Source organism: Copadichromis virginalis, linkage group LG7, assembly GCF_057382275.1.
Source record: "Copadichromis virginalis isolate Kocher_CV1m ecotype Utaka linkage group LG7, C_Virginalis_male_GT1.1, whole genome shotgun sequence".
NCBI classification, from domain to species: domain Eukaryota; kingdom Metazoa; phylum Chordata; class Actinopteri; order Cichliformes; family Cichlidae; genus Copadichromis; species Copadichromis virginalis.
Genome location: NC_140624.1, coordinates 48,794,119 through 48,937,459, shown reverse-complemented (window position 1 = coordinate 48,937,459; position 143,341 = coordinate 48,794,119). Strand labels below are relative to the sequence as shown.

Sequence of the window (143,341 nt, the reverse complement as noted above, 5' to 3'; positions counted from 1 at the left end):
AGTGGGAAAAAGGATGGGATGATAAGAAAGAACGGCGGTGGAGTGTGTAGCGGGGTATTGAGGGTGGTCAGGTCACTTGCAGTGTGCTGAATCAGCTCTTACCAGAAAGATCTATTCCAGAGTTTCCCCAGGGAGCAGTTATGTTCTCATGGCTGCACTCTTTATATAACGGCAATATTCATAGGACTGTACAGCACTTAGTGACAGGGATCACATTACTAGAATGGTACAGAGGCTCCACATAACTGCACACATGTCCAACAATGAATCTAAACTTTAAAAACAAAGCTAATTTGATTAGAAATGTAAACAGGTGTTGTTTTTAGCTGTGTCACCATGTGGCGTTTTTTTCTATCTGTCCAAAGAGGATATACATGAAGTCAAATAGACTTAAATAAAAGTCTTTCCACATCTGTCAAAACAGTACTGTTCGTCTTCGATTCGCTCTTCCTCACACTACTTCCCACATTCAGCCGACTCAGTGCATCTAAACAATAGAGAGAAGCATAGAGTAGGTCAAGGCTGTCAACCGTGTCACTTAAAAAGCAGCTGAGCGGACCAGACCGGCCAGAATCTTAGACGTACGCTTCTAATTGGCTGTCAGGAAGGAAGTGGATGAATACCAGGAAGTGAGGTTCATTGAAAAGACCCAATATGGCCTTGCTTGCTAGCTGTGCGAACCATGAAAATTTCATGAGTTTGCTCAAGTCTGGGTGCTGTTGCTTAGCAACACTGATTAAGTGTAATCACAGAGGGACTTTTATCTATTTATCTATTTTATCTGTTTGTGACAGTAAAGTGTGTCCTGCCCTTCGGAGAGGTCACCCCAGATAATCCGAGTGTATCTGAGCATCGCCGAACCAATTAACTATTCGGCTCTAGCATTTCTAGTCTGAGTCAGTGAGTCAGTTTATTGGAGAAAATCTTTCACGTTGGAGTGCTGGAAGGAGTCCAGAGGTGCTCAAGGTAACAGCCTTCAAGGTGGTAGTAAGCAAATTTAAAATAGGTTCCCACGTGGCTCCTCAGCATATTCATCATTCGGTTGTATATACAGTTTCAGTTTTGGTTTTGTTTTTTCACAGTTGATTTTTAACTTCATAACTGTATCTTTTAAAAAGGCTTTTAGGGTAATTATGCATAACCTCTGCTTGGCCACTGTATGTGTTAGTGTTTATATAATCCATTCATTACTATTGTATTTTTTACTTTGGAAAAATTAAAAAAGGGACAACAACCTTAAAATTCTTTAATCTTACTGCAGCTCCATAAACAACTCTTTATTGTGACCGAAAAATCCAAAATGTAACTAGCTGGAGGGGTTATGCTTGCTAGCCAGTGGCTCACTTATACTAGTAGAGTAAAAATAGGAAGGCAACTTTCTTGTGGCTAGAAAATGTGGTGATCGCAGTGAATTTTTATTTATTTATTTTGCAGTCACAAAAAGTAGAAAAGTCGATTGCAGAGCGCCTATGTCATTCTAGAGTCAAATCATCATCCGGCAGCAACTATGTCACTCTTTATAAAGGAATTTGTGAACTGTTTCAAATCTCGGAGGTTCTGAATGAAAGTGATCCCAATTAATCATTTTAGTACCACATCCATCCATCCATCCATCCATCCATCCATTTTCCTCCGCTTATCCGGGGCCGGGTCGCAGGGGCAGCAGCCCAAGCAGAGAAGCCCAGACCTCCCTCTCCCCAGCCACCTCCTCCAGCTTATCCGGGGGAACACCAAGGCGTTCCCAGGCCAGCCGAGAGATATAATCTCTCCAGCATGTCCTGGGTCTGCCCCGTGGCCTCCTCCCGGTGGGACATGCCCGGAAAACCTCACCCAGGAGGCATCCTTGTCAGATGCGCGAACCACCTCAACTGGCTCCTTTCGATGTGGAGGAGCAGCGGCTCTACTCTGAGCCCCTCCCAAATGGCCGAACTCCTCACCCTGTCTCTAAGGGAGAGGCCAGCCACCCTTCGGAGGAAACCCATTTCCGCCGCTTGTATTCACAATCTCGTTCTTTCGGTCACTACCCACAGCTCGTGACCATAGGTGAGGGTAGGGGCGTAGATCGACCGGTAAATTGAGAGCTTCGCTTTTACGCTCAGCTCTTTCTTCACCACAACAGACCGGTACAGCGTCCGCATCGCTGCAGCCGCTGCACCAATCCGTCTGTCAATCTCCCGCTCCCTTCTCCCATCACTCGTAAACAAGACCGCGAGACTCCTACCACAAACATATTGCATGTAATTGCCAACTCAACTCCATTCGATTACAGACTGACAGCAGATAGCAGCCTGACTCCATCTTATTGCCATTTTATTGCAGTCATGATGCACCAAAGTCACTTTGAATATGGGGACTGACTGCAGGGTCTTCATCCTCAAAGGAACCAAAGGCAATGAGATTGCAAGTTCATTGCCCACATCGGCAATAATTTTAGTCATGTGGCAGTCTCCAACTGCTGTTTTCCCTAATAGGACTCTGGTATAATCTTTGTTAACTATTTCTCCATTCATAGAGGTATTATAGAAATAGAGAGATCAGGTTTTGTGCAGATTTGCAGCTCCCAAAAAATATCAATAGACCAATCCACTGTTAAAGTTGGTGCACAGAGCATATGAGCCCCTGTTGGTGATGTTTTCATTATCCATTTATCAAAAACACAATTATTTAGACTGTCTGTCTGTTTCTCCACAGCACATTCCACACGATCAGCACTCTACCTTCTTTTATTCCCCACTCGGTTTTTATCTGCAGACTTTCCTCTCGATCTCCTATTCTGTCTGCTCTTTCTCTCCATCTCCTTGAACATTCCTCTCTCACTTCTCTGCCTCTGTCTGTGGTTGAATGGAAACAACAGGTAAGCCTCTCTCCTTCAAAATTTGCTGGCTTTGCAAGGTCAAAGACAGGAGGGAGCGGGCTGTGTTGTTATTTCAGATGCAATAAATAATTTAGTCTAGACATGAAATCTGATCATTTTGTATTTCTGTATCAATTTCTCTTGGGTCGATGCAGAAGTGAAGCAACAAAAAAACATGCAGGGAATAAAAAACAATCAACAAATCTAAAAAGAAAAAAAAATAGCCAAATCATTTTTACTTGATGAGATTGGTAACATGAGTATGTTGTTCCATATTCTGATGTTGAATCTCAGTAGTGTCAAAGCACTCTGTAACACCAAGCACATCTTCATCTTCTTTCAGCTCTATGCCATCTAAAAGATGTTTTCTTATCTAGCAGCACCTTAAAGCAACACAAACATGCGGCAGTAGGACTTCCTGTTTCTTTGTTGACAACACAGACAGCACGCACAGACATATGTAAGCACTTTGTGCCACAGGACAGAAAGAGGCAGCTAGCAAAACCACAGAGGTTATTAATCAAACCACTGATATGAAGAGACAGATGGCAGGATGTGTGTGTGTCTAAGACAGCTGTGGCTGTCATACTGGTTTGACGTAAACTTTTACCAGGTGTTGCCTCCTGGGCTTTGCTGAGGACGGCTCAGTGGGCGCTGCATTTTTCTGCGCATGTTTGTGTAGATGTGCGCTTGTCTCAGGGGAAACCATTCCTTTCATGAGTGCGTGTATGGGGTTTTTTCACTCGGGTTTCAGTGGTAGTTTACTGCACAAGTATACGTGTCAAGTCATGCCTTCATCCAGGAGAGTGTTAGCTGTAAATCTCATGCTGTGCCTTAAAGTCACTGGTATGAAAGACAAAAGTGATTTTCCTCACGTGTGCATTCTTCTCCTGTCAAAGCCCAGCCAACACCTAGATGAAATAAAGTAAAAATATCTTTTAGTTATTGCACAGTGGTTCACAAAGTTACAATTAGAAGAGAGGTAGATAAGCTCACTGCTATATATTCAACATTCAAAGAATACCAACCAAGCAAAGGGCTGAAAGCCACCTCATTACACTATCAAGTGCAATCCACGTTATTCTTTTACCATTTAGCATGCAATTTACCACAATTTGAAATCATTCATACATATTGAAACCAATCATATGGCCACTATGAATGCTGGTGGGTGCAGCGTGGAACACTGGGAAGAACTACAACCATGAGCATGCTTGTAGTTCTTCTTATCTTGCTTGGCCTTCTTCTTCTTCTTACGTGCACAACATAACTTCAAGACAGTATATCCACTCAGCCAAAATAAATAAAAGTTCACCATTTTTATATATTGATCCAGTGCCAATTACACCTACTAATGTGAACTTAGATGTGCGTCTGTTAAAACTGATGGGTAGAATGAAGCACTATTAAGTGGTACCATTAAGATCCCAATATATTTTTATACCAACCACTTGGGTGGCCTCAGAATCTCATCTCTGCTTTTCACGGATGATGTGGTTCTGTTGGCTTCATCAAGTGATGGCCTCCAGTTTACTTTGGAACAGTTTGCAGCTGAGTGGGAAGCGGTGGGAATGAGAATCAGCACCTCCAAATCTGAGGCCATGGTCCTCAGCCGGAAAAGGATGGCGTGCCGACTCCGGGTCAGGGATGAGTTCTTGCCCCAAGCGGAGGAGTTTAAGTATCTCGGGGTCTTGCTCATGACTGACGGGAGATCGACAGACAGATTGGTGCTGCAGCTGCAGGATGCTGTACCGGTCTGTTGTGGTGAAGAGAGAGATGAGTGTGAAAGCGAAGCTCTCAATTTACCGGTCGATCTACGTCCCTACACTCACCTATGGTCACGAACTGTAGGTAGTGACCTTAGAGATACGGTGAGAAGTTCGGCCATCCAGGAGGGGCTCAGAGTAGAGCCGCTGCTCCTCCACATCGAAAGGAGCCAGTTGAGCTTGTTCGGGCATCCGACAAGGATGCCTCCTGAGCGCCGGGCATGTCCCACCGGGAGGAGGCCACGCTGGAGAGGTTATATCTCTCGGCTGGCCTGGGAACGCCTTAGTGTTCCCCCGGATAAGCTGGAGGAGGTGGCTGGGGAGAGGGAGGTCTGGGCTTCTCTGCTTGGGCTACTGTTCCCGTGACCCGGCCCCAGATAAGCGGAAGAAGATGGGTGGATGGATATATTTTTATATAACCACTAAAACAAAAAAATTAACCAAAGTAATCAGGGATAAATTGACAAAATCATTAACATTGTAGTGACAGAATAAGGAGATATACCGTAGATCATAGGTGTCAAACTCTGGCCCGTGGGCCAAATTTGGCCCGCAGCCTAATTACATTTGGCCCGCGAAGCCATACCAAATTACTATTAGAGCTGGCCTACTGGTATTATACAGCTAATATATATATTGTTTAGTATTAAGCTTTGCTTGTTCCATATTCAGTTTTCCAGCAAAACTTATTTGAGTCCATAAGAAAAGATTCATTCTTATATCTGGAGGAAGATTTTTTTTTCAATAAATATTAAAGTTAGCCCGCGACTTTGTTCCAGTTTTGAATTTTGGCCCACTGTGTATTTGAGTTTGACACCCCTGCCGTAGATGGTCACCAAACATGCTGTATTGCAAAAATGACTTTTTGTTCATTTGACTTTAGCTGATCTGATTTCAATTACACCATCAGGCCGGAGTCTTTCTGTCTGGAGTTTGTGTGTTCTTCCCTTTTTGCGTGGTTCTCTCCTGGCACTCTGGTGCCTTCCCATAGTCCTAAGACATGCAGTTAGTGAGGTTCAGTTAAGTGATGATTCCAAATTGCCCATAGCTGTGAATGTCAGTGCAAATGGTTGTCTGTCTCCATGTGTTAGCCCTGCAACAGACTGGTGACCTGTTCAGGGTGTACAAGGCCTCTCACCCAAAGACAGCTGGGATAGGCTCCAGCTCCCATTTGACCCTGAACTGGATAAGCGGAAGAGGATGGATGGACTTTTGCTGACATTGCATTAGCTCAAAATGCATCATTTTTTTCATCTGACCTCTTAATCATTGTCTGTGCATCTTTCTGCTGACTCTGAGTCTTTTAATCGGTAGATTTACAGATTCTTTTCTGACTGCATTCATTTGAGTGCATAAATTGACAATCAACATACTAAGTGACTTTTGTTGATTTTAGGGTGTTTTCCTTCTGAGATTAATGTACCTGGGAATATTTTTCACAGTAATTTGCTGTAAATGTGATTACTCATATACAGTATAAGTCATGAGTAACACTGAAGAAAAAAGTCAGTATTCATGTGAATCAGCTCATACACAATAGACTTTTATGGCTTTATGTCTTGCCGGTGAGTCTGCTGTGTCAGTCATTTGCCTTCTTATCACTTCCACATTCCTGTAAAGCATTGATCACTGGCACCACATCACTGGAAAACTCTTAAACAGTGAGGGAAGTGTGTGACTTCAGATCGTGATGTGGCTCGACCTGAGAGAGAAGTAGCTGTCACCTGCCAGAGTCACATGGACAGGAAGTTGGTCACTTACTGATTTTGTTTCACTTCCCACTGCCAACTCAAAAGCAGGAAGTCAGACCGATAAGCAAGAGTGACCACAGACAAGGACCAACTGTAAAATACAATACCACAAAATTAGTGCATGGTCACAGGCCTATATGCATCAGTTGACTGACCTGAGAGTGAGTTGATGATTGCGAAACATGATTCATGACCAAAGAAGTGCTTGCTTTGTTTCCCTTTTTGTGCGCTACTCTAAATGAGCTTATTGTTTCACTATCTGCAGAAAAAGACTTGGCAGTTTCCCCCCGCTATGACCAAAATTCATCATATTTCCCACAAAAAGTTTTTTCTCATCAAAAAAAAGAAAAAGGCCTGATGGAAACAAAGGACTGCGCTCCGAGCTCGCAAATGGAATCAGCAAGTGCAGCGTCGCAGTTTGGAAATAATAATGCACACAGGCACACATTCAGATAATTCAAAGATTAATCAGCACCAGGAAAAGTGCTACACTGTGTGTCTGTGTGAATTAGAGAAAGAATTAATCACATGCGGCAGGCTGGCTGCTGTCCAAGCAATGAGAAACTGCGTGTTTCGGTTCTGTGAGTTCATCAGTGAAGGGACCTGCAGACTCGCAGTTAAGGATGTCCTGCTGGTAGTGATGCTTCCTTAAGGAAAAGAGATGGAAAGGCTGTCACACAGTGGTATTTTTGTCATCCGGAGATGAGGATTTGTGTGTGGGTGTGGGTGTGTGTGTGTGTGTGTGTGTGAGATGTTCTAGATGCCACGCTGAATGAGGTTAAAAGTAACTGATGATTAGCATAACCCTTTTTTTCTACACAGTAATTATACACTCACTACAGCAGCAAACAGAACCTGAAGTAGCAGATCTGTCATGCTCAAGTTTGCGTGTAGAGTTAAACAAATGCACATTTCAACATTTACTGTGTTAGGACTTAGACACACGAGGATAGTTAGGGGTATAGTAGCAGTAGGTTTTTAAACTGTCTATTTCTTTTTACAGTCTATTTTTACATCCACAGCATTACCCTCAATGTCCCAAGAGCATGTGATTATATATCCTGGGTTACATGTTGTTGTTTTTTTGTGTGCTGTTTAACATAAAAAAGTCATTTTTCATAACTAGCACATCCACTGTGTAGTCTTACAATTAGAGATAGAATTAGAGATAGAATAGTGTGTAAATCATGATTATGCATAGAGCTAACCTCAGCTGATTTTTTATTTGCATGTTGTTTACACAGAGTATACAATGATGATGTTGACTCTTTCATTGCAATATCGTTCAGCACATTAGGCCTCAATCACACAGGCCTTGAGATTGATCATTGACCCACTGGTAAAATCCACTCACGAGGGAGAAATGCTTTGGTGAATAGTTGCTGGAGGTTCCTGGGTCTCACCAGATGGTTCTCCTAAAAACCTTATTGTGAGTTGTTAGGTTGCTAGCAGATGCTAGCCAGAGTACCCATGCGGACATAAGGAGAACATGCAAACACAGAAAGGCCTCAGACTGGATACGAATCCAGGACCTTCTTGCTGTGAGTCAGCGGTGCCAGCCACTGCACCACTGTGCCGTCCATTACCCCAAATTTTGATGGTAAAATCCACATTAATGTTTGAATAATTTGTTTGTGAAGACATTTGTGTGCAAAAAGTTGTCTGGTCCTGAATAAAGGGCATCTTCGTTGTTAAAATATTCCTGACCAGCATACAGCATTGTTTACATGTCTAATCTCTAATCCGATGCACATCCTTTACCCCCATTCAAACACACAGACACACACACAGACACATTTCCCTCAATACCACAAACAGAGCATAGCCAATTAAGTAAGATGACCAGCAAAGCTTGGGGTTACTGGAAGCACACAAAAGGCTTTTGTATAGCTGCCTCAAAGTGACACACTGGTTGAATGTATGGGAAAAGATTAACCATGCGTGCTTTACAATGTGGCCAGCAAGCATCAACAAGTGTGATTCACACGCATTGCACTTTTCTATATCTTCACAATACATCACATTAAAATCTATTTGGAGAACTGTTTGGAGAACTGCAGCTTGTAAAAAGACGTTCATCATACATCCTGAAGGTTTTCCTGTGTATTCGAGCAATGCTTTAGGCAAATCTAACATTTCTATCATTTAAAACAAAGGGAAAAATGGAAACTTTGAAAACTGTGGCCAGAAATGGAGGAAAATACACTGTAGTGGGGAGAAAGCCGATGGTGAAAGAGAAAAAGAGAGAAAAAATGCAGGAGATTGAGTGGCGGGAGGGGGGGGGGACTGGTGGGACAAAGACTGACCCTTCAGCAAAAAAGAAGAGAATAATAATCACTGTTCAGGCAGAAAAAGAATCACTACGAGACAAAGAAAAGGAAAACAGTAAGAAAAGAGAGTCGGGACAGAGAAGTGGGCACATCTTGGCTCATTTAGACAGACAATAGTTGAATGATACAGTGTCTACTCTGATAATAACTTGCCATATTTTGCACTGTTGTAAAGGAAACACAGAAAAGACAAGCGTGAAGTGCATAGCTTTATAAATTCATATCTTGTGGGAGTTCTTGTATATAAAGTATAGCACAGGAATTATCTTCTGAGTATAGCAGCAGCAAAAATTGTAGCAAATGTACATTTACTGCATTATAGGACATTTCACCTTTTCCTTTTTCCTTTCCCTTTTTATGTTTGATTTCTAAGTTATGTTGGCCCTGAGATGTTAGTGTGCCTCAGCAAAAACAAAGCACCACTGAATAAAGAGCACACCTTCACTAATCTGACAACGCAGATGGCACTTAGATAAAATGCTGCAAATACAGAGTCAAGCTGAAAACAGATGCAGTGTGCGGAGCCCTAAGAGCCACTCGATGAACACCTGCCAGCTCACAAAATCCATACATAGAAGACAGCACGCATGCAAACAGAGACACTGACAAGCATACAAATGAAGACACTTGTTTTGATTCCATTACACCCACTGCTCCAAAATGATCTATACAAGTCCTTATAGAACTGAATAATTCATCTTCACACACACACACACACACACACACACACACACACACACACACACACAAAGGCACAAACACACACAACTAGTACATTCACCGGTGTTGCCCTCCAAAAGCATTCAGGGTCAAACCTGTGAGATTTAAAAGTCTGAACTGCATGACTATATAAGAGCTGTGAGATGGTTCAGAAGGTTGTTCGTCTTTCAAGCAATAAAGATTTTTCTGGATATTAGCAAAGCTAATACAACTATCTGTTAAAAAGGGAAACAAAAATCTTGGCATGGCAAACCAGAATTTCTGCTCACCCTTTCTGACCTTTGTGATGTGCTAAGCTAACCATATTTTGCCTCTTGTGGTCATCTTCTCTCTCATGTGACTCTGCAAAGTGAATAAAAACATCTGGCAAATGCTAAAGCGTGCGTTTGTTCAAGCGATCACATGATCATGTTATGTGGATCACATGTAAAGCTCAAAAACCGGAGATGTCCTGATTCTTGTTTTTCATGCGAGATGGATCGGGGTGGGGGGGTGATGCATCTGTTTCCTCCCTGTTCAGAGCAGGATCAAGGAACAAAGGTTACAACCCTTAAGGACTCGCTGGATTGATGTGTCTCTCCTCTTTGATGGTGACAGCATCAATAAGGAATGTGGGTCTCATCGTTCCCACTGAAGGAAATGGTCCACGACAAAGTAGTCATTACACTTTCCATTTAGACACAGAGAAAGGGAGAGTGTGCTGCCCCACCGTCTGACAGATAGCTTGCTACACAGAGCTATCTGCAAAGAAAAGGGTAGTTTATGGCATGTGTCTTACAAGGTGTTTTTGCATGTGTAGGATAACTCCACTTGCCAGAATTCAATACCTGATGAGCTAGTAAACAGTGACGACGATGTTTGATAGGTGCTCTCCATGTAATATAGCCTCCGGCAACTGAGCAAACACTGATCTGTGGGTGATTAGATGAATGCCGGATTTCAGCATTTGAAATAAGCAATGCAATCACTGGACCTGTCTTTAATAGCTTGCATTGCATCATGCTGAATGGCCTTTAATTGCACAAAGGAGTCTAGTCTTTATACCAGTGAGGACTGGGTGATCAGAATGTAAATTAATACTACCAGAAAGGACTGCACAACAGGTTCATCCCATTAAGTATTTCATCCTGAAAATCTGTCCATAAAAGAAAAAAATAGCAGTCAGCACACGGTCACTGCTAAATCAACAGCTCTGAACTCCTTCTTGTCACATTACAACTTTATCTCTTCAGCATATTTTTCCAGTATGTGAGGTACTTCCAAGTAAAATTTGTGAATTTGATGGAAAACAACAAGAGTCAGAGTGTGAATTGTGTGATATGACTTCTATGAACTAGTTTGTTAAGTTTCGAAACTACATCCTTTGAGTTTGGGGGTTACAAAGCTAACATTTCCCATCTGCAACAAAGCTTCTCTTCCATTTCCACGGTTGCCATAGTAATGTGTCCCACAACAGTGACTACACAAAAATGCCACATTTTTGAAGGGATACACTGTGACGCCCAATGTGAATTTCTACTATAACTGATCGCTTAAAATTCTTTTTAGTACAAAGTCCCATTAATATACCTAAGCACCTTGTCTCTAACTTTAATTCGGGGAAACCAGCAGGGATAATTCAGCATGCAAACTAAAGTAGCAGGGGCTCAAACTTCTGACTACCGCCACCCTGTTTCTTAATTTAATTTAGTGTAGTAACCATGAAAATAGATAAAGATATAATTTTCTAATTAAAAACTGCATTAAGCTGACAAGAAACCAGCAACCAATCACAATCCACATGCCAAAGACAGAAAAGCCGCCAACATCACTAAGCCTCGATTATCCTCTGTTATGGACACGGACAGCTGGAGACACCAGTAGTCATTCCTGTTATACTTCTTTGTTGTGCAGTACTTGAACCGGTCACAAAAAGAAACACTCACAAAAACTGAGCGGGAGTGTTTTCCCTCATAAGCCCCGAGGTTTGCTGGAAGAGGATCCAGAGCAAAGTAGTGCGTTTTTCTCTGCTGTTTCGCATATCAGAAAATGATCAGTAAACTAAATTTTTGGCAACAGTTTTGAGTGATATTGTAGACAATAAAGCTCAGATAAGAATGCTGCATACGACAGCATGATTGCTTGGGTGCTTTACTGAGCTGCCAGGATTCTTTGTCTGTTTCTGTGGATTGCTTTTCCCATGCTGCGTCACAAATACTAAAAAGCAGCTTTAAGTTATGTTTTTGCCAAACTCACGAATGCTAGCGTTAGCTTACCCTTCCATCTGAGTGTTTAGTCTGAGGTGCATATGTCGAGCCTTTCGCTGCCAAGGATTCTGAACTTGGTGTTAATCAAGTTTATTACTTTGTAATGCATCAAAATGTTTATGATACAAAGTCCACACTGCTCTGAGACTGAATATTTAAGCAATTAAAACACTCTTGGCCTCGTGTGCATTAGAGGAAACTTTGCCTTACTGCAAGGTTCTTTTTAAACAGCCCATTAAGTTGCTGCTCTAAAGTGTGAGGGTGAGGTTGTCAAGTATAAAAGAGGACTGCAGACCAAACAGAACAACCCCAGAAGGGCTGGATGAAATAATAATAAACACTGACACAGATGCAGCATGCAAGAATGCAGGGTGACTGCTCAGTGCTGGCATCAAGATCGCACTTTTCAGCAGAACCTCAGAATTAGGTGCTGAAATTCAAAGCATTTTTTTAATATAATTAATTATAAATAAACAAGGATCACATCTGTTCAGCCATTTACAGGGTCATTCACATGCTGCTACTAAATAAAGTAAAGCCTTGTTTAGAAATAAATAATGAAAACATCAGCGTGTTTCCTTATCCACGACGTGTAAAATCAACTAAGGAGATATTTTTTACCCCTCTCTTCCCAGCGGCAGAGTCAGTCTCTGAGTCTTCATATCATCTATTACTGCTGCAGGCCAGCATAATTGCACAGAGCCCATTTTCTGATTCAGCGTTTCCCCGGTGTTAGAACAGCAATCAGAACTGTCCCACAGCGATCCAGTTTATTGCTGCGCTCACTTCGTCTTATTTCAGATGATGTGAAGTGAAACACGGAACGATGGGCGGTTATGCTCCAAGGCCGCATCAGGGACAAGTTTTTCTCCATCTTGCCTAATCTTGTCTGCAGCCCACCGGGGTCATCTTCCTCCTCCTCATCCGCTGCTGAGGTTTGCACAATAGGAAGATTTAGAAGTCTCTTGTCTCATCACTCAGGATCGTCTCTTATTTGAAACAATAAAGATCCCATTAATCACCCTCAACCTGATTTTTTGCATTTATTAAAATGGAACTGGACATGTATTCCATCATATTTGCATCTTATATCTTATATCATGGTTTCTTTACTTTTTAAAAAATAATAATCATGTCTAAAACATTAGCACACATGCGGCCATTTGCCCATTTATTTATTTTAATTCCAAAGCCAAAGCAGATTGATTGGAAGGTTTTGCATAAAGGCCCATTTGTAATGGCCTTTATGTAAAGGCTGATGAACCGCTGTAGCATTTCGATTAACTTCTAACACACCACAGTCGCAACGCTTGATTAAAACTACTTTCTCAATTTGGGAAATGGACTTTGATCTTGTAAGAGGGAGAATACATGCATTCAAACATATAAATGTAAGTTTACTCTCTGTTTTTAATTTATCTAACGTTTGAAGATGGAAATGCTAATCATCCAGTGATGAATGAGCATAACTCCAAACCAGTAACCACCAGCGGTGGGCTCGTTGTGCAGAATATCAGCCCAATTATGACCCAGTCCTGTGTAATATAAAAGAAAACCAACAGTGCATCTGGAATGTCTCACAAAATCCCCACAGAAAGATTGCTGTGTTTCTTCAACATGACACTGCCAAACCCAAAGTTGCCATTTGTCCATATATTAAATTCCTGAATCATCCCACAAATGAGTGTGAGGAAATGAGCTGAAGACTGAGGAGAGAAAGAGATGACTTGACTGCAGTCACTGGTTAGACTCAAGGCCCAAATCCTCCACTGAGCCCCCTCTGAAAAGAGTAATAGAGCAGGAAAAACCTGCACCTGTGGCTGTTACATCAACAAATGACAAGTAATCAGTGATCCCTGTTGTGATGGGGCTTACCAGACACACAAAAACCAGACAGGAATTTCTGGTCTCTCTAAGACAGGTGCTTAGCAAGACAGCAAAGCCCTTCTTTCTTATCCTTTTCGTGGCCTATTTAACTGAGGTCAAGAGCCTGAATGTGAGAGAAAATGCAACACAGAGAGTGAGATGGAGATTTTATCCAGGCCACCCACCATCCTCAGGACCGATGCCTTGTTTTTCGTTCTTCCGAGTAACTAAAAGTGGGACAATGTGCCAAATTCCCCTCCGCAGTTTGTCAGCTGCTTGTTTTGTGAACCCTTCAGAGCTCTGTTTAGGATAAATAAGCAACGATTTTCTATTTACTAGATTAACGCAGATAAAACCTGGGCTTTGTCAGCTTCCTGGGAACCTGTTTTGGAATTCCCAGACAGACAGGAAATCCATATAATTAATAAAGCTATTGAAAACAGATTAGAGACTTGTTTTGTTACTCTGTGCCCTCTCTCTCCTTATTTATAAGGCATTATAAAACCTCTGTTTTGTCACTGTTTTGTTTTTCATGAGCGAGCGTCTCCCATTCTCAGTGATAGTGACTCTGGACGATCGTCGGTTCTGCTGAGTGTGGCACTCTGAAGCGAGCTCTGCTTTTAATATTCTCGCGCTTGTTGTGGCTTTCCTAACCCTGCTCTTAATCTGGAAGTTGTTTGATATGTGATGCCAAAGTGCTCCAGGGTTTCTTGTGGTGAGTATGGATGTAGAGTGGTATGTTCTTTATGAATCAAGGATCGGCTAGATGGTGTGGGAGCTGGGACAGCATTCCCTGTGTGGGTTGATGGGAACTTTGTGGTCAAGCTGTTTTGTTTTTTTCCCTCTCTTTATATGAGCAGCAGGCATTGGTGCAGTGATGGATCGGACATGACAGCTGCCCAAACTGTAGACCACTTTTTGCATTTTTCATGTGTCTGTTGCATTACTTGTGGGCGGGCACTACTTTATGACTCTCCTTCAGAAGAAAGTTTGTGTGACTTTAAAGACCTCATTAAGCTTGGTTGGATGGTTACTGTAACTCATTAATTCCTACTTTGGCATGGGTCAGTGCATGTGTATGGAATCAGAAAACTAGTGTGAAAGCTATGAACCCGATTAAGGAAGTGAGTAAAGTTTACACTGTCAAGTATAACTGTATGACAGGCAAGGCAGGACCCGAACGCAGGACTCAGACACAAAAGGATAAACTGAAAGAAACAGTGTTATTTTTGTGACTACTTAAACATAAGAGCACTAACAAACCAAAACTCAGAAACAAGAAACTTGAAGCAAAAAACTTGAAACAAACAGGAATTTACCACTAGAACTTAACGAGGGAGACGAGGGAAACATGAAAACACAGGAAACGGGGACAACACGCAGAGGGAGACTGAGGACTTACTCACACAGGATAACAAGAGGATGAGCAGCAAGAGGAACAAATCAGGCATAACGAGACTAGCGAAGCAAAACTGAACACAATGCACGTGAGACACAGACTACCAAAATAAAACAGGAAACACAACACAGAGACACAAAGCGATGGAAAACACAGACAAGACCGAGAATGCCGGGATACGAAAGGGAACCGACTAAATGAACAAGTAACTAAGAGCTAGAAATACAAATGAATAAACTAGGAAGCACAAGGAAAAGCTAGATACACGCAACTAGAAAGAAACTACATAATAAACCTAGAAAAAAACCCAAATCACAAAGGCCAAACAACAGATCAACCTTCAAAAGAAAAAAAAATAGTTAATGAACAGGAATTGTAGCATTCCTTGTACAATGGTAATGTTTACATGCAAACGAATGGTGTGTAGGGTTAGTATCTCAGTTTCTGTCCTCACAAATGCGGCAGAAACAAAGTGCAGCAGCTACAAGTATACATTTGTTCCAACTGATAGTTCCATAACAAAATTCAGAGTTAGTATAGTATAGAGTTCATATAATTCACCCTATAAGCACTACGAACATTACCAAATGTTATAGCATGCAGTTATTTTCACATCACTATGTTCTGTAGCATCATATTTAACACGCATGAGAATAATATCCCTCCTAGCTCTCAGCAGGAATGCAAAAGCCCTCCTAACAAACATATACTTACACCATGGAGGGTTCACTCACTCATCTTTACAAGGGGAGAAAATTGATGCTGTTTTGGTAGCTGCAGTCATTAGAGAATGTAAGACTGTAATGATTTATATCCTCCAATCTGCTGTCAGAGCTTCATCTCACGCTCTTCCTCCATCAGCACACGTAATTATTAATCATCACATTTTAATTTAGCATCATAAACACCGACCTCCACTCAGTGTCTGATAATAGCTATAAAGGGGAGCAGGTGCTCTCATCGTCTAAATGCAGTAATGCGATCTCTTGGAGAGACAGGTTTTAAGCGAGCAGTTTCCCACTGTCATCTCTTCAAATCCCACGGGGCAAAAGTTACGCTCAGCTGAATTATTAAAATGGACATAAGTCTGAATGATTTATCATCAGGGGATTTTTTTTGTATTTGTCACCTTAGATCACCTATCTTGCGTTTTGTTTTCCTAGGTATTGTTTGCAGAATTCGTCTTCCTGATGTTTCGCATTTCTAACGTGCTACGTAAAACCACAGTGTAAAAGACCTGCTCTGTTTCTCGAGGCTGAGATAGAACGTGGCATACGTGACAGGGAAGTGTCTTGTCAGTTAGTCCCCAAGTGTGCAAAGTCATCCGTGTGGTCAACCATCAGCCATATAGCCCTGAGTGCCAGATGTGGCCTGATACATTATAGATGACAACAGTGTCAGAAAACATGATTGTCTGCTGCACATTGTCCCTTCTTTGCCCAACTCTAAAATCATTTAGCACCTTATTTTGTTTGGTTTTTAAAGTATTACCAAGTATTTATTGATGTTTTGTAGTTTCAGTATAGATTTTGGCAACTCTTAGGAAAACACATTTTTAATTTAATAAGAGCTTCAACAGATCTTTGCTTTGGCATGGCTCTCAGTTAGTGGTTTCTATTTTTAAATCCTATTTTCCCCAACTAACAGAGTGAGAGAGAAATGAGAGAGACCAGAAGTTATGTCAGAACTTCTGGTCTCTCTCATTTCTTGTAGAGAACATTTGTAGAGGCTTATTTAAGGGTAAGTTACAAATAGATCACTCCATATTAAATCAAACGATTTCTAGAATATTTTCTGCTGGATCATCTCCAATTTGTGTAAAAACTTTATGGCACAAAGTCTGAACATATATAAGGAGTGCTGTGATATTTTAGCTTCATATATCAAATGCACACCCATATTTGTTAATAAGACTGCACATTTCAGCGTGCAACAAAAATGGCATGAACGCGTGTCAATGGAAGGTTATTCCAAAAAATGTATCTGGAAAACCTTTTGGTATATGAAGGTAAAATTTCACAGCAATCATTATATATGTTCAAATTTTGTGCCATAGCATTTTTATGCAAATTGGAGATGGTCAAGCAGAAGGTCAGTGTGGATTTGAGACAGAATGATCCAAATACGATATGGAGGCGGTGTGATCTGAAGCAACACTCTTTTTCTTCTTTTCTGTGTCTGAAAACAAGTGCTGAAGGGAGTAAGGCATACATAAAACAGATCAGAACATTCTCAAAATAAATAAATAAACACAAAATAAACGCAAGTTGTCTATATATATGTTGCAGCTTTGTCTGAGTGTGTCTTAAACTCCTAAGACTATTCGTTCTTCCTCCTTTTTCTTCTCTTTCAGCTTGTAATTGGTGGGCAGGTGTTTGGGTGCAGCAAAGGCTAATGCATCATTCTCCCATCTCCTCTGAGACCTGTGCACAAAGTCATGTTTAATGCCATTAAAAAGTAATTGTGATTAATGCATACACACACTCACTGGCAACATGTTCATTTAATTAAAGCAGGACTGTATATCTTCTCTCAGAGCGCCTCATATGGCTTTCAAAGTATGGTCTTATTATATTATACGTTTTAAATCACAATATAACCAAGTAATTACTCCGTCCCTTTTATTCCGAGATCACACTGGCTCATCGGCATAATGCTAACGTCCACACTTTGCTTCGCATAGCTTCCATTTTTCTTCCTGCTTAGAAGACAGGGGATTTAATCAAGACGGTTGTGTCATATAAAGAGACCCTATTAGTCATTACTACAAGCAGTTTGTTATAGCCGATAGTTACGTTTGATTAAAGGGTGACTGGGGGTGTATGTGTTCAGAGAGCTGGGCTGTATTCAGCCCCCAACAGAACCTAAGAAAACATTTACTTAAAAGTGCAGAAGACAAGTTGCAGCTTCAGCCAGAACCATCCAAAACGTGGAAAAAAAAGTACGTACTTGCACTTTCACAGCCATCCTTCATTATCAGTAGATCTGCACATTCTTATAGGCATTTGTTAACTGTTTTATGTCAACATGATGATAAAGGAGTAGTTCTGATTTTTTTTTTTTTTATTGTAATTTTATTATTGTCACAAAACAGTTCTGAAGTAAAAGGTGGTGACGGTGATAAAATGTGGAGAGAAAAGTGTTGGAGAAGGAGTATAGAAGAGAGAATATTCCTCTTCCTCTCTTCATCCCCTCAATCTCGTCTTCTTTTCAGCTTTCCTTTTTGCCTTTTGTTCCTTGCCTTTTCCTTGTTGTAAAGTTGAGCAAAAACCTGACACCCTGCCCACCCCAAAACAAAAAAACAAAGAGCAAACATGCACTGATTAATTAGTCTGTCTGTGACACAAGAACAAGCTGTTAATCCACCGAGTCGTCTCCCCAGTAAATTGCAAAGTCTGTATGTGTCTGTGTCCATCTGTTCTTTCTCTTTCTCTGTGACCATTCATCCAATCGGCTTCAAACTTGGCAGGTGTACTGCTGCGGTGCCAAATTTGAGGCTGTTTGGATGAAGGCTAATGACCAATGGCGGCACAGAATTAGAAGTGGGGCAGTTAGCGGGGCGATCAAGAAGGTCACGATCAATGAACAGAACAGAACTGCCTGAGAAAGTACGATTTTACAATCAGGACAGCAACTGCAGTGTTTTACTGCATGAGTCGGCAAACTGATGAGCTGAAGGTTGGACCTGAATTCTCCTGTTTTCTTGTGTGAGGAGGCTCATTTCTTCCTCCTTTTTTTTTTTTTTTTTTGCTGCAGTAGTTCCTGTGCTCTCTGCCAGCTTTTTAATGCACCCATGATAGAGCCACCATGTCTGCATGAGGAGGACCTGGAAAAGTTAATCATAAAATGAATAACAAACGATGACAAATATCTTGTATTTGCTACAGTAATTTGACCTCTCTCTACTTCTGTATAACGTGTTTTGTGCCTTTTGGGCCAAAGTACACCTGTCCACCCATCACAGGTAAAATGCTTCATGGACAAAGGACCTACATGGTTGCTGCAGGACATTTAAACAAACCCTTGGGAAATATAAACATCTGCCAGAAGTATGATTACTACCTGGGTGTTGTCAGTCAGTATGGTGATTGGGGTAAATTGTTGTGTGGCTAAAAGCTTCCCATGACCGCCACAGCTTACCACACTGCTTAAACACTGATTTGATATCTGACTCACTGTGTTTATGAAGGGTAGAGGACGGACAGTATTTAAAGGAAATTGGTGTTTTTTGCAGAGTGCAGTATATACATTCCAGAGATCTAGTTAATTTCAAATAAAAGCGTTATATTCAGTGTTGACAGTTTCTCTTAAGGTGGTATGATTACCATTGCATTCATGATTCAGTGTATCACAGCTGCTGACATGCTCAATGCAAGAAGTTGCGATGCAGAATGCAGATGAGGCATCCTACTGCGGGAGAAGGAATGTTTATAGATGCCTCTCTCTGTGTGAAACTTGGACATGTAAAACAGGTTTATCTTCAGGGGCTTACCAGGAGGAAACACACTGCACATTTCTTTCATCTGACATCATATTCTGCGTTACACTGCGGAAATGTTTGTTTTGTTTTGTCACTGCTCAAATATATTTATTGTGACACGCTTCTGTACTCTAATAACCCTCACACGACTAGCTCTGAATTCAGCTGGTGTGTTTCTCTTTTGCTTTTAATAGTTATTAACAAGCTGGCTGGATATTTGATCACCCTTTTTTGGCAGAATTGGCCAATTTCCCAGCACTGATCTGGCTTTTGAGCTTAAACCACAAATTTTCAATAGCTTTGAGGCCAGGGCTTTGAAAAGGCCATTTTAGAGGCTTAATTATAGCCTGCTATCCGGTTGTTCAGTGATGATGTGACGAATCCTACTTCCGGGCCTAAAGTAGTCTGCGTTTAATATGGCATTTGTGTTGTTAACATGTTTAATGTTATGTATTTTCTTCTATTTGATCTCAAAAAGCTCCTAAAACAGTCAGTGATCACTGCTGACCTCCCTCGGCTTTTATTACCGCTAATCATTTATTTAAGCTCAGTTTTTAAAACCTTAGGATGTAACAACAGCCCAGCCCATGCAGCAGTATATGAATGACTAACCTCGTATTGTGGATGGATTATCTCAGTTGTCCTCCTGGCTGAAGTTTGGTCCTTTTACAGCATCCTGCCATGCGATTACATTTGTTCCTGACCACCGAGAACACTCACGTTAACTTTTATCGAGTGGGAAAAAAAAGTTAGCTTGTTTATATTATGCTAACATAGCTGTGTCGCTAGCGGTCACGTAGCACATCATTATATACCAGCTAGCCAAACTTCAGTAACCCTACAAACGTCACTGCTGTTTAGTTTTCTGTCTTCATTTATGTTGGAAGTGATAACAGAGCTGTACGTTTTAATTTGTCTCCAAAACCCCGCAGTCAGGACATGCTATATTGTATTTGGATAGAAAACTAAACTATCGTATACACCAACCTGTAAATGCTCTTTTTGCACAATATTATTACTGGATTTTTGCACTAACTTCTTTACTTCCTAGTCTTCCTTAGATAGTTAGTTTTTTGTTAATTTATGTTGTAATTTATGTTAGGTCAGTTTGTCTTGTCTCTGCTAGCCAGCTAACTAGGCCTCTTAGTTGGCTAGTTTAGTGTTAACTTATGTTGTAAATTTATGTTGCATGTAGCACCTTGGTCCTGGAGGAACGTTGTTTCATTTCACTGTGAACTAAATGTATACGGTTGAAGTGACAATAAAGCCAACTTGAACTTGAACTTGAACAATGTACCACATCACATGCAGCAAAAACAGCCCCAGAGCATGATGTTACCACCACCATGCTTTACAGCATATACGGTGTCCAGTCATACCACTCGTAGCTCAATCTTTGTCTCGTCTGACAATAAAACTTTTCTCCAGAAAGCATTTGGCTCGGACATTTGGGCAGATGAAGATTTCAGTAAAGCTTGAGGGTGTTGATTTTGAAGGTGGTGTCTTCTTTCTGGGTGAGCACCCTCTCACCCCATGGCGATGTAAAGCTTATGGACAATGATGCTGCTGTTCCAACATACTCAGCAAGAGCACACGTTTTACTCACATCTTTAGCAGAAACGACTCTTGAGAATCTGCAAATTGTTTCCTGTGAAACTGCACCTAGTTTCCCGGTTTCAACACTAATGTCAAGCAACATGTAAACAAATAATCATTGAGCCTCATGCAGTCTCTGTTAGGGTACCTAGGTTTATTTATTAGGTGCTCTGTGTATTTTATATTTCCTAATCCATTATGCTTGTACTCGTGGGTTTATTCTGGATTTCTAGTCTTGGTGTCGCCCCTGTGCATCCTCCCCTGTTAGGTCAGTCCTGTCTTCATGCGCATCTGTCTGTTCCCCTAGTCAGTCTGCATCTCGGTGTACTTCCTGTTTTACTTTGATAGTCTCCCGTCAGTGTTCGTCATGTTCTGTTTTGCCCTCCCCCGTCTCGTCTGTCTTTCCCAGGTGTTTCCTCTTTGCCCTGTTCCCCTTTTGTATTTAGTTTCTGCGTCTTCCTCTGCTCATCATCACACTCTCCCTCATACCTCACTGTGTGTTCTGTCTGCCAGCCTGCCTGTTTGTTTAGTTTATTTGTGTTCCCAGTTTAGTTAGCGACAGTCTTCCAGGTGTTCAGCAATAAAGCTGTTTTTTGAGTTTACCTTTTGCCTGCATTTTGGGTCCTCCATTCCTGCCTGCCGCACACAGCCCGTGACAGACTCCACTAAACCCAAAGCTTATTGTCTCTGGTTATGATTCTATGCAAAAAATGTCAGAATCAGTGGATTTAAAGGCTCTCTGCAAATTCATCTGACTTTTGCTAACCTTTCAAGGTTTTGTGATCAAGTTGGATTTGAGAGACTGACAGAATTTGAAATGATGTACATTGTTTTAAAAACATTTCCTCAGAAGCAGAGTATAGAGAGGTCTACTGGGCTCAAGCTACAGTTTTCCATGGACCAACCCAAAGTATTTTTAATTGCTAAGAAATGACTACATCATACAGGGTGTTGAATGTTCGCATAGATGCTTATGACTAAGTGCTCATCACAAATAGTTGCTGAAACATGGTTTCCTTTTGTTTTGCACAGTTGACCACATCTACGCAAATGTGCAAGCAAGTTTACTGGAGGTGCAGAAAAAACTGGCTTCAGGGTGAAAAACCTCATCTAAACTTAGAATAACCTCTGCCACACTCACTTCATACTAGCGTAGATACAAAGTTGCAATAAACCACAGCCTCCAAATAAAATGAAAAGTAAAGCCATCCAAATATGCTGGTTTCATTTTTGTTACCAAGACGGACAAAAACTATTTCTGAGAACACTATCGGCTATTTTTACATGCTGGAAATGTCACCTTCGTGTTTGTCGTTTCTCTGACCCGCTTCACCCGTCTGTCTTCTCTGTATCCCACTCAGTCTGTGCTTAAAACCACAAATTTAACAAGAAAAAATGAAGACTCAAGTGAATCACACCCAGAGTCTGACTCTTTAAGAAATGTGTTTTCCTCATCTGCTCCTGTAATTTCATACCAGTCTGCATCTACTCTGACTAAATTGCCCTCTTGTATTCTTGCGCTTTGTGAAAAGCATGCTTTGCTATTTTCACATTCCCATATTTGTTTTCATGCTCTCAAATTCATGTTATAAGGGGTCAAATGAAATCTTGATATTTCTCAGTACTGTAGCAAACAAACTGTTTGCATACACATGGAAAAATTAGCTTGTTAGAGCTAACTGCAATGGCTGTTGAGAAATAGACAGAATTGTGTCTTCTAATACAATTCTCCTTTTATGCAAATAAACCAGTTAATACATAGATCTGTTTTCCTTTGAAACCTTCTAGCATAAAATAAATGGTCTGCTCTATAACATTCTTTGGTCAATACTTTTTTTTAAATCTGTAAATGTTTTTGTATTTGGAAATATTTATTGCAGGTAAACCATGTTCAGAGCAACAGTATCTGTGGGTGAAAGAAAGCACATCTCACTTGAAAGAATCGGTCTGGCAAACGCAGCAGCGATGTCGGGCCCACTGGCAAAACAACTCCAGGCTCTCGATGAAAATGTTTGAAGCACGCATAACTTTTGCTGTCTCACAACTTGATCCAGTTAAATATGTGCAAACGCACATTGGTGCCAGATTTGTTTTAACATGATTGTTGTGTTAATCTTTGTAATCTTTGTGCTCAAAGATGAATTGTAACTTTTTGAAATGAGGCTTTAAGGTATGAAAACTTGAATTTGTGGAATATATTGATAGATGTATGAAGATGATGTTCAACCTGTTACTCATAGATAGATCTCTAACACTTGGATGAATTGAAAAAACCTTTGTTTAACCAGCTTCTTACTCCTTGAGGATGTTATTTCCATTAATGCCATTACTTGTCATGACTAATGAAATATTCTTGAAAAAAAGAGTCTGAAATGTAGAAGCAGTGTTTTGTTTACCCTCTTAATAGGATGGTAAATGGCAGCCTGGTGCCGCACATGATCAACTGGTCACCTGCAAGTGTGAGTATCCCTGTAGAAGCTGTTTTGGCAGGTTGCTGAGTTTTCAGGTGTGTGTTAACACAATGCAAAGTAGGAAAGACATCAGCATTGATCTTAGATCAATAATTATATATGATACCAAAATAATGATAAATAATAATGGATTGCATTTATATAGCGCTTTTCAGGACCCTCAAAGCACTTTACAATACCACTATTCATTCACTCTCACATTCATACACTGGTAAAGGCAAGCTACAGTTGTAGCCACAGCTGCCCTGGGGCAGACTGACAGAAGCGAGGCTGCCATATCGCGCTATCAGCCCCTCTGGCCATCACCAGTAGGTGAAGTGTCTTGCCCAAGGACGCAAGTGTCTTGCCCAGACCGAGACTTTCCGAGCAGGGGCTCGAACCGGCAACCTTCCGATTACAAGACGAACACCCAACTCTTGAGCCACGATCTCCCCATGTAACAACGTCTTTTTAATCCAAATTTAAAGAAACTTTTAACAACCTTTTCAGCCAGTCACAATATCTTTTGACTAAAAATATATGCAATGTGTTTATTCATAATTTGTTTTCAATGGTTATGCTTAGATTGTCACAGCATTGGTTAAGGTGTCTCAATTATGAAATGAAAAATCTCGGTGACTTTAAGCAAAACACATTTACTTTTTTAACATACAAGTGTTTTCCAGGCACTAGTTTCATATTGGGGAACAGAACAGGATATTTTTAGGCAAGTCCAGCTTTGAGGAAAAACAGCCATTCAAGCACAACAGCTTAGTAAAGTGTAACAGAATGGGAATTGATATAAATACATTTAAAAAACACATAAAAGAACCGGTCAGCACTGACTGAATGCACTGCATGTATCGGACACACGAAGGCTGGTTACAACTGTTTTTATGCGCAGCTTTGGCGTTTGACATGATATAAAGACATGTTGACCTCTAGGAGAGAGATGAGCCACAGAGGAGGGGGGAGGTGAAGTCTGGAGCAAGCATGCGTCTGGGAACCAAGTGTGATTCACACGCTACTCATCCCCATACAACTCTGTTCTATAAAGAGCCTGAGGCACTTCACTAAGAGGGGGGCTTTGTTTGGAGTCCTCTGAGTATTTGTGAGTGAGAGTTTAAAAAAAAAAAAAAGACCTCCCATGAAACAAATGTACGCTTCATTTGTTTCCACCTGACTGATCAAGGGTTCATCATTTATTCATTTTCTTTGTTTTACTGACTCAACACCCTGGAGGAAGAGGTCAGAGATATTATCTGTTTCACCAGGAATTGAGCACAAGACAATGCTACATTCTTAATAATGAACAAAGCGCTCATTTTGTTTTGTTTTTTAACCTGAGTGTGCTCCCTGTGTACAGGTTGTAGGAGGCATGACACAAGGGAGCCACACGCAATATGAGACTATTACCGATCAGTACAAATCACACCACCAGACATGATATTGCATTAGATGGCTGACAATGAGAGTCTGACATCCACATGCTCACATGCACCTCCTTCAGATAATAGCTCGGGAAAGTTAAGGGCTGCAGTGCATGGGTGAAGGGGAAAAGCGTTGACCTCTGATGTTTCACCATAAGTGGAGAAGTGTAACAATTTGAAGAGGGGTGTTATATAATGCACCTGCTCTTGCCTTCTGTTGGGCACCTAAAAATGACAGACAGCTCCATGTAAATTGCCTCACTGACACTTCTAAATTTATTTCAGGCCTGTTTTTCAACAACCAGCATTAAATTAATCTGGAAATACTTAAATTTAAAAAAAAATTACAAGAGGAGCATGCTAGTATTCTGAGTGACCACGCCCATTGAAAGGTTGACCTTCATTCACAGAACCATGGTTACCTTGGTAACCCTCTGCTCTCATCATTGGGCAGTTACTGGAAGGTGAGTTTACATGTTCCTTCTTTGATATGACTTATTTGATTCCCAAGCTGAGAAAAAAAATGTTTACTTCATCTTCACCCATCATCACTAGTGTCAAGTAACAGATTACTACTATGATATATACTATTCGTATTAAAACAGCTAATCAAACAGGTGCATTATATAAGCTCTTCAATTTCGTCTGAATGCATGCTCAATCATCCAGGTAAGTAAATCTCCCAAAGTTGATTCTGTTCGTCTGGACAGTGGGAGACATCCAGATGAACAGAATCAACTTTTGGAGAAGCTCTTCAATTATTTGTATAATTATTTGTATTTGTATTCGTATGGCAGAAAATTAATCAAAATTGCTTTTATGTGCAGAATTACGTAGCCACCTGACAGAAATGCAATTTGCACCAAAGCCCAAAACAACAACAAAAAAATGCTCTAAAACCATTGTGTCAAGGCTGAAAGGACAAAAATGCAATATGCTAAGGTCTCATTCATCAAAAATACTTTATTTAAGCTGGAAAAAAGGCAAATGCATCAAACAGACAAAAGAAATCATGGAAGGTAACAGTCTTTAGAGCAGGGCGATATGACCAAAAATATTTATCACGATATACATTTGAAAATTTGCGATAATGATATAACTGACAATATAATTGACACTAGACAAAACAATTTACAACTCCACAACTTTATTAGTGCAAAAAAAAACATGGATGTATTTTCACTTAAACAAGCAGCTGTTTTTTATGTGCATTAAAGTTATATAAAAATTTAACAGTGCAAATGCAAATTCCTTGCTGACAGTTTAACCAAAAAGGCATTTCCAGTGGAAATTGGCCGACATATCCTCAGCATAACCATGTATAATATCCACAAAACTTAAAAAGAGGTTATACACACACAATACGGTAATATTATGTTGAAGCACAGTACGTATCACTCCGCGAGGTGCCTGCAGTAATGCTCCGACAATCCATCAAGCGGTGCGGCTTCGTAGCTTAGCAAAGTCGTACTAAAACATTTGACAGATTTTTGAGCGCCGTTTACCACATAAAATCATTTCGAGGTCAGTAAACACAACCAGGCAAGGCACACGGGATTATAAGGGGCACTGTCGATTGTCAGAAAAATCAAAGGATTGATTTTAAGTGTAATAACGACGGCCCGCTAGCATGCTCTACCAAAAATAGTGCTTTGTTGTGTATCTGACGGACGAAAGCCAAACCAGTTCCACACCACTGAAGCTGGAGCATTTTTACAAACCACTTCTGTTTCATCCGTTTCATTCAACGATCCACTTTCGCTCTTCTCATTCTCTGTCGCCGCTGTCATACTTTTTCCGCCATGTGCGTATGAAAACAAAGGCACTGCGCATGCGCGTTTTACCCATATTCTATCGCGATATTTCATTTTCTTATTGTTGCCCATTATTATACCGGTATTACCGTGATCCCTAACAGTCTTTGTCACACTGTAACATATTGGAGTATTTATACACATCAAACTGACTTCAGTGACCAATTTTTAGAGGCTTTGGACCCCCTCCTTTTGTGGGGATAACATCAGTTACAAGCTGTGAAACCCGCAATGTTCAGGCACTGTGGTTGAAAGACTGGAGCATTTTCAGTTGCAAAGTGCAAGTGTTACTCCTCATTAACATAACAGTCACTAAAACGAATGCTTGTTCTTAAATAACAGGCTACTGCATGGATTTAGTGCAACGTTTAAAGGAGAGCTAAAAAGATAGGCCACCCCTGCCTACTTGTTTACCCACTGCCTTATCTTTGTGAATGATAAGAAGTGATCTCATGGTAAGACTGACAAAGAGAGAGTGCAAATCCAGTCACTCAGACAGACAGACTGTCAGAGTTTCACTTAGACGGTGATCAATCTTCTGGAAAACCAGAGGCAGACAGAAGGAGGAGCCTTTAGATGAAATCATCTAAATTATTGGACGATTTAGCAATATTTGTGGTAATTTCAAATTTAAAAACAGCTATGAAAGTCTCAGCTGGAAAATATGTGAAAGCATCCCTGTTTTTAAAAAAAAAAAACATTGTATTTGCACTTTGAAACAGGCCGATCACAGTTGTTTACTGCATGGAATTAGGGCAGTTCCCACTGAGACTAATCATTTTCTTTAGTAATTATATGTTCACTCTCTTGAATAGTAGTAATGTGGAATAAATAAACCTGCAGATTGGATTTAACTCATAGTGGCTTAATAAAGTGTATCTATTTTGCTATTGCCCATTTTAATGGTATGTCACATCACCTCTAGTAGCCTACATGACTCGCTCTCAGCAGCCCTAGAGGGATATCCAATTACCTTGTGATCTGTGGTTTCTCTCTCTCTTTTGTTTTCTCTTGTGCTTTTTTTTTTCAGTCTCTTACCTCAGTTGGTTTCTGACTGCTGGTTATTACTCGCTGGTCCTGTCAGTACACTCTTGTACAGTCATTTCAGACAAGGTTCTGTTGTGAAACCGTACAAGTAAACCAAACTAGTTGTATAAAGCATCTCACTGGCTCTTTTTTACTAATTGCGGGGCTGTATGACTTCACATTTGTTGAGGGAGACAGAAAAGACGTGGAACAAGTCTAACCATGAAATCTGAGTCAGTTTTGAAACAGATGTTTTAGAAACTTGTAGCATGAAAAAGAAACAGATACAGTCAGTGAAGCAGAACAAGCAAAGTCCATTAGTCAGCACATCTTAAAAATGACATATAATAGAGAACTTCTAAAAAAGTATTTTACACACTCAGTTCTTAGTTGGGTCGACTTTAACAGGAATTCCTGCATCATTGCAGCGTGGTATGGACATCAGCCAGTGCTGAGCTGTTACTGAAGCCCACATCGTTTTTATAACAACAGATATATATGGTATATGGTATATTTCCCCATTCATTACATTTGATAGTTATTTTTAACTTTAAAGACCATAATCCATTATTTTTATGTGCAATATTGCATCAGGATATATACACTTTCTTGAATTTTTTTCACCGTGTGTGTCTCTGATCTGTGCTTAAAGTCCAAGTAATAGATTCAGTCTCTGATTTTGACACAAAGCTCAGAGTGGGTGCATAAATGTTAATACGATTAAATAAAAAAAAAATCAAAGTGTTCCTACATGATCAAAGCCCCCTGTGAACCCATGAACTCACACATGCTGCTACGGTAGTTGATCCTGCTCTGACCTGAGCATCTGTAGACCACTAATGCCTCTGGCAGATGGTTTGTGTGTGTGTGTGTGTGTGTGTGTGTGTGTGTGTGTGTGTGTGTGTGTGTGTGTGTGTGTGTGTGTGTGTGCACATCTGTGAAGATATTAACATTCATGTTTGTGTTTATTTGTGTTAGTTATTCAAGCAGAACAGCGCCCCAGGACAAACAGGTCAATAGTGTGTCTGTGAGTCAAATCAAAAACTAAACTGCTGATATGCCTGACTGCAGAAATCTATCAGCTTTCAGTGAGACTGTAAATAGACACTTTCTCTGAATAACCATATAAGATTTTAAGTGCTTCTTGTTAGTATTCCATGTAGATTTATCATGCAAATTATGCAATATTATAGGATGATTTCTGATTAGCAAGCAAGTGCAAAATTGATTTTAATCAAACTAGGACGCCTCAAATATAGACCCAGAGCAAAGCAGCAGGACTTGCAATACTTTGATTTAAATTACCATATTACCATACGGTTTTATTAAAATGTCATGCTATGAAAAACACTGACTCAAATTTTGGTCAGTCTATGCCTTTAAATCCCACAAATCCCACAAATATCTACCAATCACAGCTGATGCAAAACCAAAAATTAGCAGGAAACCATATCAGTATTTATAGTAACCGTTTTCTTCTAAATTTTGCAGTGCGCCTATATATTTTTAGTTTATCCATCAAGTTTGTATGGCTCTTGACACATTCATGTTAACTAGCTCACAAGTTGAAGAAAATCACAGTCACGCTTATAAGAAAATACACCCTGTTTTAATTCTAAGGTTTTTCACAGCAGGACATCAATCTGGTGCTTACCAGGTTATGTGCCATGTATTGTGGTACATCTGTGGTTGCAGGTATGCAGATTTCTTAAACAAAATGTAACCTATATTGAGGTGAAGGAAATAATTATACATTATAAACTCCACGGAAGAAAGAAACTACACTGAAATCACATACAGAAGAAGAAATACATAAAACAGTATGACTCAGCAAAAGAGCTAAGACAAACTGAGGCTTTAAGCATACACGCGAGGTAAATCAAGGGAAGTGGACAAAGGAGGGTGATAAGACACAACTAAAATGAATTGAACACAAGGAAGACAAGGAAGTAAAATTGCAGGGTACAAGAGACAAATTACCATTACAGTAAATCAGGAAGGGGATAACTGAAAACAGTGAATATGGAGAACTCAACACAGGAAGGGGAACAAAATCTCATAGGAAACAAACAGTAACCAAAAATCGAACTAATGGGAAGTGAGAACATGGAATACAAGAAAACACATTAAAAAACAAATCAGCATCCAAAACCATGAAACCCTAATGAACAAAAGTAAATCAACCCCTGAAGAACAATTAAACTCAACTACAAATTGCCGGACGCCCTTCCTGATGCAACCAGTAGGGCTTTGCAAAATGGGGATCTTTCACTTGTCAGGCAAGTGTGTAAACCACTACATTACAGGCCAGCTAGCTTCCTCTGTGACAGTTATCTGATAATGTTTAACCTTTTGCAACAAGCGCGTGCTCCCCTGCTTCTTTTTTTTCTTTCTTTTAACTTTGAGCTATGCTTTGTGTAGAAAATCATGAGTTTTAATCTGTCTCATCGGCAGTCTTTTGAATCTAAGGTCACAGATTGTCCTGGATTACATAAATGCCATTGTAAAGGCTTGGCCACACTATAGGCTACAGTATATCCTCTGACTAAATTGCATTGAGATTATGTAAGAAATTCCCCCCATCTCTATCAACAAATGATGTGTTCTGAAATGTCTCAGTGTTTAATTTGTTTCATAATCAGATAGTCAGCCTGTAAGGACAGGTATAGGAATGCTTCAGAGGACACAGCGAGAAATATGACTGCGTAGCTGATAGAAGAGTTTACAGAGTGGGTTTGTGCGTATTGTTTTCATCTGTGTGTAACGTATGTGTGTGTTTGTGTGTGGGGTGTGGCTCTGCCTTGCATTACCTTTGCATTCCAAACTACACCAACTCAACTGCACGAATGCTATGGCAACTCACAAGGCACTATAAATCAGACACCCACCTCTCCTTTGAACACGCTATTAATTCCTGCTGCCTGGGTCTCAGAGGCATACGGTTACACAAGGGGGATACCTTTGAATGCTCAGGTTTTAAGAGGGACAACCCGTAGAGAATAAAGCGAGTCCTGAGGTCCCCCTCTCGCTCTGTGTAGTGTTTCCGACAAGCAGTAAACAGACTGACTGCAAACAGAGGTTTCTCCATTCTTTCATCATTTCTTTCAAGCACCTGTTGAAAATGTTCCAATTTCACTTTTTTCTTTATGTAATTTTATTTTCAGCTGAGGGAAGTATTGAGTTTCAAATGAAAAGTTGAATGTCTCCAGTGATGGCTTAAAGAGTAATCTTCGCATGCAAGGCCAAATGCAAACAAAGACCTTTTGGCGTTGTGACAGGATATCTTTTTATGGGGCCTCCTGTGGTAATGGGAAGTGACACTCATGAACAGACAGAAACCTGAGCAGCACAGTACCTGGTTTGTGAATTAGCCCAAACAAACTGAGTGAGAGTGCAAAAGCTCTGAACCTCTCCTTCTGGCTAGGGTATTTGTGTAATGTGAAGAGGCTTCACAATTAGCAAAAAACAGTGCCTGCTCACGTGTACTGAATGGCATGGGAAATGACCAAAACAGCATTTCATTAAGTTCTTGTAACCACGTCATTTGATATGTGCTGCTTTTGTTTTAACTATTCCCCACCCGCTTTGGGGCTGAATGTCAGCAGAGCGCTGGAGAGGCAGCACTGAATGCATCTTCAGGGAACTTGTGATGTGGGTCACGATTGATCAAGCAAATGTGTTGTCACACCACAGCAAGCATCAATAATCACAGCAGTACGTGCCATTTTACAAACAGGACCATCAATAATCGAAAAAACGGGGCATTGGAGAGCACTTCTTGTACCAATAAAAACGGGATACAAACACATTAACTTTTAGGACATGTACCAGTTGAATGTACGGCTGAATGATTAAATTGCAGGTCATACAATTCTACAATGAAAAGGACAATGAGAACATAATACCAACGCTTTACTATCTATGGGTCTGAAAATCTTCCCAACTTAAATGTCTGCATGTGCCTTACATATAACCAACCCCACACTGGTATACACTCAAAAACGGTTTATTACTGAAAACATACTGATACAGCCTATGTGTCTATACAAACAGTGCTCCTTATTCTACACAGAGTCACTCACTGCACTACAGTACATGCTTAAAGGGATGCTGTAAATAGTAAATGGCCTGTATTTTGTATAGCGCTTTACTAGTCCCTAAGGACCCCAAAGCGCTTTACACATTCAGTCATCCACACATTCACACACTGGTGATGCCAAGCTACATTGTAGCCACAGCCACCCTGGGGCACACTGGCAGAGGCGAGGCTGCTGGACACTGGCGCCACCGGGCCCTCTGACCACCACCAGTAGGCAACGGGTGAAGTGTCTTGCCCAAGGACACAACGACCGAGACTGTCAGAGCCGGGGCTCAAACCGGCAACCTTCCGTTTACAAGGCGAACTCCCAACTCTTGAGCCACGATCTGTAAGTCAACATTTTAACAACCGGCCTGAAGATGGACTTTAAAAGAAGCACTGATGTGTTTTTTGGTATTTTTTGTTTTTGTTTTTCCTAAAAAAAATTTAAAGAGCAGGAAATGTGGTTTTGATATTTAAAAAAAATTCTGAATTAAGTAAGACAATTATGATGAGGAAATACACAGTGCTGTGCAAGTCTTGAGTTACCCTCTTCATTTTTTACATGTGGTTAAAAGTGCTCAAAGTGCTCTGAAGCAATAGTTCTCGAGGCTTTCTGAATGACTTTCAAAGTTTTTCTTTGGACATTAGCTGCCTTTCCACTCTCATTTCCAGTCCCAGCCTTGTACCAGATCATTTCCAGAGTGATTTTTTGTTTGTTTGATTCGTAAACCATTAAACACCGACCGCTGAAGCACCCAAGTATAAAAAGGACACCTAACACCTAACTAATTTCTTCCCATTTCTTTAGCTGAAGTTATGAAAAATTACAGCAATAACACAGTTTGACAGTCCAAGTATTTTGGACCAACAAGGTAATTGCCTAATGGGCTATTAGCAGACAATTTGGCATATCTCAGTATACTGGGCAGTGTGTCCTTAAAAACTTGACCTGACATGACCAGGCCTGAAAAGACAGCAGACGAACAATACCTGAACATCATATCTATAAGAAATGGGAAAATAATGCGCAGACCTAAAATAAGACCTGAGAGATCTATTCAAGCCTTCAACTGATCCATCTACTGTTCATTTATAACTGTCAAGAAACCATCTTAATGAAGAGAAACAGGGAGAAAAGTCTGAGACGCACCAAATTATACAAGAAGAAGCTGCAACAGTTTTTACATAGTGATGAGTCCAAATTTGAAACTTCTGGTGCAAATCATCATCGGTGTGTATGGAGGTAGTCAGAATAGAGGTACAACAGTGAGTTTCTGTAGCCATCTGGAAACCAATCTAGAGACTCTGTCATGGTTTGAGGCTACATTACGGCCAGTGGTGTTCGGGATATTGTAAAAATTTAAAAGTGCTCCACTGCAAAGCATCTGATTGGCAAAATCTTCATTTTTCAGCATGAAGACCTCAACATTATTGAAGCAGTGTGGGATCATGTGAAGCAGCCGACATCCAAAGAAGAGCTTTGAATGCTCTTCAAGAAGCCTGGAGATTGTTCCTGAAGACTACTTACAGAAATGGGAGGAAAGCTTGGCTCAGAATAAAGGTGTTCAGACTAAATATTGACTTTCAAGCTCCTTAGTTTCCAAAAAACGACTGCACCTTTTTCCCATTACCGTACATACATGTGCGTCTATGTATTAAAAGAAGAAAACCTAATAGCAAGACATATATTTTATTGAATATTCAATTTGGACTGGCTTTCTAGCTGAATAATAGGAACAGTTTTCACATTATTTCTTTCATTTTACAGCCCAGTAATTCACTCTGCAGCGCATTAATGTAAAACTGCGAGCTTCTTAGCTGTATAGTCTACTTTATTATCACTCTGCTTATCAGGACTGACAGTGCTGTTTCTGTCTGACCTCAGTAATGTCTTTAATTACCAGAGGACTATTTCTTCTATTTCCTTCTATTTCTTGCTACTTTGCATTAAAACCCAGTTATCTTCTCTGTGAATTTAATTTTAAAGGATTGCCCCTTTAGTAATTCACAGGGAAGCGAGAGCGGGTAGAGTGGTGTTATTTCCAGCAGCAGATTGGACACATAGATGTGGGTGTTTAAAGCCTAAATCCGTCTTGCCCTGCGTATAAAAATGCACTAACATTAGCGTTACAGAGTCATTTTAATTAATTTATTCTGTACCTGTGTGGAAGTGATGATGGTGTAGAAGTAAAGGGACATCAGGAGGGAAAACAACCTACATCATGCAGAGGTGTCAAGGCCATGCTCATATTTCACTATCCTCGTGTTGTATCTGTGGCTGGGACCTGGGCAATGTGTGACTGGCTCTTTTCCAACAGCATCCTCATGTCGCAGCGTATAGGGACGTTAGCTCCATCTGAGTCTCCTGAGCTGCATACACAAACTCAGTGCAGCCTGCAGCATGCCAACAAACTGCTAATTCAACAGTGTTGATAGTATGGCAGAGGTCCTTCATACCAGCCAAATTACCATTCACTGGCTTTGGCTTTCTTCCTAATTTATAGCATCATTGTAAAAGTTAAGCAGCTAAAAATGCTTTATAGAGCACACTGTACTCAATCCCAACAACAAGCTCATAGCACATTTCGGTTATCAGTCATAAGGAATTTATTGTACATTTCATTAGTATACTAGACAGTATAGTATAGTAGACATAGTGTATTTAGTGGAAATAACAGAAGACTCTATACAGTCATGCAAAGAAAATGCTTTATACAGACGAAGGTCACTCATATCCTGTTTCTATAGGAATTAAGAAGGTAAGTCACAGCCAGGTGCTGCTAATAAATACACTTAACTGATTATCAGCTGGTGTAGGCGCCTCTGTAAGAGCAGAGGTTTTGGCAGTTTGCTAGTCTGAAGGTTTCAGGAGTGTGTAAACACAATGCTACAATATCCCTAGAAGTGGATGTCCCAGCAAATTTACCTCAAGGTAAGAGAATGCAATTATCAGAGAAACAAGAAAAAAACATCTCAGGTATTAGTTATCATGTTAAATATTAAAGTTCACAACAGCGCAATTAGAAAAAAGACTGAACAAGTTTGACAAGTTTGGAAGAATTGCCAGGAGCAAGTTTCTCCAAAAAGAGCGTTGCAGCACATCATAGGTTTACAAAGCTGCATCGGAACAAACCTGGCTGAAACTGGGTCACACAGCAGGACAATGATCCCAGCGCATCGGCAGCTTTACAGCAGAAAAGAATCAAGGTGTTGCAATGGCCCAGTCAAAGTCCTGACTCCAAACTGGTTGAAATGCTGTAGCCAGGCCTTGAATAAAAGCCCTTAAACTTCAATAAACTGATGCAATTTTGGAAATAGCGAGCCAAAATTCCTCCGCAGCGATGTGAGAGACTGATAAAGTCACACAGAAAACAATTGCTTCAAGCTGCCTCAAGCTCCTGAGTCATGATGTGTACTGTTTTTCACTGGGCGCCCTGCTACTCAAGGAGCCACACCCCTTAGTGATGCTTATCATTAAAACTTAGTGAGTTATAAGTAAATGAACCCCTAACAAAGGGGATAATATGCTGTAGAAACCAACACTTTTTTGTAGCAGGCTGCAAACATGTTAATTCCTGTTGTAAAGTTGGGCATTTTAACACAGTAGTCTCAGGGAGAATGACTTCCTTTTGGGACCTGCCTCATGTGGTGATTAAAGGAACTCCAATTATCCTCATCCTTTTTTTGGTACATCTGCTTGACTTTTAAGAGGTTTCTGCTTGGATATAACATGAATTAGGAAGAATTGAGTGAAATCACATTTCCCCACACACTTGTTATTCAGACATTCGGTGTGGAAAACTTCTTGTAGTAATGCAGTGTTTCCGAGCGGTCCTATCCGTCTGCTGTGTTCCTCTCATTTGGATGTTCCCACAGTATCTCAGTTTTATATGACAGCCTTTCCTCCTGTGACTTTGCAAAATGACACTGCATGAAGCTAATGAAGATTCTCAGCACAGATACACTTCAGTACAGGAACAACATGTACCACCTCCTGTACGAATTTCATATAACAAAAGAAAAAACCTATACATTTTCCGTGCAATGCATTGTTGCCTGGGCTATGTCGAATAGCTGAATGTGCCTAGAAGCTTCTCACACATCATCCAGCGCTCTTATGCAACGCACCAATCTGAATTACCCCATTAGCAGAATTATTACATGTGCTGTGCTGCCAAAAATAGATGAAATGCAACAAACTCTTAATCCTCTTGAGAGGATTGCAACTCTTTCCAAATTCAACAGGTGGTCTTGTAAAAGATATCCCTTTTCCTGGATCCAGTCTCCGCTCTGCCACTTATGCTGATTGTCTTAGCTCTGCTATAAATCTTTGGTGAGTTTCAGGATACTGCGAGGGTCTGTGTCCAATCAATTCATATTCATGGATGTGTTCTTCACAGGCAATAGATCAGATCAATGGGATACTTGGATTTGAGGCTTGACAGATTGAGTACTGTTTTTTCTTAGATTTTTCAAGGAGCCATCAGAGTCTGTCTCCTTTGCTGTATTTATGTCCTACTACAGAAAACCAACATTAAATCTTCAAAAAACTAATTCTGGTGTTGTTTTAAACAGTACTTTCTTTTTAAATTAGTCAGGAGACAAGTGTTATTGCTCGTTTCAATGTCATTTCTTGATAAGATGTTAGAAGACACACTCAGTTAAAAGGTTAATCTCTATGGCTGAGTTCATCCACACTGACTGTGTTTGTCAGTCCCTGAGCTATGCTGCCAGTAATGGAAATCAGCAGGGGTCCAGCCAGGCTCAGTAGCAGCAGCAGTGTTTTTCTATTACTCTGTCACCGTGATGAACAGAAGCAGGCACAGTCCTGGGGGTAGCAGAGGAAAAGAGAGGGGGGGGGGGGGGCAACAGAACTCCAGAGAAGCTTGTGTTGATCCACACTCTCTTTGCTTCAAAGGATCTCTTGATCCAGTCTCGGGGCTTTCTGAATAAACTTGCACAAGCCAGTGGCCCTTGGAGCCATGAAGTAGTGACCATCATTTGTAGCCTGAAGCTTAAAGTTTAAGATTAGGAAAAGTTGGGCTGTGTATTTTTAATAAATAAAACGTATATATGTGTGTGTGTGTGTGTGTGTGTGTGTATTCTGTAAGCCAGCAGGAGTGTGGCCACTGGGCCGACTGCATAGCAGGCAGGCAGGCAGCAGGCAGGCTGGTTGGTTAGGAGCTCCTCCCACCTCCTTGTGCTCTCCCCCACGTTGCTGCAGAGGGCTGCGCTCCAGCACTCCACCTCTGCACAGTGCAACAGCAGCAGCACCAGCATGCCTGGCTGGAGCCGAAAACAGCCCGCAGCAGCGCACGGTCTCCTGCGTCTTTAACCTGTCCGTGGTGGAATACTTGAAGACAGACGGATATCGACATCTGTGGGAATCACGAGAACATTTGCACGTGTATTCATTATTTTAGGTCTTTTTTTTTTAACGCTTTTGTGTTACCAGGCAGGACGAAGTCCGAGCAGGTAAGCAGTCGGCGGATAACCTTGGCTACTTCAGCATGGTTTCATTGTAGGTGCCATTTATTTCCTCCCTCCCTTTATTTCCTTTGCATAGGCGACACCTGCTTCATCTGCTGAACAAAGTTGTTTCACTTGAATTTTCTATAGGCGTGCGCGTTGTATTATTCATTCAGGTAATAGATTTTTTTTCTAAATAACGCAATATTCTAAGGACATCGTTTTTCTTTTACATTTAATCTTCAACAACCCATCGCCGACCAAATTTGGCATGGCGACAGCAACGTTTACCCAAATCTTCACGCACCTCATCTAAAAACAGAATCTCAGACCGAAACACGTGGGGTGTTTACCGCAAGTCGAGCGGATGTTAAAGCTGATGCTCGCAAAATAGACCAATAATCTATCTAAGATGGGGGTTTAGAAGAAAGTTCACAAGTTATTTTAGGGTGGCGGGGTTGGAAATACCCCCCTCGTGACTGTGGAGAAACCTGGTTGCGCCCCCAGAATGAATGAACGGGGCCGTGTGAGTGAGCAGGCGTGACAAATGTTGCCCGAAAAGGGATTTGTATTCAAAGTGAGGGACTACACACTGAGGTGACCTGCTTATCAGACTGTGACGTGAACTAGAGGTTGTCCAATTATTTTGATTATGTACGAGTGGATGTGTTTTGTTTTTGTTTTGTGTGTGTTTTTCCCCTGTTTTGTGGGCCTGTCATCCAATTAAGTGTGCGTTTGCTCGCACGGCACAGAGCAGCTCCTTAAAAAGCAGTCAGTAGGACAAGTCGGTGGATTACAGTAACCCTAGACTCGAGTAATAACCATCAGATGACCTACACTTCATAGCGACTGTCTCTGCGCTTGTTTGCTTACGCGTACATGTGCGCGCGTGTGTGTCTGTCGGGGTATGAGGTGGGGTAGGGGGGGGGGGGTTGGGGGGGTGTCGTGTGTATGTAGGTGGTTGACTCCTTGGTTATGCGCTGCTGCGTAAAGATTCAGGATTCAGACAAAGTGCATTCTCACACCCTGCTCATCAAAGGGAAAAGAACCAATTTTAGGTTCAGCGGTTGGTTATAAGGTTTAGAATCTTTGAGATTACCTTTGGATCTGTTTGAAATATCAGTGTGTGTGTGTGTGTGTGTGTGTGTGTGTGTGTGTGTGTGTGTGTGTGTGTGTACAAAGGTCGAAAGAAATGAGGGCGGAGGCTTGTTAAGGTTTGCACAGTCTATATGAGGTGGTGGCTCAAAACTGTAAATTCCACATCCATCCTCAAGTCATTTTTCTAGCCCCCAGCTTCTCACACGCTCATGAGATATTCTCCATAGTCTGTCTTAGAGCAGGGTGATATGGCCAAAAATATTTATCACGATATATATTTGAAAATTTGCGATAACGATATAACCGACAATATAATTGATGCGAGACAAAATACAACTCCACAACATTACTAGCGCAAAAAGACAACCTTCCATTTATTTTCACTTAAACAAGAAGCTGGTTTTTATGTACATTAAAGCTTTATAAAAATGTAACAGTGCAAATGCAAATTCCTTGCTGAAAGTTTAACCAAAAGGCATTTCCAGTAGAAATGGGCTGACATATCCTGAGCATAACCATGTATAATATCCACTGAAGTTAAAAAGAGGTGCTTTGCAACATTAAACTGCAGTGTGCAGTACGCATTTTTCGGACCATAAGGTGCACGGGATTATAAGGCACATTAAGCGAAACAAAGCAGTCAGATAAATCAAACTTTATTAAACTCATTCTTCTTGCTTCCTCCACTTCTGTACCATTGATTCATTAATGTTGAATTCTCTGCAGCTGCTCTATTCCCATGTTGTTGCAGTATATTAATGACTAACCTCGTATTGTGGATGGATTATCTCAGTTGTTCTCCTGACTGAAGTTTGGTCCGTTTACAGCATCCTGCCATGCGATTGCATTTGTCTCTAACCATGAAGAACCTTCACGTTAACTTTTATAAGTGGAAAAGTGTTAGTGTTCGTCCTCCAGCTTCACTGTTTATGTTATGCTAACATAGCTGTGTCGCTAGCGATCACGTAGCACATCATTATATACCAGCTAGCCCAACTTCAGTAACCCTACAAACGTCACTGCTGTTTAGTTTCCTGTCTTCATTTATGTTGGAAGTGATAGCAGAGCTGTACGTTTGATTTTTTTCAGAAATCTCTCAGTCAGAACATGCTATATCATGCTTAGGTAACTAGCGAAACTAGCGAGCTAACTTCCGCTAGCTTCCTGCTAACTTCTAACTCCGTTAAATGTAATACATTTTGTTTTCATGGATGCCTGGAAGTTAAACTTTATAGTTACACCTGGTAAAGCAGAAATGCTGATCGTTTTATTAAAGATGAAAGAATTTAGACAGTTTTTAACTCTAAGTGATGCTGCAGTGTTGTTTGACCTGAAGTATACGGAGTTTAGGACCCAGATTACTCCCAGATTTAAGAGCATCTTAGTCCGACAAATACGACAATAACAACAGCCGCTTGCATGTTCTGCAAAAAAATGTGCTTTATTGTGTATCTGACGGACAAACACCAAACCAGTTCCACATCACGGAAGTTGCACCATTTTTACAAACCAATTCTGGTTCATCTGTTTCACTCAACAATCGGCCATGTGCGTATGAAAACAAAGGCACTGCGCATGCGCGTTTTACTCCCATTCTATCGCGATATTTCATTTTCCTATCGTTGCCTAACATTATACCGTGAACGGTATAATATGGCCCAGCCCTAGTCTGTCTTATATCGAAGGTACTGCTTTACTTTTCAACTTCTTGTTGCTGCGTGTGAGAGCTTTTACTTTTTTACTTTTAGCAAGGGGAAGTGAGAGAAATTGAACGGTGAACTTGAGAAGGTGTGGGGAATGTAGACCACAGGGTCTATCTCTGTTAAAACAAGTAGCTCTGACCATGCCAACAAGAGCCAAAATAACCAAAACCGTGTGCAGCTTCATTTGTGTCCCAGTGTTGCTGTGCAAATGCAGACACGAGTGCCAGAAGTGGTCTCAGGTGAAAATCCTGCGTGGACGATTGCGACTCTCTTAGCAGAGACTAAAGTTGACTGGCAGCAGGTCTGTGCACTCGAGAACCAGTGGCCCAATAATCCCTTGCGCCTCTGATCAGTCATCTATCCGCATGACTCATGCACGAGGCTGTAAGATGTTGGCCAAGCTGCAGTTTCCTCTGTTGTCGCAGGAACGGTAAAACAAACAGTGAGCTAGCGGATGCCTTCCTGCATGAACTGAGTCAGACAGAACAAAGAAAAATGTAAACATGCATCTTATCTTTGCCAGCGGGACCACTCGTCATACCCTGTGGCATTACTGGGTCATAAAGCAAGAATTAACTGGAGTCTTAATAGGCCTAACCTCTATTAAGTATTTTTCAATCCATGGCTACGTTAATGCTTGATGTCGCTCTAATGTTTCTCTGTGATGAGTCGCAAGTTAGCTGAGAACTTTCCTCAGTCATAAGAGGAATTGTGGATCCTCCTGCCTCTTACGACTGTTTTCCAGCCGGTGCATCTTAAATAGCGAGCTAATGTGGCCGTATGTCACTGCATCACCTTGTTGAAAGGCAATTAAAGCTGTGTCAGGAGCATAAATAGAGACACACACCCCCACCCCGCTCCCGGCTGCGAGGAAACAAATGATCTCTCTGAAAAGGTGTTGATCTTCTCTCTGTCGGCCCAGTTAAACGGGGCTCAGCGAGGGAGAGGAAGGAGGTGCGTGGTTCAGTTGTGTTTGTGAGAGGTGTAGGACGCACATGTTGTTTGTGTGTTCATGTGTAGAAGAGAGAAGGGGGGTGGGGGGTCATCGTGGGTGTGAGATTCACCCTGGTGAGACTTGCGCCTTTAGACATTCCTGACATTCCGACCTCCGGGATGCTTGAGGCTCCTCCGTCTTCTGGTAGCACGCTGGGGGCTGCGGAGGGCTCCGGACGGCTTTTAAGTTGCCAGGCTCACATCGGCAAAACCCTTTGGTTGAACAGAAACCACATACCCTCTAATTTAAGAGGGCATGGGAACATGCAGTGCACGCAGGCATCAGGTCTTCTCAAGTTACATCCATGAATGACACTTGAGTCTTAACAAGTCTTCTATGGAGTCAGAGACACTTGTCAGCCTGGGCCTCCTTGTCTTTGAGTTTTTAAATAGATGCTTGAACTTTTCACTGTTTTTTTTTAAATATCTGTTAGGATTTATGGCAGAAGATCATGCATATGTTAGGTTAAAGGCAAAATTAATAAAAACAGTCTGATACCTTTTCTCCGGGCACTGCAAAAGAGATATGAGCTGTCAGACAAGAACTTAAGGGCTGGGTGAGATTTATACATCAATTTTTTTTGTTTTGTTTTTTGGGGTTTTTTTTGGTGACAAAGACATGTGGAATTATTATTATGACTTAATGTAATCACTTTTAGGCCATATGTCTAACTCAAAAACCTGTGCTTCATTCTTCTCTCTGCCTTTTACATGCTGCCCTACGACCGACACCCCGTGTCGCAAAATCAGCCATGACAGGTCATCCTGCATCTACCAGATACTTCCAGAGCCACCTCTGACCAAACCGGATTTAGCGAACCCAAGATGTCAGCGTGCAACGACTTTGCAGAACACGTGTGGAAACCCGGCTCTTGTAAGAACTGCTTCCACCCGTTCAGCGCACACAAGACCGTTGGCTTCCGGGATGGCGGCGCACCAGCTGCGTGTTTGAAGAGCAGCCCGGGAGGTGATGAGGAAGCTTTAGTGACTGCGCCTTCACCCTACAGCAAGCCGACGATAGCTGTGAAACCTACTATGATGAGCCTCGACACCAGCGATGCTGCAGATGTCAACATGAACATTGAGCAGGTGAGCCTCTCAAATGTTTCCATTTTTTATTTATTTTTTTGTCAGCTGGATGTGTGTTTGGTAATGTGTGTTCATGTTTGTTTGTAGGAGGAAAACACAAAGAGCCCAACTGAGAGGCAGCGCCTCAAGCAGCTCTTAGACCTGTCGTCTCTTTACATTGATAACAGCGGCTGCAATAAGGCCCACAGAGACGCAGTTCTTCAGAGTCCCGACGCCAAGAAAGACTGCAACAACTGCTTCTCTTTGACTCCCTTGTCCCCCACTATCCTGCCCACTGACTCTAAGATCATCAGCAATATCTATGTTACCCAGGAGGAGGGTCGAGGTTCTCAGAGTTTAAAGAAAAATGCCAATGAAGACTCCTGCAGGCAGCAGAATAGTACATCCGCTCTCCGAACCAAAAGCACTTTTAATGGAAATGTTGTGACTACCAGGTCGAATTATCAAGAATGTCAACAGGCAGCTGTGGAGATACCCTTTTCACTGGATATTGTCCCTACTAGCCCTGCCACAGTCCACAGCAATGGTATGAGCAGTGGGAGTGCGACGGGTGTTACCACAAAGACATCCAGCACTTCTACCACTTCCTGTGTGGATGTTGCTAGCCCTAAATCTCTTTGTCACATCCTGTCCAAACAGAGCAACCTATCAGACTCCTCTTATTCTTATCGTAGCAGCACAGATTCACTTCCTGGAGGCTCAGGCTCAGGAGCAAGAAAAGACAGCTCGATGAGCCCCCAAAGCCCACCATCTATGGGTAGCCCACAGTCAACTCCCACCTTTTTCAGTGGACAGAAAAGCTCAGAGCCAATTTATGCTGAGAGCACTAAGAAAAAGCGCAAGCAGCAAGAAAACGGACTGCAATCTCAACCGGAGTCCCCAAACCAGACTGAGGAGTCCCTAAGCTCTGAGCATGACCTCTCAGGAGACAGTCAGCGGGCCACCATCACTGTAATGGCTGCTCACATGGAGGAGAACAACAGAACTTTCTACTTGAGCAGCCCGGATTCGGCTGTTAGCACCCAGTGCCACTTCAGCCCCACGGCTCGAAAAGACCAGAGCAGTCCTGCTTTCCGTTGGCCCAGCCCCAGCCACAGCATAGGCTCTCTTGCTACAGAAGTAGGCTGTGCCCCTACTCTGCACCCCAAGCCCCAGTCCAGCCCACCAATTCCTCCAAAGAGGAACACCCGCTCCCCAAAACTGGGCACCTCTAGCCTCTCATCGTCCATGTCTTCTCCAGTCCCGCTTCCTGAACTTCCCAGACTACTGACCTCCAGCCTCTCTCCGTCTGTTTCATCTCCCGTCCCTCTCACTGAACTCCCCATGCTTTTCTTCGTCTCTACTAAAGAGGTCACTGCTGAGAACCAGAGCCCAGCGCCCGAGCGATGGCACAAGCCCCACCACCACAGCTCTGGCTGGAACTGCCGCATTGAGGAAGAGGAGGAGGAGGAAGAAAGAGACCGGAAAGAGACTGAAAAGAAAAAGTTAGCCGCCAGTGCTGAGGCAACCTCTCGGGTGACAGGCGTAGTCAATGGTGCTGCTGTCTGGAAGGAGGCCAGGGACTCGAAGGCCCACAGCGGCCCCCCTCCGCTGACAGAGCCAGGCACGGCCCCCCCAGCTGCCACTAACAATGGTGCCTATCAGGGGGAAACTAAGGGCAACGGCGCAGAGGCGGAGGGCAAGCATAACGGGAGCATGCCGGCAAAGCAACCGTTGCATGGTGGCTCATCAGAGCCGCTGGCACCAGGGAAGGGAGCTACCAGCCATGACCCCAATCCACCGCCTCCCCCACCCAAGAAACTGCACAGGTAAGAATAGCAAAGCACTGTTTTTGTTTTACAGTCACACATTTGGTTGACCCTTGAACAGGACAGAGCAGCAATGCAGCAGATCTCAGAAAGATCTATGACTTTTTTTTTTATTACTAAATCTGCTTTTTCAGTTAATCGTGTTGTCAAAAGCAATGGCAGAATAGCAGCAAGATGGCTGAGCCTATCTGAGGCAACGACACTGCTCCATCACTCATGTTGACCAACAAACACAAAATATCTCAGAAGGTGTTCACTAACTTTGTTCAGAGTAGCTGGAAAACATCACAGGCACGAAATCCTTTTAGCTGATCATCTAATATCCAAACATGTAACACAAACAAATGCACAACGTGGCTTAAGGACAGGGGAACTGAAATATTGTTTATTCAAAGGCAGCAGTGAAAAAGTGTGATAGATACTGCATTATATGGAGGTAAGCTGTTGACATACTGTAATACAGTTTAACTGTAACGCAGGTTTATCACATGTGGATTGCCTGTTGTAGCAAATACTTGTTCTATTGTTTTGTCTCAGTGACTTGCATTAGGATTTTTGGGACTGTGGTTTGATTATATTATTTAATTTAGCACTTATAACATCCACTTAGGCCTAATGTAATGCTCTCCACAAAGGCAGTTCTGATGCATTTATGTCATGCAAGTCACTATTCGGTGTCTGTGACCATACATATGTGCAGATACAGTATCTAACTGCAGTCATTAGTGTGAAACTCGCAGTGCCTTCTCCTTTCATAGCATCATTATTCAGCCTCCATTCTAATGCCTTGTGATCATTCAGACTCTTGCAGAATATTCCTTAATGCACGCCTTGTTCTATTCATGCTAGCAGCGTGACCTTTTTCAATTGTAATTAATGCACAAAGTACATCTGTTAAGTAGCCCGCTGCTATGTCAAGTTACTGTAAATTTGTTTTGGCTGCACCACTGTAGACGATGAATGCAAAAAGCATTTGTAGTACTGTGGAAAACTCTTGAGTAGCCCTTCCTTTCTTTATATTTTAATAGAAAATTGGGAGAAATCTTTAAACATGCATGAAAATACAGTGTGCACAGCAAAAACGAGCCTTATATAAAAGATTTCTAACAAGCGTGAAAGCCAATATTTATTCATTAACACAGCCTGAACTCTCTTAGGCACGAAAGTAGTCTTCAGGAATAGTTCTCTGGGCTTCCTGGAAGACTGTCGAAGCTCTTCTTTGGATGTTGGTGGCATTTTACTGTATTGTGGTTGGGATCTTTGTCAGTCAGATGCTAGTGGGTCCAAATCTGATGGCATTTTTCTGTGTTCATAATTCCATCAGTTTTGACAAGATCTACAACACCCCTGGCTGAAATGCATGCTCGAACCATGACAGAGCCTCCACCATGTTTTTACAGATGACTGTAGCCAGTCACTGTTCTGCATCTCTCCTTATGTCCTTGGTACATATTGACAGTGGTTTGAATCAGAATTTTCACATTTGGATTAGTCGCTCCAAGACCTGATTTTCAGTCAAATTCTTATGTAAAGTGACATACCTCCACCTTTTTCCCCAATTTCCTTCTGCATGAATGGCTTCTTGACAGCCACCTGTCCACTAAAATTATTTCTGATGAGGCTTTAGTGAACAGTACTTTGGATCAACTAAAGGCTCAAATACATCTCTCAGCTCCTTTTCAGGACCGTAATAGATTTTTCTCACTCTTTAAAGACATGAGTTTCAGGTGCTGTTCAGATATTTTAAGGACACACTGCACCACATGCTGAGAAGTGCCAAATTCAAGCTGATAGCTCTCTGGGAATCACTTTGTTGGTGCGAAAAATACTATTGTATGTCTGTCAAAATGTGTTATTTTTGTGAGTTTCATAGATTCAATCAGCTAAAGGAATGGAAACAAATTATGTCTGTAACAAAGATCCAATTTAAAATGGGCCCCCTGGTCAGTTTTCTCTTATATGTAAAAACAACACTGGTTCACATTCTTTGTGTTAAGAGCTTTTTTCATCCTTCAGTGATTCATAAGTCCGTGTTAAGAGGTTCAATAAACAAAACCCAAAAAAAAGCATTACTCAGAAAATGGGCAGATGCAAGGACTAGACTAAATATGATTTTTTTTTTAAAGCAGCCACTATCCAAAGAAAAACTTTGAAAAACTTCAGAAAGCCCAGAGAACTATTGCTCAAGACCACTTAAAAAACATTCCAAGAAAATCTGACTTCTTTGAAGAAAAATATAAAGAAATGAGACCAGAGGTGAAATTTTCACAGTACTGTGTGTTTGTTTGTTTGTTTGTGTGTACGATATTTCTGCTGAAGTCCACATGCTGGTCATTTGTGTGGCTTGATAATCACGTTTTATTACATCATGTGCTATATATGCAAAATGATGAATGCTCCTCTTTGCACACTCCTGGTTTTACCAGTCATATGTAAGCTATAAAAAAATGCACAGTTGCCTTAAACTGAAGTTGCGTGAGTCTAAGAATACATTGTGCTGTCTGAGTCAGTTTTCCAAACAAGAAAAAGAGAAGAGGCTCTGTGTTGAAGTTATTAGAGCATCAAATGAACCCCCTCCCCCCTTAAAATAAACTTTGCTTTGTCTATAACAGTGCAATGAGGTGCAAGCCACACACACACAATGTGACTTCCCCTACGTAAGCACGCGTTTTCTCATCTTGAGCTAGATTCGGCCAAAGCTCAGAAGACGACACAGACCAGATCACATTTCAGTGGGGCTTTATGTTTGTGGTAATTCTAGGAAGGAACCGTTTTTGCTGTTATGACATTGCCGACATTCTGCGCTGATAAAAAAAACCTTGTTGGGACACATGTGGGAACACGCCTTTACCCAGTCAGTGACAGCTCTCGCTTTGTGGCATTCCAAGTTTATCAGTGGGTTTAATGTGTTTAAGCAGTAAGCGACCCTGGTCACTACTGGAGACACAGTACTGGAGAGTAGTTCCACATTCCCGACTCAAAGACATGAGTACACGTCCCCTTTGAAGGAGCATTTTAAAGTTCTGAATCATTTAAAATCCACAGATGGTTTAAAAAAATCTGGCTCTCAGAGCCTTTGATCACGGCATAAAACACCAGATTTTGCTCTTTAATTCCATGTAACAGGTCATCCAATGGATTATATGTCGGGTCGGGCCTAGGAGGTGTTCGCTTTTGTGCATGTGCCTACGTCATGGATGAGTGTGCATGATTAAGTAGCCTACTCCTTAACAAGGAAGGCGTGTCAACTGGTGTGTAAATGTTGCCAAAGAGGGAGGGGCTTTAGTGAACAGATTGCTGCCCCCCGGGGCAACTCCCAAACTGTTCCAGCCTGGCGATCAGTTGCCACAGATAGAAGTAGATTTTATAGATCAGCATTGCTGCCCCTCCCTGCACAAAGCCTTCCTGATCCCCTTTCTGCTGCACAACAGATAGCATCTTGTTGCAGTCTGGCAGACTTGAAGGCTTTTCTAAAGTGAACTCGTAGGTGAATGAAATTAGAAATGTGGGCGCTTTAACTCCCCGCATCTAATGGATGCTGTTGCTTTTCTTGTGAGACACTTTAAATACACACATTACTCGTGTGGCACCAGGGTTGTGTCACCTACACACGCCGTGGCTCTAGGGAGCCGCTAGCATGATCCAGGGGCATTTTGTACCAACCGGCCCAGCAAGGACCTCAGCATGAGGTAGGCACCTGACGACAAATTATTCTCCTGCATCACCAGTGAGACACAAAATCGGACTGCTATGTCATTAGGCTGGTGAAGAGTTTGTGTTTCAGGTTGCTTTTCTCTCTCTTTCTTTCCCCCCACATCTCCATCAGATGCCAAAATTTAGATGTAGCATTGCATGTGGTCAAATTTGTTTCCTTCCTCTTTTACAAACTGCCATTTGCTCTTCTTCTAATCTCATGTAATGTTTTTCCACTTTCTTGATCTAATTCTCTGTTTTAACAAGTCTCGCTGGTACAGTAGAAAGAAGTGGTAAGATGAAAAGCTTGATAGTTCTAATAGATTTTACATTCTTAGACAGGAGGAGCGACAGAGTTGCATTTCAAAGATTGTTTTGGGGTTTTTTTTAAACACGTGAGCTGAGCGGCGGTGAATAAGAAAAGGGGGGAAAAGGCTGACAAATGATGACAAGGTAGGCCTGGAGCAGTCTGCAAGAGATAGCAAGGATTTGTGTCAAACATTAATGGATCTTTGGTTTATAAAACTGTACAGCCTTGGTAACTGTCCTACAGTCTTTGGAGGCAAACAATGTGTCTCTTTATTCTCTGTTGGAACATGTAGAGGTTGCACAACAGGCGGGAGAAAATATAACCCTGTGTAACAGAAATGCAATATACAGCTTTTTACCTCCTGTGAGTCTTTATATTAAAGGAGGACATGAGATATTTATATTGTCCATAATATCACAGAGATAGAGTTCAATCCGTTCCTCTCTGGCAGAGACTCATAAAAACTAACACTGCAAGCTTTGCGGGGATTGTGTTCACTGCATGGTGTGTCTGCTACCACCTCTGCTTCCTGCAGCATACATAAAGGAGGGACGGTGTATTATGAATTAATCGGGTGTATTCTTAATACTCTTTAACCAGCTAAGCCCGTGACTAAAAGATTACATCTCTACATGAAATGGCCCTGAAAATCCAAGTATATTTGTACATGGGTGAGCATGTGACCTTTTGCACGTAAACATACAAAGCGTATGCATGCTTTCGCTCCCACTGCATCATTTTATGTGATTACCACAAAGAACGTCCTAAGTAAGAGTCGGGAAGTGAAATCAGTTCAATTAGGCTAACCTACAACAACAACAACACTGCTGCAGTTTGGTTTATGTCTCATTTTACACTGTTACACTGCTATCTCTAGCTAGTTGGCTGCAACGCCAGTCCGATTCACTGGGGCAATAAGAGAATCTCAAGTAAGCTTTGTTTTTTGCTGGAAAGCTGATCAGATCTACTCAGAGGAAATGAGAAACCAAGGTTATTAATAGATGTTTAGTCTAAAATCAGACATTCTAGTCACGGTGATCTTGGAAAAAATGTTGTCTTTTGGTGCATAATGTGCATTTTATACAACACTGTATAAAGTGTGTGTGTGTGTGTGGGGGGGGCTTTTAAATTAAATTAAATTCAAACTGCAGATACCAAGTGTTCACAGCAATAAAAATCTTCACTTGAAACATTTATGTGCATTTAATGGAACAAACAATAATGAGGACAAATATTGTACCACCCTAAACGCTTGTATCTCCTTCCTTGCGTGCCTCTCCTAAAGAAGCTTGCTTATCCATGCTCATCCTCCAGTATAAATCAGTGCCATTATTTTTTTTCACATAGGAAAATCTCATGTTTTGGATACAAATCGGAGAGATCTAGACCGAGACATGCACGGGCGCAGACATGCACATTCGCTCATAATCCCTGCGCTCATTACCATTTCTCCTGCGCCTCAGCGTTTCCACTGCCTTTCATCATGGCCTCTTTTGTCTGTAAAATGATAGCGAATCCTTTAGCTAACTACCAACAGAGAATACCTAACCCTTTGTCTCCCCCCTGTGCTTCTCTCCTCTGCTCCTCTGTTTTTTCTCCTAATTTATGGTGGAACTGAAGTCAGGGGCCGGCAGATAAATGGATAGAGGAGTCATTTTGTGACGGAGGAGAGGACGGAGAGGGGCAGATGAAGGGGAGGGATGGGACCCTGCTTCCCTGAGCCATTAGCAGCTGTAATGAGAAGAGCGAATAGCTGTCAGTCACCCTAATTGGTCAAATTTATTAGAAAGTGTTCATGAACAGTTTTCACTAGCATTATAAGACGCAGTCACGATGGTTAGATGGTCAGGTAATCAGGCAAATGGACAGGAGGAACTTTGGTTGTACTTTGTGCTTAAATTTGTAGCCTTTAGTTGAAGCTATATTTGGGAACCATAGTGCAGTTTTTAAAAAGATTATAAAAAACCAGAGAGGTCCTCGCATTTATTCTTCTTTTACAGATTTTAGTCGTTAATGTAACTCTGAGTCCCTAGCCACAAGCATAAATTAGGAAAATGCAACTAAATGTAGGGAAATCCAGTTTGCACCTATGCTCTTATTGCCACTTGTGGACACAGAGGGGCTAACGCTCAGCAGCAGTTGCTCAGTCTCACTTTTAGATTCCGATGTGATTGGCAGTACATTTTTCATCAAGGCTTGTTTATTGCAATTATGAGGCAACGTTGAATCAGGAAGCGTTGCACTCCTAACAAAGAAGTGAAACTTGACATGACTTATTCATCGTTTCATCTGAAATGATGTCGTCCTTCCCGCAGGTTTATTAATTGCATGGTGCAGGCGTAAAACAAGCAAGAGGAAGAGGGATGGTTCCACATTTACAAACGGGCATGCAAGAAAAATGCCCATTTCTGCTGCAGATCAGCAGATTGACTGCCTCGAGACACTGCACCGGGCCCTGTTGTAGAAAAGTAAATGGTAAAAAATCAAGTTGTGTAACATTATCTCTGCTTTTTTGTTTTCTCCATGACAGAGTGGGTAGGATGAGTGGCAGCAACATGGAGATGGACCGCTGTGGCCAACATGGGTCAGTAGAGAGCCCTACCTCGTCTCTACGGGGCCTGAGCAACTCCAGCCTCCCAATGGCCTCCACTGACAACCTGGCTGCAACTGACACTGGTAAGCAGCTCATACTGAATCAGTTAATAAAAATAATAATAGCAGTAATAAACATTCGTGTAATCCAACTGAAACGAGCATGACATATCTACATGGCAATGTCAGTGAATTTTCTGACATGTACACTTGGGTATCCGTGGAAGTTGTTTTGCTCTTTTATGACTGCGAACCATAAAGGTGCACTTTGTTCAGAGTTAACCTGAGCAGCAACATCGAAACAAGGAAAGGAAGCTCTGCAGGGATTTACAGTTAGTGGCTGTCAGCTTGTCCCTGGTTCCTTTTTTCGCATGCAGTGCACATGCAGTTTGTTGTAACGGGTTCATTAGTTCACGTTTTTCACGGTCTTCTAGCCTGAGACATGGCTCAGAATGAGAGGCATCTGTCCTCGCGTTGGAAACTGTCGTCATCCTTCACGTATCAGCTTTAAACCTCGGTGGCACTCAGACACTTGTAATTGCTGCAACTTCCTGAGCAATGTTGTTTGAAGAGATAATTATGGACTCTGATAACGAGGGGAAAAAGGGCTCGGCTACATCCTAGAGCCACCCCCCACCCACCTTTACTGTCCACCCCCCCTTGCGAAAGCAGTTCTTGAAGACTGCACCGCACAATTATCTAAATATCTTCAGTCTTCTCTGGTGTAATGTCAGGTTCCAAGTTTAAGTCTTTAATTGATAAATGGTTCATAACTGGGTGGAAGATGTTTTGACTGTCACCATGGACCCTGGATTGTGGAAAATTTCCAGTTCTTCTGTAGAAACAAGGTATGTCTTTATATTATAGCCGAGCAGTGCGCAGTGACATGAGGGGCGTAGTAGATAAATCAGATTTGCAGCTGTCACCTGGGAATATTCTATCAGGGAATCCTGTTAAGGAAAATTAACTTAGAAGGACGCACAGACACAAAGGATACACTGTGTGAATCCACAAAGGCAGGAAAACGAAAGTCTGCCAAGAGACATTTCTCTCTGTTTGTGTCTGTATTAGTTTGTGTGCATGTGGAAGCCTGTAATTCCCAAGTTGACACAGTTTGTGTTTCATTGGTTATGTCTGTGAGTTTGGTTTTAATTTAATTGGTAGACCTGCTAACGTCTTTTTTTCTTCTTCCATAGGTTCTCAGGATGCTACACGAATGTCTTGTTCTTCTCCGTTTCCTAGAAGCCCAGTGGCTTCACCTCCAGGTTCTCCTAACCCTCCCTCCATTACCAGCCCGAGTAAGCAGCCGCCTCCACTCCCAGAGAAAAAAATGGCCAGCCGCACCGTGTCCGCTCCCGACGGAAACGGAAAGCCTTTCGTTCGAGCGTACCCACGCCTCCCGTTTACCGGCTCAGAGAGCAATGTGTGCCGGACCGCTGATGCCAGCTCCCGTTCCAGTTTGCCATCCAGCCCCGTTGATCCACGGCCCATTTTCTCCTCCAGTGAGTCTCTAGAACGTTGTCACGCCCCCCTGGGACGAGCCTTGAGGTCCAGGACGCTGGACGAGCCGGTCAAGACTCATGGTCGGCTGGGCGTGCACTGCCGAAGCAGCATCACTTGCTTATCTTCTCCTCAGCTCAGCGTGCCGTTCTCAGCTGCAGAACCAGGTTCAGCGCCAAACTTCGGCTCGAGCCTGCAGCTCCAGACCCTTCTGAGCAACATCGACAGTAGAGAAGGAGTGTACTCAAAACTGGGCGGGCTTTATGCTGAGTCTCTGCGGCGCCTGGCTCTAAAATGTGAAGATCACTTCACTCGCTCACAGAAGAACCCGCTGAGGTTTGAAGAGAGCAACTGGTCTCTGTTCAGGCTCACGTCTAGCAAGCCCAGCTGCAATGCAGGAGACGCTGTATACTACTCTGCCGCCTGTGCCTTAGACCCCAGCAGCTCCTACGCTGTAAAGGTAATCCCTAAATACTGAGCTTCATTTGCAAGTGAGAGATGTTTTACTTTCCAGGCACGCAACACACTCTGTGAGCACTTTATCAGAATTAACCCAAAAAGACTAACTGGGCAACCGAATGAACAACTAGCTTTTTGTTTGTTGTTGTGAGCACCCAAGCACTTTTTCTGCAAAACAGGGAAAGGGTGGCAGGTGTGCAACCTGTTATGCTTCCTGTCACTACTTCAAAATAAAAGCCTCAGTGCCGTTTTCTACACACCTAACATGAAAAAGCAGTAGTTCAGTTAGATTGTCAGTAACTGAACACAGCTTTGATGCACTGTTTGGAGAGTAAACGATAAATAGGGAGGTACTAAAAAATAAAAATGTAAATAACAGTTACCTCTGACTTCTTTTGAAGTGGGTTCTCATTAAAATGGGATTGTAGGATCATCAATACAGTACAGTTTACAGTATTCATATTATTAATAATATCCTACATAGTTTAAACAAGTGGTTGCCAATGTTTTTCATTGGATCCCCTAACATACTTCGAAACTATTTTAATATAACATGTTTTATCTTTAAATATATATTCAGCAGAATTCATTTCAAACTGGTTTGGGCTACTTTTGGATGCCCCCAACCGGTCAAGGCAGATGGCTTCTAAAACTGGTTCTCCTGGAGGTTTCTTCCTGTTTTTCCTTCTAGCTGTTGCCAAGTGCTTACTCATAGGTGGTCGTTTGATTGTTGGGGGTTTGCAATAGGCTAATAGTAAAGTTTATCTTTCAGCATAAAGCACCTTGAGGGGACTGTTGTTGTGATACTTTTAGCAGCACTCTATTTATCAAATATTAATATCAAAGGATGGTGTCACCAACTCTACCCATTTATCCAGTATATGCCCTGTTAACACTTTCAACTTGACCTAGCTAGTCAGCTGCTAATCCATATTGCTAGCTAACGATTCACTGCTAGCCATGTTTCAGAACAACAGTTTGCAAATGTATTCATAAATCAGTTTGATTTGAAATATTAACTAGTAGTTTCAACTCTTGGCCAAACATTAGCAAGCTGTATCTTTATCACTTGGATAGTTACTCATTCATTTTAATCACTTACACATTTTTTGGCTGCCATTTTTTTTTACTGCTTATCCATTACTTTTAGCGAAGTGTAAACTTTAAACTTTGACCACCTATTGTACTTGTATTCTTGGTTTTCATATAATGTACTTGGATTTGCAAGGCTAACATTTAAATGAAATGGAAAATTTTAAGGAAAACATTTGTTGTTAAAACTGTGCAGAAGATAACCTGCAAGTGTATAGTAACAGAGTCGGGGACTTTGCTTGCTCGTAACTGTCAGTTCCAGTTGAGAGAAGTGAAAACTTACAGTTGTCTGAGGTACAGTTGACCTAGTGGGTGTTGAACTTTTAAGCAGGTACTTGACAGTTTGAGGACAGGATGAGGAGCTTAAAACTGGGCAGCAGTCTTATTTGTTCTAAGGCTGCAGATGGGATAGCCCCACTACAGCGCAAACCTTAAAGGCATGTAATGCAAATAACGAGGAAGGAGGGTGTGGGTGATGTGATCTTTGCCCGAAAGTCATTAGTGCTGTACAATGTAGCAGCTGTTTGTATTGTGTGTTTTGCCACAGCCTGGGTGCCCAGACTCTTGCTTAATATCTCTGGGCTGATTAATCTTTACATTCCAGGCAGGGTTTACAGTCCAGACAAACCCTTTCTGTTGTCCAAAGCCAAGACAAACTTACTTAGAAGACACTCATCCCTGTGCTAACGATAATTTTGTACATTTAAGCAAAGTCAGTACAAAAAGTCAGCATGCTTTTTTACATGTAATGCTGTTTACTGTATTGCCACCTAAACCTTCTCACTAAGACGAGATCATTATTTTTGGGGGAAAAAAACCAGTCCCATCAAAGACTTAAAATAAATGTAATTTAATGGGAGGTGTTGTTTAAAAAATTTGATGTAATATTTCACACAGACCAGTTTGAGAATGGACACTGGAGGGCTGTAGTAGTTTATTTTCATCCCAACAGAATCTGGTACTGCTATCAACTTGCCAAACTGTGGTATAAAAAGTATTTTTGAGAAAGCTTTTCAGCTGAGGCTTGAGCTTACATGTCCATCAGGGGTGCTGATTTCACATGAATAGGAACAGGAACTGAATTAGCACTGACCTTGGAACTTAACTAACAAGAATTCCTTTCTTATGTTTCTTGGCTCCACTCCCTTCCCGTCTCTGGAATTTTCCCTCCCTCCCTCTTTGTCCCTTTCTTCTTTTCTGCTTCACCCCTTTCTCCCTTCCTTTGTGTACATACCTCTGCAGATCTGCAAGAGTTCAAGCATTGAAGCCAAACAGGGCCATCTCTACGGCCTGTCAGTGCAGCAGAGCATGCCTCCTCACTTCAACCTTCAGCAGGACTGTGGTCACTTCCTCGCCTGTGTCCCCCAGAGCATGTTGCCTTCTGATGAAGTCTCCCAGCCAACCACACCTGCTTCGCCACTGCCTCAGTCTATGCAGGGCCAGCCGGAAGACAGAGAGCGAGTGGTGGTCATCACACCTGAGATCCCTCAGCAGACGGCAGCTGACTTTGTTCGGGAGTGGGAGGCATTCCACAAAGCTCAGCCAGAGGTCTACGAGCGTCGCATATGCTTCCTCCTCCTACAACTCTGCAATGGCCTAGAGCACTTGAAAGAGCATGGGGTCACGCACCGTGACCTCTGCCTAGAAAATTTGTTGTTGGTACCTCATCAGCGCAGGCCCGCTCTGTTCGCTCCACAGACTGAAAACAGCTCCAGTAATGGTTCAAGCGGTGCAGAGGCTCAGCGTCACCTTTCCCGGCTCCTGATCAGTAACTACGCAAAGGCCAAGCGTCGCTCCTCGGAGGATGCCGTGTCAACCAACGTGGACCCTCGCATCAAACGTGACCACGCCAGGCTGGCGCCTGAGATCCTCTCAGCAGCCCAGTACCGCAAATTTGATGAGTTCCAGGTGGGCATCCTGATCTATGAGCTCCTCCACCAGCCAAACCCGTTCGAGGTCAGTCCAGCACTGAAGGAACAAGACTACCGCTGTGAGGACTTGCCTCCAATCCCCTCTGTCTCCCTCTATTCAGCTGGCCTCCAGAGGCTGGCCCAGCTCCTTCTCCAACCTGACCCCATCAAACGCATCCACATCCAGGAGGCCAAGCGTATATTGCAGAGCTTGCTCTGGGGACCGAGGAAGGACCTCATGGATCAGCAGTGGGAGAGACAAGGACAAGGGGGAAACTTTGTCGATGGATCCCGACACGAGGGTCTCCTTAATTGGCTCGACGTGAAAAGGGCGCTGCTGATGATGAAGTTTGCCGAGCGCTCGCTGGAGCCAGAGAGGAACGCAGAGCTGGAGGACTGGCTGTGCTGTCAGTACTTCTCCTCAGCTCACCCTCTGTCCCTCTGCCATACAGCTGAACTGCTCTACTCACTAAAGTGAAAGCTCACCTTATGGGTTAAAAATCCATGTGGGCGAAAACATAGTTATATGCGACTGTAGGTGCAAGAGAGACCAATGATGTCAAAGAATGGGATAAGGAGGCACAATCCTCTGGAGAAAACCCGCACCCGTGTATTCGATCGACTTCATGCACGAGATCCATGCGTCAAACTAGCCGTCCAGTCTGAACTTTTTTTTAAATTTATACCAACAGTATCCTGCGACAGTGAGCTTAGTATAAAAAAGACCTGTGAACACACCACTGATTTTGTAATAATCAGAAAGATTCTCATGACAACTAGAATCTGTTTTCATTTTCTCTCGCGCTCCCGGTGGATGCATCAGGGGGGGAAAAAGAACATGGACAGTATTCATAATAATACACTTACCAAAGTTCATGTTTGGCACTGTGTTTTGTGTATTTATTATATGTCAGTGGAGACATTTATACGCGCTGACGACAGGATAGCAATTCATAACCTAATTCTGTGTCAGTAATGCTGTGTCGCACATACATGTGCAGCTAACTTTGTCTACATGTAACCTGTACGGCTAATTTCTCTGCTAATGGAAATGTGAGGTCACCTGCAGGCTTTACCGTATTGCACCTTTTACTCTCATGTTTTTTGTCATGGGCACATAGTGCTGTATTGCAGAATTACTGCAGGATTATCCTTTTTTTTTTCTTTTTATTCTGTGTATACTTGGAAATGATCAACACAGCCTTTTGGAAAAAAATACTACTACTGTTCTACTACATGCAGTTTTTTCCCTCCTTCGCTCAATTTTATTATATATTTAAATGTTTGTTGACATTTGTCACAGTGCCTTTTGTTCTTTTGTATTTGTTACAGTGACTCGAGCCTAATGTAAATACTCCCCACCATTTGTCCTTTGTGAAACTGGCCTTTCACAGGAACAATGTTTTCTTTTCTTTTCTTTTTTTTTGGGGTTTTGTACAGTGATTTGCAGATGATAATAGAAGTGAATGGGCCCAAGCAGGTCTTAAAAAGCCATGAATATGAGCAGTAGTTAAAAAAACAAGATGATATTTATGATTTAAGTTGTTATCTTGTAGTAGTCACTGGAATTTCTGTTTATTTCCATGATATTCAGCAGCAGCTGGGCTTTTTTATGTGTCATGAAAGCTTCAAGTTATAAATTATATTAAAACAAAAAGTGTGGCAACACATTAACAGCCTGCACGCAGGTTTTTATTCATGACCGACTGTTTCTAATGTGGAAGAAAAGTAAAACACGCCCTGAACTCACGACTAATGCATTATTGATTGGAATTATTTTGTGTGTGTGCCTCTTATTTGCATCTATCAATAAACTGCATATATTTTCTCACTGCAGGATGTGGTGTGTTGAGGTAGTTTTTTTCTTTGTTTTGTTGTACTTATCCATTTTAATGATTGGGCTATTAGCAGGTGCCGCTAATGAATATCTGCAAGCTGTTTGTGACAACTGATAGATACATTCCCTGGCCTTTTTATTAGTTCCACAACTGCTTGTTAACGCAAATATGGCAGCAGTTCTTTGCATTTAGGCACGTAGAAATCATTCAAACCAAACAGAATAAAGATGAAAGGTGATTTTTGAATTGAAGTGACTTTGGACATGGTTGTTGTGCCAGACGTGTTGGGCTGAGTATTTTAGAAACTGCTGATTTACTGGGATTTTCCCGCAGATCATCTCTAGGGTTTACAGAAAATGGTCAGAAAAAGAGAAAATATCCAGTGAGCAGCAGTTCTCTGTGTGGAAATCCGTTGTTGATGCCAGAGTTTAGAATGGAATAGAACATTTCAAGTTCACAGGACAGCAACGGTATCTCTGAACGCACAACATGTTGAACCTTGAAGCAGATGGGGCACAGCTTCAAGGTTCCACACCTGGTGGACCACACAGCGTGCCACGCTGCCAGCTGAGAACAGGAACCTGATGTGACAGATCACACAAGCTACAAGATCGGGGGAGGAATACCTGCTCTGATGAGTCTCTATCTGCTGCCACATTCAAATGGTAGGGTCAGAATCTGCTGTAAGCAACATGAAAGCACAGATCCATCCTGCCTTGTATCAGTGGTTCTGCACACTGGATTACTTTGTACCAACTGATCGTTGTTTAAACAAAGTCTACCTGAGTATTGTTTCTGTTCATGACCACAGTGTGCCCATCTTCTAATGGCAGCTTACAACAGTATAACGCTCAAACATGGACCATGACTGTGAGCTCGCTGTGCTGAAGAAATGGTCTCCTCAGTCCAACAGAGCACCTTTGGGATGTGTTAGAAAGGGAGTTTTGCATCAAGCAAGCAGATCTGAAGGCGTCACACAGGAAATAGAGGGTGTTTTTGATGAACGGGAGAAAACACCAGCCTTTTGTTATGTTGTTGTGTGTTTTGTGGATCCTATTACTCCAAAGTATGCTATGTAAGACTGTGTGAAACACATGCAAATTAACTAACTAACTCCGTACTGAAAAAAAATCCACAGCAGTAAACGATGTTGCAGATACCTCCTCCTATTGGTCCTAGCCTTTCTGTAGCTTGGCTGAGAGACTGTGCATAAACATAATAGGGAATTAACTTCTGTTGATTCTATTTAGAATAATTTCTCTATGTCTTGTAAACTATTTTTTGTGCAGGGACTAAAGCGCCGTGAGCAAATTAAAACTAGATTTATTTATTTTTTTGAAAAAGTAAAATAAGTACAGGATGAAAGGAGCCAAAAACTCCTGTCAGACAAAAGAGAAAAACATTTGCCGCTGTGGAAGACAACAGGTTGGTCATGTGGTGGAATCTCAATTTCAGTTTGGAGCCTCAGGCCAAAACAGACCCCAGACCCCCCTCCTTCCCCAAACACCCCCCAAACTCAATACCTCCCACCTGCTCCCCCCACACAGTGTAGCCTTCTGCTTCACATCACTCCTTCAAAACCACTGGCTGCTGCCTTGTCATAGGTGGAACTATGTTGCTATGGTGTTTTGACCAATGGAATGGCATTTCCAGGAAAGCAGTCAGTCTCTGTCTTCTTCTCCCTTTCAGTAGCTCACCAGTCCACACACACACACACACACACACACACACACACTGAAGCAGCCTGTTGAGCAAGAATCTAAATAACCCCCTGGTAACAACAGCAAAGCCCCTTCTTTGTTTGTGCAGTGAACACCGGTCAAGAGGTTGCATTCTTTATTTAAGAGAAAAAAGGAATGCCAGCAAACTGTCTTTAGCAGAAGACATAAGAGAGTACAAAGCGGCTCAGCTCAGCTAAAATATGATTAAGGTAAAGATCTAGCTATAGTGAGGGGGAAACGATTTATATGAGTATTTAATTGACTATAAAAAAACAAAACGCTAATTTACCAGTTATTGCTCATTTAACTCTAGAATGATTGTTTTGTTGGGGCCTTGACTAAAAGTTAAAACTAAAATCTGGTTATGCACTTTATTATCGCCTTCTGGTCTTTATACCTTAAGAAAGACAGAAAACCCATTCATAATGTTATATATCAGAGTGCTTACTGTATGAAGCTGCCCATTAAAAAAATGCTCTTTTAACACTGAGGAGGATTGTTACATGCAGCTCAGTGGAAATGTGGGGCACATCTAGCATGGCCTTAGTTCCATTTCCCTATAGCCAAGAATCAGCCTCAGGTCAACAGGCCCACAGGGCTTTTTCACAGGACACATCTGACATACCACAAAGAAAGAAAAATAATAAAAGTTATATATATTATTAACATGTGTCATTTACTACAACTTTAATTGACCAGAATTGTTAATATTAACATTATGAGTGAAAATACTTGCTATGACAAAGGCCCATTCAGTATCTAATAAGTAGTAGTAATTCTAATCTCTGTACTATTCTAGGGTCTTTAACTTGAAATAGTCAGCACCTTTAGGTGACGGCTGTGGTGTTTTGGCGCTATATAAATAAAGCTGAATTAAATAGTGACAGTCACTGACATGGCATTGGTCTTTAATTAATCACAATGATATCAGCAACTCTTCATGTCACCCAGCTTTCCCATATATCCCAAACGAGTGATGCACACAGCTGCAGCTTCCTTCAGGTGTTTCCTGCGGAGCAGTTGAAGGACTTGCAGCCTGCTGCTGGAGCTAAATAGGAAGTCAGAGTAATTTTCGTCCTTCCCCACTTTAAGTTCTCACACTGACGAGCTCCTCAGTCCTTCACCCTTGAACGTGTTTTGTCCCACTTGCACTTCCTCTTCCATTATGTCCTTGCTGCTCTGCAACAATTCTATGAATCATTAATAAGAACATAAGGCAGCCTTTATGGCAATAAAGAATATTCCCTAAATCAGTAAGTCATTGTGAAAAGGGGGGAACTATGAAGAAATGCAAATTGCTGCTTCATCAAGGTCAATCTTTGGAAGTTAGAAGGTGCCGTCTCAATTTTAGGATGTGTTTAAATTTGGCTTTTTAAGACAAAAAAAACAAACAAACAAAAACAAATTTCTCTGAAAAGGTGCTTGAAACGTTTTACAGTTATGCACCTGGACTTTATCAGCAGTAGTAAACACTGAAACACAGAGGCATGTCTCCCCCCCCATTGATCCTGCATACACTTGTTTCTTGTGTAACTTGCTTTTACAGACTTCAAAATGCAAAAATCTATGAATTTTTTTGCAGTATTCTGACATCTAGTGGCTGAATTCTGTCATTACTTTTGTATTCAATGCTATAGTATTTTCTAACAAAATAATTTAGGCAGCCTTTTAACCTCCTGAGATCCGAGTAAAACTAAAGTATCTTTCAGTTTAACTTTGTCTACTACAGAGGAAATATAGTTTGGGCTTCATCTCTGGAGGATGTGTTTGAAGAATACAAAAACTAGCTCTAGAGCAAACACCAACTCTTGTGACAGAGGTATAGCATGACGAAGAAACAACACTCCAAGGATCCTGAATGGAAATCTTTGGCAGATGCCCATTACAAAGGCGCCAGACAATCAAAGAAATCAAAGATTTGGCTGGTGATTCCTTACATGTTTTTTGTGTCTTCATGCCCACTGAACCTAAAGTTTAACTTGGAAATTATGTGTACAAAACTTTCCAAATAAGCGCCCTGGGACATTTCAAAGATAGCTGCCAAAATTTACCTGAAGTAGTTACTGAAGTGTTACTGGGATAAACGTAGTTTTTAAAAGTCTATACATTATCTGTATCTATATACATCTCACTGGTTTTGTTAAGACATTCTGTGCCACACTAGCTTTAAAGTCACACAAGGAATAATTCATGAACTGCCAAACTTTATTTATAGATCAAAACAACGCACAGCATTAAAACATTTCAACACTGTAATGACATCCACCCACTGTCTGAAGAGAGTGAAAAGATGCAATCAAGCACTTCTGGTTTATCATCATGCTCAGAATTAACATTAGTCTGAAGATGAAAAATAATTCACCTTTTTTTTTAAAAAAAGAAAAGAAAAATTTGACTTTTATTGTGTCAAAGCCCAAGCAGACGTAGGTGAAAGAACGTCACTGAACATTTTTTGTGATGCTTTAAAAAGCATTCAATCATTCATTTTTTGTGGTGTTTCAGAGTGTTTCAGATGACTTGTTAGTATGTAGCCTGCATTGCAGTGAAGCACCAGGTCCTATGACAGGACACGGTGGGATCAGCCCAGAAAGAGGATCAGATGGGAGGGGAAAGGAAAGTTTTTAAGGGTTCTAAGAGGTGGGAGGGGGATTCAGGATTCAGTTACAGATAACAGGAGGGGTTGGGGAGGGCTGATTTCGAGGCTTTGTGTTCATTTCTTTTTGGTTTTTGGCTCCAGGGGTTGGCCAATATCCTTCCCACGTAGCTTCAGTCCTGTTCATGGTCAAAGGTAAAAACATGTGGATCATACAGCCGAGAAAATAACATAATTCAACATTTTGTTTTGGAAAAATTTAAAGTAACACACTTACCGATTGCTCTTTCTATTTTCCCCATGACCTGGTTGTTGGGAATGGCTCTCCCGCACTCATAGTCAGCAATGATTTGAGGCTTCTCATTAATTTTCTGAGGAAAAAGTGTGGAATAGATCATTTAGAACTTGTGGGTAGCACATTTCACATAACTGCAGGGTGATAATAAACACTCATTGTAAGGTTTGCACTGGAAAATTACTTTGCTAGCAAATACTTAAAAAAAAAAAAAAAAAAAAAAAAAAACAGCTAAAGTACAGTCATGGCTAAAATTTTAATTTTTTCAACAACTTTCCTTTCCTTTTTTAAGTTTCTATGATTACAGTGAGGAAAAAAAAAACTCACCATAGATTCTCAACTTGGCTAAGCTATCATGTTTGCCTTGTAGAAAAGTGCATGATCATGCACACATCACCCCCAAGTTGCTCTGGGATTGCTTGAAGAAGTTGATAACACTCTTAACATGGTCAATCCTTTAAAAAGCAAATGGAACCAAGCAGAAGACTACAAACTTTACTCGACTTTGAGTCCTGATAAGATGGGAACGGAGAGCTATCAGTCAGGATTTGGCCTTGAAGCACACCTCTTTGCATAAATTATTTTATTTATTATTTGACAATAAAACTCTGAAACTTCTGAAAGGCCTAGAGCTGAGCGATAGAACGATATGCATTGCGAAAAAACTTTTTCTCTATAGAAAAATTTAACTAATGCGATAGGCCTCATCTCTCTTGCTCTCTTAAAAAAAACAAAAAAACAAAAGAACAGCCAATCCAAATTAAGTAGCGCAGAGCCAAACCAATCACAGCCGCAGCGTCACGTCACGTGACTTGTTACACACAGCACAAGTGCCAAGCCGTACATGTGTATTTGTTTGAGAAGCAGCCAGCCGCCGTGCCACCCGGGTAACGGAGGAAATGAGTGTGCCGACTAGAAAAATCAACCGAGAGCGTGACCGAAGGTTACCGAAGAGAAAACAGATGATGGTTCCAATGCCGGAGAGATTGTCGAAAGGAAAGGCCAGAGAAGTTTCGGCTATTTCAAGTCTGACAAAAAACAGAGTAGCGCGCACTGTAAATTGTGCCGAAAGCAAGTCTGGAAATACAATAAACCTTTTTTATCACCTGAAGCAGTGCCACCCACTAGAGCATGCTCAATCTCTAACTGAAAGCGCTAATTCGTCATTTGTCCGACTAACGTTTTTTGGTTTTTTTTATAGATAAAGTTGCACCTTGGATGTGCACCTAGGATTTGAAGAATGTTCTGTTAGCATCTTTATTTTAAAACTGTTTGAAAAGCTAAGCTATACAACAAGGAGAGATTGAGAATTTCCTTTTAGTTCTCAGTTTATTTGATATTGACAAAAGTTAGTCAGTTTTGTCTGTTCTTCTGTAAAACAAACTAGATTTATTTTTAGAATTAATATTTTGTTTCTAAGTGGAATTGACAATTTAGTAGTCTGTTTTGTTTGTTCCATTTTGAAACTTAAACTCTTTAGCGGCTGCCTTTTGTGTAGTTTGCAATATTTGCCTTTATTTATCTGAAAAAGTCTCATGTTCCTTAAGTACATCTACCCTGTTGAACTTATTATGGGAAATAAATATTTCAATCAAAACAAGCTGCTGATTATTTCACATTTTACTCGTGAGCAACAGCACATTTAAATCTTACAAATATAGTTATTTGGCTTATATCGTGATATATCGTTATCGCCTGAAATGAAAAAAAAAACATATTGTGATATGAAAAGAATCTTATATCGCCCAGCTCTAGAAAGGCCTGTCATTGTTCTTCACTATACCCCAGAAACATGTCAAACCGCTGAAACTGCTGAAACTGCTGAAACCTTTGCCCATGACTGTGATCATGTTAAAAACATGGATCATATTGATCTCACAACAACGTTCAAACAATTCGTCACTGACTTGGTTTGGTTTATCTTACTAAGTACTACTTTTTCTTTCGATACGTGTAGACTGCTTTCTGAGATGCTTTATAAAACCAGACATGGCACATTTTCCAGCAGTCTATGCACTGTTTATACAAGCATAATATATTTGTTTACTCACAGTGGCTAGATCTTTCTGGGTCAGGCCTTTTTCCTGTCTGCCTTGTTGAATGACCTTGCCCACCTCCAGAGGAACCCTATCATGGTGCAGCTCCTCTGTCTCCCTGTCCAGTTTGGCTGTATTTTTTGTCACAAGGTGCTGTTTGTTCTGCCCTGCAGCCCCTGCATGACAAGCCGTGGATAAAATCAAAGCATCACTGGGCAATGCGAATAATGCCGGGCATGCAAAGACTGCAGTAATCATAACACAGGTGAGTAAGAGGACTTCATTCTTATAGTGTAAAACCAACTACTGGGAATTTACATTTCTTGGATGTTTGAACTTCCTCCCCACGTCTCTGAGCAGATGTGATTGCCTGGGAAAAAAACAAAACAAAAAAATAGGACAAGTACAGGTCATAACATTGCAGCAGATTGCCCAGCTCTTGATACACACTCTTTAGCCTTATGCCATTTAGTTAATAAGTAACCAATCTGTTTATCAAAGCATATTGACTGAATTTAAGACAGTTCACCTTAGCACACAAACTGAACCTGAATACAAACAATATTTCAGATTTCTCAAGATAGAATAAGCATTCACACACAGAAATGTGACATTTAAGTCCACTCTTTTAAGAAAGGTGTCCTAAGGATTTATAACACTACAACCAACCCATATGAGCCCAAAATGACATCTTGAACCCTCCCCTTTCAATACACGTTTAAAACAGCAACAACAAAATGTCAAAATGGTGTCACAATCAGTTCTTAAACTTCAAAAATTAATTGTTTAGCGAGTCATTTTAATGTTTTTTTGAAGTACCACTTTAAGTTAGTTAAATTATACTTGTGGCATTTAAAGACGTTCGCTACGTGCCTGCTGATGAGCATTCCCACCATTCGTATAAATAAACACCAAAGTGAGTGTGCCTTTATCCTGACCATCCACTACTGATAATATAGAGGCTACCCCGGCATTAGTGTGATCATTATCCGTGTGAAGTTTGTTTTGTTGAAGGTACCATATGCTACTAGAAACTGTGGCATAAAGAAAAATACACTTCAAGTTAGTGCAGGAAGGTTAGCTAGCTAGCCCTCCTTCGAAGACAGCTAGCACTTGCTTAGTTAAAAACACTCAAACAGACGGTTTAAATGTCTCCAATACGACCGGTCATCTAGAGGCGGTTCATCTTGCTAGCTAACATTAACGGAAACGGGCGTTCATATCTGTTGTTATTGAAGTAAACCAGAAGGATGTGCGATGGTTCTTAGCGCTTCAACTAACGACCACGTGCACAAAGAGCTTTTACCAACACATTACACACGATTAATTCACTCAGTAAGGTAGATATCCGAAAATGTTGTTAGTCAGCAAAAGTACGGAAGCACAAACGAAATACGGCGTTCGCACTAACCTGCTTGGATTTGGCCTGGGCAGCAGTCGGCCCCTTCTTCCTCAAGACAGTTACGGTGTCCCAGTCGCTTTCTGCCATGTTTGTCGGTTGTTCACACAATACCCGTAACGTTGAATATATATATAAAAATAAGTTTAGCTGACAATTTTCCTTTGGGGAAAGGTGTTTCTACTTTAACTGACCAGGCGCACCTTCCAGAATTATCGACCATGCGTTCTGCCAAAACTTTATTTACAACAATGTGGTTAACAATGACATAATGCTGGCCTGTCAGCAGCGACCTCTGCTGGTGATTTCACGGTTAAAGAGCACCTTGCATCAGACACGGACACAAACCCAAGTTTTTTGTTTTTTGTTTTTGGGGGGGGGGGGGGGGGGGGGGGGGTTTCTTCAAAATATTAAACTTTATTAAGAAACAGTATACAGAACATGTATACAATCAGAACAAAATTAACATATGCCAGGGGGTGTAATACAAAGAATTACATACATTCAAATAATTTGTAATTACTACAAATAGTAATAGTTTTCATAGCCTTTTTGTTAAGTGATCCACTAATCAATTTTATGTAACATAAAATATCATTATAGTAATGTTTAAAATTAGGTTTTTTGTTACTGTATTTGCATTTGTGAAAATAAAATTTAGCTAAGATAACTAATAAGTTTATTATAAAGTAAACATCTTCTTTTTTTTGCCTTCGAAAGAAACAAAATACAACATTTTCCCATTTCACAGTAAAGTCATTATAGAGATGTCCAGCAATGAATCTACTGAAGTCTTTCCAAAATGTTCTAGCGTATGAACAGATCCAGAAGAGGTGTTGCACAGTCTCAGGATGGCTTCCACAAAATCCACAGTTCACATTTATGTCCCTTTTGAACTTCGTCATGTAATGATTAGCAGGATAAAATTTATGCAATATTTTAAATGAGACTTCCTTCACTTTATTCGTTACCAGATACTTGTTAGGAATTGTCCATACTCTTTTCCAGTTAATGTCACTGACAAAGGAATTCCAATAAGAGACCACATGTGGGATAGTTAGAGATTCTGTCTGGAACAAAGCACGAATATTCTTATTACTTTTACTGTGGTTTGTTAGACAGATTCTTCCTATGTGTGAATCTAAAGGGTTGGGGAGAGAAACAGATGATATGCAAGGTTGAATACCTTTAAAAAGCATTATAATACCCGTAGGTATTGCATCAAATAATATGGCATATTCTTTGGGTGTGGCTGGAAATTTATAGGTGTTTAAAAATTCTGAGTAGGACATAAGCTGCCCATTAGGATTAAACAGCTGATTCACTAAAACAATCCGTTTGTCAACCCACCTAGAAAAAAATAATAATTTATTTTTATACACTATGTTCCTATTATTCCAAATTGAATACGTATGGGGTGTAAAGTTGTGTTTATATATAAGGGACCAAGCTAATAGAACTTGTTTGTGAAACATCGAGAGCTTTTCTGGAAGCTTATCTCTATTATAATCACAACCTAAGATAAAACTTAGACCACCAAACTTAGAGAAAATGTAGTGAGGAATAAAATTCCAAATGGATACCGGATTTTTAAGAAAATGTTTAGCCCAATTAATCTTAAATGTATTGTTTAGAGTAGTAAAATCCAAAACATTGAGACCACCGTGTTCATAGTCATTCATCAATACACTTTTTCAGATTGTAATGTGTCCGGTTTTTCCAAAGGAAGTTGAAGAGCATTCGGTCAATATCCTTACAAGTTTTGCCGTCCACATGCAGAGAAATTGCTGCATAAGTCAGTCGAGACAGACCTTCTGCTTTTGAGAGCAATACCCTTCCTCTTATACTTAAATCTCTCTGCAACCATTGATTTAATTTGGTTTGAGATTTTTTAATAATTGGGGGAAAATTTAGTAAAATTCTGTCTTTTGTATCTTTGCAGATAATCAGACCTAAATATGTTGCTTCATTTTTAACTGTTATATTACAAATACTCTGAACATTACACTCTTTGACAGGTAATAACTGACATTTATTTAAGTTTAGGACCAATCCAGACCCTTTTGAGAAATCCTCTATTACACGTAAAGCAATTGGCACTTGGCTGGCATTTTTAAGAAAAATTGTGGTATCATCTGCCAATTGACTGATGACAATCTCTCTGTCTGCTATGTTTATACCCTTCACAGGGCTATTCGAAATATGAGAGGCAAGAATTTGGGTGCAAAGTAAAAAAAGATAAGGGCTAATCGGGCAACCTTGGCGTACACCTCGATTAAGACTAAAACGAGAAGTGGTGCCATTTTTCATTCTAATAGAACTATTAGCATTGGAATACAGAGTTTTGATAGCTCTGCAGAAGATATCACCAAAACCAAATTTCTGAAGTGTAAGAAATATCAATTCATGCTCAATTGAGTCAAAGGCTTTATAGAAGTCCAGGAGAAGGATAAATGAGTCATCAGATATTAATGCTGAGTAGTCCAGAATATCCAAGACGAGTCTAATATTATTGGAGATGTGTCTGTTTGTCATAAAACCAGACTGTGTCTCGGACACAAACCCAAGTGCCCCTATCCGGTTGTTCAGTGATGACGGGACGAATCCTACTTCCGGGTCTAAAGTAGTCTGCATTTAATATGGCTTTTGTGTTGTTAACATGTTTAATGTTATGTATTTTCTTCTATTTAATCTCAAAAAGCTCCTAAAACAGTCAGTGATCACTGTTGACCTCCCTCGGCTTTTATTACCACTAATCATTTATTTAAGCTCAGTTTTTAAAACCTTACGGTGTGTTCACACCGAACGCGATGGACGCGAATAAAACGCCCCAAACGCCCCTAATTTGACGCGTGTACATTCGCGTCTCAACACGTGTCCAAGAAAAATCCATCGCGCGTCAAAAGATGATATTTTGACGCGCGTGAACCGGAAATGTGGGAGGAATGTGGGAGGGAGTTGTGCCAGACCGGTATCTTTGCAAGATGGCAGCTATCGAGCTAGCGCTTGAAGAGAGAGTCTCCCTTCTCTATGTACTGTGGAGAGCAGAGCAGCAGCGTAAAAGACGTCCTCGCCGTACCTGGGTCCATCAGGTCCTCCAGAGGCATGAGCAGTTTGGTGAGTTTCACCACTTGTTCCAGGAGCTGCGCCTGGATGACGGCCGATTCCAGCGCTATCACCGTCGGCCAGTTTGAGGACCTGCTTTCCCTCGTCGGTCCCAGCATTGCCCGCCTAGACACCAACTACAGACGCTCAATCCCACCTGCAGAGCGCCTGTCCGTCTGCCTGAGGTTAGTAAAACTATTTAATACGGTAGTCCTTTATTGATATCTGTGCTAATATGCTAATCCATCCAGTTATACACTGCTAACATGGATGTGCTATGCTAACAGTGAATGCTGTCGGTGTTTACTGAAAGCAAACTGTGGTACAGAGACGACTCTTTATAATATTTCTAGTGATACTCAGAAGCTCTCATCAAGTCCCGATTTAATTCGATTTATGCTGTTATCAGTGTTTGCATGATAGCATGGCTGTGGTGTCCTATCAATGTATGCGCTCGGTGTTTGCTGATATCAAACTGTAGCATTAGGACCACTGAGTTAACCTTTGTAGTGATACTCACTCCTTTTTATTTAGACCTGGTTTAATTCTGGGATAGTTGAATATTTGTATATAATCCCTGCAGCTGTCAGACTCTATAGCAGGGGTCACAGCCTTTATTAAAACAGAGTTAGATAAAACTGTGAACAGTTTGGTTCATCTCTAGTTACATGGTTCTATCTTGATAAGCTGTCTTATCACAGATTAATTTTTGAAAAATATTAATGATTTAAGCAAGGAAAGGGCTACATGTCAACATACAACTCTTTATTTCTATTAATGTCTTACTTCATTCCTACCTGATTGACATGTTTAGGAATTATGAGTGATTGGCTCACTGTAGTTGTGAAAGTTGCTACCAATCAAATTATGATATGTTAAAGTTAAAACAAAACACAACTGTTTTAGATATTATCTAATATACATTTTGTAATTATCCTTATAATTACAAAAGGTTTTATGTAAGATTCATGTTTTGTGATTTAAATCTGACATCACAAAAGTATTTTGGAATTTGAATAATGTATTTTGTAACTGCAGTACACATAATACTGATTTTGAACAATTTTGTCCAGGTTCCTTGTCACCGGGGACTCCTTCAGGACCATCGCGTTCAGTTTCAGAGTCGGTGTGTCCACGGTGAGCCAGATCACCCCCAAGGCAGCGACGTCCATCTGGGACTGTCTAGTGGACGACTTCATGGCTGTGCCTTCACCTGGAGACTGGCGCTCCATCACAGAGGGATTCCAGGAGCGCTGGAACTTTCCTCTGTGCTGTGCAGCTCTGGATGGGAAGCACGTCCAGACAAAGGCACCCCATATATCATATAGGAGACACACACATTGATATACACTAAATATTCATTTCATTTCTTTTTTGTGGTGCCCAAATTGATGCACCTGCTTGATTTTGTTTAAACAATTATTGCACACTTTCTGTAAATCCAGTAAACTTCTTTTCACTTCTCAAATATCACTGTGTGTGTCTCCTGTATGATATTTAACTGACATTTTTTATTGTAACAACCAACAATTTATACAGGAAAATAATGTCTATTAACAAGGTTGCCCAAACTTCTGCATCCCACTGTATCAGTATATTTTGTCATTAGTATAATATGAAATAAATTCTACATGTGTCAAGTCGTGTGCCAACATTTGCTGTGTAGTAGAACTGAGACATTAGTCATTATAAACTTCAGTAACCCTACAAACGTCACTGCTATTTAGTTTTCTGTCTTCATTTATGCTGGAAGTGATAACAGAGCTGTACGTTTTAATTTGTTTCCAAAACCCCGCAGTCAGGACATGCTATATTGTATTTGGATAGAAGCTAGCGAGCTAACTTCCTGCTAACTTCTAACTCCGTTAAATGTCATAAATTCAGTTTTCATGGATGCCTGGATGTTAAACTCAATTGTTACACCCGGTAGAGCAGAACGCTGATCATTTTATTAAAGATGAAAGACTTTAGACAGTTTTTCAACTCTCAGTAATGCCATAGTGATCGTTTGATATATGGACCTGCAGCAGAGTTTAGACCCAGACACGGCTAGTGACGTCAGACTGAACAATCGGATATTGTTGTTACGAGATTTGTGTGAAGTCACCACACAAGCCAGTATACCATTATTTCCGGCCCCAAAGCCCGAAAAATAACAAAATAATAATAATAAAACCTAATCAAACATGTGAATCATTGAGAACAAGATTTCCATTAAGAATTAAAGTCAGTGGAAGACAGAATACATGAATGAATAATAAGTAGACAAGTTGTGGTTGTGGAATGATATAGGATGTTTGGGATGGAAGTAGCTGACCCTTAAAGAGGGCAGCCGAAACAAGAGTGAAGTCATCGCACTATTTACAGTTTTTGAAACATAACTTAACAAAGTAACAAATTTCCTACTTTGCAATATATCAAAAATGTTTAGATAGTTTAACTGACTATGTAAAAATGTTCAAGTTGCTAAAAGACAGAGCTGAGAAGAGACAATCTTACAAAATAAAAATCAAAAGCCATGGTTTTATTAACAATACAGGGTGTTCAGTAACATAGTACACACCAGAAGAAAACCACATTAAAGTATTAAATGCATGAAAACTATAGCTATAACAAAATGTGAAGCATTGTCATGTTATTTTGAAACCTCAGCTGACATATGGAGCTGGTTAAACGGTCACCAATTACAGGACATTTCAGAGGCCGCATCGCTGCCACGTCGTGTGCGAATGGGGGACCAGCCACACTCTGACAGAGCATCATCTGCTTGGTGGAGACGACCCCAGCGGTACCCATATTTGGAACTCTGTTTTCCTGCCCATGCACGAGGTTTTGGATTCATCTGGAAAACATACAAAGAATTTTCACGGTTATTTTCCAATTCATGAGTAAGCTACCCTAACAATCATTGCAACTGATCCTAAATCTTTTTGCCATCAGAGTTTTTGGTGTATACTTTCAGGTCTTCCTACCAGTGCCCAAGCGAACCCTAATGACATCATTTTTTAAAAGTGGAAGGGAGTCCTGTCTTCATTGCTGAAGTGACAGTTTTTTGACTGATAATGCTGGAAAATGAGTTATGAGAAAAAGACAGACGTTTTATTACATCCCCTCAGACAACCCATCCCGTTCCCACCTGAATAAAAACAGTGGTGTTCATGTGAAGAGTCTCAACTCGCTCAGACAGGTGATTCAGCCACTCCAAATGGTCACTGATAGACTGGCTTAGATCACTGTTGCTCTGAATTTAAAACAAAACAAAACAAAAAAGGTTTGTTTATAATACAATTTTATTAAACAATTGTTTATATGATAGATAAGCATTTTAATGAAAGTACCCCAGACAAGTTATCCTTCAGTTCAACAGCACCAAGGCGAACATGCTCCAGTTTGTCAATCTGCTCTTTCAGGCGGTCATCAAGCTCCTGCATCATCATCAGGCCTTCATCGGGCCTGACAGCACTTTTGGCGGTCATCCTGGATCAGAGAAGCAGACCTGTTATGCAAAGATGTTTCAGCTTATAGTACCACCCTATAGGAATGTATTGGCATCAACCAAGAGCATGTTATGCCTAATGTCATTTGTTTTTTTGTGAACATGTAAACAGTTCGATATGTTAGCTGAGGTTTTGCTTTTGATTTTTGATATTTGTTTTAATCTTTTTGAATACACTGTTTTTGTTTGTTTTGTTTACTGGGCAGGTTTTTAACATTTTCTGTATTTCTGGGGTTGAAATCTGAGAAACTGGTGTTTATTAACAAACCACCAGGGGACGACACAGTTCTCATTCCACACAGATTTGCTGCAGAGTGGCCTTCTGTGATGCAAAGGAACACATCTAGCTTCCTGTTGATCTGAATTCACATAAACACATATAATGGTCTCACTGGAAAAGTGGCTGTCAAGAAGACATTTTTAAGGAAGGGAAACAGGGGGGAATTAAAATTAAACAAGAACTGGACTGAAAGTCTGTGGCAAAAAGTCTGACTGAGTGATGAATCCAAATCATCATCAATACATATGAGGCCAGAAAAAAGGTAAGACTGTGGGTGTCTAAAGCCACATTTAAAACACAGTGCAGGCTGTTTCATGATTTGGAGCTCCATTTCAGCCAGTGGTACTGGAAAGCTTGTCGCAATTAACAGAATTATGAACACAGAAAAAAAAGTCACATCTTAGGAAGCATGCATTGAAAATGGCTTAATTTTTCAGCATGAAAATGATCCCAAGGATCCCTGAATAGATAAAACACACAATCTGATACTATCAGTCATGGATTGGCCTTCATGGAGCCTGGTTTGACATTATTGAATGAAGTAATTCTTTAAGAGGCTTGGAGAATCATTCCCGGAGACTACTTAAAGAAATTACGAGAAAACCTGCCTCAGAGTGTGAAGAATAAAGGTGCTCATACCAATATAGATACCATATATGCCAGCAATATAAAGCACCTTGAGTTGAATTGCAACAATTTCAGCATTGTTGCAATGCACTGATTAAGAGTGACTTCCGATCTTGCGTCTCCTTACAAAAATAAAAAAAAAAAGATGAACCGAGAGCTGGCAGTTCTCAGGTGTGTGGAGCAAACACCTCAGAACGACCTTCTCTATAGTGTTAAGTAACAAAACTCTACCAAGCAGCTTTTTTTTCTCTTTTTTTGCCAGCTCTTTATTTATGGTAGAAGGCTCAAATGAACAACAATGTAGAATTTTCCTTTGTTTTGAACAGGCACAGAAATGTGTTAATTATTCCTTTTCTTTATCTATTCTGAATCAGTTAAGACACACTATACAACAAACAACTAGACCATCTGAATATTAACAGCATAAATAACATTGCGTTGTCTTCAAATGCAAGCTGAATATGTGAGTGCAAATAAACTTAGCAATCAAAATCAGTCGACAGTCATCTATTAATTAAAAATGACAATATAATAATTCGAACATAAATGTTCTATTTTTTATTTTCATAAATCAGTTGAAGAGTTAACTTTATGCGGCAAAGATGGCTGCCGTATGTTCTGTTAAGGAGCGATATGGATTTTTTTTTTCTTTTTAAGCAACTTTTCCGTGAACTGCTAACGGGGTCTGACGAATATTAAATATTAAAAAAAATCCTATTAACGATTATCGTCTGTGTGAGCAGGCAGTAATGAGGAAAAACAGCCAGCTTTTAGCCAAGAGCCATTTTCCCCTGTTTGGATTCTGTTTGTAGTAGAAAATGCTGAAAAAAAAAGAAAATTAACTAATTAATTTTTTTTTTTTTTTAAATCTAAGTTTTCAGATAAATTCAGAGCGAGGCGGTACTTTTTCGCTGTTTATCGTTATCGTCACGAGTGCAGCACAGGAAGAAAAACGTCGAAGAAGATGGTGCAGCTTTCTGTCCTCAGACAGCGAAGAAGAAGAAAGAAAAGTTACCTTAGCTATCTGGATAAGAAACACTCCAAAAGCTTCGTGGAAAGCCGCGCGGTGAGGTATGCAAACTCCCGCTCCGCACCCAGGAAGGAAGGAGAAACTTTCTTCGTCCAGACTCGCCTCCTTTGGGTTTTTTTACGCCGCAAAAATCTCCGGAATCTCTGACCCGAGTGACGTCACCGTGCCTGAACTACACAGGTGCGTTGTTGTCGTGTTACTACGGAAGTTATTAATACATGTGGACGTTTACTAAAGGTAACTTTGTGATTACAGTTAAACAATGTACAGCACAAAAGAAATAAAGCAGCAAAGGCGTTGCTCCCAAGACACAAAAACCTGCACTGTGTGTCCACTGCTGACCGAATAATAGAGTGGGTGTAAAAAAATCTGAAGAGAGTTAGAGTGGGGTTTTTTTTAGAGTGGAGAAAAAAAAAGGCAGAAAAATACGTGGAGCTTTTTCAGTTTTCTTTTTGTGCCTCCTCAGTTTTCGTGACCCTTACATTTATTTTGTGGGCCTTGGGGAGTTTACCAGAATTTCTAATCAGAGTGCTTGATGATCATACAAAATATATCAAAAACCATTATTTAGATGCCACAGCCTACCTATGTATTGTTGCTTACTATATCCATCCCTTTATGTCCACAGTTTGCGCTTCTTCGGGACAGCATGCCATGTCACAAAGCTCAGACTACCTCAAACTGCTTTCTTGGACATTGAAATGAATCCACAGTCAATCTCAGTCCATCAGAGGACCTTTGGGATGTGCTGGAACAGGAGTTTCGCATCCTGATGTGCAGTCAACAAATGGAACCAAAATCTCTGGGGAATGTTTCCAGCAACTTGTTGAATTCATGCAAAAAAAAAAGTTTAACCTGAGGGAAAAAGGTTGAGTCCAACCCAGTCTTGCCTTTCTGGTGTCTGGTAAGTGTATTTCCTGCATGGATTTCATGGGGTATGTCAAAGTTGATCTTAAGTGGGCCAGACCAAATGAAATTCTCTTTTCTGTCAGCACAAAGAAGTTTAACTACACATTAAATCCTTAAGATATCATTGTATAAGAAAAAACAAGTATAATTTCAACAGTATGTCTCATTTTTTTTCTACATGATAAAGAAATGTTGCTGTAACAAAGAAAGAAATCTGTCAACATGACTCGCAGGGCTTAAACTGTAAGAAATAAATATATAATAAATATTTCTCTAATAAATAAAGTGTCCTAATGAAAAAAATGATGGTAGCTTGTTGGCCAGGCTGTCCTATAATACTAAAATAAAGTTTTTGTTTATTCTTTTTTTTCTAAACTGTTGAGCCAAAAGGTTTTCATATTCTCTTAATTTAATGTTCATCTATTACTTCATTTCCTTAGGATAGTATGAATGGCATGGAAGTCTTTATCAGTAGGAAAAGCTGTAAAACCTATAAAAATAAACGGAGAAGCACAAAATCCATGTTCCCCTTCACATCTTTCAGTGGGCCAGATTTGATTAAGAGTGACTTCCAATCTTGGGTCTCCTTACAAAAATGAAAACAATGATGAACTAAGAGCTGGCAGTCCTCAGGTGTGTGGCACAAACACCTCAGACTGAACTTGTCTATCTTCAGTGTTAAAAACAAACATGGTTAGCAGAGCCTAAAACTTTTAAAAAACTTTTTTTTTGAAACTTTCCTTTGAAACTCACATATTTAGTACACAGTTAACCTTAGTGCCCATCAAGGACACCACACATTCAACAAACTGCAAACTATTCATCCCGATAATTGCTGCCATCAGAAGAATCTGAGGTACGAGAGTGCGAGTACAGAAACAACTGTGCATTTAAGAAATCACAACTGCTTTATTTATTTTCTCTCAATAAGCTCTTTTTCTTTAACAAGGGAGAGTAATGACCAAATACCTGAAAGGATAAAGGTCAGAGAGGATAAATAGAATGCTGGATCAGCTGTAGAAAGCACTGGTCCTCTGACAAAAACTGAAATATGCATCTTAAAAGTTAAAAAAAAAACAAAAAACAAACAACCTCAAAATGGGCAACATTGCGGTGCAGGTACAATGATGAGAAGCGCCAAGATCCTTTCAAGAAAGGGGTAAGAGGCCAAAAAAACCAACAACAAAAAATAACCCACACTCCAAGCCCGATAAACCTAACAGGTGAAAGCAGTCCGTTCTGAGAACACAGTGACCTTTTTTTTTTTTTTTTTTTAAACATCGAATCCTTTATAGTGCCACAATATCTAAAATGAAATGCAAGTTTAAGCCTCCCTTTGCTCACAAGGCTCAACTGTACAGTTAAGTATGCGTATACACATATAGCAGTGAAACACTGTTGTAAAGATAAACATTTGTAGTGTCATGGAGCATTATAGTAAGCAGTAACAGTTATGGCAGGGGCGTCATGAGTTTCAAATTGAGCGCCCGTTATAAAAACAGAAGACAAACAAAAATAAATGATTCCATCAGCTTCACATTTTCAAACAGAACACTTTTTTTTTGTTTTTTTGTTTGTTTGTTTTAAAGTCCTTCGTAGTCTGCTGGATCTGCTGTGCTCGCACACAAAAAAAAAAAGAAAAGAAAAAAGGGTGGATTTGAGTTTAACAAGCAAACACCCCTCGTTATGTGATAATTAGCTTCTAACGGAGGAAAAAAATTAATTGGACCCTGATTGTGATTATAGTTAGGCTGCATTTATTGCTAGTGCCACCTCAGAAACCAGATTTTGAATTATCAAATAGTGATGAGATTTATTTTTTTTTTATTTTTTTTCAATAACTCCCCTCAGTGATTTTGAAATGGGATCTGAACAATATGGAAGTCTTTCAGGAGCCCTAAAGAAAAAGAAAACAAACGCTAATGGATGTTAAAGAAGGAAAAAAGAAAAATCGCTTACATCACATGTTCATTAACAGTTTGATTTCATTACAGCCCAAAGCAAAGCGATAAGAAAGCAAACATTTCAATCAGCTGTCTGAGAGTCCTTTTACAGCAACTGTGAATGCCCACCTCTCAGCCCTCCAAAACTTCACAATGAACCCACAAATGTTTTCAGCGTGGTCAATCCAAATCCACACACACACCCCCGCACGCACACAGAGCACACGTCAGCATAATAAATGCAGAGTTCAGGTACAGTCTTTGTGAAATGTTGCTAGCTTCTAGGTAGATGTCCTGCAAGTTTACACACATTCAACACATCACATGCACACGCCATCGATGCCAGTGAACTTCCCATGGAAGCAACATAATTTTGGTAAAACCTCCATCTCTTTTTTTTCTCCTTTCAATTTACATACAGAGTGAGCAACAGAATCTAAAAGCAAAGAACGGTTTAAAGAGAAAAAAATGTTTCTAAGAATCTAAGCAGTTTTTACGCAGTTCATGTGTTGGGTTAAGTAGCCCAAAAAAGACGCATTTCTGAGGTGATCCACTTGACTTCTGCTATGTTTGACATGCATGATGCCCAACAATTGCGTTTTATTTTTTTCCTGGGTTAATGAAATAAGTCTTTTAGCATTAGTATGGATGTCTGGGTCGTGACTTTATTTACCAGAAAAAAATACCAAAGAAAAACAAAAAGTGCCCCACACTGCATTTAAAAAAAAAAAAAAAAAAAAAAAAAAAAAGTTAACAGACTTTGTTTCTCAGTTGTATGAAGTTCCTGTCGGGTCTTTAAGGGATGCAGTCCATAAACAGGGAGTAATTACAGTTTGGCAAAACAGTATGGAAAATGAACCATGTGAGCTGGCCATTTTCCTCTTCCCCCACTTCAGAGAAAACGCACACACAAAAACAAAATGTCTTTTCTTCTTACCAATATCCCCTTAAAAGTGACTAATAATAAATTAAAGAGGACCTTGAAGAGATCTGTTTAAAAGACTGTGTTTATGCATATATTTATATATATTTATATATCTCTATACGTGATGTGAAATAACAGTGTCCAGTTCTGAAAGTTCAAGAGGGGGCATTTCATTATGTTGTCTGCCTGCAGGCCCCGGGCCTTGGAGCCTTGGGGGTAAGGTGGGTTTTAAAAAGGCTGACAGTGGTCAATGAGCTTTGTGTTGGCAGGCTTGGTGGTGATGAGGATTTTAAGGTCCATTATTACGCCTTGCCCTCTTCTACTTTGACAGCCTGGGGTTTGATGGCTCCAGTGCGTGCTGGTTTGGCTTGGCCTGTGGAAGGTAGGGGCTCCTGGAGTTTGCTGGTCATGCCCCCGGACGGTGTTTTGCCCTCTCCCACCGCCTTGCGTACATCTCTTATTGTTTTATTCTGTACAAAAAAGAAAGAGGACTTATTAAAGAGACAGCAGTGCTTGGTAAGCCGTACATACAGGGAGTGCAGAATTATTAGGCAAGTAGTATTTTTGAGGAATAATGTTATTATTGAACAACAACCATGTTCTCAATGAACCCAAAAAACTCATTAATATCAAAGCTGAATGTTTTTGGAAGTAGTTTTTAGTTTGTTTTTAGTTTTAGCTATTTTAGGGGGATATCTGTGTGTGCAGGTGACTATTACTGTGCATAATTATTAGGCAACTTAACAAAAAATAAATAATTGAAATGGGTATATATTTATTTTTACCAGTGAAACCAATGTAACATCTCCACATTCACAAATATACATTTCTGACATTCAAAAACAAAACAAAAACAAATCAGCGACCAATATAGCCACCTTTCTTTGCAAGGACACTCAAAAGCCTGCCATCCATGGATTCTGTCAGTGTTGTGATCTGTTCACCATCAACATTGCGTGCAGCAGCAACCACAGCCTCCCAGACACTGTTCAGAGAGGTGTACTGTTTTCCCTCCTTGTAAATCTCACATTTGTTGATGGACCACAGGTTCTCAATGGGGTTCAGATCAGGTGAACAAGGTGGCCATGTCATTAGTTTTTCTTCTTTTATACCCTTTCTTGCCAGCCACGCTGTGGAGTACTTGGACTAGAGCTGGGCGATATGAGATTTTTTCATATCACGATATGTTTTTTTTTCCATTTCAGGCGATAACGATATCTATCACGATATCAGCCAAATAACTATATTTGTAAGATTTAAATGTGCCGTTGCTCACAAGTAAAATGTGAAATAATCAGCGGCTTGTTTTTATTTAAATATTTATTTCCCATAATAAGTTCAACAGGGTAGATGTACTTAAGGAACATGAGACTTTTTCAGATAAATAAAGGCAAATATTGCAAACTACACAAAAGGCAGCCGCTAAAGCGTTTAAGTTTCAAAATAGAACAAACGAAACAGACTAAATTGTCAATTCCACTTAGAAACAAAATATTAATTCTAAAAATAAATCTTAGTTTGTTTTACAGAAGAACAGACAAAACTGACTAACTTTTGTCAATATCAAATAAACTGAGAACTAAAAGGAAATTCTCAATCTCTCCTTGTTGTATAGCTTAGCTTTTCAAACAGTTTTAACAGTTACTTTAGTCTGACAAAAGCCGAATGACGAATTAGAGCTTCCAGTCAGAGACTGAGGCTACGTCCACACGTACACGGGTATTTATGAAAACGGAGATTTTCCGTTTTCGTTTTAAAAAATAATCCCGTCCACACATAAAGGCAGAAATGAAGGAAAACGCTGCTATGAACATGCCAAAGCAGCAGGTGGCGCTAGATTCCTAACCGTGCAGAAATGTTGGCCAATCAGAAGTCTAGAAGCCTCGGTGGGAAAAAGTAAACAAAGCTGCGGCATAGAAGCAGAACTGAGTCGTATGTGTGGACGGACAGTAACTGTGTGTATATGTAAGCATTTAAACACTGCAGAGAGTAGAATTAACAGTAACAGTATTGTAGAAATTCATTTCACCGAAACAATAACGTGGCGCACAGTGTGACGCATGCACCAGTTTATTGTATTTCCAGACTTGCTTTCGGCACAATTTACAGTGCACGCTACTCTGTTTTTTGTCAGACTTGAAATAGCCGAAATACCTTCACACTACGGAACTTCTATGGTTCTTCCGTTCGACAATCTCTCCGGCATTGGAACCGTCATCTGTTTTCTCTTCGGTCACGCTCGGTTGATTTTTCTAGTCGGCACACTCATTTCCTCCATTATGCGCTGGCTGCTTCCCAAACAAACACACGTGCGGCTTGGCACTTGTGCTGTACGTAACAAGTCACGCGACGTGACGCTGCGGCTGTGATTGGTTCGGCTCTGCGCTACTGAATTTGGATCGGCTGACCTTTTTTTTTTTTAATTTTTTTTTTAAGAGGACAAGAGCGGCGAGGTCTATCGCGATAGCTTAATTTCTCTATCGAGTAAAAGTTATATCGCGATACATATCGTTATCGTTCTATCGCCCAGCTCTAACTTGGACGCGTGTGATGGAGCATTGTCCTGCATGAAAATCATGTTTTTCTTGAAGGATGCAGACTTCTTCCTGTACCACTGCTTGAAGAAGGTGTCTTCCAGAAACTGGCAGTAGGACTGGGAGTTGAGCTTGACTCCATCCTCAACCTGAAAAGGCCCCACAAGCTCATCTTTGATGATACCAGCCCAAACCAGTACTCCACCTCCACCTTGCTGGCGTCTGAGTCGGACTGGAGCTCTCTGCCCTTTACCAATCCAGCCACGGGCCCATCCATCTGGCCCATCAAGACTCACTCTCATTTCATCAGTCCATAAAACCTTAGAAAAACCAGTCTTGAGATATTTCTTGGCCCAGTCTTGACGTTTCAGCTTGTGTGTCTTGTTCAGTGGTGGTCGTCTTTCAGCCTTTCTTACCTTGGCCATGTCTCTGAGTATTGCACACCTTGTGCTTTTGGGCACTCCAGTGATGTTGCAGCTCTGTAATATGGCCAAACTGGTGGCAAGTGGCATCTTGGCAGCTGCACGCTTGACTTTTCTCAGTTCATGGGCAGTTATTTTGCACCTTGGTTTTTCCACACGCTTCTTGCGACCCTGTTGACTATTTTGAATGAAACGCTTGATTGTTCGATGATCACGCTTCAGAAGCTTTGCAATTTTGAGACTGCTGCATCCCTCTGCAAGATATCTCACTATTTTTGACTTTTCTGAGCCTGTCAAGTCCTTCTTTTGACCCATTTTGCCAAAGGAAAGGACGTTGCCTAATAATTATGCACACCTGATATAGGGTGTTGATGTCATTAGACCACACCCCTTCTCATTACAGAGATGCACATCACCTAATATGCTTAATTGGTAGTAGGCTTTCGAGCCTATACAGCTTGGAGTAAGACAACATGCGTGAAGAGGATGATGTGGACAAAATACTCATTTTCCTAATAATTCTGCACTCCCTGTATATGCACCAACAAGTGTTTTATGTAACACCATAAAAGTCTCACATTACTGAAAATGAATTCAACACTAAAAAAATGTTACATTTTTAAGTCAAATCACACAACAGTGAACATGAAAAGCATTTCAAAATAAGAGAAAGATAAAATGGATTAAATTAAATTACCTATATTTACAGTGGGTGGCTCACCTTCATGCCATCCTCTTGCCCTTTAACTGGGGGCTCGGAAGCTGAAGGAGGGATGGAGTGGGGAGGGTCACGGCCAGGATTGGGGTAAGGGGGGGAACGGATGATGACGGGCTTATTGACCTGCATAACAGGTCTCTGAATAGGGTTGGGGAAGGGGCCTGTGGTGGGGGGACGCATGTGCATCACCATGCTGCCCTGAGCAGGAGGGACCTGTTGGTCACAGAGGAAACAACAGGAGGAAAAGCAGGTGAAGGGTTGGGAAATAAATGAAATGCAAATAATTAGCAAGTGCTGAATTTCTTAACACATTTTTAGACTTGACTTTTAGATTCCAAATACTGATGTTCAGGCTAAAGGATGTAGCGATCCTACATTAGGATATGATATTGGCAGCAGTATGCATCAAAGACTCTCACTGAGCAGAAAAGAGACCAGTAACAAATACCTTTTAAAAAAATAAAAAACATCTTGGTCCTCCTGTTATTTATTTAAAATAATAAAGCCCAAGCGAGTAAGTGCATATTCTTGTATTTGTATTTACCTGTGACAGTTTACTTGAATAACGTTCAAATCCAAGTCTGATACTGGCTTAGACATAAAATACCGGGGGGCTGCCAGTGCTACCCCTCAGCCTCCTAGTAAATACACATACGGTATGAATTTAAAACTCCTATGACTTTGAAATTCATACCGTATGTAAAAACAAAAATGATTCTCCGTCTCTTCTTTAAAGTAAAGTGTAGAGCTTACTCGTACTTAGTGCTCTGTATGAGCAGAAACCAAGGTAATGGTCCTGGAAAGGTTTTTTGTTTTGTTTTGTTTTTTACAGTATACTATATTTTAATTTAGGGCTGTGCGATATGACCAAAATCTCATATCCCGATATAAGAATTCTATCGTCCCGATAACATTATAAATCACAAAAATGTAACATTTTCTGTAAATTCTGTGAATCTCGGTCAGCTCGACTTGCGTGAAGTGTTTCCAGCTGCGCGTCGTGTATTTGGAGTCGAGTGTTTTAACCGATGCATGAAACGATACATTTTTAGACATAGGTTGTAACGGCCGCCGTTTTCTTTGTATTTATTACACGGCGTGCTGTGGGGAAAAGCCTGTTCTAACGTTTCAGTCTGGCGGCTCTTTTTTAATTCTCATCCGTAAATAATCTGCTCTTTCACGTGATTTAGTTTATTTTGAAAAATCTCAACAGGATCTTGAGCTTTATTGTGAAAGGTTTATGTGGAACATAAACAAGTGGACACGCGATGCTGTTACCGTCATTGTTGCTAACCACAACGCATAAAAACAGGCGCTTGTCCGTCTGTAGTGTGGTTATATTAAATATAAGAGAAAGAGAAAACTTTAAGAAATTAATACAGCCACTACAGTGACCATCAAAAAGATGAAAAATATTGCCGTAAACAGTTTATTTTGTGACACCACGAAACAAACGATAGCGTAAAATGAAACGATAGACGTTTTTATATCGTCATCCGATATATATCGTTATATCGAACAGCCCTATTCTAATTGCATAATGGTGCATTTAACTAATCATACCTAGAAAATAAAACATACATATAGGAATATATTGTGTGGCCCACTTTTAAAACAATGGTCGCATAAAAAGAAAAAAAAATATGGTAATATTTTAAGGTGAAAAATCCATACCTGCTGAGCAAAATGTGTAGGCAGAGGGCCTACAGGTCCTCCAGGACCAGAGGGCTTCCCGCCGGGGCTAGCAGAGCCAGGTCTGATATAAAAAAATAATAATAATACAAATGAATTAGCCAACTGTGCACTGTTACACAGTGGAGCACATCTGAAGTGATAAAAAGATCTACATAACTAACTTCTACTACCTTCCTCAAATTATTTCCACTCACCTGTAAGAACCTCCAGACATGCCTGGGGAATGATTGGGCTTCTCAGAGAACTGAAAACCTTTCATTTCCATCTGTGGACCCTGACAGTGGAGAGACACACAGAGGTACATTGTCAGACAACTGTAGTGGAATTTCAGTAATGGTCAGCGGTGTAACAGGTAAAAATGGCACACCAGTGCTGAGATATCTAATGGATGGAAAGTTGAGTAACATGAAGCCAGTAAGGCTCACCTCTCTGCTGCCAGTCATGACAGCTGCCTGCGACCCTGGTGGTAGCATTCGGCGTGGGGCTCCCACTGACAAGTTCTGTCCCTGCTGCAGCTGGATGGACTGTGGGAGGATGAGGTGTTGTTGAGCTGAACCATAACGCAGCTGAGAGCCAGGCAGGGGCATAGTGACCTGGTGAGAATGAAGAATTGATTGTAAGCCTTTAATATAAGACAACAGTCCAATTATGCCATTTATATGACGGCTTATATTTGTTAGGCTAAAACAAACACTATGAACAATTTTAAAATCCTCTTATACGTTAAAATGGATATTTTAGTCCTGAGCAGCAACAGCCCACAAACCTGAATGAGCTGAGAGTCCATTAACTGTGAAGAGCCCATGCCAGGCCCTTGGTTCATCTGACTATCATAGACTAGCTGCTGGCTGCCATTCATAGGCTGGTAGTGTGAGCCTGACTGGGGTTTAACCATGTCTGATGGCTGCATGCCAGGGAAAGCTGAGTATGGGCCCTTGAGAGGGGCTCCACCTGACAGTACCATGGGGCTGGGCTGTGACAAGTTGGGGTGCATGTAAACCTGGGACCTGAAAAAGGAAGGAAAAGAAAAGCAGAGTGACACAATGAGCGAAAGGAAAAAGTATTTTTTTTTAAACTCTCGAAAAAGATTTTATCTGCTTTCTAAATAAATGAAGTGAAGCAATATGGAAATTCTTTAAGCAAGCAGTACCTGAAGGGGGGGATGGAGCTGAACATCTCTTGGGACTGAGAAACAGGCAGACCTCCCCGAAGCCCCAACTGGGCCTGAGCCTGAAGAGACGTGTGTAAAGAAATGGGAATCTGCTGGGCTGCAGCCGCCTGAATGAGTGAGCACATGCAGCATCATGACAATTTGCTGGTACACAAGCAAGCCTGTGTGTGTGTGTGTGTGTGTGTGTGTGTGTGTGTGTGTGTGTGTGTGTTACCTGTTGGTAAGTCTGCTGCTGGGTCATGGTAGGTGGTACAAGGCGTGGCTGGCTTGGAAAGACGTGACCATCCAGATACAGCGGGGGAATATGATTCCCTGCATCAGGGGCAAGACCCAGACAAGCTTTCATTTACTCCTCTAAGATAAATCCTTCATCAAACTCAAGAAACAAAATGTAGTTTTACCTTGCATGGACATGGAAGGTGCTACTGATGCAACGGGCATTGGTGGCATGGAAACGCCTCCAAACGAGCTGTAACTGACACCAGTGGATGAGCCGGCACTGCAGGGAGGCTGAGCACCTGAAGCGCTGCCACCAGGAGAGCCCTGCTCAGGAAGAGACTGGGAGTTCTCCCACGCCTTGCGTGCTGACTCCATCTGCAGAGACACAAACATTTCAGATCAGAGTTTTTCTAATGTTTTTCTTACATCAGACAGGCTCATACTGTCAATCTTTTTAAATCTTATCTTATAACGCATTTTTATTTACTGGCTTTTAATACAGCATGAGAGTTATTTGTTAATTCATATTTGGTGTTTGCTTTTAATACTCTAAGTTGTTTTATTATGTATGTTGTATTCTTGTACAGCACTTTGGTCAACGCTCCTGTTGTAATTAAATGTGCTATATAAATAATTAAACTATTAAACTATTAATGTTTCCTACTAAAAGCACCACAAATCAACAGGAGTACCATTCTTTCTAAGTTATATATTTAAAAAAACCAAAACTATCTGACATTGGATTGTGATTTAAATACCTTGAGAGTGAGATCAGCACTGGGAAAGGAGATGGGGTTGAGGTTGATGCCAGGCTGCAGGTGGTTGGAGCGCAAAATGGGGATACTCTGATTCAAAGCAGTCTGTTTGAGGACAAAGAAGATTATAAATACTTACAAATCAACATATCTTATTTTCAAATAAGACACTATTCCATTAATGGTTTCAGGTGTATTACAGCTAATTTCATTGATTTCTATAAAGTACAATAAGTCACTTACGTCCTGAAGCTTGTTCACAGGATTGGACACGGGTACTGGGGTAGAACCCGGCGGCAGGCTGAAATCTGAATCTTTGGCACTGACACCAAACTCAATGGGTGGGACAGGCAGCACAGTGTCCACATGGAGGTCCACACCATTGACTGGTGTGATAGGGCCACCTTCCAGCCTATCGACACCTTCTGAGCCCTTCCGGTGTTTCAGGGAGCGTTCATTTCCGATGGGCCCTGGTTTGTGCTGCTCTTTGTTTTGTTCTGGGCCCGCATCAGAGTCCTGTCCCAAAACATGCAATGTTATGAGTCTATGTTTTTGAAAGCAATACTAGAACAACTGAAACTAATGTGAAAAAGAAAGTTAAAATGAGATTAAAAACAAACAAACAAAAAAACATGCAGTTTAGTAGCAGCTGCATCACACTACCTCAGAGTTGGGCTCACTCCCAGTGTAAGACACCTGTTTGGTCCATGAGTCTCCCCCTGAAGACTGCACTGAAAGAGCTTAAACAGATACACAAACCTCACTGTTATTAATGAAAAATGCAATCATTTGAAAAACAAAATGTTCACAAAAAACTCAAGCTTTCATATTATGCACATTCATATTACAACATCTGTTCTTTATGGACTTTGCCATAAATACTAGGAATAATGCTGCAATGCTCTTGTTCTATATGTAGGTTAGATTATATGATTAATCTCTCATGGAGTAACGAGTGCCCAGGCTTCACCACAAGCTATGAAAGGACTTGTCAGTTAATTTTAGTTAATTTTGAGTCCCAGGAAAAAGGAGAGTAAAATTACTTTAAGTTGGTGCAAAACGTTTTGTTAAAGCCCTAAAATTAAATATAGAAGTCTGTACTTAAAGCATGCCTTCATTGTTCAAGTTCACTGTGATGATGAACAAAGGTAACCTTTCAAAAAGTGTAATTGCCCAAAAATTCATGGGGCCTGACTGTATGTGCCGTCAGTGTGTGTTGAGGCTAAAGGTTTATGTTTAATATAACAAAATGCATATCTCAATGAAGCACTGACCAAAAATTTAATAAATAACAATACCTGAGCTGTTGGTCTCCCAGATTTCAGTTCCCAGATTGTTAGAAGAAATTCCTTCCTCGGGTTGTTCAATGCTCATGCTTCCCTGCTTTTTGGCAAAGCGTGGTGGCATCTTGGAAGTGACTGTCCTGTTTTTCACTGGTACCTAAGATGGTTAAAAGAAAAAGCTTCAAGGTTCGCTGTGTAAAAATGGCAAGCAACTAAATGGAACGAACACTTTTGTGTAAACATAATGTGATATATCCTAGAAAATACTGCCGGCCTCCAGTGCTACCCCCCTCAGCTTGCTTGTACATGCACCTGAGTTAGAAATGTGAAAATCCTAGATCACTTCCTTGAGTTATCCCTGAAATTTTAACTTGTCCCAGAGTTTTGGTAAATGTACCTATGGTACACATGTGAAATTCCTATGCCATCACTTTTTTACGCTTGAGGGATAAAAAAAAATAAAAAATTACACATTCCCTCTCTTCTTCACATGCCGATGTGCTTGCAAAGTCTGATGTAATGAGTTAATTACAGTGTAATTAAGTTAAGGCTGTTCGATATAACGATATATATATCGGGTGACGATATAAAAACGTCTATCGTTTCATTTTATGCTATCGTTTGTTTCGTGGTGTCGCAAAATAAACTGTAGTGGCTATATTAATTTCTTAAAGTTATCTCTTTCTCTTATATTTAATATAACCACACTACGGATGGACAAGCGCCTGTTTTTATGCATTGTCGTTAGCAACAATGACGGTAACAGCATCACGTGTCTGCTTGTTTATGTTCCACATAAACCTTTCACAATAAAGCTCAAGATCCTGTTGAGACTTTTCAAAATAAACTGAATCACGTGAAAGAGCAGATTATTTACGGATGAGAAGTAAAAAAAAGATCCACCAGGTGCTAAAAAATAAACCTTAGACTCAAACGTTAGAACAAGCAACCCGCAGCACGCCGTGTAATAAATACTCAAAGAAAACAGGCTTTACAACTTATGTCTAAAAATGTATAGTTTCATGCATCTGTTAAAACACTCGACTCCAGCTACACGACGCGCAGCTGGAAACACTTCCAGCAAGATGAGCTGCCCGAGATTCACAGAATTTACAGAAAATGTTACATTTTTGTGATTTATAATGTTATCGGATGATAGAATTCTTATATCAGGATATGAGATTTTGGTCATATCGCACAGCCCTAAATTAAGTGAGTGTAATTAAGGGATCAGTGCAGCCACATTCCCAGAGATCAGTGTCCAGGCATCACAGCCAGCACTTACTAAACTAGGTATCATCTGTGTAATACAAAAAGAGTAGCACTGCCATGTATTTGTGCCCGTTTGTTTTGTTTGGACATGTTAAAGTAAGGGTTGAATTATTCTCAAATTTAGCACATGTTCAGCAGTCAGTCAGGCAGAGACAATTATATGGAGGAAAAGACGCAACAAAAACTGACAGTATGGCAGCCAACAGAGCATCTTAAATAAAACAACATTAAACATGAAGTTGCTGTGTGATTTAAGTCAACTACCAGAAGGTCATGATAGAGGGGTTGACAACTGACTCGCTTTTTAGGACTTACATCTTGTAGAGAAACAAATGAGCAGTGCTGCAGCAAGCTGGAAAGACAAGAAGGCTTTGCCAATGCAGAAGGAGCTTGAACTCAAACAGTATTATCAGAAGGTCATTGCTGTATCACTTAACAATTAAGTAAGCTTGCAGCTTTCTCCAACTCCAACAATGCATGAATGTGACGATTAGTTTGTAGCATTTTTTAGCAAAGTTGTTTGAAAGCGGGAGGCGAGCCAATTTACAAGCAAGGGTTTAGCGAATTGCTGAACTGATTTGCTCAAGTAAACCTTGTCAAGACTGTATTATACCATTCTAGGTAGATAAGATCACATCGGTCAGCTAACCCTTGGCGACCAGTCGCCTGGGGAAAAAGGTATATTTCTCAGTGGGGTGTGAAGTAGCTTTAACTGGCTGCTGCCAGGTAAAATATGTGGCAAAAAATCAGCTTGCCCAAAAACCTCCTTGTGAATTCACAGGGAGATTGCCATGGTCAGCAGTATTTTGCATAGTAGACAGTGACTTTCCTGAAAACATCTGGCAACTGCTCACTGATTGGTGACTGAGTACTAAAGAGCATTAACAACCAACCACTGCAGGACTCATAAAGGGAGCAATAGGGCACTTATAGGACTGCAGTTCACATATTGGGCCAACAGTGTCATAAAAATTACTTTCCGAATTAAACACATTTTAGAGGGCCATTTTTATTAAAAAAACAAGCAAACTAATAATATTTTTTGAGTATTTAGAATTTGGTGTATGTTAAACTTACAGCTGCCCCTTGTTCTTTCCTCCTCCTGTCATCTTCCTGTGGGCGTCTTTGCTTTTTGGACAAGGCATCCTGGTATCCATCTGCATTTGAACCTGGTCCCCCTGCGTCTCCTTCAACTACAAAACAAAGTTTTTGTCAGAGGAAAAATCAAGAGTGCTCAAGTAAAAGCTGCAGTGCTGAATCGCATCTGTACCTGTGTAAAATGCTCCATTAATACATTTTACCGTGAATTAAATTACCCCACCTAAAATGTAAAGCTGCTAAAGACTTTCTCCCAGTTTAAACCTAAAATATGAGACCTTTCAATTAATTTTACTATTTAAAAATTATTAATGGTATTCTCACTGCACCTAGAAAAAAAATCAGTTATTCTGCTGTCTGAAAACAAAAAAGGAGGTCACCAAGACTCAAGCTTTTTTTGCTTTACGAGACACACCTATAGTATCAATTTCAAAATCCTGTGTTTCCTTGTTCTCAAGTTATCGCTTTCAGAAACTTGTGTCCTCACCCCCTACACCAGCATGGTAATGGCGCCTTTTACAGCTGAGGGGTAGAAATGTGTATATAAAATATAGCATATGTGAGCACAGAGAGTGAGAGAAAAAAGAACAGACGTCAATTGCAAACAGGAAGCCAGCGCACTGAAGTGAGATTAAAAAAAAAAAAGAAAGTAGCCCACACCAGAACTTCTTTATTGCTTGCAAATCTGTTTCCACCACCCATGGTTATCCCTCAGCATTAAATTTTCCCCATAGCTTTGGCCTGTGGGCATGACATCAAAGTTAATCATCATGTTAGCCACGTTAGCTGGGTTGCGTGCAAACAGGATTGTCCTACTGCTGTGGGGACACTGCCATAAAAAGTTATTTACTAACTTTTCAGCTTGTCAGGGGACAAGAGCACATTAGAGTACTATTTGTAGGCCTCACACCTCTAACACGTTATCTGAGTGTTTAGTTCTCAATCTATATTAACAGACATGAACTTCACCTTGGAGTTGCTGTTCTGCAGCTGTGCAACTTAATTTTTAAACAAGTTAGTCTGATTCCACACATGTTAAGAAAAACAAAATCACATAACACAAACAAGATTCAAGGGGATTAGAGGAATGAATGAAAGCAAATGTGTTTACAGTATTTTTAACACTAAAACTACACTATTGCCAACACTTTGTTTCCATCAGAGAGCATTCCCTATGCATTCCATAAAGATGTGAAAGAAAGTTGGACTCACTTGGGTAGCTGCTGAGCTCATATGGGGACAGTGGTTCAGTGATGTCTGTTTTGACAGGTCCTGGCTTCAGCTCCTTGTCTAATTTCTTCCCAGCGGGCTCAATGGGCTCCCTCTCTTCTGGCAGCTGCTCTATGCTGTATACAGAGCTTGACTCATCTGGACTCCTGCTGTGAACAGGACATAGAAAAAGTGCTTAAATTGTGTGTTTTTTCCAAAATAAACCAAATTGAGTAACTGAAAATGGTGTCCTTGTAATCAAAATTATAGTCATCATCATACAAATAACAAAGTGTTGTTGGTTTCTAAGTAGCTATAACAGACGACTGGTCAGTAAGTTATTTGCCTCACCTTTTACAAGAAGTGCCTCCGTTCTGCCAGCTGTCACTCCTGTTCAATGAGGTGGGGGGATTATCAGGTGCACGCACCATCTTGCTTGCGTCCAGCAGTGATGGTTCTCCTTTCCTGTTCTGCCGTTCCACCAATGGTCTCTGACTAGAGAAGCTTCTCTTAGAAAGCTCCCTCTTCTCACTGGAGCCTGGCTCCTGGCCAGAGTCTGAGGGAATATCGCCATGGCCCTGTGTAGCAATGCCTCCACCTCCACTCCGTTTCTCTCTCCAGTCACCAAAGTCGCTGTTGTCTGAACCCGTCTCCCATTCCTCTGTCTGGCCATGCTGGCTAGGACGTCCAGAGTAGTGGCCACTGGGCCAGTTATCATCACCAGTGCTTTTAGAATGACCTGGCCAGGGATTTGCAAAGTCTCCGTTTATGAACTCATCACTTGTCCACTGATTTGAGCCAGGTTCACGCTCTTGTCGTAGACGACGGAAGCGCGGAGGCTTGTCTTGACGTGGAGGACGCCTTCTCCTTAAAATCTGTCTGTCAGGGTTCTCGCTGTCAAAGTAGTATTCTCCTTCACGCTCCTCTGTTCCATTTTCCATGAAGGAGCCAGTAAATTTAGGAGTGTACTTGAGAGCGTCACGCTCAACTGGGGGTCTGCGGGAGTAAGCAGTCTCTGCTCCAGGACCATAACCATTTTCTTGCATCGAGCCGCTACTGCTGCCACTAAATTGAGGCCCACGGCCCCTCCATGTAGAAATATCTCTAGATCCTCCAAAGCTTCGACTGTAACTACCAGTGGTGTTCAGTCGTGGAGGCAGCACCCGATTTCCAAAGCCTCTGGTGACCTTGGTCTTTTCTCTGGAATCTGGGGCAGTCTGATCATCTGTGTACACCTTGTTGGATCTCCAAGACTCTCTATCAGCTTTACGGACATCCCCAGACTCTGTATAGCCTTCTCCATTTTCAGATCCTTTCTGGCGACGCCTCTTGGGAAGTTCCTCATACTCTGAGGCTTCACTCAATGTTTCACTGACATTTCGCCTACGGGGTTTGCCCCTCTGAAACTCCTCGACCTTGATTAGATCCCTGGGTGGTGCTCGACCTCTGCCTGCTCGCTGAGTGCTGCTGCCACTGCTGTTGTTATTGTTGTTATAAACACCTCTGAGATTATCTCCACCGCGGCCACCGCGGGTTCCACCTCTGGAGTTAAATTCCCGGAAGCCTCGACTGCGGCCTCTACCCGTCCCCCTCACTGCACCAAAGGCCTGTTCTTCATCAATAAAGATCCAGTTATTGCGCCGTGGTGCCTGGGGTTCTCGGTTCTCCTGACTGTCTCTAAGTGACTGGCTTTTAGCACTGCTCCAAGTGTTCTCCTTGGGAGAGTCATCGCTGTGGGTGCTCAGAGGTCTGTCCATTTTACTGGGAGCTGGAGACTGGCGCTGCCTCTCTTCAGGTTGTTTTTCAACCACAGGTGATGCAGAACGCCTATTGTTGGCAGGCTGGTTGTCTTTCTTCAAGTCATAAACGTTAGTAAGGACTTCTTTCTCCAGGCGGTAGGGGACAGGCTTCTCCTCAGGCTCAGGTTTAGGCTTTTCATTCTCCTTGTCTTCCACTTTGAGAGCCTTAAGAACTGGTTTCTTGATGGGACCAGTTCTGCGTATCAAGGTGCGTCCACTAGCCTCAGATGGCTGGTTGACACTACTTGAACTGGAACTGGCTTCAGACCACTGGTTTTGGGCACTGTTAACCCCTCCGTCTTGTTTCTGGCTACCATCTCTTTTCCAGTTGTCTGTGGAGCCATCTAAGGCCTCGTCGTGGGATTCAAGGCCATCTTTCAGATGCTTGTCTCTCGACTCTTGCTTTGGGTATTCACTATCTGAATAATTCTGAGAGAGGTTCTGAGCGGTGGTGAGCAAGCCTTGGTCATGTTGTTCTCTGTCTGAACCTCTGCTCTGATAACTGTGATGGGGAAGATCATCTTGAGTGTGGGACAAACAATCACTGGCCCTCTCTTCATAGGAGTCCTGTTGGGAAGAGGCCATATCACCTCTGTGGATACGAGGAGACATTAAAAAAAAAAAAAAAAGATTAGGAATGAAAAAACCAGACGGAGGCCCATTAACAGAGCCTCATGCCCTTAACAACATAGATTCCATTAAAAAAAAAAAAAAAAAAAAACATGGACTTTACAGCGTTGAGGAAGGAATTATTAAAATGCTCAGTTTCACAGATTAAAACACAAGAGGGCCTCATGCCTTAATTTAAGGACTGCAGAATTCGAACAAAATAAACTTACCTGTCATCGGGATGTCCGCTTTCCGAGCTTTCACGCTGTCTCTGGTAAGGTGGAGTAAAGCTACGCAAGGGATAGCCATCTTGATTCCACACTGGGTAAGGCTCAGTGGAAGGCGCTCGTCTCTCCTGAGGCAAGTTTGGATGGCATCCATCATCAGAACCGGGACTGTTCAAGTGATCTTGGTGCATCATAGGTTTTATCATTCCTGCTGAAAATCAATCAATCACATATTAATCATGTTAAACATGATTTCAGGTGTGTCTGTCCTTCCGTTATTGACTGTATAGTTTGTTTATACCGAAACAAATGTGTCTGGCCAAACCACCTGTTATTTGTTTAAATTTAATACATATAAGTATATAAGGATTTAGTAATTACCAGGGTAGTAGTCAACAGGAGACCGTCCCTGGGTCATGCGGGGATCCATGAAAGGTGGCATCATCATCCAGCGCGGATCAAAACCGAGGACATGTGGAGGGTAGTAGCCCCGCTGAGTGTGGCTTGACCCTGATGGATTAGGGTGACCTGACTGCTGCCAATGCTGCATCTTGAACATTTGTTCCTTTAAAATCCACACAATAGACATTCAACAAATGGGCAAAATTGACACTGTCTGTTTTGTGTAAAATGAGACAAACTAATTGAAGACATTTCCAGGCTAAGCTAACAAAGTCAGCAGGATATTGTTCCCCATTTAGCATTCATAACAAAAAAATCAAAGTACATTTATTCTCATATATTTTAGAATGAACCAAGAAGATGCTGGAGATTCTCTTCTCAAGAAATTAGACCTAACGTTCTAAATATCCTAGTTTCACTTCTCTAGCACAACCCCATCATGGTCAATATCAAAGAGGCTGTTCTTTATGAAGGTGACCAGTTCCAACACACAAGCTGTACTTGCCTGGGCTGCCCAGGTGTATTAGTGGCCTAATGCCGCATAATAAGGTCAGCAAGTAAGCCATCTCTAAGAGATCCTGAATGCAGTAACACTAGAAGTTCCAGATGGCTAATTTGTGCCTCTGTAAAGCTGCGGGGAGTTTATGGTTTTCACCCGAATATACACCATAGGCTACTGTCACACATTTGTTACATTATTTATAGATGTTTTAGTGCAGCTCCTCATTTCCTAAATCTCTACAACCAAGGTGGACAGTGCAATGTTAACATGACCATGGGCCACATTATTAAGAACAGTGCAATGAAACCAGAATTCTCCTTAATTTGGAGTTGAAGCTATTGGCATCAGCTGGTGCTCACCTGCTGCTGGTGGTGTTGTGGTTGCTTTTGAAAGCGGGGTGGCACTGGTTTGATTGGCTGACGCCCACTGTAGTCTCCTGATGGTGAGGAGGGCTCTGGGCCATCGTCTTCACTGCCACGGTAGGTAGAGAAGCCAGACTCTTCACGGTAACTATGGCCAGGGGAAATGTCCGAGGGACACTCAATTCCATCTGGAAATCGTGATAAAACACGCTTGAATAGTTGCATTTGTGCATTTTTAAAACTATATTTTATATAAAATAAAAAAGGACTAAGGACTCTTTTTACCTTTTGTGCTGTAGTGCCAGTTATCATGGTGGCTTCGACTCTGTTCCCGACTTGGGGACAGTGGAACTTCTTTTCCCTCTACCTCCTTCTGGCTGTCATCCGTCCTTGATGTCTGCCTTTCAGTCTTCCCAAATTTTTCATCCAGTTTTTTGAGCTTTTCAGCACATGCTGCCAGACGTTCCTCACGAGCACGCCTCTCTTCCTCCTCCCGCCGTCTTCGGGCTCTCTCAACAGCCTCAGACAGCTCAGGCGACACATACTTGGCCCTAGCTGGTGCCTGAGACTGCCGCTGGTGATCATCCTGGTCAGCAAGTGGGTCTCCTTGGTTTCTCTGTTGGACCTAAAGGAGTTAAAGGGGAGGAACTTGAGTGATGAAGATTATTCCTTACTTTTTTTTTTTTTTTTTTTTTTCAAGGAGGTCCATTAGATTTTATTTCACTCTAAATTTATTTTGGGGGGGGGGGGGGGGAAGGACTAGCAACTATTTCTCCCAGATTAGTTGCTACTCAAACTCGCTGTTACCCGTAGGACACTTGTCCTGTTTCTTAAATTGCATATCCTATAGTATCTCTTGCTAAAATAAACAATTACCCTGGGAACAGATAAAAGCTTTGTTTTTATTGTAAGACATATTTTAATATTGTGGAATCTTTAGCTTATTTTAAATAAGTGGTTTGACAAATTTTCTACAATGAATTGCAACTAACAAACACCAAACGGACTTGGCAAATGAAAAGTGCTTAGACATATCACTATGGTTACCGCAAGGTCATATCTCCTAACTCGCAATGACAGACTCACTTCAGGTTATGTAAAGGCAGACAGCTATTCATATGCTCTACAGTGGTGTCTCTAACATTCCACAGTCACAAAGGAATTAAAGAAAATGGTGTGTTTTGACTGTGATCATCATAATAATTTGATCTTAGGTAAGTAATCTCAAAAGAGGGCTGAAATGGAAAAACACTGCCCTGTGCATGGTTACCTGGGTGTCTGTGGAGAGATATTTGCCGTTGGTCTTCCTGGGAGGCTCGTGGTGGTGATGCTGGAAAGAGTAACTCTCTTCTGGACCCTCTTGTGGGTAAGATGCCTCCCCCGAGCTAAGGGAGGAATGGCAGTCCCGCTGGTTATCTCTCTCCCTCTCCCAGTCAGCCCTATGAAGAAAAATAAAGCCAGAAACATTTTTAAATAAAGACAAATTGGAGTGTTTAGAGTAATAAGCAGCCTTTAGGGACGCGCTCTCACCAGATCTTGTTTTTGTCACTGGAAGAGTGTTCTTCTTCATCATCACTAAATTTGAGCTTCTCACTATAATCAACCTCCTCATGAAGTCCTGTGGGCAGGGGGAAAACAAAACAGTCAGTCACAGTGGTGAATCAGGGTGAGGTCTAAACTATACTGTCCTGGCTGTATTTATAGAGTGAGGTAACACTAGCTGTGAGGTTGAGCAGACAAACAGTTTGTTCTCCTGGGTCATATTTGTATTGTGAAGAACAGTCACCCTGTTCTTTAGAATCACAGTTTAAAACAACTCTTTTTTCCCCATTTATCTGTCAGACTGTGGTGAATAAGTCACTTGACTTGCTCTAAACAGGTAGGCCGACATCCCATTTATTTAACAACAGTCAACCAGAAAACTGTTATTAAAAAGCCACAGTTGGAACTGGATCTCATCAGCAATTGCCAAATTATACCGAGCTGGTATTTGGTTTTCATAGTACATACAAAGCCCATCTGATTGCGTCCTCTGTGGCTTTGCTTTGGGAAATATACACATAACCGTTCGCAGTGTGTGTGAGGAAGATTTGCATTACCCTAAAGTACACAGGCTGCACCATTGAGGATATGACGAGATAAAGAGAAAGCACCACTCCAAGCCTTTAACTGGAATCTCTTGATCATGTTACACATTCAATAAAGTAACATTAACATTTATTTTCTTACTTATAAGCCACAGACATATCATGCATCCGCAGGGTTTTTCTTCCATATAAGAAATTTTAATGGCCACTAATGAGATTGTGACCCTCTCCCAAAGGAAAAAGATCACTGTGACTGCAATTTAAAGCTTGCAGTCACAGTGAAATCTACCGTGAAATATATTTTTTGTTAAAATGGTCAAAAATGATGGGAAATACTCATCACCTTCTGTAAGATAAATTAACAGACTGATCATGTATAAGTCTATGGCCAACAATGAATACTAGAAAGTGATAAATACAGCATTCCACACATAAAAATATAAGGGTGAAAGATATTCACAAGCTATAGAAGAATCTCACAGTGAGAAAGTGTCTGGGACCATTACACATGTCTAAGATATACTGACCAGCCCATCCATCTTCACAATCATTGTCAAGCTCATCCAGATCCTTCAAATCCTCTGGATTAATAATGGCTGGGCGAACTGGTCTGTCGGTAGGTCTACGGATAGGCTGCGAAGAAAGTCGAGGCGCAGCACGGACAAAGCGATTCTCTCTCCTTACGTCACCACTGCAATGAGATTATGGCAAATTAACAATTGCCAAGTATCCCAGATCTCTATGTCAAACTGCTGAAAAATGGATAACTACTTGGATATTTAAAATGAACTTACTTTACAAGCTCAGGTTTGGCATAGCTCTGCCTAAAAGTAGGTTTGCTGTCAAAACGGGCGGGGGCTGCTACGGTGGTGGGAACATGGTCTGTACCCGTAGCTTCACGTGTCTCTTTAGAGCACATCTGAAAACAGCAGCACCACACGGGACGATCATATCAGGCATGCAAATGCCAAACACTCTGTTTTAGATTGTATCTAAAAGTAGGCCATGTTGTTTTCTTCCACAATCACCTGTAATGTTATGAGTCATACATTACTTACAAAGGCAGGCAACATGTCATGGTAGACAGCAGTTGAAGTGTGATGAAGCTGGTACTGCAATGCAGTAGGGACGGCTGTTCTGCGGACAGGCTGAGCAGGTCGCAGGGAAAGCTCCTTGGGGTCAGGGCCTGGTGACGGAGCCGTCACCGTATTAGATGAGGTGGTGACTGTGGCGGAGGAGGGGTGAGACGAGGCTGGAGGGGTGCCAGTCTCAGCCAGGGCAGTGGCCTTACCCTCAGGATCTGCTGGCAGGCTGAGGGTCAGGGATGAGGGCTGAAGGTTCCTGCCACCACCTTCCCTCCAGCTTGTCACATCTAGAAGTAAAAAAGGAAAAGGGGGAAAAAAATTAGAGGACCAGACCAAGCTAAACTAATAAAATGTCTAAAGCCCTGTGAAATTAGGAACTGCACTGAATTTCAAATAGCAATAGGTAACAACTTTCATTGAAAACAAGCAATGACTATAAATTAAAAACACATCCACTGACCATGTTGTTTCATCTCATCTCAATGCGGTAATTTCAAGAACTAATTGCAAGTGAATTAGTTCCATACTTTTTTTAATCAGAAATATTTAATCGAGTTCCCAGCCTGCATAGACAGATCATGGCCAAATGTGAGGGTGGGTGGTGTGAGCCAGGAGTCGTTAGTAAGAAAGTTGTCAGATTTCTGCTCTGAAAGACAACTTGCTTGGAAACTATGCAAGTAAATGACATCAAGAAGCATGAAATGCAGGTTAGAGGAACCAAAAAATAAAAAATAAAAAACCGCCCTCTTTCCTGTATTTCTTAAATAAAGTAATGTCTGCCAGTTTAAAGCTTTGCCTTCCAGGAGGTGTTACCTTATCTGTGAGACTGCCAATTTTTAAAGAAGGTGATACACAAAACATAAGTTACTCTGGGGGCGGAGGCTTGGTCCGGGCCCATACGACGGATCGAAGCCGCTTCTTTCCTTGCCAGCCCTGTCCTGTTCTCCAGCTGCCTTCAGTGTGGGAAATTCCTCGTGAGAGAAGGGCTGAAGTCGGTTTGAGGCCCTTGAACCTGATGTAGACATTGAAAGACACCGCATAAAGAGAGATGCTTGTCTGAGCTGAGCAAACAGAAAGCCATTTTCTCAACTGGGGTTTGAAATCTGAACAGCATACTGAACACTAACTGCGTGACATTTCATTTTAAACAGACTTTATTCTGAATTAATGAATGACTCACCATCTTGCTCTACTGCCTTTCCATTTAGCTGGGCCCATTGCTTTGGTCCACTTGTGTTTGTGTTCTGTGAAAATTAAGAAACCAAAGTCACCATCCCCACAGACCTAATGGAAGTTTCTCTACCTTTGAGGCACAAATGAGAAATTATCTTAAATATTCACAACCTTTCTTGTTCAACTTGGTAGTGTGAGCTTTCCTCCATAAAGAAGGTATAATTCTTTGCTCTTCTACCATTATTAGTCTTCATTAGAATATCCACTAGACACTCATTTGTATACGAGTAGCTCTCAATTAGCAAATAACCGAAAACACTTAAACACAATCAATGTGTTAATGAAAATCTGCAATAAATATATGACTGAAGCAGATTTATAAGCATACGTATACTCATACACACCTCCTGGTTGGCTACCGGTGAGGACTTCTGAAGATTGGAGACAGATTTCTGCAAAGGCAGCGGCGGCTGCAACTCCGGCAGCTGTGGTGTTGATGCAACAGAACTACGAAAAATAAAAAGACAACTGTGAGAAATCAACCCTCAAAAGCCTCTAAACTGCTTCTCTTTCTTCCTGGTGAACAGCTGACTTCTATCAAGATCAAAGCTTTAACTTATTTTATCCTGACACTGATCCCTGAAAAATATGTGAGTTTAATGTCAATGTTGATACTTCAGGAAGGACATTTCCATTTCAGCCACTGTAATCAACTAAAAAGGGTGTCTGAATATAAAACATTATAGCATAATTAATTTACTTGACAGACATATTTTTATTTTTTAAATCGGAGAAAGCGGGTCTATAAAACACGCCTTACTTCTTTTGATCGGGTTGTTCCTGCTTGTTCGCCCATCCTGTACCGTCTTTGGGCACTATAATCACGTTGGGATCGTTTCCTTTGTTTTCAGACTTCAAGCTCGGCAGATGAGCTGGTGGGGGCATACGCCGGGCTGTGGCCACTTTACCAAGACTCTGCAAGCCATGTCGCGGAACTACTGGGAGGCAAAACATGTAGATAAAGAAGTAGGACCAACATTAGTAAAGGGGCTTAAACTAGATAACAGATGAAGAAAAAGTATCGAGTGGAGAAACAAAATGAGCCTTACCTGTGTTTTTCTGAGTTTCTATTGATTTTCCCTTGTACTTATCAAATAGGCTGAGTGAGGAATACTTGCTTTTTCCATCCTTGGACTTGGTTATTTGCCCCAAACGATCGGACATTGCGATGTAATGTCATCTAGTATGGAAATTTTTCTTTGCGCCTCTTCCCAGTGCCTTCTGATTCTAAAAAGAGGAAATGAAATATCCACCTTAGTACAGAAGTCACCCAAGGAAAAACCAAACCTCAAGAATAAACAATGTTAATTCACAACCTTTGTAAATATTTAGTGTTAATCTGCCAATATAGACCAAACCAATAACTATACAACACAGCACACTGTAACTGAGATATTCTACATGTAATACTGGTTTACAAAATACCCATGTAAATAAAGATAAATGTTCACAGGAATAATACACATGAGTAAACAATATACAAGTTAATATAATATAAATATTATATATTATTAATATCAGTTAATGCACTCCAAGTAAGCCAGTAGGGCATGTAAGCAAAGTGTGAAACCAAAACAGCCATTAAGTCACTTAGAAACAATTTTACAAGTCCCTGAAACTGCATTATCTCCAGAAGAGATTAAGTGGTGTGACATTTTGATGGTGTTTGATGGTGGAGAGAGCATCAAACACATGTCCCAAAATCTTCGGTTGGTTCAAGACCCACTGACAGCATATGATCGAAACACTTTAGTGATATCACATCCTCTCTGGATCGGTCCACGGCTCCCTACAGAAATGTTTCATCAACTCTTCCACTGAATTACAATGACCATTCACACTGAGGGAAGAAGAAACCCAAACCATGGCAGCAAAAATGCCTCCGACATCATAATGAAACAAGGTCACCAGATTCCCTTAGTGTGGGTGCCAGGGGTCAGGGTTTTATTTTAATGCGTCTCTTTACCACATGTATAGGAGTTTCATAACCTAAAACCTACCAAGAACCAAAAGACCAACACATTTTGGTGTGAATTGTGTTTTCGATATATCAATAAATAATGAGGCCAAGTAAGTATTCCACAATACCCATATGGTGAACTGTGTTAACCAACACGAAACGGCTACAAATGGCAATTCATTTATTTAAGTGCTAAAAGTAATTTTATACTTTCCAGCTAGACTCAACAAAGATGGCAATGCTTCTGCAAAGGTATAATTAACCACATAAAAACACATTTTGTGTAGCGGAAACTTTATCTAAATGCAATTATTTTGAAACCACTACTGCTATTCTTTCTTTGAAGCAAATATCCCCTGTCCACCATCTATTGTGGACATTCACTTGAGTTTTGTTTTTCCCTTCTATCTGACCTCTGAACATTGTCAGAAATGTCTTTGAGGCAGGGACAACAACAGTTATTTACTGAAATTGTTGTACAAATAAATTTAACTGCACCTCAGAAGCAATGCAGGAGATAGGCTCTAAAATCCTTGTCAACAAGTTGTTCACTGCAAATTTCAATCCAATATATATTGTACTGTCAAATTTAAAGATGCTCCCTTCAGACACCACATGTGTTACAAAGAACAAGTCTTTGGGTGACAGGAAATACTTGAACAACTGTCCTACAACTGTAGAGCAGGGCAATTTGACCAAAAATATTTATCATGAAAACATTTGAAAATTTGCGATAACGATATAACTGACGATATAATTGACACTAGACGAAATACTTTACAACTCCACAACTTTATTAGTGCAAAAAAAAAACAACAACAACAAACAAACATCAATGTATTTTTACTTAAACAAGCAGCTGTTTTTTATGTGCATTAAAGTTATATAAAAATTTAACAGAGCAAATGCAAATTCCTTGCTGACAGTTTAACCTAAAGGCATTTCCAGTGGAAATTGGCCGACATATCCTCAGCATAACCATGTATAATATCCACAAAACTTAAAAAGAGGTTACGATAACCACAATGCTCCGACAATCCATCAAGCAGTGCGGCTTCGTAGATTAGCAAAGTCGTACTAAAACATTTGACAGATTTTCGAGCGCCGTGTACCACATAAAATCATTTCAAGGTCAGTAAAAACAATCAGAATTCATACATAAGGCACACAGGATTATAAGGGGCACTGTCGATTTTCAGAAAAATCAAAGGATTGATTGTAAGTGTGCCGTATTTTCCAAAAAACACGGTAATAACGACGGCCCGCTAGCATGCTCTACCAAAAATAGTGCTTTGTTGTGTATCTGACGGACGAAAGCCAAACCAGTTCCACACCACTGAAGTTGCAGCATTTTTACAAACCACTTCTGGTTCATCCGTTTCATTCAGCGATCCACTTTCGCTCTTCTTATTCTCCGTCATACTTTTTCCGCCATGTGCGTATGAAAACAAAGGCACTGCGCATGTGCGTTTTACCCATATTCTATCGCGATATTTCATTTTCTTATCGTTGCCCAACATTATACCGGTATTACCGTGAACGGTATGATATGGCCCAGCCCTGATCTCAAGTCAACATTATTCAAGTGGTTTATCACATAAACTTGAACCACAATACTGCCATCTATTCTGATCCCTGGGTAGTAGCTGCATATGTGGATCCATCTGCTGTGGTGACCCCTTGTGAATAAGGGAAGTGCTGAAAGAAGCTTCTATATGAATCATGAAACAAGGTAATACAAGAAATCCATGAGTGTAGTTTTTACTGTGATACACTAAATTTCTTCTGAAGCGATCCAAATCTGCTTTGTAACTCAACGTGTTGTTTCACATGATTTTACACATTTTTTTCCTGGTGAATTTCTGCACATTTTTTAAATTGCCATTTCTCATCTATAGCAGGAAAATGTATTGAGGATATGGTTTAAAAGTGATGTAACACCCGCCCAAAAAAGAAAATTTACACTATCAACGCACAGACCTTATGTTTTAGTACGCATGCATAGAACATCTTTATGCAGTCTTCAAATATCTTCTGCAGGTAAACATCAGCCAACAAAACATTACGGGGTGACTAACCGTGAGATACAAAACACTATAAACTTTAAAAACATCAATTACTCTCACAATATTTGAGCTAAATAAAAAAAAAATGCAGAGCTTAAGACAGTCTCTAAATGAATATCTGATATTATGTCCAGGTCGATGTCTAGTGCTAAAACCAAACAATGCCACCAACTTTCAAGAAATTATCAATAACAATGTCATCCTATGTTAAGCCCAGTTTTCCCCTACCATTTCAAGAAACACTGATCGGGGAAAAAAAATAATCCCACCTCACACCAATTATTAAGCACATCCCTATGTTTTTTCTTTTTCTTTTATGCACTTAGGCCTACATTGCCACTTTACCACAGTAAGGTCCTGACATGAATGATGGCTGCAGGTTTAAATGTAAGCATGAAGAATGGTTATCTGTCTTTAATGTGTTCGCCTGATGTTAAACCGGCAACCTACAGGGTGTACCGGGGCTTTCACTCAGTGACAGCTGGGATGGGCTCAACCACTATCCCCACAACCCTGAAATGGACCAGCAGCTAGGAAAATGGATGGATTTTTATGATTAATAGGAAATAGTTTACACTGAAAACAGTAAGCCAGTATGATTATTACAGCCAGGAACCTTGCTTTTGGTATGCAACATATTGCTTTTTAAAAAATGTTTCAATATATAAAAATACATGTGGCACTGTGTCCCAATATCTCAGAAGCAGTTGTCTTGACACCTAATTATAATTGCCAGTATTGCTAAATATCTCTGGGTAACAGAAAAAAAAATTTATGCAATCCAACCTGAGAAAAATAATGTGACATGTTAAATTCAAATCAAACTCAAGCATGTCCATATTGACAGGAAGCAAATGTTACAATGCCAAGAATTCCTTCTCTTTCCTGGCTAGTTCAAACTCCATTTCCATCTATTCTTTATTCAGTGTTGAACTATTCTGAACAAATGATGGAGGTTTGCAGAAACTATCTAAATTTACAGGATACTTTAGTGAGAAACATCAAGTTAAGCTGACAGAAGCCATAGCATGAACAAAACTAGAGATGGCTTATCAACCCCACATGTAAACAAATAGTATTATGGTGACTTACTTTTTCGGTGTGATTAAGCAATACACAACCTTGGTAACACAGTTACAAATGTCTTCTTTGTCTTCATTTAAACAGTTTCATGTATTCTTTTTTCCAGTGTTATAATTATTGTTGTTGTGCTTGGTCAAGCGTCTTTTTTCATGATGGCTACATGAGCATATTTTTCAGTGTTGGATAACACAGTATCAAAACAAAATACATCTTGATAGATTTATAACAGGACACAAGCACTAGTGTATACTAGGAGTATTTTCATGTGTGAATGAAATTAAGCAGGTTTCAACCATCAGTGGATAGTTGATTATCGTATTTGCAAATCTAAATAATAGTAAATATCATTTGAAGCTAACACCCGTCAATCCATAGCACAGTGGAGGCCGCTCGGTTAAAAGCTCCGCATAGGCGTTTTACAAAGACTTGTAGCCATAAATATGTCCATCAAGCTAAATTTAGTTATGTAATACACTCTGTTATGGTCGCTCGCACTACTCCAAAAAAACATAAAATCTACCAACCTCTCCAAACACAATCAATTTTTAAAATACATTGAGATGTGTAAGCTAACGCCTTGACGGCTAACGCTAGCTCCGCCTTGACTTTGTGTGAATTTCAAAAGGCTACATCCACCAGAAAACCCAAAGAAAACACCACAAGCAATAAAGTGGGCATTATGTAATCGTAAAACAAAAATTTGGACTGGATTTTAGTTTCACCCCGAGTTACTGTTCTTATTTTTTTAAGCTAGCATACATGCTAAGCTCTCCAGCACAAAACTGACATTAGCGAGTGCTGCACAAAAACAAGAAAGTCAAAGGCTAATGCAATCGTTTAGACTACAAATCGATCGTCTCAGGTCTGTTTAACACACCTATCAAGACGGGCTAACTGTCTGTTAAATTGCAAGAGATTCACACAAACGTTACCAAAGATGTAGCGGCTACTACTCGGCGACAAAATGTGCTAACTGCTGGCTATGGTTATGTATATAGCAAATGGTCGTAGTGAGGATCCTGTAGAGTCATCTAACTTCACAGTTAAACGACGAAGACACACAAAAAAAATGTAAACTGCTACTTTTCTGTTTTTTTTTTCCCCTAACAACGGCTCTAATTTAGCTTCAGCTAACAGCCTTAACTCTGGCAGCTTGTTGGAAAATTAGCGAAACGCCAATCCCGTAAAACTTCCAGTGATGACAAATTACAACCGGTGTTTTTTTCAGTGCTTCTACAGTGGTGCTTTTATTACTGGGGATATACAGGCTTTTCTGTGGAAATTCTCTATAAAATACTCTGACCTGTGCTTATTTTTTCCCCAATCCCGCTTGGCTTTTTGAACGGCCTGAACACAGCGATGGGAATGTAGGACAAGACGATTAAAAATGGCTGCTGCCAGGAACAAAGCAACAATAAAACTGGGCAGCGGAGAAGACGAGCGAACCGGGAGCTCCCACGGAGCTATCTGCACGTATAACTCACCGATTCAACAACTTGGAGTGTCTTCTGATCAGTGACGGTGAGAAATTTCCACAAAATGTTGTCTACTCAAAGGATGGCTTGCGATTGTACAGCCGAATCTTCTTTAGGTTTAACCGATTGCAATGTTGTTGCTGGGGTCCTACCCGGCCTGAGAATGAACAGGGCAGAGTGGAGGCTGGATCGGCTCGGCTCACTACGTCCTACGTCACCGAGGGACGTCGCCAGCACAACATCGCCTCCTGTCGTTTAATTTCAGAAATCACAAAAACACTTCCCTTGATATTTCTAGGCCCTTAACCCCCAAAAGCCCTTTTTGATTGACCCCTACACACGATAGAATGAAGCACAGCAGTTTTTTAAAGTATGAAATAGATTTTTTCATAAATATTTTATAGTGAATGCGGTTAAACTGACAGATATTTGTATTTAAAATACAAAATAACAAGACAACTAGGAGATGTTATAATTTGACTCACACCTGTAATTTTATGATGGAGGCATTGATTCATCATAAATTGAGTGTAACAGCAGGCTAATGGTTCCTCTAGGTGTCTTCAAAAATGGATGTACTCCTCTTTATGCACTGAAGAAATACAGAACTTCTTTTCTGGATCACTGCTCCACCTCACCCTAGCATTCTTTTGTCACACCAACCCTCTGCATGTCCTGTTTCACTACATCCATGTGATCTTCTTCTATTCCTTTAACCAAAATATGAAATCTGTCTTTACATTAATCAACTTCTTTCAGAACTTTTGTTACACAAATACCAACGTGTTTTACCACAGGGATGTCAAAGAGTACACTGTGTGCACGTTTATGAACAGAGAAAAGTTTATGTTTTCGGATACAGAGACCTTTGAAAAAATTCCATTGTCTTGAATCATCATCTGAAGTTCATCCTTGAGCTGCCTTCTGCAGTCTGGCTTGTTACAAGCTGTTTTCTTTTTATTATTATTCTCACAGTTCTTTAAAAAATGAAATAGCCAGCAGCATTAAAGCAATTTTGGCTGCTTAAATGAATAGTCCTTGGTGGAAACACTAAGAAACCTTTCTTTAAAATGCTGATTAAAGACCAGATTAACTTCAAAGTGAAATAAATCACAGACCTGAAAGCCTACTAAGGAAGGCCGGGTATTTGACAAACGTGTTATTAAGCGAGCATTGTCAAAAACATAAGAGATAAGGTCTTTATTGTCATTGCACAGTCATACATAGTACAACAGTACAATTAAACTGGAAAACTGTCCCACGTCGGCACTATGTACAATACAACACAACACAGTAACTTAAGTAATAAAAAGAAGAATAAGTGTATGTTTATTGCACATTGTTATTATTGCACCATGTTATTAATATTATTATTGTTATTGTTGTCCCCCCCCCACCCCCACAAAAAAAAAAGTCCAGGGAGGTAGAATTCAATGGCACAGCGGTAGAAGACGATCAGCACCTTATTCTTCGGGTCCATTTTTCTGAGGATTCTCAGAAAATGGAGATGCTGTTGGGCCTTCTTTAAAACTGCCGAGGTATTTGAGCTCCATCGGATTCCTGTGTCTATGTGCACACCCAAGAACTTGAAAATGGAAAATGCTGACAGGCTGCATCAACGGGGGCCTTCCTTCTTCTGAAGCCGACTACCAGCTCTTTTGTCTTGGTGATATTGAGATCCAGGTTGTTGTCTACACAACAATCTGACAGCCTCTTAACCTCAGCTCTGTATGCCGTCTCGTCTCCCCCAGAGATGATCTGCGAACTTAATGACTGCATTGTCTGGGTGGGAACTGAGGAAAGATAAGGCCCCACTCTAACTCTGTGTACACGGTCTGAGAGGAAGTCTCTGATCCAGCGGGTGGTGTGGAGCATTGTAGCAATGGTGTCTTCAGTTGATCTGTTAGCTCTGTATGCGAACTGGAGCTGGTCGAGTGTGGGTGGCAGGCAGGACATGATGTGACGTCGGACCAGTTTCTCGAAGCACTTCATTATAACAGGTGTTAGAGCAACTGGTCAGTAGTCGTTGAGGCTGCAAATGTTGGTATGCTTTGGCTGTGGGACAATTTTGGCCGACTTTAGGCATGGCAGGATGCAGGACTGGGACAGTGAGGCATTGAAGATTTTAGTGAAGATCCCAGCCAGCTGGTCTGCACATTCTTTTGGAAACCTTCCGGTCACCCCATCTGGACTGACGGCCTTCCTGGGGTTCACCGCCCTCACTGTGCGCCTCACGTCATGTTCCTGCACCATGAGGCTTGGGCTGTTGCTGCCGTCTGATGTTTTAGCTCCTGCTGCCTCTAGTCCCTTCACCTCAAAGCGTGCTTCAGCTCCTCCGCAAGCATCGCGTTGCCCTCAGTCAGTGTGGTATTGCCAGGTTTGTAGTTGATTAGTTCTGAACTCCCTGTCATATCTGTCGTGAGTTGTTGCTGAAGTGGTCTTCAATCCGCCTCTTGTACGCTGCCTTGGCCTCTCTGATACCTCTTTTCAGCTCAGATCTGGCTGTACTGTAATGCAATAACATCACCGGATCTGAAAGTGGCGTCACGTTGCTTCAGCAAGACCTGGACTTCTTTAGTCATCCAAGGTTTCTGGTTGGAATACACTCGGAGATGTTTGTCACAGTAACACTGTTGATACATAAGTTAATATATGAGAGCACTGATGTTGTGTGCTGTTCGAGGTCCTGGTGTTCAAACACACTGTGCTTTCAAAACAGTCCTGCAGCTGATGTGATGCACCTTCTGGCCACCTTCACAGTCTTTCTGGCTGGGGGACTCTCCTCCTAAAAGGAGTGTATGCAGAGATCAGCAGCATGGATATGTGGTCTGACAAACCTAGATGTGGTAGAGGGGTTGCTCTGTAGCCTTTTTGGATGTTGCTGTAGGCTTTATCCAGTGTGTTTTTCCCCCTTGTTGCACATTTAACATGCTGTTCAAATCTGGGGAATACTGACCTTAAGTCAGCATGGTTGAAGTCCCCAGCTATAATGTGCACTGCGTCGGGATGGGAGTTCTGCTGACTGCTTATTGCCTTGTCCAGCTCCTCCAAGGCCGAGTTAGCGTTAGCATCGGGTGGTACATACATGGCCGTTACCATGACGACAGTAAACTCGCGAAGTATGTAGAATGGTCTGCATTTCACAGTAAAATATTCCAAATCCGGGGAACAGTGGCGGTCTACAGTCTTTGTGTTTTTGCACCAGCTGTCATTGATGTAGATGTATAAACCCCTTCCTTGGTTCTTAACGGAGTGGCCGTTCCTGTCGTGATGGTGGACCGTGCGGCTTGCTAACTCAATAGCTCAAGTCTCTGTGAGTAGTAGGATGCTGCTGTCCCGTACTCACTCGCTGACTACGTCGGAGAGGAGATACTCAGCGGTGGCTTAAATGGTTGTTTCTTTAGCCGTGCGAGCGGGCCCGCCCTGCAGCCACGCTTTTGCCTCCTCTGTTTACGTTTCCTCTTTGGCTTGCCGCTGGGAAGAACCAGCCACAGAGACCCTGGAGTTCTTATTATGTCCTCCGGAATGCCGTGGAAGTGGTGATAGTCTGACGTAATGTTCCTTGCACAGCGTAATCCCAAACTCAGAAGGTCTTGACGACTGTAAGTAGACTCTACTGAGTAGACTCTACTCGATGCAGAGTAGTAAAAAACACATTCATTCACACATACACACGTAGAAAATATAAAAAATAAAGCACCGAACATGAGGCGCAGTGAGCCGCTGCGTCTGTGCCCGTCACCGTCTTTAAAAGAACACGAAGAGAGAAACGGCAATGAGACTCCTGACTAAAAATCTAAAAAGGCTTCCAAGGTTTTTTCAAATGTTACTTTGGGATAGAGTCTGCAAACTATGTTTTATGATGGGTGCTGAATGATAAGACTTGCTTCTAGACAGATTGTTGGCGATTACTGTTAAAAAACAACAATAATAACATAAAAATTATCTTATTCAACATTTTAACACGATGACTTTCAATATTAGCATTGTGTTCATATGTAATTTCTCACTTATTCTCTCGAAGACCTCTGTAAAGTCTGGTATTGACGGGGTGCTGCTGGAAACTCTAAAGTTTGAGAGACTTTTGCCTCCTCTTTGCTTTTGCTTTTTCCTCTTCATCAGCATTTTCCTTTGCTGGGAATTGGGTATCATTGTGCTCCCGTTGGTCTCCTCCAAAAAAAAGCCCACACAGCAACCTACGTTTGTCCACAGCCCGACATTCACACACAAGCCCCAATATATGCCCCATCACTTTGCACTGCCACACTGACTGGCCATAGATGTAGCCATCTGATGGCTCTGTCAACACTGACTTGTAGTGTCAGGGCTAACCCCATCTCAGACATGCATGGAGATATTTTTCTGACATTTTCAGCGGCAGATTACCCGTATCTCCTCCTCGTTTTTCCCTCCGTGCTCATGAGTTTGTCATGGATTCTGATATATAATGCAGAACCTCTGTGCTGTCAGCATCCCAGATAACAATATTTCCTTTTGCTGAACGCAATAAGTACTCCGGGTTCAGGCACATTCGTAATAGCAAATGTCATATAATAATTAAAAGTCAAAAACAATTGTCAAATAGTCAAACAGTTACTTGTTTCCTGAAGCAAACAATCTGGTGATTGAGCTCTTTTCCATATTAATGTTCCACTTCCCCCTGCTGAGAAACTGTGCTTCAGAAACGCAGGATGCTGGAGGGATGCTGAACTGCATGGTGTTAAGGTATCCCACATGGTGATCACGCCATTTTATCAAATGGAGGCAACTTGCTTAAAACAGGAATAACTCGTTGTTTGAGTTGTAACAGACTGTGGACCCAGATCCAGTCACCCTTAGACCAGAAAAGTAAATTCAAACTCCAGAATGAAGTCACTGAAGTTTGATCAGTGCAACTGTGTATGATGTGGGTGATGAGTTTGTGGTGTCCCTCTAACTTATATTTCCAGGATGTTGGTTTGTTTGGATGCCAAAACCGCAGTGATATATCTGATCCACCAGTCACCAACCTCGGAAATGATGAGGATCTTTCAACACACGCGCAACACTCTTAAAAGAACCATTTCTTACAGACTGTTTTAGATATGCTGGGTTTGGTGAACACAGGTGAGAACAGCGAAGCTCGAGCAAACAATTGAATCATGCTGCACACACTGATGAAGATGGGAATCCTAATGTACAAAAAAAGACTTAAGAGAGATTCTTTAAGAGTGTTAAAGGATATGCGCCTCTGTATGATGGGAGATGAGCACAGACAAAAATTCTTTTGAATCGCCAAAGGAAATAAAAATCCCTTTGAGGCCACTGGATCAGCAGTGCATGATCACCACTGGGCTGTCCTGCTTGATAATGCAGTACTGTATTTCAAACCGATGAGGGAATTCATTCCACATTGTCGCGAAATCGATCAATGTAGAGCAGTGTCACAAACCACGGAGGCCCCCCAAAATACATGTTGTGGACACTTATAAAGCAGTGGGGTACACGCCCCCCCCCCCCCCCCCCCCCCCAATGGCATCAATGACAGATTAAAAGTTGAAAGAGGTTCCAGACATTAGTCACAGTTAATCGCACATCTTGTACATCTTCAATAGCTATAAACAGACATAGAACTTCTCTTTTCTATAACACCTTCCATACAAAGTAATAAACTTCAAGCCCTCTGACTCTGGTCATCTGTTGCCAAGTAGAATAAAATATAGTGAAACTCCAAATGACACATTCCTAGATTATATGTGTTGTAAGCATGCATTGCAGTTATCCTTCTATGTTCTAGTTTCCCTCAGCATGTATCACCTGGACAGTCACGCCAGTGAAGCTTAAGACCCTTAATGAACCGAACATCAACTCAAAATAAGCACAAATATGCAATGTGTATAAAATACTTCTAACCGTACTTGTAATAAAAGTTAACATAATGGAAGGATCCTCAAATGGACATCTTCAATCAACAACTTTAATGCAATATCAATACTGTAAGAAATATTATTAAATGGAATAATGCTGTAAAGAATCTTATTAATGCAGTTATAATGATGCAGGTTATATAGCAGCAATAAAAGAATTTCTGTATCTCCACAACATGCACAATATTGGGTCTCTGTCATCACACCATAACTTTGTTATGCCATATCATCATCATCATCATCATCATCATCATCATCATCATCATCATCATCATTTATTTATATAGCACTTTAAAAACACACCTGGTAGACCAAAGTGCTGTACAATACAAATATGCATATAGTAATAAGATAGCAGAAACCAGACATAGCAATCAAGTTAATAAAACAAATGTCAGTAACCCACAGAGTTAAAAGCCAGGGAATAAAAATAGGTTTTTAATAAAGACTTAAAAACTGGCACTGATGTAGCCTGTCTAATATGGAGAGGAAGGTTATTCCAAAGCATCAGCGCTGCAACAGAGAACGCTCGGTCTCCTCTAAAGTTTCAGCCGTGACTTTGGGACCGAAAGCAGCAACAGCTCAGCTGACCGAAGGGAACGAGTGGGGACGTGGGGCTTCAACAAGTCAGACAAATAAACAGGTGCCAGACCATTTAGAGATTTAAAAACCAATAAAAGGACTTTAAACGGATTCTAAATTCAATTGGAAGCCAGTGTAGAGAGGCCAAAATCGGAGTGATGTGATCAAATTTCCTTCTCCCAGTTAAAAATCGTGCCGCAGCATTTTACATATGGAGAGATACACACGTCTCTGACTCTTTCTGGGATGTTTTGAATTTTTGGAGTTGCTATTTGAACTCCTGGTAAGAAGCTGGTTTTTATAATCATGGATCGCGGATATTCATTGATGAGTTCTTGGAGTCTTCCAGCAGAAGGCAGTTTCTGAAACTCAGAAATTCGAATGAGATCCATATCAAACATAAATCTATAAAATTGAATTCAAATTTAAAATATGGTATAAAGCAGACTAAAGACAGCCGTGGCCCATATACGCATCTGAAAATCTCCCTCCAAACCTTCACTGAGGAGCCCTTTTTATGTGGCAGGTTTCCTCTGCATGCTCTGTTCTCCTCCTGCAGTCCAGAGACATACATGTTAGGTTAACTGATGACTCAGAGGTGGCAATATGTGCAGATGTGAGCTCGATGAAGCTATGAGTGAGCAGTAAACCTATAAAAATGCAAGCCCAAGTGTGTGAATTAATATTATAAATACATAAAAAGCTAACATAGCATTAGGGTTCAGGATAGGTGTGTGGGGTACAAGCCACAAAGATAATAAGTACACCTTCACCAGGTTGTCCTTGCATGACACAATGTGGTAAAACTCCTGGGATCAAATCTGAGATGCACTTTTTGTATCCATCTGTCTGCACAGTCGTGTTCAGCAAAGTCAGATTCTCTGAGCACCACAGTTCTCTTTTCCTAAGCCCTTTAAATCGTTTATCCTGACCTTTCCCATCACAGTCAAATAAAGGTGATTTGGAAAAGGTTGGACTATATTCCACCACAGCCCACTGTGTATTTGGATATGACGTCCTGGAGTGTAGTCAAGGAGAGTCCTCTAGAGGGCACACCTGTCTAACCTGTTACTTTTTATTAAAGCTGCACAAAGCTGCAAATGACCCCATAGCTTCTTTTCATTGCCTTGCAGTATTATTTTTATGGCCTATTGCACCGCAGTTGTTTTTAGTCCCCATGCTCATGCTTCAGTGTATAACATTCACAGTCACACACTGAAGCATGACAGCATTTTACCCATGATCAACATATATGTCCAAGAAACTATTTCTGTCTGTTCTGCACAACACTTACTGTCTTAAACTCTTGGTTAAATATTCAAATAGCACATATAGTTTCACAATAGATCCTCAGTTCCAAAAACATTAAGGTGAGAATCTGATTGATTTTGAAATCAGTTTTCATTCCTGCTTTTGGTTTCACAGCGCACTCCTTTGCATTGGTGCGGTTTCCTATAAAAATCCTCTGAGGTAAGAACAGTGTGACAGGAGAGCTATAAGGGTATGAAGTATGAACAATAGTCTGAATCGGCACATTAAAGTGTGCTTTCTGGATAAAAACTCTGTCGAGTAAGCGTAATCTTGGATATTCCTGTCTATTTTTGGTCCCATTTAATTTGTGTAAATTAAAATATTAATTTATGTCGCATATTCAGTCGTGCAATTTCATTTTATGGCTTTGCGTGATTGAGTTTATTATACTATTAAATACTTCATTAATATTTAAAGGCAGACTGTGGCCTGCCATACACCCAGAGCGTTTTAATCTATAATTGTAATAATACAGGAAAAATTAATTAAAAAATTAAATCTCTTTTTCATTAAGTAATTTTAGGTTGATGGGAGGCTGTAGTGTCCATGTTATGCACACTCATCAGCCACACCTTGCAAGTATTGGAATGCACCCCCTCTTTCAGCCTTCAGAACTGCTTTAATTCTTCATGCTATAGATTCAGCAAGGTGCTGGAAACAGTTCTCAGAGTTACGTCCATATCGACATGACAGTGTCACACACTTGCTCCAGATACAGGCCATTTATTTACCATTTGTTGGCTGCACATCCTTGATGTCTCTTGTCCCACCAGATTGCAAAGGTGCTCTATTGGATTGGAGACTGTGGAGGCCATTGGAGTACAGTGAACTCACTGTCATGTTCAAGAAACCGGTTTAAGAAGCTTGAGCTTTGTGACGTGGTGCGTCATCAGCAGAACTCAAGACTCATCCAATCAAGGAAGTTTGTTTTGTTTATGTTTTGTTTCTCCAGCCTCCTACTGTCTGGTTTCGTGAGCTTGTGTACCAGTTTCTGTTCTAAGCTGACGGGAGTGGTCTACTGCTACTGTACCCCAGCTGCCTCAGGGTTTGGCGTGTTGTGCGTTCCAAGATGCTCTTCTGTGGTGAGTGGTTATTTGAGTCATTTTGTCTTCCTATCAGCTCAAAGCAGTCTGACCATTCTCCTCTGTCCTGAACTGGCGCTAACTGGATATCATCATTTTTCAAGCCATCCTCTGTAAACCATAGAGCTGGCTGTGTAGGAAAATCCCCGTAGATCAACAGTTCTGAAATGCTGAGACCAGCGTGACTAGCACCAACAACCATGCCAATTTTAAAGTCACTTAAATTCTGATGCTCAGTTCGAATGTCAGCAGGTTGTCTTGACTATCTCCATCTCATCTGTTGTGGATGGAGGCAGTGTGCAAAATGTGTGGTGTAACTGCTGGCCAGAGGGGCCGATATGGCAGCCTCGCTTCTGTCAGTCTGCCCCGGGGCGGCTGTGGCTACAACTGTAGCTTGCCTCCACCAGTGTGTGAATGTGAGTGTATGAATAGTGGAATTGTAAAGCGCTTTGGGTGCCTAGAAAAGCGCTATATAAAAGCAATCCATTATTATTATTAACTGGTCTGTGAGCCCCTCATGCTTTTGCTGTTGTTTATCCATTGGCAAGTCACAGAGAAGAGTAAAGTTATAACATGTAAAGAGCTGAGGTTGAAAAAGAGTGAAACGTGTCCACTGTATATGTATATATATAGTGGGTGCAAACACCCCATCTGGAAAGAAATGGTGTAAAATGTCTTTCCAAATGAATAGCCCTCTCCGTATGACATCCCTATGGAAATCCATAACTTAATTTTCTTGAGCTGTGGGGCATTTTACAATCCTTGTGAAGTCTGAAGTAATAAAAACTACTTTTTTTGGAAAGTTGTCTTAAGAGCAGACAAATAAGCTACTGGTAAACAGAAAACAACATTTATCCTATTAATTGTAATAAATATTTTTCCCCCACATTCTGCTTGTGACATATCTGCCCAAATCTTTAATCACAGACAGAATAGAGCAGCAATCCCAAACACCCACAGGCACATATACATGAAAACAACAAATTTGGACTGCTAGTGGCATCCTCTTACCAAAACTAAATAAAACACATTTACATTTTCCTAACGGTTCATTTCATTTTATTGAGATAGAACAACATAGTAAAAACATCATATACAGATCCCTGTACAGCACATACTCGCGTACACTAAACTGTTTAATCATACTAAACCAATGAAATGATGGCAGAGTTCATTCAAAGCCATAAAAAAAGGCATAACATGTCCACAGCTGATATTTCAAACCAATGTTTGCTTCTGCTTCGTATGCATATGTTCCCACACACATGCACTTGTTTTTAGTGAGGCATAGAAATAGTTTCACTGCCATAAACAGTTTATGATCAGCTAATTTAGAGATTTTAATGAATCATTAATGAAAGTGCTGTGGAGAAATATTAGCTTTAAAAATGATTTAAACTCATTAAATCACAAATGGCACATTGATAGAAATTAAACTTGAAAGGGTAAGAAAAAAAATTCTGGGTGATAATTGTACATAAACAGATTAATTAAAAAAAACTTCAAATATGATAAACATATGAGCAAAAGAAATAAGAAATGTAGACTATCCAAACTGCCTTACTTTCATATATACTTGAATGTTACATACAACAATATAACTCCAAATTTCAGTGTTCAGTTGTGGCTTCTGTGTTTAACTCTCCTAAAATAAAAGAGAGAAAAAATGAGATCCAATGGAGTTTGGTGTCCTTGATAGAAGTTAAATAATAAATGAATATGAATGAAAGTCTTTTGAAAAAATCCAAACCACTTTTCCTTCATGTACACTTTCAAGAAAACCTGTAGCCAGTCTGCAGATATTTTATTTTGCTTGTGGCTGTTAGTGTTTTGTTAAAACTATGAAGCAGTGTCATACTAGAACTTGTAAAGCGTTATGAAGGTCTTGCGAGCTTCCTGGTTTAGGAATTGCATGCAAGTCAGCATCTGGATCCGAATATTAGTGGGTTCCTGCTTGCAGCCTGCAACGAAAACCTGCTTTGCAACTTTAACCAACGCATAGGTGACAATTTAAAGGAAAACCCCAAAGACTTGAGCCTTCATCATGAACAGAAGAATGCAAGTCTTGTTGAAACAAAGCCGAGGTGCAATAAGGCTGTTCTGGCACCAAGTGTTTCCTTTAATTTGTCACCCGTCTGTGTGTTTGATATTGCAAGGTTAAACAAGCCATGTGTGCTAGTAAAAAGCTCAGAAAAAGGGGCTCCAGCTCAGCGTGCTTATGGAAATAAGAGTCTGACAGGTGTTTGATGAGAGCCACACCGTCTCCATTAGGCTAAAATGGAGCATGCCAAGCGCAAAGCCGCACACCATATCTGTTAGGTGGTGCTTGCCCAAGAGCACCCGGGACATGCCCACTAGGAAGGCCCACAGCACCAACAGGATGCGAAGCGGCACAGCCAGCACCAAGTGGGACAGCAAGAACTTGGAGACCATGGCAGCTCGGCTGGCGTGGGCAGCGGGGAAAGAGTACACGTCCATGGCGATGCAGTCCAGGAAGCTCGGTGTCATCTCCCAGGGTCCTCTCCGTTTCACCAATCTCTGGACTCCAGCCACGGTCATCACGTCAAGGATGAGGGCTATCATGAAATAAAGAAAGCAGACAGTTAGTATGAATATGCAGTGAAAGTCAAAGAAAATGGTTAAAGGAGTACCTGACTTGAATCATGGTACAAGTAAAAGATCATCGCTTGAAACCATATTCAGAGAAGTATAGAGGTGTTACTGGTGATATGTACATTGATTTTAAGGTAAATGTGATCATTTTGTGGAAAAACAACCACTGTGAGTGGTTTTACTTTGTCTCCCCTAACTGGACATCTCTAAGGTGTGAGATGATTAATGGGGATGGATGTAGCTTTTAAAAAAAATCAAATGGACATCAACTCAATAATCAGTTTTATAAAACTATTGGTCCATTTGTTAGTCTTCACATAAAACAGAACAACTGTAGTAAATGTGTAAGTAGATATTTCGGTGACTAGTACTAACCAGCGAGTAACATTTGCTTCACATGACCAGACATTCGGAGACGCCTTTTATAACTCCACAGCACTCCTCAAAAATATTTCTACTCTGACCATCAATAAAGCCATTTAAAGCCATCTTCACACTCACTAAACCAAGCCTACGCTAAGTAACTGTCAAGTGTGTGAGGTACTAGTTATACTGCTCTAATACTTGCTATCCTAAAGGGACTGTTCTTTCAAAATCAATCTCAGCTCATTAAAGGCAATACAATGTGTCCATGCATATAAAATCAACTAAATCTGAAAAAGTTCTCTCAGAATCAGACGAATTGTTCTGCACAGTGAATTTAGTCTGTTTAAATTTTACACTCATACAGTGAATTTTTTCCCAGTTACAAGCCCTACAGGGTCTCACACGGTCTATTTGCAATTTGTGGCTTCATTGCTTTTTGGGCTTGTTACAGATTTGTTTTGGCGTAAAATAACAGGTCTCTTTTACTGAATTTTCTGAACTTTAGAAGGGGGAATTCCAGTTGCTAGGACCTCGTCTGCTGGCTCATCCACTGACTAAAGATGTTTGATCAGTGTGATGATTCCCAGCTCTTACACAGAACACCAACGATGAGTGTTAAAATATGACAGAAAATCATTTGACAGATTGAAGATGAGCCTGGAATCAAAATGCAGATTAAAAAAAAGAGGAGACCTTTCATAAGCAGCCGCACTAAAACATCCACAGTACCAATGCTTGATTCTATGTCACAGACATCAAATTGGTGTCATCATTTTGTTAATGAAGCAATAATATATCCCATAATACTGACACTTAGTGTTGGTTATAGAGAAAAAAAAGTACCTCAAAGGCCTACAACTTGGAAATATCACCAATTGGGAGGTAAAATTTTGTTATAGTTAAAATAAAATGAGGCATAAGATGCCAACTGATATTGAGTAGAGGTGCAATGGAAGGACATTTGGGGTCTTTGCTGCACGGCCCCATTGTGCCATCTCAGCAGACGGGGACGGTGCTTGTAGCCAAACGGTGACGCATTGTATCGGCTGTAAGCACAAGTCTCTTTGCGACTGAGGTTCTCTAAGGTTTGCTGTCACTGCAGACAAACTAAGATTTTCTCTGTGCTCCTGCCGTGAAAGATTGTCTGCAAACCTGCGGTCAGCATTGTGGTTCGTTTTCAGAAGTACGTCATCTAAGATTTGAGGTGATGAACTTAGATTTGCCGTTTGAGGGTGGAAACTCCGATTCTAGGAAGTGTAGCAGGCGTGAGCAGACAGTAGGTCAGGCTGCTACGCGCTGCTGAGAAACAGAAGGAGTAGTCAGTCTGTCGCGTATTCTAACATACACACTGTGGTTAGTCAGCTCACATGCACTTATAGTCCTGCTCTATATACTCTACATAGATGTAAAACACAGTAATGACCACAGCAAGGCATTTTTCTATGTTTGCTGTTGTTCACATTTACTTTTCAACAAGGGAGGTTACATGTATTTATATAAGGTTTTTTGTATTGGAGGGGGCGGCATGGAGGCACAATGTTTTTTGTGCCATTTTTGCCATTATTGGAAAGTACAATGCGAGAAAGACACGAAATACAAGAACAAAGGAGTAGGGGGGTGACATATAGTGAAAGTCGAGCTGGTAATCAAACTAAGAGCTTTGGGGAATCCACCTAAACAGCTAAAAGTGGAAAGATTGTTGAAATTTCCGTTGTGAAAACCAGCGATATCTCATATTTTCATCTCAAACAGACATACCCTGCGCTGCAACACTGAGATACTTCACAAATGCTTTGTCTATATGTGTTTAACATCAAAAAACACCATTCATTTATTGCTTCTCAAAAGACAAAAAGAAGGGAAGGAGGGCTACACAGGTAAGCCCCTTGAAACATAAAGCTTAATACTGAGCTATCTGTTCCATCAAGCATGATGAAAAATTAATTAGAGACAACAGCTGGGTGAGCATGACCTAATCCTGTCTGTTTGTTACTGTCACCCTGCACACAGGCCTCGGCACAGAGAGATGGTTATTCTCTCATTCATCCTTGTAATAGCAGCGAAATGGATGCTGACAATAATGTTGCAATCTTACCTGCATGCTTAACAGAACCATATAGATGATAATATAACATGAAATAAACTTGAGTACTTTAAAAGTAGAAACAAAGCCGCACACACACACACACAAACCACACCTGATAAAAATAGGAACATCCCCTCCACAGCTAAGACACGTCTCTGACATGTTTAATAGTCTTTGAGAAGGTCCCAGGTTGCGTGCGAGTAAAACAACTTAAAACCTAAAGGAGAAACATTTCTACGCTGCACAGCACCACGTGTTTGCAACAGTGGGCTGAATCAAACTAATCCCGACAGACCAGTCATGGCCGATTAGTTTCCCCGATAGATAAAAACAAAATATACTTTCAGCGAGTATTTAACATTAATTCCTCTTCCCTCTGTTGACCATGTTGGGATATTTTCTCCTGACAGACTTCAACAGACCAGAAATTATCCTGCAACCAACAAATATTGAGCAAGCACTTAGGGCAAAAAAAAAGTCCCAAACACAATTCAACAGTGTCCCAAATCCAGAGATTTAATAGCTCCCACTCAGAGCTCAATGCAGCTACAGCTACACAAGATTTGTGTTTCTGTTTGGTCTTTAATCTGTGTTTGGGACTGTGTTTATGTGTGCATGCCTGCACATGAACAAGCATACACACAGGTCCCCCAGACTTTCAGAAAATTCTGATCTGATGTAGTGAGATCAAAATTTTGCTGCAGGATAATATTAAATGTGCTGTAGTAAAGCTTTATGTAGTTACTGATGGAAACAATAACCCAGTACTGAGTCAGTAACAGGACTTGTAAGAGCAACGTGTGAACCCATTCTTAGGAACCTGGGCCTTTGCATTGTTTGTACATACTGTTCCACTGTACCATGACAACCCTGATTGGAAACATTGATAAACTGCTCATGAACACAAATAAAAACTTCAAAAGAGGATATTTGAAGGGTCTCGAATTGAAAGAACTTAATGTGAAGGACTCACTGTTGTCCAGCTTCATAGATGTGACGCATGGTCAAACTAAAAAGTCTGCTTCACTCAATGCAGCCAGGACACTGTGCTGTGGGACACTGTCACCGGTCCTGAGCCCTCCTCCTGCTCGATATCTACCCATCAGTCGTCCCGGGCTGAAGTGATGGTCCATAGCTGCCTGAGGGATCAGAGTGGTGCTGTTTCTCCACCCAGCCTGAACCTCTCCAGCTGCTACACAGCAATGCCTGATGACAACTTACTCCATGTGGACGGCCAAGCGGGTGTGGACCCAGAAACAATGCCTGATAACACTGCAGCTTTTCCACCACTGGTGGCTGATGACACCAGAGCGGCCGGCAACCCCATCATGAAGCCAAATAAACGGACCTCATCCCAGCGTAGGATGCTACAGTTACAGCATTCTCCTTTCTGGGCACAAAGTAAGGACTATGCACTTCTCTTGCGTAAGAACAAACAGCCTTAATCTGTCATGCCAAAAACTGATTTTCCCCAATTTGGCAAAAAAAAAGAAAAGAAAAGTATTTAAATTGTTGTAAATGACTTGTTGGTATATAATCTGTCTAACATATAAAGTTATTTTGGGTCACAGAGCAAATTCCTGTCACAAGACAGAAGCTGCAATCAGCTTTTGGCAAAGTGACTTTTTTCTATCCTGCATTTATCCGGGTTAAAAGTTTCACTGGCGTTAGAAATGTCCCTTTCAAGAGTGAGCCGGCCAAGAGGGCAACAAATATAAGATAATAGTTCCATAAAGATTTTCTAATTAGCCAAAAAGGACTGGATAGATTATAATGTCATGTCAGAATCATAAAGACGCTTTCAAAACAGGCAGTTTTTTAATTTTATATATAACCTCTTTCTTAATCTTGTTCACTACAGCCTATTTGCCATTATAAACAACAATATTACACATGAAAAACACAGAAACAGAAATCACTTTTTGGCATGACAGCAGCTAGTCTGGTAATGATTAGTTGTGTTTTATTTAGCAGCTCCCCTTTCAGGCCTCACCAACTGAGTATGCCGGATTGCCCTCCTGTGTTCATAATGCCCATTATCCGTTTTAATAAACCAAGATCACAATTTAAAACAAAAAGACCCAGTTATAGTATTTCACCAACCTCATATTTCACTGATGCTGCTGTTTTTTTTACCAATCCCTGTAATTATAAAGGCACAGAAGCAAACTGTCTCATTTTCATCAAATTTCTACTTCCGGACTTAATCATCTAATTCCTTTGCCCTCTAAATCACAGCCCTCAAAGCCTCTAAGTCCAGCAGTTACTGCCCTTCTTAACTGCAGATCTTTAATCTTCTGCCCATTATCTGTGACCTTCTGTTCTGCTAACATGTGTGTATGTAGGAATGAATGAAAGCCTGTGGGCTTGACTCTGTGTTTGCATGTGTAACCATTTAGACTTTTTTAAGTGTTTTTATCCAAATTGTGAAGCACTTTGTAACTGTTTGTTTTAAAAAGTGCTATACATATAAAGTTGTTATTGTTATGTATGACTGCTGATTTTGCCTTTGGGGGCATGGGTCAATTTGTCCGGGCTTTCAGTACAACAAGAACTTCCTGTCTACTTCCTGTTCCAACGAATGCAGACAGATCAAAGAAAGGAAGTTTCCAGGTTGAGTTTCAGCAGATGAAGTCTCTCTTTTGCTCTTGCCACATACAGTTTAACTCTATATGCAATCAGAGGCACCTCAGACGTGGTTGGTCAGTTGATTAGTCTACTCGAACTACAAACAGAGTACAAATAGGAACCAGAAAACCTGCAGTGGAAAGAATCTTGCCCACAGATTTCAGATTCATATGTTTTAATGAAGACGGTTCAGAAGGTTCTGAGTAATCATCACTGAGTGATACAATTTGACAGAAACGTACTGCAAAAGACAACTTTTGCTTGAATGATTGACTGCTTTGACAGTATTAGACTGTGCTGTGTTACCAGTTTGATTCGAATATACTTGAAAGTTAAATCCAAACCGGAAAACTGAAGATTTACTAGATGAGAAAATGATAAAGGTTACATTGCCTGCATAGGAACCTCAATACGCAGTTGTGACTTCACTAAAAAAAAAAACTGAGACTAGGTGATATTTTGTCTTTTTCTTTCTGAATTTGCAGGTTTTCCTCTCTGTTGCTTATTGATAACTGGGAAAAGGTATCAAATGTTGAGATTCTCATTGCTCTACTATAAAAGCAGCAGTTCAAGTAATATTAAGCAGACGTGAATCAGTCTATAAACACTTGTGAAATGTGCCTTCAGAAAATGTCACCCACACTTGTTTGTCAATAAACCCCTGCACTGGGAGGCCGAATACACTGAAACTCATTTGGCAAGCTCATTTCTGGCACAGCTGGCTGGTTTCAAGTGTGAGAAGGACAGAAGCGGGAAAGACACTGTGTCACTGTGGGTGCCAGGTATGGCTGCGTGGTGCATTTTGGGTACTGAACGACAGAGGTTGGTGAGTGTGGTGTGGCATTTACCCAGCAGCAGGTTGACTAGGACCTCCTGTCCAGCCAGGGTATTACTCCGTGTGAGACACACGATAGTGCCAATGATCCACGTGATGCCATGCCCCGTGAGAGCCAACAGGGCAACCATGGAGCGGCAGCCTCCCCAGGAGGACGACGTGTAGGCGCACACCCCCATGCGCTTGGACAGGCAGATGTCAATGGCAAGCAGGGAGTTCATTGCTATTCCTTTGAAGGAAGGGTTCAGCTGCATGCAGTCTTCCTCTGGCATTTTGGTGGACTCTCTTCTGTCCCTGCTGCCTCTGTCGGTAGGTTCTTCACTCTGCTGACTTGTTTGGTGCTTGATTTGACCCAGTCGCCTTGAGCTGCCTCGGCTCTCAGCGGGGGCCCCGCCGCTACAGAGGGGCTGATGGTTGAGGGACATAAACTCAGGTCTGCCCAGGACGCTGTTTCTCTCCCGCGCCCTGGATCTCACACTGGAGGGCATACTGGGGGTGTTGGGGCCAAGTTTTCTTCTGTGGCTATAATAACCGATTGCCAATCTCCAGAAGATAATGCAAGTGGTGCAAGACAGTGAAATGTCCCAGGATAAACCCCCCTCCCCTCCCTACACCACTCCTCCCCCACCTCCTGTGGCCTTAATAGATATATTTAGACACGCTGGAATGCACGTTGTCTGTGGTGTTTATGCCATGCGGGGAGGAAGAGTGTATTGAATAGCATCTGCTCCGTCCAATCCAGAGAAACACGATCTAAAGCACGGAGATAAAAATTACAACATGAACATTTCGTTACGCACCGATACACCACTAACAGGTGCCTCACTGCGCGTGCTTTTGGTGGAAATCAAGCTCAGTGCAAATTTAAAACAAAAGAAGAAAGAAAAACACTGTGTAAAGAGACACGGCGTTGTCATCTTACCGAGCGAAGAAGGGAGTGCACGGGAGCGCGCACATCTCTCTAAATCCTCTCCGATATACAGAGAGGACGTTCACGTATATAAAGCGATCCGCGCAAAATCAGAGGAAAGTTGACAATCACCAAACCGTCGACAAGAAAAGGGAAAAGACAAGGCAGCGCAGCGCAGGCAGTGTAGCGTTTGATTGTTCCTGGCGGATTTGACGTAGCTTACGCACGATTCCCGATTCAGCCTGGGCGCTGCGCTCCAGCGCCAACAGCGGAGTTCTCCAAGGTGCTTAAACAGACAGCGCCAGGACTCACAGAAACCCCGCATTCGGCTTTATTACACACAAAGACAGGGGGCAGGGCTTATGGAGGGCCACGGAAACAATTTCAAATGTTCAGAAATGGTTAAAAAAAAAGAGAAAAGAAAAGAAAAGAAAAGAAAAAGCGATGAGCACACAACCTACATTTTTACAGAATTTATCGCACCGATCAGACCATTTGTTGTCTGCTACTGCCACACTACAGCAAAATACATAAATAAATCAAAATTTATCAATCATTTATAATTTATTTAAAGCTGACTGTGATCCACTGATTAGTCAGTGGAAAGACATTTCCAAAAACCCCACAAAGATGATTTCATTTGTCTGTGTCCAAATTTTCAATACCACCCAAAGAGAGCGGACACGCGTCTTAAGTTACCTGTGGGGGCTCTTTTAGGCTCTCAAAAATCACTTACTAATTATATGTTATCAGTTATAATTATAACCTTCTCAAAATGAGGGACCTTTAGCCTCCATTTCCCAGCATGCTTGCAACACTCGCAGAGCGGAAGTGTCGTCAGGAAGACTACTAAAAGCTGCTTCCCAGGCAGCTCAGATAGACCAATGCGTGTCGGGGTGAACCTGCCGAGGCAGAGATGGGACGAGCGCGGAGAAATGACAGCTTGTGCAGGAATTTAGGCTGAACTGCAGCCCATCTCTCGGAGCACTGCAGCTGTCCGCTCGGTCGAACTATGTAACAGTTGGAATTTCTTCCATCAGAGCTGCATTATACATATTTTGTATCTATATATTATTATTATTATTATTTTTATTCAGTTTGACACCTGATCCCGTGGAATGGTCGCAAAAGTTGACCCGGCGCCGTCCTTTTGGATGTTGCGGTGCTCAGTCTCAAACTCGACCAGACTGTCAGCGCTCGGAGAAATGCTACCTCTGTTAACGGGACGCTGAAATTGTTTGCAATTGGAAGGAAAAGGGAGAGAAGGGGACGAAGAAATAAATAACGGGATCGGTTGTGGAAGGAGATAACGGAATTACCTCTGTGACCGGAGAACTGTGCGAGCCGCCGTTTACGCTGAATTTCTCCAGGATTTCGCCCCAAACAATTCAGTGGAGACTTTCCAGTGAATTGTTTTATAGGTAGACTTTCTTTCTTCTTTTTTTTTTTTTTTTTTTGCATGTTGCTTTGTCAGCTTTAAAAACGGGAAAGAAAAAAACAGACCTCAGTTCGTAATTGTACTGCCAGAACCTCTGTTTCGCAGATGTAGCGTTCAATGGTACTTTTCCTTATGAGAAACTGAAGCCAATATTTTAAGTTTGGTGGAACATTTTACGCTTTTGTTAAACGGACTTTCGGCTGCTCCGCGTTACACTAGAGGCATTTTAAACTGTGGGCGTCCACTCTTGAAAACCTCCAATATTTGTGATTAGGATTCTCGTCACCAGCTGGACGCAGTCACAGGGTTATATCTTTTGAGTGCACACGCAAAGGAGAATCTGATGCCAAGCTGTAACACAAGTAGTTTTTTTTTTTTTTTGCGTGTGTTAATTATTTAGCTCATACATGCCACGAACCTTTCCAAATGGACCCACTTTGCCCAAAGGCCAGAACTTTGTGTGGCAGTGTCTTGTAACTTTGGCAGCATGAAAACATCTGCGCTCGGATAAGAACATTTCTGGTGCCAGAGCCTGTTTTGGTGAAGCTGCGTTCACGCACTGGGAAGCATTCGCTCTGTTGTGAAGATTTTCTAGGCCTGCCTTCTTTTGTAGTTTTGGATAAAAGAAAAAGAATGCATGGCTTTTCGTGAGAAACATTGCTTCATATAAATACTTTCTTTGTGCTGGTAAACCATTTTTTCTTCTCTCTGTTGGGGAAACATGATGTGGAACCAACTGTGGTGATCGTTTGCTTGTTTCCATGCGTCTTTCCTTTCCTCCAGACTGCTGGACGTTCTTGTGGACTGTGTTGCTATTTAATGCAATGGGCTGCATCCAGAGTATCAGATGTAAGCCCAAGAGTTTCCGAGACAGCATCGTCATCCTGGAGCTGAACGCTACTATCGACTCCAACCCCACCAGCATCGACGAGACATCCGGCGTGGTCTTGCGCTACCGGACGCCGCACTTTCGAGCGAACGCCCGAATACTGGTGCCACCAGTAGCAGCTAAGGAGACGTGGACCATCGGCTGGATCCAAGCCTGCAACCACATGGAGTTCTTTAACACGTATGGGGACAAAGGAATGTGAGTATCCTCGGGTCTTGTTGTTGCTTGGTCAGGTGGAAGGGATGACAGCGCGTTGAACGCATGTGGATGAGATTCAAATATGAAAAAAAGAAAAATCACCTTTGACATCATTCCAGCTGATGAATAAATATGTCATTTGAGTTAGTTTGCAAGTGGCATTTTTTGCTATTGACACTTTTGGTCAATATTGGCTCTTCTACTTTTAATTAAATGAATTTTATTCCAGTTAGCCAACTGTGAGCTTGGTTTCCAAAAACTATTCAGATTATTTTGCCATTCTAGATTTAATCCACGACAAACCCCAAAGAAAGTATCTAATGCTCACAAATGTTAAGGAACTAAATGTGCTTTCTAATGTACGACCCCAACACAGGGAAACAATCACAGCTTCACTACTTGTCTTAGTTCTGAGCAAGTTCTGAGCAAAAGCTCAGAACTTGAAACTATTTAGCTCACAGATGTGACAAAGAGAAGTTAAAATTTAAGAGACTTAAAGCTGACACTGTTATAACAACTTTTTGGGAGTGCTTACATCTTGAAAATGTGAAGAGTCCAAGTAGGAAGACTTTAATTGGATCAAAAAATCTGCCAGGAACAGTTACTGAAAGGACGTCTAGGTAAAAGGTTTAACAAGTTTAACATAAGCAAATGAGCTTGAGTTCTTTAAGTACGGGCAAAGACGAGTAGCAGAAAGAGTCAGTGCCAGCCACCCAACAGAGCCAGAACCTTAATTCCTGTGTAATTTATGGTTTAAATTGTAAGAATATCTCAGTTTCTGGTTTATATTGCAAATAATGCTAAAATTACTTCTTAGAGGAAATATTTCACAGTAGTGAAACTAGCCTACGGTTGCATGTGGTTCTCCCAGTTCAGCAAGGGCACACGTGTGTGTCATGCAAGCGGAACGTCACATATTAGCATCAGTTTTAAAGAACTTAAAAGATAACTGTGAGTGTGTTTTAATAATCAATAGCTTGACTGTCCCCACAACACATGGGCTTTAAGCATATGCTTGCAGGCTGCAAACACCTTCAAGAGCTTACACGTGTTTGAGTGCGGGACACTGATGAGAAATAATAGTTGCTGTAACCTTTCTGATGCCCCCTCCTTGGAGTGGAGTTATTTTTTCATCAGTCGTTATTAATAAAGCAAACATGAACAAATGCTGCTTTTAACTGTGCTCATCTCACCCAGGGACTATAAAAAGGTCTCGCTCGCTCTTTAATTAATAAAGTTCTATCTAATCTAATCTAATTTCCTTTATTTCTCAGAACGAGTGTTTACATACGTAGGTGTTTGTCTTGTATCATGTGATAGGCAAACGCAAGTTGATCCGTGTGCTTTATCTGTAGACACGGCAGCAGAGGATGTTTGGGTGCTGCACGACTAAGATTAGAGTCCCGTCCCGGACACCCCACACCCCAGTATGGGCCTGTATGACACAGAGAGAGGGACAGAGCCCAATTACTTTCTGAAACTCAGTGTCACTGGGTCTTATTGGCCCTTTTATCTGGCTAGATTTTACACTTTCCATCTTTTGTCAAGTTCTTTTTTTTTTTTAGATAATGGTATACAAATACATGCTGAGAAGAAAACCCACATTCAAAACCATGCATGCATTTAAAAATGCTGAACTTGAAAAAGGCGTTTTTCGCAATACACCAGTAATGAGAATGAAACATAGATGAAATGCAAATACATGTATGATCATTTAAACTAGCACCTGTAACTATCTGGTTACGCAGCATATAAGTGGTGGTATTGTACCCCTGTGTTTGTCACCTCCCACCATAAAAAGACAAAAACATAGACACTATAAGCTCGCTGTCACCAACGCCACGTTCCCGAAACAGACAGAAAACAAAATAAATGACGCTGAAGACAAACTGATGGCATTATGCTTTTCTCAAATTTTCCATAGCTGTTGAGATAATATCATTTTGGTAAATTTTGTTTTTGACATTACTGGTAATGTCTGATATCATGACTATATATAATTCCACTTACCACATTTTTTAGTCTTCTCAGAAACCACATAAGGGTACACTCACAACCATTTCATTAGTTCTACTATGCTAGTACCAGCTTGGACGCATTTTGCCTTCAGGATTGGATTGGATTCAAATTCTGACCCTCCTACCCAAATGTTGCAAAGAAATCGAGGCTCATCAGTTCAGGCAATGTTTCTCCAATCTTCTATTGTCCAGTTTTGGTGAGCCTCAGTTAGAAGTTAACAGGAATGGCACCTGGTGTGGTCTTGGCTGCTGTAACCCATTGCTGTCCATGTTCAACCTGTTGTGCATTAAGAGATGCTCTTCTGCAAACCATGATTGTATCAAGTGGTTATTTCATTTACTATGGCCTTCCTATCAGCTCAAAGCAGTCTGGCTATTCTTCCAAACTCTGGAATCAAAGAGACAAGTTCGCTCACTGCTTTTCCTTTTTTTCTCAGACCATTATCAATAAATCCTCAGACCAGCCCATCTGGCACCAACAACCATGCCATGTTTAAAGTCTTCAACGTGACTTAAATCACTTTTCTTTCTCTTTCTGTTGCTCACTTTGAACTTTAGCAGATTGTGTTGACCATGTCTACGCACCTAAAAACACAGAGTTGGTTCTGTGTGGTTAACTGTTAGATATTTGCGTTAATGATCAGTTGAACTGGTGTACCTGATGAAGTGGCCAGTGAGTGTGTAGTAAATGCACTCTTGACTTGAATTACCCTACATGACTGTAACAGATATGGTATATGTATATATAGCACTGCGCTGTATATAGGGGTGTTAGAATGTGCGCACCCAGATGTACAGCAGTGTTTACAGAGGGAAAATCCTTGAATCTCGTGCATTCGAACATTGACTTTAAATCATTGTCCAGTGTTAGGAACGCTAAGCATTTCTTTCCTGCAAAGATAAACAATGAAAGAAAAGGCTATTCCTTATGTACATTTTTAAAGGCGCACTTAGGTTGTAAGAGATGAGTCTGCTACCGCTGCTGAGACTCTCATACTAAGTAGCTCCTTTGATGCTAATAAAACTTCAGTGTACTGTAATTGGACAGAACAGCCGAGGATGGTAATGCTGCTGATTTCTCTGCTGGCTTTGGATGATGTGCTCGGGATTCTGTTTGCATCCATCACTTCTTCTCCCCCGTGCACCCATGGGCTTTTAACGAGGTGCAGTTTATCGAGTTTGAACAGTTTGTGTGTATTCAGAAAAAAAAACATAACAGACATGCACAAAGAAAACAAAAAAAAAATCCAATTTATTATAGCTACGTCTTGAAAGAAATCGTATCCCTGTTGAATATAGAACATAACAGTCATGGGAGGAACATTTATTTTCACAGAAAACGGTGAAGCTCGATGATGCAATTATCTTGTTGATTGCTCTGACACCCTGTTGTCTTTACTTTTGTTCCTAGTCTTCAGTCTCCGTGGGGGAGGGGGGGAAAAGAAGCATTTCCTGGGCGTCTTTATCATTTCTTTCTTTCTTTTTAAAAAATCAAACAGACTGCTTTCCAAACTATTTGCCCGCAACATGCAAACGAGTGTGAGAGCAAAGGTGCAAAAACAGGAAATAAGCAATTCCACTGCTTGCTTTTGTTCGCAGTTGTGATGGGACCTTTTCAGTGCATGGACAAATCCTCAAAAAAGCTTATTTAAAATCCTTTCTTTCGGCATAAAGCTTCAACTTTTCATATATAATTCAGTTTTAAATAGATTCTTATTTAGAACACATTTTGGTAGGCAGCTTTCAGTTTTGACATGCAGCGTACGAGGCCTAAGACCGGAAGAATTCTAGGTGAGAGGGAATCACAACTATCTTTATGACAGCAGCGGTTACAGGTTTTTTTTAAGACTTGCCACATGAGCTAAACTACCTCTTCTGTAACATCACACAATTCATTCATTAGAGGTGAATAAACCAGATGTCATTTACTGCATACTCAAAGTGGGGGTTTTTGCAAAGAATTTGTCATACAGTTAAACTCAGTATCTTGGTCAAGTTGCTCAATTTTCCACTGATCCATTTCTTTAAAAGTTTTTTTTATTGCCCTTCTATCACCACGCATTCAGTATTTCTGTAATACTTTTAGCCATTTACACCTTTTTAGCCATTTTCTCAGACATGGATTAGGCCTAAGGCTAGACTGAACGTTTAAATCCAGCGAGCTTCTCCTTTGAAACGAAGTTTTTAGTGTAACACTCATCTCAATCTATGTCTGGGAAACAGAGTCTGTCTTTATTCACGCTAACTCTGAGAGTTACATGTTAAAACTTTTCTGCTTTCCAAATATAGATGATAATTTAGATATTTGTATCTATGGTCTTGCACACTTAACATTATACAGAAACTGACATGCTCACAAGTCACGGTGTAAAAAATGGCCTAGCAGCTCTTTAAAAAAGAATGAAGAAAAAAAAGAGTGGGTGAATCATTTTAGCGTGTCTGCGGTTGTGTCACAAACACGACCTATGGGAGGCCATTTGCTTGTGACAAAGCAGGCAGTGAAGGCGCAAACAGGAAGTAAGCCCTATCTCTGCAGTGCTTTCCCCAGGCGTGATCAAAGTTCCTCAGCGTGTAGATGAGCCCGCAGCTCTAGGTTAATCCTCCTCCGATACATGTGCTCTTTTTACACTCAATGAAACACAAGCTTGAGGTTTACCGTAAATCATACAGTCATAAATGATGAATTGGAAGAATTTTCAACAGAAGGTGTCAAATAATTTGAATTGAGGAAATGTGTGAGTTCATGACAAAATGGAGAGTTGCTACAAAATGTTTGGGAGGCATCGTATTAGAGGATGAAGGGATCCTTCAGAACAGAAATGCACATTTGCACACAGACACACACGGGCCTGCTATTAGCATGCCTGACATGCTAATCTCACCAACCCCCCTGGGTGAATTCATAAATCACAATGTGAGGCCAGGCGTAGCAGGCTAGTAAGTCATGCGGGCTGGTGATCGCACTGTTATCTCTGTTCTGCTGAGCCTCGGTTTCTTTGAACGAAAGGTAATCTTTTTCCTGCTGCGGGCGGAAAGTCGATAGGTGGACAGAGCAGAGGTGCAGGGTCGCTTAAGTCGTTCGGTGTCGCCCGCTGTGCATGTCAAAATATTTCATCACTGTATTGGGTTCCAGCTCAGCAGGACGTTACTGCTGGAAGCATCCAACTGTGAGACTTTGATCCAATTTACTGTTCCTGTCCTGTGTTTAGTAGATAGACCGAAAAATCTATCAACTGAGGAGGCCACACTTGTGGTTCCATTTATTATGTATTTACTGTTCTTCATCATTTTTATCAGTGTTTTAAAGGGGTCAAATGACCTAAGATAAAAGGTCAGATTACTGTGCTGCGTCTTTCATACCCTGTTAAGCATTATTATATAACATTTTACATGTGCTTACATCCAGTTTTCCCTTCAAAAACAAATGATTTTAAATAAAGGATCAGTGTCTGTGAATCCTCATCTGTGCTTCCTTTCAACTTCCAGGTCAAGTTGGGAACTCCCTGATCTACGTGACAGCAAGATCCAGGCCATCAGCGACTCAGACGGCGTCAACTACCCGTGGTACGGAAACACTACTGAAACCTGCACCGTCATAGGCCCCACCAAGAAGGACAGCAAATTCGTAGTCAGTATGAATGACAATTTTTACCCCAGCGTGACTTGGGGAGTGCCCGTCAGCGACAGCAATGTGCCTCAGCTCAGCAGCATCTTCCGCGACCAGAGCTTCACGACTTGGCTCGTGGCCATCAATCAGGCCACCTCAGAGACGCTGGTCCTGCAGACGATCCGCTGGAGGATGCGGCTTGACATAAAAGTGGACCCGGAGAAGCCGCTGGGTCAAAGGGCCGTTCTGAAAGAGCCCGTGGCCCAGGTACAGCCACAGATTCTGGGAAAGAATGAGCCCATCCCCCCCAACGCCATGGTCAAGCCCAATGCCAACGACGCCCAGGTGCTGATGTGGCGGCCAAAGACTGGTGACCCTGTGGTGGTCATCCCACCTAAATACTGACCTGTTTTCCCTCTGACTTTCACTGACTGGCCTTGGATACCTTAACAGTATCATCTTCTTTAGTTTCTTTCTTTTACTCCTGCTCCTCACCAGCTCTCACTGCTTTAACTCTTCTTTTTTTCTGTCTCTATATTCTCTCATGTTTGAAAATGAAACCAGCTCTCAGAAAACAAAACAAAAGACCAGCTGTTGCTTTGAGCTACGGGCTTGAACACTTTCTAAAGGCACTTTTGAAACCGGAGAAAATGCAACTATTCTACCTTCAGACTTGGTCGGGTCTCACTGTGCTAAACTGCAAAAACGAAAGAGAGCATTTGTTTTGTTTTTTTACAGTACTGTATAATTGTTTGAGCCAACCGACGTAGGGTTTGGGAGTCCAGGGCAGATTGAAGTTTTTCTATGACCGTGCGTGTGCAGGTGGATATGCACAAAGGTCATGAACAAGCATCAGTTGTGTTTTGTTTTGTTTTTTTAATTTATGGACTGGAAGAGAAGCGTATTTAATTGTATTTGATGTTATTGCTGTGTTCTCTACATGACACATTGCATTGGGTGACATACTAGATTTTAGTACTTTTTAAAGAAAAAAAAAAACATGCAAGACATTCAATCCATGCTGCCTTACATTACATTGCTTTCCACTGCGAACTTCTTAGCCTTAAACAAAGTGCAATGCAGTATGTGGTAAACTCATGCCCGTTCCTTCCAGACTGTTGGCGCTGGCACGTGTGGGTTTAGGACAGGAACCACAGCACTGAGGAAAAACTCGGGTTTCAGATCTTGGCTTCTGGGTTTCATTTACCTGCTGAATCTATTGTCTTAACAAACGCAACTGGCATTATGCACAGACACAGTTACACAACTGAGCTAACTAGCTGAGCTGTGTTTCAAGTGCTTTATGCAAGAGAGGAGATGCTCTGTGCAGATGGACATACAGAGAGGCGAGTCTCATCAGCAGCCCTCAGCACACACACATAAACACAAAAGCATGCAATAACAACTTGAGCATAAAAAAAACTCCACAGCTGACCTCATTTCACTTATTTTACTCAAACCTTTACTGTTTTAGCAAAGTAGCAGAAAACAAGTTCTCTTTTCTCGATATTACGCCATCTCAGGGCCCCTTGTTACTTCCTTCCCTTCTCGAATCTTTTTTTTCCACCCATCCTGTCTCGCCTCCTCCTTATCACATTGCTCACATTGAGCAATCAATATCTGTTATAAATAAGAAGGGAAATATTTTTTAATAAGTGGTCAATGAAAACAGCAGTCTGTCTTTTATTTTTTGCTCCTGCAATCTTTTTGTCATCGCATTTTTATTGCTGCTGCCATTAATTTGCCTTCCATCTAATTTAATCCAATCATTTGTCTTCTATGTTAACAGATTTTTCTGTTTGTTTCCCCCGTCCCTCACCCTCAATCACTTTTAATCTTTATCTACCACCAGTGCTCCTCCTCCCACTCGCTCACTTGTTCACTTCCTCTCTGCCTCTTTTATTTATTTTTTTCATTTGCTGTCGAGGCTGCAAAAGCAGAGCAGGAGGCATGCGAGTTCGATGCTCAGTTGGCATATAGATGACCCACTTCTCCTTAGCTCTCTCCTCGCTGCAGAAATGTGGGGCCCGTGTTTTTTTTATTTCACCGCTGGTGCACGCCCCCCCCCCCACACACACACACACACACACACATAAGGAAGTGGCTCTGGTCAGCTAAAGATCGACGGTCGATGAAACGATGCGTATTTAAGTGCTAATCTTTGAGAAGGGCTTTGGTGGTGAACTGAAACTGCTTGCAAAAGCGTGAAGAAACAGGCTAAATTTGGCAATAAGGGAGGAGGGGGACAGGGGTCATTTACTTATCAATGGTATCCCAAATATACTATGGGTTGTGTAGACAGTTTTTCACTTCCAGTTGTTCGAAGCATCTTGCAATTTCCTTCCGCCCCTCCCCAGTCTGTGTGTGTTCAGCGCCAACTAAAGAAATCATCTGCATTCAAGTCTGATCTGCTCGTGCATTTCACAAAGGTCACTGGGCTGCTGTTTCAGAGTCCAAGCATCATACGCTGTATACCACCAGACTTGGTCCGGTCCTTCAGTGGCCCTACATCAGCCACTTTCACTGAGAAAGCAGGCACACACAAACGTAAATAATCACGATCTGTTCCACATAGGAGTGGAGTTTAATTAAGGTGACGGGTAACATCTGCGTTTACCTCGAGCAAAGAGCAGGCGGCTGGGTGGAGGGGTGGGGAGCGGGGGACGCTGAATGTGAAGGTGACAACAAACCGGATCCAACTTAGATCTTTGCAGCAGCTTAAAAATAACGCTGGCATTTTCAGAGAACTTGGATGTCAAGTTGCTTCAGCTTGTGGCTTGTAGTGAAGGTGATGCCGCTCATGCTGCGAACCCACCGACCTCTCTCGGGCAATAAGCGGCCCGTCTGCTCCGCGGAAAGCCGCGCGATGACCGGTGGACACCGTGGATCGTACTCAAGTTGGACCACGTGTAATGTAATTAAGTGCTGACACACAGTCACTGACTTTCAGTGTGTGCGTGTGCTTTAATTCCCGCTGGGAGGATTTAGGCAAGATGAGGAGTTTCACTCGTGCTTATGCTGTTGTTGAGTCATGACCCTCCCTCTGTCTTTCTCTCTCTAGTCACCCATCTCACTCACACACATAAGCAGAGGGCAGGGAAGGTTGTGTCCTTGTCATAAAATGAGCTTGCCCTCACAAACACACAAAATCACCCCGAGGCGAAGGGACCAGCCTGGCTTGGTATCTGTTTGTCACAGCAGTGTCACATTGGCAGTGAGAACTCATTTATCAGCCCGGCACGTGGACCGTCTGAACACATGCACAAGCCATATTCAGCAGCATGCCTGTTTACTAGAAAACAGGAAATGCTTCGCAGCATGTAAACATTGTATTGTAATTGTATTGTATTAAGATCCGAGAGAATTAAAGTACTGGGCTCACCAAGTGGGTGCCTGCCAGCTATCAACAGCATTTATGTAATACTGAAGGCAAAGGGCACCAATTGTCTTCTGTGTGTGTCTCAATCTTTTGAGCTTTGTGTAGATGAAAATGTGTGTTTTGTGTTTGTGCGGAAACTTCAAAAATGCTGTATGTGCTTCCTTGACTAAGCCACAGAAAAACAAAACCACAATGTTGTACTTTTGCTGTACAAATAGTGAAAAAACAAAGGTGCCAAAATTGGACAAAGCCAAAACTATGCATTGTTTTTAGAGACATGTGAACTCAAAAAGCTCTTGGCACTTAGTGACAGACCTGTTTCTTTGGTTGTTTTTTTATTGAATGCACGTTTGTATTTCCAGAGAAACATTATGAATATAGCCATGCTAGTAGGGCTGTGCCAAGTGAGTGTTTCCTCTCCTAAACCCACACCCTTTACAGTTCCTGTGAGGACTGCTAGCTTTGTTTCATTTCCTTATTTAGTTATCTAGTGAACTAAATTCAAATTGAGTTCACACTCAGGACCACCTGCCTTCATTTTCCGGCTTTTACTTTTGGCCATACCCCACGAAAGTTAGTATTCCACAGGTGCTGCTCCATTGTGCTGTTCTCCTCGTGTCAGCGATTATAAGTCGTCATTTTAAATGTAGCCCAAAAGATAATAGGAGCAACTAAGTGTGTCCCTCCTTTCTTTTTGGTTTGTTTTCTGGAAATACAGCACTGAAACAGTTCAGGCCGAATGTGTTTTTTGGGAATTTTTTTCTGTTCCGCTTTGATTTTTACACCAATACTTGAAAATGGGTCAGTTCTGGTAAAATATTTAAAACTGTGAAAATGCACACCACTGGGGAAACAAACCCTCAGAAAAAAAAAAAAAAAAAAAAAAAAAATTTTTATAAAGAGGTCTTTTTCATGCCTAATAAAATGTAGAAATATTATGCACAGTCTGGCTTTTTTTTTTTTATTTACACGTGCTATTCGTTACCTGCAGATGTTGAAAACTTATTTGCAAATTATAATCTTTATATACATTTTAATTCAGTGAGGAATCCTATATAGTCACGGTAAAAAGAAAGGACACCTTAAAGTTTGATATATAAGGAATTAATAAAGGATTATCTGGTCCTTACCAGGTCTTACGATAAGGTAAATACAACCTGAGATGAACAACACACATCACACAATGTCACTTTATACAAATTTCTTAAACATTTCAATCAGGTTGAGATCTGGACTTTTTTAAGCCACCCTGTTATAGTTTTGCAGTTCGGGATTCTTGTTCTGCTGTAATTTTGCCAAGCTTTAGCTGCCAGACAGACGGCTTCACATTTGACTCTAGAATACTTTGGTTTACGGAGTTTATGGTCAACTCAGTGACTGCAAGGTGCCCAAATCATCACCGCTCCACTACCGTGCTTTATAGCGCTGATTTTTTGCGCTGATATGCTGGGTTTGTTTTCGTGTCAAATGTGGTGCTGTGGATTAAGACCAGACATTTCCACGTTGGCCTCACTTGTTCAGAGAACAATGTTCCAGAAGTCTTGTAGCTTATTTGATGCAACTTTGCAAACATAAGCTGTAAGATGGGTTTGTTTTGGAGGAACGAATCATTTCCTGGCAACCCTTCCAAACAAAAAAAATAAAAAAAATGTATTCAGTCTTTTTCTAATTGTGCTGTCATGAACTTCGGCATTTAAGATGCTAACTGAGGCCTGCATCTCTTGGGAAATTTGGTGTCTTGAATATTTTCCACTTGTGAATAATCTTCCTCACTATAGAATGATGGACGTCGAACTGTTTGGAAATGGTCTTATAACCCTTCCAAGATTGATGGGCACCAACAACTATTTCTTCAAGATCATTGCTGATGTTTTTCCTCCTTGGTATTGTGTTAACACACTCCTGAATACTCCAAAGTCCCCAAAATTCTGCTTTTATAGAGATGCATACACTGGTTCAGTTAATCAAGTGCATTTGATTTGCAGCACCTGGCCCCTACTATGAAAGTAATGCAATGCTTCTGCAGGATTTATTTATTTTTTGTTAAATAAGTAATGACATAAGTTTTGTAGTTCATCTCAGGTTGCATTTCCATAATCATAAGACCTGCTAGTATTATTCGTATTCAGTCCTCACATGTAAAAACCTTCACTTCAAAGAGGGTGTAGTTTCTTGTACTTTTTACCATGAAAGAAAAAAGAAGCTGATTATTTCCACTGATAAATGTATTGATTTTATTAGTAGACCACTGAGCTGATGGTTCCTTGCTGCCCAGCATACATTCATCCATGTGTGTCACTTCGGGGTGTTTTTCTCTATGATGGATGGTGTTTTCTTTCAATGTGTACAAATCAAAAGGACCAAGCATGCTCTGAATCAGAACAAAGAACGGCAGAATTTAAGAGCTGAACTGAAAAAAATCTTGAAAGCCTGCATGCATACGCACAAATCCCCCAGGCTTCACATACACAGCTGAGCACACAGTAGACTCTTGTAACACTGGTATGGATATTACTACTTTATGTATGCAATTATGTCACATTTTGCTGATGGCAGTAAAGCAAAGTAAATATGGGACATTAAAAAAAAGGACAAGAAGTGATTTAAAAAGATAAAGTCCAAGAATGCAGTTAAATATGGCATGGGCTCGTGTGCTCAGACAGTATATCATTTTCACTTGAATTTGATTTAAGAAAGCAGCAAACACAAATGTTTTCTGTAGATTCTTTGCAGTCAGTAGAGCTGAAACTACTGAACACCTGGGGCCAGATGTATAGACAGACACAAATACACACAAAAACCAGTGTACGCCTTTTTCCACACGTATACTGGTATTTAGAGGAAAAAGTGGGTCGAAAATGTTCTTAACTACCTCACAAATACTTTGTGTACACAGAATCATCCATATTAATATGCTGAATTTTACAAATCACAAACTGCATTGTAAATAATTGAGTGTGTACTAAATTCTCTCAAGCCATTTTGTATTTTACTGTTGTTTAGTGCATGAAGCTCATGCTTTTTCTTTTTCTTTTTAACCTCTAGCAGGGGACTTTGTTCTCAGCCTGCAGAGTTGAGAGCTCTTTCTACAAATTGCTCGATGTATCCTATAGAAAAATCCGTGTGCATATTTCTAACTTTTTGTATGCACAATATTAGCTCAAAAAGAATTTTGGAAAGACTCCAAAACTGCATAAAACGATAGGAATATTTTCACATGAATGGTGTGCAGGGGTATACATCGTACTTATTCCCGTTGCAGATCAAAAGCTCTCCGATGCAGACTGTTTGGATTTGGAGACCACAGCTGCACACGGATTTAGAAATCTGAGATACAAAATGAATGAATAAACCCACTTTTTAAATATTTTCAGTTATAAAATATTAAGCTGGGAATATCTGTGTTTTTCGTTTTGTCAGTCAATGCCATCTCTTAATTTTTTTTTTTTTACTTTTCTCCTGTCTGCGTCACACAAATCTTTAAAAATGGGTCACTGTCAAATAGTTGCATTTGTATAAGTAAGAACAGCTAGGAACCTTTTTTTTTTTTTTTTTTTTTTTTTTTTTAAAGATGTTATTTAAATAGGAGAAAAACAAGTGCACTGGTTAGGGACTACTTTTGGTTGCTTATTAATGCATATTTGGTGCATTTGAGGATTTTGCAGCATGAGGGATTGACTTGGAATAAACTATAATGCCCAAGGACAGAATGAGTGTTATGCAGTGCAACAACAGAGTTCACACAAGTGCTCTTACAAGTGGGGCTTTTAGCTGCGTCGGCTATGCAGGTAAAAGTTACTACTGGTTTCTTTCTTTCTTTTTTGTGTCAATAAGACAAATTTTGTCTTCACCCTTACTCATTTATGTGTTCGGTCATCCAAACTGGAGGTATATATGCATAGACATAACCCAAATTCCAAAGGATTTCATCTTCAAAGCATATGAAACAGTTAACAGAGAAATAATCAACTTAAATTCTGACATTCAAAACTCTCATTGGATTTGGAATTATTTTTCTATCCCATGAGCACAAAATGTGCGAGTTTAGTCAAGTAATTTGTATGCAAGAGGACACATATGCTGAACAGTATGGATTTTTCCCCTTCTCACCTCCGCCACGAGTCTCACAGGACATCTCACAGCCCTTTGTTGGATTCTTTTAATTTTCTGTTCATCGCTTGTGACCCCATATCTCAGAACCACCTCTGCAATGGAGGACACTGACTGTCCAGCTTTAAAATAACAAAATATGTCCATTTACGAAACAAAATCTTACACGCGGTGTCGGGAGACTAAAGAAACGCCAGAGTGACGCGTGGAAGGCCATGTGTAAAAAAAGGGTTTTGTCCAGCAGCCTCTGTGTGTGTTCAGTTACTTGAGTCAGTTTGAGCCTCGACTGTCAATGCTATCCCGGTCGCATTCCTGAACTGCACATTCACAGCTATATTTACACGGCTCAGAGTCTCTGTGAGGGTGCTGCAGTATCCACCTGTCCCTATTTGTAATACCAAATAATCACTGCATCGCTTTATCTTTGGAACCAGACATTTCTATTAATAGTCCAACGATGCCAGCGTTTAAGTATGGAGAGATTGTCAAGTCGACCTGACGATTTTCAAACTGACTATCAGAATGGAGAAGAAAGGTGATTAATACAATTCTGAATGTGGCATGGTTGTCGTTGCCAGATGGGCTGATCCGAGTATTTCCGAAACTGCTGATTTAGTGAGACGTCCCTGCACAAACACATGGAAGTACTCTCGATGAAAATGCCTTGTTGATGCCAGAGGTCAGAGCAGAAAGGCCAGACTGCTTTGAGCTGATAGAAAGGTAACAATAACTCAAATAATGCTTTATTAAAACCAAGGTATGCAGAAGAGCATCATCACCACAGCCACCAGATCTCAAACAAATAGAGCAACTCTGGGATGAGGTGAAATGAAAGATTCACATCATTGATATACAGCGACTGTGTGATGCTGTCGTGTTAATATGGACCAAAGTTTTTGACAAATGTTTCCAGCACCTTGTTAAATCTGTGGCACAAAGAATTATAGCAGTTCTGAAGGCAAAAGAGGATCAAAGCCAGTCCTAGCTTGGTGTACATATTTATAACAACTGCACCATGTTGATTCTCATGGTTTGGACACACTAAATGCTTTTCTACTCTATTGGAACACTCAAACATGTCCTATTCACACAAAGTAGGCTTTATCTAAGGAAAAACAACCACAGATTTAATATATAATAAAAGAAAAATACAAATAAAAACAAATGTTATATGTTACTTGGGATTTTTTCCCACAAAGCTACGGCTTTACACAACAAAGGGCAACGGTTGGAGATATACCTAATATTTAAAAAAGCTCCAGGGTGAGGAGCTGAGACACAACAAGGACCCAGATATGCCAAGAAACCTAAGCTGTGTTTGTGAGCATCAATTAATACTGGCTCATTTTTAATCTATCGCTTTAAGATGCGGGGTCTGCTAGCTGCTACTAGCAACATCAAAGCATATAGCTGACCCTTATGGAGGAAGCTTAATCTAGTACTTTTTAAGACTTTTCAGTGCCTGCAGGAACCATCCAGAAAATATTACGTAACATCTATTTAAAAACAAAATGCTGCAACAAAGCAGATAAATCACTGCTAAGCTTTAGCCCTGACAAACACACTGCAACCCCTACAATTATGTAAGAGATTGATTTATAAACATGTACATCTGGGCTGTCCAGCTGAGCCTTGAATGAGGACAATTACTGCTTAGCATACACCATTGTGGAATTTTCCATTTAAATTAATGATGCTGTTTGAGTGCTGAACATCGCATAAAATAAACCGGGCAGGGATACATAAGTACAGGGCAAGCTTTAACTGTCTACTGTGTAATTACAGCATGTGACAGACCCCACACCTCCAACATGTTGTAGTAAACTCGAGCAGGGAATGCATCCAGAGCCTTTGTGCAATTACGAGTTCAACTTCTAAACACCTCATCAGACATGTCCATCATTAACTTCTGTTAATATTAAAACCTTAAGCTCACATTAATAAAACACGAGACTCGCTCCGCTTTGATGTCATAATTTTTCTCCTCACGGTAGCTCAACTTCATTGACCCCAACAGAAGGCCTGGAAATCCAGTAGGCAGGTGATATAAACAACTATAAACGACAGCACATTGTGAGTGGCCTGGGCTTTTTTCTACCTTGTAGTAATTCAATTAAAATGTTCTAATGAAAAATTCAACTGATGAAACGTTCATTTTTAAATTAATTTAACATTTGCAGTTAATAAATAGACGATGCGCCACAAGATAAATGATTGAACCGCTCAGAGGAATGACTCTCAGTCTGGAGAGGTCTTATTACAAGATTGCTCATTTATAACCAGTAAATTAATAATGCATTATTTAATAACAGAAACAATAATTTATATAATGATATATATAGGACTTGTACAGTTTATTATAGTACTTACAAAAGTGAATCTTGATAACATTGTGAGAAATACAAAAGGTGAATAGGGCTTTCAAAGTTTTTCTTTGCACATTGGATAGCGAAGACAATTTTAAATTTTATCTTTAGGCATTTTGTTACTAGCAGCCTGTTGCAAAAACACATGATTTGGTCCCACTCTTCAGTTAAATCTGTGAAACATGACAAATGTAACACATTTGGACAGGCAAAGACCCAACACAGGACTTGAGAGATGCATCTGGCTCTTCAGTTGAGCCATCTACAATGAAGCCTCATCAGCAGTGTAAAGGGGGCTGTCAAAAAGCCATCCTTAGGGAAACGAAACAGGATGAAAGGGCAGAGGAATCCCAACTCACATAAGAACTGGAATGAAAATCGGTGGCAACAGATCATATGGAGCAATGAATCCAAATATATGACTTCTGGTTTAAACTGTCAGCGAAACGTGTGTTGTTTGGGGTTGAATTTTAGGTCAGTGGACTATTGTCAAAACTGAACAAATTATGTGAAAAGTGTACACATCCACCATGCAGGACCATGTGGAAAACAACGGCATAATTTTCATAGCACCACTGCCAGTCAGACATGGCAATGATCCTAAACACACCGTCAATGCAGTAACAGCAAAGCTAGATTGAAAAACACACGGTGGAGCACTATTAGACATTGACTGGTCTCCCCAGAGCCCAGACATCAACATTATTGAGGCTGTGTGAGATCCTTGAGACAGAAAACAGACCAAAAAAAAAAAGACATCCAAACAAGAGCTTTGAATATAATTCAAGAAGCCTGGAACACTATTCCTGAAGACTTTTTAAAGAAATTACAAGAAAGCTTGCCTGAGAGAGTTTTATTGTGAATAAAATATGAGTTTATAAGATCTGCAAATCACTGCATTCTGTTTTTATGTGTATTTTACACAACATTCAATCTTTTTTAGAGCCGATTTTGAATGACTTATGTGTCCTCTCTTTTAAAGTTCAGGTCACAGAATAACGTTGTGACCTTTGTTTAGTATTTGCTGGCAATAATTCAGAATTACATAATACCATTATTACACCGGCTGGAACAACACAACACCTTATACATTAGAGGGAATATTATTTCCTCAAGTATAAAGTTCTGATGAAACCAAAAAGCTCTGTTTTGGTCTCATCTGCTCAAGAACGATTCCCCAACAGCCTTCTGCTTTGTATGAATGACAGACGTTTAGTGTTCTCTTTATGATTGCCCCATCAAAACATACATTTGGTGTTTTAAGAGAGGCCTACAGCTTTTTACAATTAACCCTGGTTTTCTTTGAGATCTACACACCTTCCTCTTGAAGTGGGTGTGCCAAACATAAGATCCATGAGCCGGTATTGGCCCGGCAAAGACTAATCTTGGTTATTGGGTGGCTTTAGACAAAGGGGAAGGAAGACATCATTTTTTGACTTTTAACTGCATCTTCACAGGTTTTACAGCTTTTCCTGCTGATAAGGACCTCCCCCATGTCCATTCATAATAAACCAAAGTCATTAAATTATTGATTTCGATAATTTTACACATTTATGTCTTACAATTTAAGCCCAAAGAGTCATGCTGACAGGTTTCTTTCATCTTTATCATGTAGAAAAACTGAGACATGCTGCTGAAATTGCTCTTAGATGAAGATCTCTCACCGACTAAATGTGTAGTTAAGCTTTTCACATAAAAGTAAATGTGTAAAAGTAAAGATGTAAAGTGATTGACATTCTTGTCTTGGAGTAATCTGAAGTAATTTTGGGTGCCCAGGGAGAGTAACAATGGTCTTCAGGTTTCTTTTTTTGGATCTCTGACTGTGAAATGGTGAACTCTAGACTCTTCGAAGATGAATTTGTAATGTCTGCTGATCTGATGAGGATCCAGTTCACCAAAAAAAATTCTCCTGTCTTCATGTGATACACTTCAATAAAGGTGTTGAGAAGGTCATATTTTGATAGATCCATGCATATGCTCCAAATAAAAATTACTGTAACACCAGATCACTTGCAGTGGCTCCTCAAAA

At 41.0% G+C, this 143,341-nt stretch overlaps 7 protein-coding genes across 15 annotated transcripts; 3 read left to right on the top strand and 4 right to left on the bottom strand.

The window, feature by feature from the left end:
* The first annotated feature begins 37,061 nt into the window (after positions 1–37,061).
* On the top strand, positions 37,062–57,361 carry prag1 (PEAK1 related, kinase-activating pseudokinase 1). The gene is made up of 6 exons (XM_085463878.1): positions 37,062–37,284; positions 41,823–42,161; positions 42,249–43,969; positions 50,503–50,648; positions 51,761–52,524; positions 54,858–57,361. Exons 2-6 carry the CDS (start codon positions 41,898–41,900, stop codon positions 56,001–56,003), a joined length of 4,041 nt encoding a protein of 1,346 aa, XP_085320004.1. The 5' UTR covers positions 37,062–37,284; positions 41,823–41,897; the 3' UTR covers positions 56,004–57,361.
* Positions 57,362–61,271: 3,910 nt separating this feature from the next.
* edf1 (endothelial differentiation-related factor 1) lies at positions 61,272–65,670 on the bottom strand. The gene is made up of 5 exons (XM_085463877.1): positions 65,420–65,670; positions 64,327–64,378; positions 64,024–64,184; positions 61,955–62,048; positions 61,272–61,856 (listed from the first exon to the last, which is right to left on the bottom strand). The coding sequence occupies exons 1-5, from the start codon at positions 65,495–65,497 to the stop codon at positions 61,795–61,797; spliced, it is 447 nt and encodes a 148-aa protein (XP_085320003.1). The 5' UTR covers positions 65,498–65,670; the 3' UTR covers positions 61,272–61,794.
* Positions 65,671–68,324: 2,654 nt separating this feature from the next.
* Positions 68,325–70,152, top strand: LOC146705957 (uncharacterized). Its single transcript, XM_085463874.1, has 2 exons — positions 68,325–68,697; positions 69,586–70,152. Exons 1-2 carry the CDS (start codon positions 68,438–68,440, stop codon positions 69,854–69,856), a joined length of 531 nt encoding a protein of 176 aa, XP_085320000.1. The 5' UTR covers positions 68,325–68,437; the 3' UTR covers positions 69,857–70,152.
* Positions 70,153–71,007: 855 nt separating this feature from the next.
* Positions 71,008–74,082, bottom strand: LOC146705956 (uncharacterized). Of its 2 annotated transcripts, none has more exons than XM_085463876.1 (4): positions 73,931–74,082; positions 71,851–72,008; positions 71,649–71,753; positions 71,008–71,354 (listed from the first exon to the last, which is right to left on the bottom strand). In XM_085463876.1, exons 2-4 carry the CDS (start codon positions 71,986–71,988, stop codon positions 71,190–71,192), a joined length of 408 nt encoding a protein of 135 aa, XP_085320002.1. In that variant the 5' UTR covers positions 71,989–72,008; positions 73,931–74,082; the 3' UTR covers positions 71,008–71,189. The 2 variants fall into 2 exon arrangements, with proteins under 2 accessions (XP_085320002.1, XP_085320001.1); XM_085463875.1 differs by having other exon boundaries at positions 71,851–71,989; positions 73,931–74,079.
* Positions 74,083–75,743: 1,661 nt separating this feature from the next.
* On the bottom strand, positions 75,744–105,178 carry prrc2b (proline-rich coiled-coil 2B). 5 transcript variants are annotated; one of them, XM_085463855.1, is made up of 31 exons: positions 104,998–105,178; positions 99,454–99,631; positions 99,165–99,342; positions 98,749–98,851; positions 98,352–98,415; positions 98,040–98,183; positions 97,145–97,458; positions 96,881–97,005; positions 96,614–96,777; positions 95,530–95,617; positions 95,270–95,438; positions 94,285–94,624; positions 93,997–94,187; positions 93,115–93,298; positions 92,737–92,944; positions 90,450–92,489; positions 90,102–90,268; positions 88,869–88,984; positions 86,535–86,676; positions 85,900–85,976; positions 85,480–85,752; positions 85,240–85,341; positions 84,664–84,856; positions 84,477–84,574; positions 84,242–84,369; positions 83,858–84,098; positions 83,517–83,684; positions 83,286–83,365; positions 83,071–83,152; positions 81,400–81,609; positions 75,744–78,192 (listed from the first exon to the last, which is right to left on the bottom strand). In XM_085463855.1, the coding sequence occupies exons 2-31, from the start codon at positions 99,566–99,568 to the stop codon at positions 78,025–78,027; spliced, it is 6,672 nt and encodes a 2,223-aa protein (XP_085319981.1). In that variant the 5' UTR covers positions 99,569–99,631; positions 104,998–105,178; the 3' UTR covers positions 75,744–78,024. The 5 variants fall into 5 exon arrangements, with proteins under 5 accessions (XP_085319981.1, XP_085319985.1, XP_085319984.1 ...); XM_085463859.1 differs by having other exon boundaries at positions 90,102–90,265; XM_085463858.1 differs by having other exon boundaries at positions 92,737–92,941.
* fam78ab (family with sequence similarity 78 member Ab) lies at positions 104,970–132,476 on the top strand. Of its 4 annotated transcripts, none has more exons than XM_085463870.1 (5): positions 104,970–105,034; positions 113,740–113,869; positions 119,971–120,335; positions 125,529–125,832; positions 131,337–132,476. In XM_085463870.1, exons 3-5 carry the CDS (start codon positions 120,059–120,061, stop codon positions 131,860–131,862), a joined length of 1,107 nt encoding a protein of 368 aa, XP_085319996.1. In that variant the 5' UTR covers positions 104,970–105,034; positions 113,740–113,869; positions 119,971–120,058; the 3' UTR covers positions 131,863–132,476. The 4 variants fall into 4 exon arrangements, with proteins under 4 accessions (XP_085319996.1, XP_085319995.1, XP_085319997.1 ...); XM_085463869.1 differs by lacking the exon at positions 104,970–105,034 and adding an exon at positions 108,082–108,590; XM_085463871.1 differs by lacking the exons at positions 104,970–105,034; positions 119,971–120,335 and adding an exon at positions 108,082–108,590.
* Positions 114,912–123,686, bottom strand: LOC146705954 (inactive phospholipid phosphatase 7-like). The gene is made up of 3 exons (XM_085463873.1): positions 123,320–123,686; positions 122,411–123,150; positions 114,912–116,445 (listed from the first exon to the last, which is right to left on the bottom strand). The coding sequence occupies exons 2-3, from the start codon at positions 122,883–122,885 to the stop codon at positions 116,057–116,059; spliced, it is 864 nt and encodes a 287-aa protein (XP_085319999.1). The 5' UTR covers positions 122,886–123,150; positions 123,320–123,686; the 3' UTR covers positions 114,912–116,056.
* Positions 132,477–143,341: the final 10,865 nt, after the last annotated feature.

What these genes read in the sequence shown, in the direction of transcription:
- prag1 (XM_085463878.1), top strand. Translation starts at nt 41,898, where the DNA reads ATGTCAGCGTGCAACGACTTTGCAGAACACGTGTGGAAACCCGGCTCT. An exon ending in TCAACATGAACATTGAGCAG is followed by an intron (nt 42,162 to 42,248) that starts GTGAGCCTCTCA and finishes GTTTGTTTGTAG; the next exon opens with GAGGAAAACACAAAGAGCCC. An exon ending in CCTGGCTGCAACTGACACTG is followed by an intron (nt 50,649 to 51,760) that starts GTAAGCAGCTCA and finishes CTTCTTCCATAG; the next exon opens with GTTCTCAGGATGCTACACGA.
- edf1 (XM_085463877.1), bottom strand. Translation starts at nt 65,497, where the DNA reads ATGGCAGAAAGCGACTGGGACACCGTAACTGTCTTGAGGAAGAAGGGG. An exon ending in CCCAGGCCAAATCCAAGCAG is followed by an intron (nt 64,379 to 65,419) that starts GTTAGTGCGAAC and finishes TTTTTTTCCCAG; the next exon opens with GCAATCACATCTGCTCAGAG. An exon ending in GAAAATAGAAAGAGCAATCG is followed by an intron (nt 61,857 to 61,954) that starts GTAAGTGTGTTA and finishes GACCATGAACAG; the next exon opens with GACTGAAGCTACGTGGGAAG.
- LOC146705957 (XM_085463874.1), top strand. Translation starts at nt 68,438, where the DNA reads ATGTACTGTGGAGAGCAGAGCAGCAGCGTAAAAGACGTCCTCGCCGTA. An exon ending in CGCCTGTCCGTCTGCCTGAG is followed by an intron (nt 68,698 to 69,585) that starts GTTAGTAAAACT and finishes AATTTTGTCCAG; the next exon opens with GTTCCTTGTCACCGGGGACT.
- LOC146705956 (XM_085463876.1), bottom strand. Translation starts at nt 71,988, where the DNA reads ATGACCGCCAAAAGTGCTGTCAGGCCCGATGAAGGCCTGATGATGATG. An exon ending in TGAAGGATAACTTGTCTGGG is followed by an intron (nt 71,754 to 71,850) that starts GTACTTTCATTA and finishes TTTTAAATTCAG; the next exon opens with AGCAACAGTGATCTAAGCCA. An exon ending in ACACCACTGTTTTTATTCAG is followed by an intron (nt 71,355 to 71,648) that starts GTGGGAACGGGA and finishes TATGTTTTCCAG; the next exon opens with ATGAATCCAAAACCTCGTGC.
- prrc2b (XM_085463855.1), bottom strand. Translation starts at nt 99,568, where the DNA reads ATGTCCGATCGTTTGGGGCAAATAACCAAGTCCAAGGATGGAAAAAGC. An exon ending in GAACAACCCGATCAAAAGAA is followed by an intron (nt 98,852 to 99,164) that starts GTAAGGCGTGTT and finishes TATTTTTCGTAG; the next exon opens with TTCTGTTGCATCAACACCAC. An exon ending in AAAGGCAGTAGAGCAAGATG is followed by an intron (nt 98,184 to 98,351) that starts GTGAGTCATTCA and finishes TGTCTACATCAG; the next exon opens with GTTCAAGGGCCTCAAACCGA.
- fam78ab (XM_085463870.1), top strand. Translation starts at nt 120,059, where the DNA reads ATGGTCCATAGCTGCCTGAGGGATCAGAGTGGTGCTGTTTCTCCACCC. An exon ending in TTCTCCTTTCTGGGCACAAA is followed by an intron (nt 120,336 to 125,528) that starts GTAAGGACTATG and finishes CCTTTCCTCCAG; the next exon opens with ACTGCTGGACGTTCTTGTGG. An exon ending in ACGTATGGGGACAAAGGAAT is followed by an intron (nt 125,833 to 131,336) that starts GTGAGTATCCTC and finishes TTCAACTTCCAG; the next exon opens with GTCAAGTTGGGAACTCCCTG.
- LOC146705954 (XM_085463873.1), bottom strand. Translation starts at nt 122,885, where the DNA reads ATGCCCTCCAGTGTGAGATCCAGGGCGCGGGAGAGAAACAGCGTCCTG. An exon ending in CCTAGTCAACCTGCTGCTGG is followed by an intron (nt 116,446 to 122,410) that starts GTAAATGCCACA and finishes ATTTCATGATAG; the next exon opens with CCCTCATCCTTGACGTGATG.